Here is a 143639-nt window from a genome sequence, read left to right as displayed (position 1 = left end):
TGTCTAAATCATTTGTGTCTTTCGGACTTAGTGCTCCTTGCGACAGCGGCTGCATCTTTCCTGCTTTTTAAGAGTTAATGCGCACATGCCTCATGCATAATCATGATATACAATAAACTTAAAATTCAAAGCACCACTGTTAATTCTTATTTTCTATGACTCAACAAATTTGCTATCTTGAGTAGCACAAAACAAACAAACAAACAAAAAATAAAGGTCAGGTTTTCTATCACAGGAGTACCTTGCCATTTCCTGGAAGCCCACCGATGTTGACACCACTATATTTCAGGCAGTTTCCTCCTCCCCTCCAAGATGTTATTTTCAGGAAAGCACAAATGGGTCCTGTTCCAGCCACATCCATGGGGCAGGAGGGCTGTGCATCCTTGGCATTTTCACAAGCGGAAATGACAGCACTGAAAGACATCTGAGCAATAATTCCGGTGCTGAGGGGGAATTACAGAAAACTGCATTAATATAGAAATTCCCCCCAAAGCTGGCTGCCTATCTAATAAGATATTTTCTGGAGGAAACACATGATTTTCATCACTTGTTTTCAAGACGCCTGTCCTTGACTGCCCTTTTCCTAAAAGATCCAATTAATAGGCCCACCAAGTTCATTAGTCCCTTTGCTTTGCAGGCTGGGATTTCCCAGTGCTCCGGGAGCAGATATAGAACCCGAGGAGGCCTCAGGGCCGTTCCTGGTGGGATTAGACCTCCCCTCTTGGCACAAAGCTGCCGCTCTCCTCAGGAGCTCTCAGTGCCCCAAGGAGTAGCTGAGAAACCCTTCCTGGCCAGAGAGTTTGATAGGGATGACCGAAATAACAGCTTTAACAACGCCTGCTCTTCAGAAATCTTAATTAATTATCCCTAGAGTATATGTTTGGGCCCCTATACAGAGAGAGTATGGCATTTTCACCGCAATGGTGAAATGTGTTCGTTTTCACAGATACGTCCCACGTGGTTAGGCAACAATTTGTGCTGGCAGCTCAGAGGAGGTCAGTCCTGAGCAAGCACAGGACGAACAGGGGCTTTTCTCCCTTCCTGTGAAGGTGGCGTTGGAGTGACCTGCAATCCAGCCCAGCAAACTGCTTGTCCAAAGCTTCACTTGAATCCACTATACGAAGAGCTGCTGCAATTCCCTCATCATTTCCCAAACTGGCAAATTTAGTGCTGCTGTGAAACAAAAAGGAACTCTTTAATGAGGTTTTTAATATGGTTTCTGCTCTTTCTACCCCTTTATAATTATTCTCTCCCCTATGTCCACAAGCCTGGTGCCCCCCGACACTTATTTCTTCTGTGATGGACACACTACAGACAGCTGGCAAGGGTGACAGCCCCTTCCTTGGGGCCTGCGCTTGTCAGACCGAAGGCCCCATGTTTATTCCGGGATGTTAAACCATGAAGTTCTGGGCTGCTGCTTTCGGGTTGCACCCTATCTAGAGGCAGGGCTGGCACCCTCACCTCGCAGCAAGGAAACCCCTTCACTTGTACTTCTGAAAAATACATTAAGCTCAAACAAGCAAACAAAAATGTTCCTCGACATTTTAAAATGCATTGGCTTGAATTTGTAATGTAAACTCAAAATCTCTCTGAAACATAAAAACAGAGGTTTGCTGAAAATCCAACCGCAAGTTACAGAATACAACAACTTGCACAATAAATAACTAAAATACAAGCAGAAGGCAACCCCAGCCCCTTTGCCTTTAAAATGCCATGGACGCCGTGGCTGTCACCAGAACACCTTATCTGCTCCCGAAAGCTGTGACTCTTCATCCTTTCATTATGAAGACCCGGGGGATTGCTTACTTAGCATACACCAGAGGCAATGGATAGGGTGAGCCGGCACCGCAGCCGGGAAAGCCCAGCACGGAGCAAACGCGGCCACCCTCCCCGTGCGGACACTTTGGGGCTGAACCGTGCTGAGCACAGAGCCCCTCCGGCCGGCAGAGCCATGTGCGCCCGGGAGGAAGCGCCACTTTCGCGCCGCTGAGAAGCAATGCAGTAAGTGACTCGGATATTGCAGCAGGCACCGCTCCGGAGGCGAGGACGGGATCGAAGCCTTGCAGCTTTCGTTGCAAGAGAAACAACCTCCGGTTCAGGACCAGCATCGGAACTGCATGATTTTGTTGCTGCTGTTTCTAAACCAAATGACAGAAGCGAGCTGCTAGGCAGGGACACTAAGTGTATATGTTTTACATTGTGTGCATGTGTGTATTGCAGAGGAGCGCTTGCTGTACGGTCCTGGGCTGAACTAGGACTGCTGGGTTTGTAGCCTTTTTCTGTAGTCATTTTGGCAGTGTTTAAAGAGATATGCTGCTTAATAACTTAGCATCAGAGTACAGCTGTGTGTTCTCTCTTAATTATACAGCATGGTTCCTATGCTTGGATGCAAACTATTCTCCATGCTAGCACTCTAGCGCTGGATTTACAGCAACTGTGCCACTGGTAATGAGAAATTGTAGATATTAACCATGTGAACGAGTGCATGAACGAGTGCCTTCGTGAAGCATAGTACTTCTGTTTGACTTCATAGGGTAAGGCTGAATTTCTAGTTTGAGGTAGAAATTGCCTTTTTTTTTTTTTTTTTTTGGTATGTAAGTGCTTACGAGCAGGACTTTATCACAGCAGAGCTGTGGTTTCTTCTGATTCGAGCTCTCTGTTTTCTGTTCCCTGCAGTAACACAGGCTTCTGTTTGTAACGTGTAGTTGAGCGAAGGCATGAGTTAAAGTTTGGTTTATAAGAAGTCAGATTTTTATATAGTCTGAAAGTCTAGGCAATACGTGCAGGCCTTTGGCAGAAACTCTGCGGCATTTAAAGCTAATTTGACTATACAGTTTCCTTTCTGCTAATTTAGGGATTAATAAGCACTCCTTTGGTTTTATGTCATAGTTTTCTCATAGACTTGTGAGGTTCTGGCTTTAGAATAACTGCAATTTTAAGCTTGAGGCTTCTTTAACTCTTTCTAGTAATGCATATATATATATTTTAAAGAGACCAGTACATAAAAGTGCCAAAAGCAAAGAGTCCTTTTCTTGGTGCTGAGTCAAATGTCACTATTACAAAACCATCAATCTCTCGAGGAGCACTATTGAATACAGTCTTTTTTTTCCCCACTACAAGTTTTGTTAAAAAATTGCATTACTTTGGTTACTGCAAATCACTGGAAAATATATATAGGAAGTCTGCACTTCCTATATAAAAAAGATGTCCTTCTTCATTGGTGTTGCTTTATGTCATTTTACTTTTGGACAAAATTCAGCTTCACTTTATGAGAAAGCACAGTTTTGCAAATCAGACAACTCAAGTTGAGTTTCTGCTAAAAGATTTTTTGCAGGGATGCTGCTGGAGACACATCTAATGATTAAGTCCTGGGAAAAGCTAAAGACACTGACACATACCCTGGAAATTAGACTTCTGAGTTATCACATCTTTCAAACTTAAGCAAATTTGCTTAAGAGAACCCTTAACCCTTGTGACATGAAGAGCACTGGGCTGCAATCAATAAATAATAAATAAGTAATAAATGATAACTATTCTTCAGTAGTTGTACAACTCTGACGAGGAATGAATCTACAAAGAGGCCAAACTTCATCTGAATCTGATCTGTTCCTCTCTTCCCTTTCTCTCCTATCCCCACCTCTACCAGTTCCTTCTTGTCTTGAACCCAACATCAGTGCCATTTTTACAGTAATGAGTTCGAGATCATCATTTATCCCCAGTTTCCTCATCCAGATATTCAGCAAAGTCAATAATGAACTTGGAATATAGATAGATTTTTTATCAGATAACTCAATGAGAATTACAAAGCTAGCATTGATTATCTATTATGTGAAAATATCAGGGATTGGTCTGTAACCAGAATGTATTCAAATGCAGCCAGCTTTGATGACATTATCATCAAACACTTTCAGGTAAACAAATTCCTTTAATTTAACTAGTTACAGTTTTCAAATAATTTCCCCCCCTAAAGAAGATGTGTGCGGGCAGAGGAAAAGAAATGCGAATCAGAGTTGATGTTGGAAAGATACTGGATTCATAATAAGAATCACAGAAGGAAAAGATAAAAAGATTATAGTGGTTTTTATGCTTCCATGTAATTCTGAGTTTCTAATCAAAATGCGTGTCCTGAACCGGAAAGTTAGAATTATTTCCCAGATAGTATTGTTCATGTCAGAATTTAAATGGAAAGCATTAGGTAAAAATATTACAATTTTTCAACAGTATAGGACAAGTATACTAGTAAACAAATGTTTTCACTTCTTCATACTGTCTTTTTAAAAGAATTGTGAGGGTAATATTGGTAAGAGTCTTGACTCATAAGTCATTTGCTTTGTTCCAGTGCAGTCTAACAGAGAACCACGCAAATGGAAGTGTCCAAATTTAACATGATATTGTTAACACTACATTCTAAAGACTTGTAGCCACTTAGACCTTTTTAATTTATATCACTATTTCTTTATCCCTTGTTTCACTTGTAGAGGCATTGAGAGATTTTCAAAAAAAAAATCTTGCCGTACAGTACAAAACGTGGCTGCTCCATCTTGTAGTTTAAGTAACAGATCCAAGGTTTCCAATACAAAACTGTGTGAAAGAGTATAGAGTAGATGGAGAAATGCTGTCCATAATTTCAAAGCACAATAAAAACGTGTGCCGTGCTTGCAACAAGAAGCTACGGTGCAAGAAGTGTCACACTAGAAAATATGGGGTTCAGCACATTATCAAAGAGATAATACTTAACTATACTTGAACAAGAGCAGAGAAATTTTCTAGACGCTTGGAGCTGTTATGTTAATAAAATTTTACAGGTAGTGATATCCAAGATGCGCCACGTGCAAAGTTAATACTTTGTTTCTGACTATAAAGAAAATCATCTTCCCTTTGTTATTTAAACGTAGACTTTGTGGTGATGTCTAACTACTTAGATATGCTGAATAATAAACTTATTCATATGTAATGACTTAGAACATTTGCTCTATGCTGCGAGCATCAGGACTGAATTTAATTAGGATTTCCATATTTCCTTAGACAATCCACTTTTAACAACAAAATGAAGACGTTAAGTGTTGCTTAGAAATAAAACTTCTTACTGAAGGGAATTGCTTATTACTCCATAATAGTGACAATTCAGAATACTTTGCCACAATAGCTCCGCAAACCATCTTTACATTTCCAACACACCCAATTCCCCAGAACTTACTGTGCAGAAAGCAGCAGTGCAGTAGTGTTCAAGGAGGATTAAAGGACTAAGATTGAGTACTTTCTAAATGCTGCTGCTTGAGCTGTTGTTTTAAACAGCAGGAAAAAAAAAAAAAAAGTACTTGCCTCTTCTAAAGGCTGTTTAAACAGTATAGCGATACGCACCTAAAATACACTCAGAATTAGAGAGATCTTGCTAAGCGTCTTGCAAGATATCTCCAAATTGCACCTGTAAGACAGGCTGACCTTCAGAAGACACAGAACTAGTTCGCAATTCCTACACCGTATGTGTCTGTTCTTTAAAGCTGCAGGCAGGAATTCTGGCATCTGGCTTTTGGGAGGATAATTCAGTGCAGTGAAACTTAAAATAAGGCCATGAATGTACAATATCCTAATAAACTTGATGATTGGTTTGACAGGCTGCAAATCAGACATCCGATTTTCACAGAAACATCTGGAGAAAACTCCAAATGCTCTGTGCTCAGTACTGAATCTTCATGAGCTAGTTCATGGAATTTTAATGCTCTTTCCATCTCTTTTGAACAGAAATATGGAGAAGGGAGCATGTGAACTAGATAAAAGTTTGCTTGAACGATGGCCACAGAGATGCACGCCGCTTCTCAGCATTATTTTAGCATTTAAATTTCAAATCTAGTTCATCCAGTCTTGGCAAGACTAAGCCCCTGCAGGTCTTACCCGCAGGTACTCAAAATTCATAGTAGATAATGAGAGAAAGGTCCGTAACGAGAAAGGGCACCGTGTCCCCAGTGCCAGCCCATACTCTGTTCAGACTGAGGTGAGGAAACTAAACAGAGGTTGCTGAAAACACAGATGCTCACTATTCTTTTTGCTAGAAATAGAAGACTATTTTTAATCACGAATCACAGGGGTTTTTCCCTTATTAATGCTGTGCTTTATCCTTTCAGCCAGGAATGATGGCAGGAAGGAACCACATGGTTAAGTAAGTCTGAACTGCTGGTAGAAGGGCCTCCCTCTTCCCTCCTCCCCACAGTTACTGATTTCATGAACATTGAGAGAACTTGCCCCATAATGGTCAGAGAGGTCCCAAAGAGTCAGAAGCAAAAGTATCAAAGCTTATCACTGATCTATCAAATGATCCATTTATTATGGGATTTCCAGGGAGTCTGGGAAGAACTGGCACAAGGCTAGGAAGGGAGGTCAGCAAGCTGATATCTTGCCAGAGATGTGACTCCCATTATGAGAAGACCAAGGAGAGAGAAATCATAACTACTAAAAGACCTAAAATTGAGTAATCCAAAACAAAAAAGGGTGAACTCTAGAAAATATAAATATTATATTGTTTTTGTCTTCCTGGGACAAGAAAAAAATTTTCTGGGATTCTGTAGGTTTCAGACTTCAAAACTTGCATGCACCAGCACAAGAAAACATTTTAGAAAGATAAATTTGACATCCTTGTAAAATTACCTGACAAGAAATACCTGCATCACCACATATAAAATTGTGCAAGCTTAAAGTTAGGTAAACCCCTATATTTAGCAACACACGTGTGCAAAGCACTGTTTTGCTGCCAGCTTCTTCCTACTTTATGGCTCTCTCGTCATGTTTCAAGACCAATGTAAGTGATTTCTAGAAAAAGAAACTGAAGGATTTTTCACTGTCTGCATCTGCAACCTGCTAGAAAATACTGTTTTCTGGATTGTATTCTGCTCCCGAGTTCACTATATCACCACTGCAACTATGCAAGCCTTAAGCAAAATACAATGAGAGAAGAAATATTCACATAAAATACATCAATCCAAGCCTTGTTTAGTCCCAAATATTTTAAAAAGATTTCACCCTCCTCTTTTCCAATGTATTTATCAGCACATAGCAGCTGACTACTTGTATTTTCTTCCATATTATATTCTCTGACCACCCAGGCTATTTGCTCTCCATCATACCACGACAGCATTTACAGCTCTCATCTCCATATTCACCATTAGTAATGATGAGGACATTCCCACTAACTTTGGATCCGAACCTAAGAAACTTCCATGAAAGGGATATTGAGAATATTTTTAGCAATCTGCAGCTATTTTCACTTGCAAACGTTCTTTGCTTGGGGCCCAGAAAAAAAAAATAATTAGGAAGGAGTGGAAAAGATCTAGACCTTGCAAGTACCAGCCTTTGTGAGCAATTCTGTCTCATGTAAATACCCAGCTTGTCATCAGTAGCATTATTTGCCCAAGTCCTTGCACGTACATTAAAGCTTTATGTCAGAACTGTCACAGACACCGAAGTTACGTGTCACCCTGTTGCTTGCTAATAGTGATTTGCTTTAAGTTATACATGAAACACAGGAAATAATGTTTTTTTAAAAAATGACAACATAAGAAAAAATAAACTCATAAGCAAATTTTAAGCAGAGTAAATAACTATTTTTTTAAAAAAAGAAATACTGTGCCTAGGTATATTTTACATGCCAAAACTCCACCACCTGGAAGTTGATTTAAACTTTCCTTTAGGCCTCCCGATATCTCAAAATGCAGCTCACTGAAGGAAACCGACACAGAGATATGGCCTTTCTTGGCATTTACTTCATATAATGCTCATACAGGAGAGATTTTGCTAAGAGGTAATGAGATCAAACAAATGAAGCAATATCTCTTCCAAAAAAATGCTTCCAATAAATCAAAATTTGAAAAGAAAATGAAAGCAGCCCATATACCACAGCAAGGTTTCCTTAAATAGTGTTTAGTGCCTGAGCATTATTATTTTTAATCTATAGAAGGAAAAGCAATGTGTCACCTGAATGGGTCCTGGCTGGATGCACCTCTCTGTCTTGATGAAAGCAGATGAGCATTTCAGTGAGCAGCTAAGGAGAAAAGGTTCACCCGAGCACCACTGCATTTAATCTGGCCAGACAAGACTCATACAGCAAACAAGCCCAAGACTTTAGTACTGGTGCTATCTTGCAACAGCATGACTGAGTTAGGAGGCCACTAAACACCCTTTAGGGAGCAGATCCCAAGAAATCATCCTTGCTTCTAATAGCAAGAGGTTGCCTTGCAAGCCCCACTCCTTGCCCAGCTGCAGGTGAGGGAAGCCCAGGCTGAGAACTGCAGAGAGGGGCTAAGAGGGGCCACCTGAGCTCAGAGAAGGCTTTCCCTGCAGCTGGCACCTTGCTCCAGGAGTGCTGCTACATTTTCAGGCAGCATTTGATCAATCAATCACTGGAACTGCCTGCTAGCCTATTTTTCTAGGGATAAAATATAAATGAATCAAGCAGAGAGCAAGCATTGCCTCCCAGCATGTGCAGACACAGCACCCAGTTGATGCAGTGGGGCAAGTGGCCCATGAGCAGTTGGGCACCAAGCTTGGTTTGAAGGACATCGAGCTGCTGCTAAGCCCAAAGGTTTCCTTTTGGCTCAGGTGCAGGAATGAACCCCCTGTCTGCGTCCTTTGCTCCTGACTGGGAGATCACTGATGCAGATAGCAGTCAATTTTCCTTGGCTCCGCACAAAACAGTGTCACTGACATTGTGATTACTCGTTCTTTGCCTTTTTGGCAAGGCTCACTTGTTCTCCTCTGCTGCTATTTATATATTGAGGTTTCATTTTCTTTAAGCAACATGCTCCTTGCTCCAGCCTGATAGCAGGGAATAAGAGTGTGGTTTCATGGACACTTTAGCATTTAGGTCTTGGTTACTCCTGTTCTGGAGTCCATCCTGCAATGGGAGCTTCTCTTTATCCACACAAAGCAGACCAGATGAGGGACAGATCTAGGTTAAAGCTAAGCTGATAAAAAACAAAAAAATAGTTGTTTTTATCCCAGATCTATTTCCTGGAAACACACAGTTTGTTGTGGGGCCTCATACATGTTTTGGCCATTACATATGATGGAGCAGGCATGGAGAGCACCAAGTATCTCCAGAGGACACAGGCTAGACTGTTCCATAGGGTTCAATTGTCATATCCGTCTCTTTTCTCATAAAATAACTGGCTCATCTCTTCCCTTCACTTGCTCCTCTGAGAGATTTGCATGCTGTTTGCGGTCAGAGAAGTGAAAGCCACAATATTTAAAATTTCTATGGTATTTCTCTGGGTTTCAAATATATGGATGTGTGATAAATGTAATAGCTGAAGCCTACCAGCCTACGCACCACCTCCAAGCATGAAGAGCCAGTCTCCCCACACACACAGAGGAACTACCATTGCTATTGGAATTTCTAAAGATACATCACCTGGATTGCTTGCTGAGTTGAAAATACAACTCTGCCATATTAGAGATGTCATAAAAACTCTCTACCATATCCGCAATTATTGTCATGTTATATAATTGTGAATAGTAATAATTGAGAGATAGCAGCAGGAACTTTGTTAAAAACAGCTCTAACATAGTTTTGTAAGCTACTTTTGGAGCTGAATGAAGTAAAGGCTTACCTTTTAAATCTCACATCTCCAGGAAACCTGTGTCTTTTTAGTGTACTTCAAAGCCTTGGCCAGCTGGAAGCAGACACTATCAGAAACTGCTGTAGAATGCATTTGGAAGCTGATTCTAGCACAGAACTTTAAAGAAATGAATTTGGCATCTAAAAAGAGGTTTTGTGGAATCGACACTTTCTAAGTAGAGGACACAAGAGAAATTTGGCGAGGTCTGTACATACATTACAGAGCTTTTGTGTCACAAAGGGGTAGCCCCGGATCTTCTAACTCCCTGAGCCAACTCAGCTTAGGGCTGACTTGGAGGTCCCCTTCACAAGTGGGATTAAAACAGTGCTGTGTAGCCTAGGCCAGTCTCTACCTGGGCAGGTAAACACTAGAGATTGTGAGAAAAGTCAAACATTCAGAAAACCCCTATCGTTTTTTGCATTAGTCTGTGATTTTCTGCATTCCTTACTGCCCACCAGCCAAAGATAAAGCTTTGATAGAGTTGTCAGAAAATTAGCATGGGAGTGTTGGGAAATGAGTAATTATGCCTGCTTTAGATCATTCAAATTGAAACACTTTTAAAAAGGAATCACTTGGAAATGGAAATCAGTGATGGTTGGCATCATACTCAGAACATTGCTTTGGGACACAAAGTACACAAATGCTTTGCTGATGTTTTGGACACCATGCAGGAGAACTTTCCAAGTGATTTTGCACCATGCAGCAAGAAAAATACTGCTTCAGCCTTATACATTTTCTTATTTATATGTGGACATCTTAAGCAAATATCAGCCAAGCATGAATGCCCACAGCGGATAAAAAGTAACAGCAGAGATGGAGAAAATGCTGGCACTTCAAGCAGAATTTTATCTGTTGAATTTGGAAAGCATGGGATACTCTGTATCAACAAATCTTGTTTCCGTATTTGCCTAAGGATCAGAATGGTTGTCTTTAGCTTCATTTTCCCCCGACAGCTTGCTTGTGTAACCATCCTATGTTTCTATATTAAAATCTAGGGCCAAATCAAGAGGTGGCTTAATTGACAGTTTAAGCTAGACATTAGTAAACATAATAAAAGACAGGGGGAATGAGTCACTCCACAGACAAAACAAAATAGTAAAGGGAAATCTTTACTATCTTACTTACCCCTTTTTATTGCTTTTCCTTTGGTTTTCTAACTGTACCTACTTTCTTCCTCCTGCTTTACTGAGTTTCTGATACATATAATACTTTACACCACAGTTACACTTGTTCCAAATAGATCCTTGATATTTAGCAATGTTGAGAGTCTGTGTGCAACCACATTGGTGAAGTACCAAAGCAGACATCACGAACGACCTTGTTTTGGGCATCTGCGGTTCCTCGCAGTGGTCCATCGCCAAGTGAAAGCATCTCTTGGAGCACAAGGCAGATGGTGTTACAAAAGCTTGCTGAGAAATCACGCAACAGGTCATTCTAGGTAATGCCTCCTCAGCAATAGGCACAGCCATTTTTACACTAGCAAATTACTCTTTGGGGTCAGACAGAAATAACTGCAGCTAAGAGCAATGGCCTGTCTAGATTATTGACCAGCTTGTCCTGGGACCTTGCTCAGGAAGGAGTAGTTCTCACCATGAGCTTACCTCTCATGATAGGCAGCTGGACAGGTCAGAATAAAGAGCTTTCAGCTTCAGGGAAAACTGATGTTCAATTATGGATTTTTCAGGACAACTGGGACAATGCAGTCCATGGAGTCCAATGTATTGAACAGGGCATTTCTACTCCAGGGAAGCCACTATGGAATAATTACTGTCTTGCCCATCAAATATCTTGCCCAACAAATATCTAGAAAACTTAACAATTTGATCAGGAAAAGAAAAAAATCTCCACCACTTCTATTGGATTCACTGTTTTCTGAGAGAAGATGATGCCTGTAAAGGTATATGATTGCAAGCAGATATTGACTTTATTATGCAACTGCCTAATAGCACTTTTCTGAAATATCTGGAAGTTCTGGTGCTTTGCGAAAGTCAGCATTTTTTAGAGCAGTTTAAGCCATAAAATAGACAAGCAAACATCAGGGGAGAGTTAAGAATAGCTGTTCCTTCGAGATTTTTGAGTGATTGGACTCATTTCCAATTTATCCTGTACATGATTTATTATTTAATCTCCTGCTTTACTTGATATTAGCAAACAAGATCTTCGTAATCTGAAGCTTTGTTTTCTCTCCATTATTGATGCATTTCTCTCTCCAATAATGGATTTTTGCAAATCTTCCACAGGAGAGAGCAGAAAGCAGGAGCAGTTGCTAAAGAGCCTCCAGATGACTCTGCCAGTTTTCCCCAGTGCAATGCTGTTTCACTGCTGCTCTTAAGCACATTCCCAACCTTGAAAGGCAAATCAAAGAGAATTTTAAAATAAGGAATAAAATTAGAAGATCAAATATGTAGGGGTGAGGAAAACCAGACAGGATCCAGTACTAACTGGGAAAGACAAAATCAGAATTGGGCCCTTTTAATCATGATGCTAGGGTTTGGGTGTTCCTTCTGGCTGTTGTATTATAAAGAAATAAAAATCAGTACTGTCACCAACTACAGTGTTGTGTGAGAGAAAAATAAGGGTAGCACTGGAAGAGCCAAGTTACTGCATTTTTTTGGCTTTTATTATGTGCCACATGGGATAAGTATTGCTTCTTTTTTCTGTTTGATCTCTCTGTAAGAGTATTTTCATTAGTTTTACCCCATGACTTGAAGAACTGAATATAATAAAAGAGCTCTTTCTATGCAGGTTTGTCAGGCAATATTTTATGATTTTTTTCTTATAGTTTCTTATAGTTCATGTTCTTTTTTGCATATAGACCTTAGCACAGCTAATAGAAATTTATTTCATTAACGTCTCATTCAGTGAGTGCTTAAAAACCATTGGCATACAGACTATTAAATAACTAGTAATGTTCTTGTAAAAATATATTAAGCAAGTGAGAAAGCTATACAGCTTTTGGATGAGTAACAACTGTATGAAATAACCCATGATAATTCAACAAATAGTTTTGGGGTGCTTTTTTCATTTTTTTTTTTTTGAGAAACTACTGCTTAAAAAAGGTGACATTAGTGTGAGTGCAGAGCGGGAGGTGTTTCCAGGCTCATTTCCTCGCAGTCCTTGTCAAACGGGCCGCGTTGGCTCGCGGAGCAGAACCACCGCAGTGATTCTCCAGGGCGGCTGCGGAAGCGCCGGCCCATAAAGTCCTTGCTGGCTGCTCTTTACAAAGAGTATTTCGTGAAGGGATAAGAGAACTTTTCCACAGAGCGCCAAAAAAGGAGGAATAAAAAGTAGTTCCCATTGCTGTAACTGAAAAGAAGGCGAGGAGGTAGAAGTGGGTGAGGTGGGCAGGGGAGATGAAGCTGTTCCTTTTTGCAAGGGGGAAGGAGCGAAGAGCAGATGGGGCTTGAGAAAATACCAGAAGGACCGTGGTGGCAGAGCCAAGCGAGGAAGGAGCCAGGGTCTTAGCTCGGGTGTGTGCCTGGAATCCCTGATTGCCGGAGGGGAGGCTGCAGGAGGGAAACGCCAGCAGCTGGGAAGTCCATGGGATGCTCTGGCATCTGGGCAGGGCTCATGGGCGCTTGGGACCCTGCTCCATGTCACCCTTCCCGGTCACCTCGCCAAAGGCTTTACTCCAAAACCCCTCAAAGCAAACGGGGCTGGAAAGGACGGGGGTAGGGACCGTGTCGCAGCCAACCCGCGTCCCTCCCATCCACCCGTGGGATCTGCCCCGCACAGGAGCCACTTTGTGCCAGGGAGCTGCGGATGTGTGAAAGTATTTGTATTTACTCCATCTCCGTTTGCCAAATAATGAATCCTGACCCATTTCCATGCAAGCTGATGTTGTTTTTCCTGCTGGATTGGCATGGTAATAATAAATACATTTATTATGCATTAAATGATATCAATGTGCATTAATATGCATTAGTATTGCTGAATGACATTCAGATCGCGGTGATACAATATCATTCTCACTGCATCTGTCATATTACCAGGTGAACATTATAGTTTGCAGTCTAAAGTTGCTGAGTGCAGTAAGGAGCAGGTAATTTTCCTCACCATATGTTAGTGCCTAGGACATGGTGAGAGCTCGTCTCCACGAAATGCAGCACTGAAGATCACATCCCTGCTCATGCTGCGACACTTCTACAGACCGACTTGGTGAGCAGAAGACAAGAAATTTAGGCCATTGCTGAAAACTTCAATCCCAAGAGGTGTCTGGGTTGCCAGATGATGGTACAGCCCGTCATCCTCATATGTACAGCATAACCACAAATCCTTACAAAGCTGGAATACCACATTCTTCACCACGTCATGCACCATGAACATCTCCTTTACCAGCATCACTGCAGTTAGAAACCTGAAGGGAAACATGAATCTACTTGCTGCAACTCTGGTGAAAGTCTCATTACAAAAAGTCCTCCCTTTGATACACTAAATCTTGTTTTCATAGATCTGTAATAAAATCCGGCATTGACAAGTTAGCTATTGCTTGAGGTAAATGTTACTTAACTGGCTATATGAATCTGTGCTCTCAGTAAGCACGGGGTGAGATTTACTACTCAGCTCCAAAATGAAAAATTCTTATGTAATGAATCCACTATGCACAAATGAAATGCTCTTTGAAAGGTTCTGTGCTAGGAAGAAAAATCTAGCAAAGTGGATTTCTGTCTACTTGATCCAAGCTCACACTTCTTTAACTGATTTTGTAATTACTCTTGCAAGACAAATTGATTTGAGTTTGTAATGACTGCTGGGTCAGGCTTGCTGTTTATTTGCTTAATTAATTAATCTGACCTTCCTCCCATTTGATACTTGGATGACAAACATTCACTTTACCAGCTGTTTTGATGATAGTCTGAAACACTTAAGATGTCAAAAGCTTTCTATTAATTTTCTAAGTAAGCTACTCCTAGTCATTTTTTTTCTAATGTGCCTGGTAAGCATGGATTTATAATGTGGTTTTTTCCACTCAGCTTGATATCATCTGTCACGTGGATTTAGATTAATGTTTACACATTGACCTACAGGAAAGAGATAGTTACTACTTCTTGAGAGATGGGGAAATGATTTGAATTCCAGGGAGGTTTTCAGCTTAACACATTAAAGTTGGAAAGTTCCTCCCTGCTTATAATTAGCAATGCCTCAACTTCCCACCTTCCAATGCCAGAATTGGAGATTAGAAATAGAGAATTCCTGCATTCAAAGAAAGGTGTCTAACAGCACAGATCATATTTTAACATGCCTGTGCAGTGTTATTTTCTAGCTTTTCTCACTACTAGATAAAATCCACCTTTGAATGGTCTGCAGGTACCATGTTCACTCAACCCGAATTGAACCCGTTCATTCAACGAAAGATGCCCCAGGCAGCTTTAACATATGGGTCTATTATTTACTCAGCACATCACTCGAGGGTTGTTGACCTTGGTAACATCACATGGATCGGATTATTTGTGAGCAGGCTCTCTTACAACCTTGCCACACTTTGTCTTCTTTAGCAATAAGCTAATATGTGTCTTTCCTAGCATGATGCTTGGTGTATTTATAAGAATTAAATTTTATGTCAGTCTCCGGCTGCTTTCTGCCATCTGCCCAGAAAAGCTGCAGGTCCAGTTTGGGTTGTTGTGCAAACAAATACTGGAATAAATCTCAGTTTGCAAAGTTCACTTTGCAAAGCAGCCTTAAACAAAAAGCACAGCATGTCAAGGGCAGGCCTGATTTACAGACTGTGGTGAAACCTTGCAGGCTTCTGCTATTAAAGCAGCTTCCACACAGCTTTGCTTAATATATTTCCCTGGGATCTTAATAAAGACTTTCATTATATTCAGAAAAAAATAGAACAGATTATATGGTTTTGTTTGTCTACCTCTAGAAAAGTTAACTCTTCAGTTCTGCTAAATTTTGAGACTTGTGCATCTTGGGACAGTTGACTCAAAGTTGTTCTAACTACCCAATGCAAAGGAAAACAGGTTCTATCCTGCCCTCATCCCTGGGCTTGCATCAGCTGTTCCACCATAAACCCTACACATCTCGCACCTTTGCATCCTGAGCTACACACACAGGCTGCTGGAGACACACGGGTATTGGGTTGGTCATGGGAACACAGATGTGAACGCTGGCTCCTCAGAGTGCTCTAATTACATGTAACTACCATCTTACACTGCATGTCCTGAGGTCTCCCTGTTCTCTTCTCCTTTATTCTTTCATATTCTCTTGAGAGCTCTCATTTTGTATCAGTATAGAACAAAAAGAAATTTCAGAAATACTAGCTTTTAAATAAAGTCCTCCAGCCATCCCAAGCAAATAATCCTTTACATTAATCTGTGATGACCATGGGCTTTATTATTCATATGAACTGATCAATGTCAAAAATACCGAAAAGAATGATGAAAAACAATAACCCTCATTCACCACTTAAGACCTGTGCTGAACCATGGAGGAGTTATAAAGGCTCTTTCTCCTGCTTCACTCTCCCCTTCCTCTGCCAACAACTTGCTCAATGAACCCTGACTTTTGCTGGCACAGGGCAGAGCAGGAGCCACTTGCGAGGCCAGCGCTGATGGAGCAGCACAAGGCAGAGCTGCAGCCGAGCAGCAGAGGGTGAGCGCTGCTTTCGGGCTGAACATCCTGCTGTTCCAGATGCTCCCAGCTCAGCCGTGGCATATTGAACCTGTGGGAGATCTGGAGTCATTCCCGACCCTAACATATAGCACTAGGATATCTAGAAGATTTGCATGGAAAATAATCCGAGGGGAAGGAAAGAGGAGCCCCAAAGAGAACTTCAGCTCTGCTTTTGCACATATACAGAATTTCACCATAGAAAAGGCTTTCAACAAGATATGATGAAAGTCCATATATATCTTTTGTGTATATATATATGTATCTTAACATAAAAGAACATCAATCAGGAAAAAAATAGCTAGTGATAACTTGCTACTTGCATAGTTTTAAAGATCATTGCCTAGACGCTTGGTACAGAGCTACATGCCTGGAGAGGTGATGTTCACACAAAAGCAATTGCAGCTGTCTCCTTCAAGACACATTGATTTAGGGATACAATTATTATCTGTTAGATGCTTACTTGTTTCTGTCCTGAAGTCAAGTGTACTGCAAGATCGCTAGCATCTATTGCCTGCATTTGCAATTAAATAAACTTCCAAGACCACAGACATAAAATGAATCTGTGGCAATAAATAAATAAATACCAATCAGTGGTCTGGCAGAGACCCACAGAGACACATCTTGCCTTACTGCTCAAAGGACCAAGCTATTTGAGTTTAGTTGCCTTTTATGCATGAAAAGCTTTTGAGGAATCTCATTATTATTGTGCTGAATAAGTAAATATAGAGAGTTATCTTAGAAGGATAAAATCTTCCTGCTTTTAAAAATATCAGAGCTACATCACAAAGATGTAGTAGATATTGAAGCTGCAATTGCACTATGAGTTCTGATGGGCCTTTAATGTATTTTTAATGGGAATTTTCCAGGAACCAGCCTTCTACTGACCTTCTACTGGTTTTCTTGCATACTCCCTAACCTCCTATTGGGAAATATGGTGAATTCTGTGTTCATCTTAACAACCAAATCTGTGATTTTGTAAAGGGCAAACATATTCCTCCTCAGTTGCCTTCTTCCCAAACCAAAGAGTCCCAGTTTCCTTAGGGACTTGTAAGGCAGCTGATAACTCCCTCGACCATTTTTCTTCAACCAAATGAATTGCTTGCAAATTGTGATGATCTTAGATCACTGGAAAACAAAATAATAAAAATAGCTGCAAATGGATATCCAGTGCTCAGGCTTGAAATGTCCATGCACATTCCGAAGTTAGTGAGATCTCTGCAGAGAAGAAAAGACCTTCCAGACTGCTGAGTCAGAGCAGGCAAACCCTCCTCGCTCCCTGTATATTAGATTCACTCAAAGATGCCTGTGGCTAATGGCGCATTAACAAGGCATTGGCTGTAGAGCACTGTTGGGTGCTGTGCCAAAAACACAACCTTTTATAAATTGAACAACTACAAAGGTTCTGGCAGTCTCATTTCAAGCGACCCACTGACAACCTACTGATCTAGCTAAAGACATGGAGATGGAATGTAATTGCATACACTGTTTTTAATCAAGGACTACATTTCTAATAATCTGCTGAAGTAACAAAGAAAACAACATCAGACTGTAATACATGGCTGGAATCAAAGCTCCTTTCAGTGCAGTCTTAATTAAAGAGTGTCTCTGGCTGCATGTTCTGCAGAATAATCAATGAGCTTCCAGCTGGGGAAAGGACCTTTCTTGATTTGATGGAAAGACTGCACGTGCGTTTACAGAGAGCACATTAAGCAAAAAAAAAGAAAAAAAAAAGAAAAAGACAGGTAAAACTGAGGCCCTGTGCTGAGTATTCGATAATTCCCTGTGCCCCAGTACAGATTGGCACAAGTTGGAAGGAGGGAATAAATCTTGCAGCAGCCCCCAGGCTATCCTGGTACTTGAGGACTGCAGGATTGGAGCCTGCCTCAGGAGCGAGGAAGAAGAGCGGGGCAAGAGTCACTGGGTGGCCTTCCACCACCTGGACTTCAGTCTTCAGTGGCAGGAGGGAGTTAGGTCTTGCAGGCACCGAAACAGGATTTTTCTCCCCTGTGCCTCCAAAGCCCAATCAAAAAAGAGCTAATTGCTTTGACCATTTTGAGATCATTTTTGATCATTATCTTTGATTACATGTGAACTAATAAATATGAACCAATCCCCCTAGCACTTGTCATAAATACATTTTGCAGCTAAAAGATATTGTAACTTTGGAGGCTTTTTTTCCCCCTTCTATAACCATATAGCACAAAGACCTGTCCCAGAGGGTAAGCAAATTTAACACTATGTGCATGGGCTGTTTTTGCCAGCCAGCCTCAATGCTAAAAGATGGTCTTGGGCACATTTGATTTACTAGTATGGATAAAGCCCACTTGTCCTATGAAGGACAACTGAGGCCATAAACATCTGGGACTTAGCCCAGGACTCTGAGTGATCCTCCGTCTTCTACGCAATAGGTCATTTATCCTTTTACCAAGCCTCGCTTAGTGACACACACGGCTTGGAAGTTGCTATATTTGTGAGGTACCTGCAGAGCTAGAGACTAGAGTTCAATTATCCTTAAATTCTTATCAGGATCCTTCACTCCCGCCAGGGCTGTCAGGGAAATGTAATGCATGTCCTGCCTCAAGGTTTTGGTTCATTTGTAATAAAAATCATCTGGCCTCTCTCTGAAGGAAAATGCAATCCATCCTACAGGAAGACAGTTGAAAATATAGTTTATCTGGATGCCAACTGGATTCTCAGCAGAAGTTTTTGTGCAATATTCTCCTACAGAAGTGTACAAAACGGGGCCTGGAAACTGGCTGGTTTTCTGCAGTGCTGAACTCTTGGCTATTCCCACTGATTGCAGAAGGTGCTCCAGGTACTCAGCTTTTCTGAAAATGGGCCAATATTTTTTCTCACAGTTCTTAAGAGTTGTAACAGAGGAACTCTTGTACTGAGGAAGGGGGGAGGGTGAGGACATGGAAAATCTAGTAATGGTATTTCTACTTCTGCTGGCAAATTATGGCCAGAATTAGATAATATGTGACAAGTGAGGCTTTCTAGCTGGAAAGGGTAAAGGATCTTCTGGATGTCTCGGGTAGCAGAATAGCTCTGCTCCCTGAAACAACCCCAGAGTAACCTCATTTCAGGCCAGCTGGGGCTCCTACCTTCTTCTTTTAGAACTTAATTATTGTGTTTTTCTCTCATTCCTAAATTCAGCAGAGGGATAAATCTCTTTGATTTGGCTCAGTGTAGCCAATGTTTTCTAAGGTTTCCCCAGAAGGATTTTATTATTATTATGTTATTATTATTATTATTATTATTAACCTTATCCAGTAACATTTCTGAGGTTTTAGGCTTCAGTCTGAGTCAGGTAATTCTGCCGACATTAGGCCTCTGATGAGACCATAACAAAAAACTGGGAAAATATCACAGTAAATTAGATACATGAGCACCCACTAGAAATGTCCCTCCTTACTATCCACAAGAGGCTAAACCAGTGCTGAAAAACAGATGCAAGTGCAGGGGTTTAGATGGTAAACTGGTAGACCAACCAGTTTTGGTTTTATTTTAACTTTAAACCCAAACCAGAGCTCTGGACTACAAGGTCTATTCTTGGTTACACTTGCACCATCAGAAACCATCTTCCTGCAAATTTCTGAAGCAGCTGAGAAAAATCTGTATGAGAAAAAGCCTATAGATTGGTTAAGATTTGTAGGCAATGAGAAGCACTAGAAAGCATAAAACCCTCACCTCTGTAGCAAAACTGTCTGTCTATGACTTTTGGAGTTTTCCCTCTAACTTGGTAAATGAATACATTCTTAAACCAGGAGTTTCTTTCATAAGTTTAGCTCATTAGTAAGAGCTAAACTTATGTCAAACACATCATTGATAGTCATGCTTCAGTGGCAAGTCCTCCATGAAACAGGGCTACATCACACGATAGATGTCACGTACAAGAGAGCTGCAATTTTATCTCAGATTGTATGTCCTCTATTTGTAAAATATCTTCAAAGTAGAAGTAGGGAAAAAATCATTTTTGTTTTTACCTCCTCTCAGATTTGCTGCAGTAAAAGATTTCCACAGTTTTGCGTATAGTTCCCCTGGCTCACAGCCAGGGTTTAACTTATAAAACATAGCTGACAGGGACCATAGGCATGTTTGTCTCCTTCCATGGGATTTAAACAGCATGGAGAGAATATAGTCCATTAAACTGAGTTCATACCCATTCAGCCCTTGCAGGTCTTGGCATAAAGGCCAAATCCATCTATTTCTCTAAGACTCCTTTATGTTTGCTGCTCACCATGATTAAAGGGGATGCACACACTGAGTGATAAGAGGAGCAGCTTCAGCCTCCTTATCAAACCACGTATTGAGTGAAGGATGGGCTTGGTACAGACAGACATTGCTTTTCAAACCCACCTAATCTTTACATATCATAAGTTATTACTTTGCATTTTGCTGGCGTTCTCTATTAAAGGATTGCAATGTCTGAGGGATGTGTGTCCTCAAAAGCCCTCGCAGGCATGGCTGAGGAGGGGGTACAGCCTGCTGCAAACCTCTGCAGCTCTGCTGTGCCCGCGGGGCAGCGGATGGATCCCACCGCGCACACGGGCGACGCTGCTTTTCTTGCCAACGCTCCGCTCTTGCTCAGTCAGCTCGATAGCTCTGAACAGCAACTTGCTCCCAAGCACAGCGTTTTGGGGGAGTTTGTTTTTGCTTTTGCTACCAAGTAATGCCACATGCTTCTCAAGTGAAAAATGATTATTTGATTTAAGAGGAGGCTCTTAAATTATAAGCAACCCACAGCTATTTTAAGTGCATCTTGCGTCTTTTCCGCGATGAAGATTGATGCTGCTCTTGCTGTGGGATTATGTAAGAAGGAAGCATTTGCGCAACAGTGATTTTTAACGTTTTCTTCAGATTGATGTGTTTGTTTGTGTTCATCTTTTGGGGCAACCATAAATAATGTCTTCGCTCTTCAGAGGGAGTACTGACATCCAGTAATTTATGACTGGTTAAAAGTAAATGTGTTGAGGGAACATTATTTATCTCTTGGCCATAACTGTGTGGGCTGCCCTGAATGAATGAGCTCTCATAAACCAGGCTGATTCTAAAGATCTGAAGTCCATAATTAAAGCAAGTAAAGAAAAATAATGGGCTAAAAACAAATATTAAGCCTTCCTGTGTGCTACAGGTACATAGAATTCAGCCCCTCAGACTTCCTAAGAGCATGAAATAAAAGATTGATTTTCTGCTAAAGAACTGTAAGTAAAAAGAACAATTAATTTTTAAATGAAGGTAGTCATTAAATTACTGCCCTTTGGATATAGGAAGAAGCTCATCTGTCCATATCTACAGTACATCACTTTGTGCTCAAAGGCAGTGAGTTTTTAATCGAAACTAGGTTGTTAAGAATATTAGGGTATGATTAAGTGTGCGGTCTCCTCTTTTATAGTTCTGAACTTCAAACTGAGGGCAAGTTCATGTGACATACATCAAAAAAATGCCCTCGTGGTGGCCTCTCTCACTAGCCATGATCGCATGCCCTGGGGCAGCCCTTTGTGGTCCAGCTGGCACTTGGAGATGTCGGCTGTGGAGCATCACATCCAGCTGCTGATCTCTGGTCCAGCGAGCCCCATCGCTGAGTCCTACACGAGTGGTCAAACACCCAGGAACAGGGATGGGGTTCCCTGCCCTCGGGCTGGCCGGAGGGATCGCTGGCTCGGGGAGCTGCCTGCAAATCTGTTTGCACCAAGCTGGGACCACGAGGTGCCATAGAGGGAGGCAGCAGGACCCCGTGGGAAACAAGTGGGTTCAAGGCTTGGTCTGGTGGGTACATCACTTTGCAAATAGCATCGCAAATTGGACCAGAACATCCAAATGAGTCATAGCCTTCAAGTGTCTCCAGGTCAATTCAGCTCATTATTTAGGTGACTGAAATACTTTGCTGTATTTTCTGTTAAAAATAATATTAATCTCAGAATGATTTTGAAGCCCAAAATTTGACTGGCTTCATAAAGGTGGCAAATGAAAGATGTGGCCGGTTTCAAAGCATTCCCTAACATTCTGTTCTGGGGGGGAACGGAATGTGCTGAAACCGGCACTTGCCAGTACAGCAGAGCTTTAACAAACTTTGTCTTTTCCATTGCTTTAGGAAAAAAAAAATAAGTAGCTTTAAAATTAGCTTTAAAATCAGCTAAAGAAGGAAGGCAGACTTGCACACAGTAACAGTTCAGCTCATCTGTTCACTATAGCTTAAAAATGGGGTTGTTTAGGAAGAAACATACTGATACAACAACTTTGGGTCTGTTCTTTTCTGTATCGTAGTTCTTCTACTAGCAAAGCAGATCTGTCCCCCATCGCCTCAGGCTGTCCTCAGAGCAAGTCCCTGTGGGGCTGCATATCATCCCTATCTTGCATGATGTGCAAATTAGATTTTTTTTTTTTAAATCCCAGAACACGCCGGTGACAAAGGAACTGCTTCCAGCTCCGGGAGCCTGGACCCGAGCGCCGCCTGCACACCGTGAAATCCACCCTGACCAAGGCAACATCCTAACTATGCCTACAAGAAGGATTTTAACTCCACCATGCTGCCATGCCTGGATGTGACAGGCTTCCTGCCTCGGGCTGGAAGGTAGGGCTCTGCTGCATATGTCAAATTAAACAGCTTCCCCTTCCTTCCCTTCCTAATCCCCCATACAAAGATCTATTATTTTGGGAAAGGAGTACAGGAGAAAAACGGTCAGCTTGAAATATATCCTATGAGCTGAATGGAAAACCTAATTAACTAGACTTACGAACTGCTAAGGTTTAAATCAAGTCTCTGCAGTGTAAGTGAGACATTATTACCTTATATTTAAAGTGACAGACTGTCAGGTCCAAGATTGTCAGGTCTGACAAAAAACCCCACATCTTTCAAAATATGTTGCTTAGATAAGAATGAACAAGAAGTTTGGCTACACCAGCTGATACAAAGGTTATGTATCTGCAATCCACATGGGTATTTTATAGAGTCAACTGTCTCTGCTTGCGTATGTATGAACATTTAAATGAAAAAAAAGGAAAAAAAAGGAATAAAAGGAGTATATCCTCTCCTCTGTGGCAATCCTTCATGGAGAGTGCTGGGGAGCACAAAATGAAGAGCAGAGCAAAGCTGAAGTGCTCAGGCCAGATTCTTCTGGGGATGAAGACCCTGCCCAGCTCCCTGCCCATGGCTCCATGTGGCTCCCAGGCGGTGCCAGCCTTCCTGAAGGGACACAGCTGCTGCAGTCAGCCGAGCTTCAGAAGAGCACACACTCACAGGGCAAGTAATTTGAAACAGCGACTCCCCTTCTTCAACTGTTGGCTTTGTTTAACCAAATTAGTTCTCGACAAATCTGAAGAAATTTTAAAAAAATGTATTATCCTACAGTTGGGTGCTGAGATGCTGCAGAAAGTCATTTTCAGCTATTCAGAGGAAACTTGAGCGTTCAAGTGTGAAGCTTCATAATTGTTTCTGCTAATCTTCCTCCTCCGCCCCCTTCCCGCATCTGCTGTCAGCGTTGGCAGTGCTGGTAAATAAGAGCAAAGCACCCAAGCAAGCAAGCAGCCTCTCTAGCAGGGGGCAAGAATTAGCTCCAGTGGATGCATTTCACATGGGCACTGCAAAACCCCGCTGCAAACTCACAGCAGGTTGCAATGGGCTTGTTCCTTCCCTGTCTGCAGGGAGGAAACAACCCCTGCTGCTCCCAGAGACCTGATCTAGAACTGCAGCCCGTTCCAGCACCAATAACTCCACCTGGAGACCCCAGGCAGCCTCCAGCACAGACCCTTTCCAGCATCTGGATGTGTTCAGTGCTAACAACACCACCTCCATGCTGCCGAGCCCACCGAAATGCAGGTGCCACAACCAGCAGCACAGAACATCACCAAACGCCTTCTGATAACTGCTCCTCCATGTGATTCAACAAGCACAAGCAGTAGCCTAGTACAGACCAGTCAAGCTTCATGGGCAAAGGCAAAATTTCTTTCTACAATGATGCTGGTGGGCTGAGAGATTCAGGTGAGCAGTCAAGCTGTGAGCAGAGCAGCTCAAAAGCCAGGCCCTTCTGGCCAGCCAGCATTAAGAAATAGATTCTCCTCCACTAGCAACTTGATAGGCAGGAACGGCTGCATCCTAGAAACATTATCGTATTCCCAGGGACAATGGAGGGAATTTGTACAACCTCAAGAACACAGCTGTCTGCAAAAGAGAGGAGGTTTGTACCCCACTGAAAATACTGACTTTTTGGCAAAAAATATCAACTAAAATCTGAATATATATATATATATGTATATATGTATAGATCCAAGCTGTCACTGCAGTATTCTGTGTGAACTACAGCTTCCATTCCATTCTTCCATTCCCTTCTCTAGGTAAAGCTCTCTGCCTGGTATGTCTTTTCCATGACAAGCTCTTCGCTTTGGTAGTGGGAAGATCTCATCTCAGGAGTTTCATAGGGAACATAATCCACTCAGAGTCCTGAGAAGAACTGAGCACTTGAACCACAACCCCACGAGATTGTGTGACACAATTTTGAAGAGTAGTATTTCCAAGAGATGGATCTCTCCATGAGGTCTAAGTTTTTTTTTATTATTACATTATTAATCTTTTGTAAGAGGGTACATTTAGTTGAAATAGCAACTTTTCAAGGATGAGTACTTCTGGAAATTTCTAAGTCATTCTGATATTCTGTGGGAGGAAGCCTGAAGTGGAATAACAGAACACAATACCATAGCTAGAACATCAGGAGCTTGGTCCTTCACAAGAGTGCTCCAGTCAAGACTGAGTGACACAGTAGCTTTGACATCAAATCTTGTGCTGTACAACCTGCTGTGTGTCCATGCTTAACACAGCTTGACTCTTTGAAGGCTTCTCACTAGAGATGACAGTGATCAAAATCCCTCCAAGTGCTTCAGGCTAAAAGTCATCTTTGTGACTAAAACGGACTAGAGGGCCCAACTGATTTATCCTTGTCTTATAGGACCAGGAAACAACTTGGAAAGGGGCAGATTACGAGACAGAGATGGAACCTTGACCTTTTTAAATAAAAGATCCTCAGTTCATGATGAAAGATGTCGTGATACCATAACAAGAGTTATGGAGCAAGAGTTCAGGAGCCACTGGCACAGCAGCCCAGTGTGGTCCAGGTCTCCTGCTCTTGCAGTGAGATGCTCAAGAACGTGCCTCTCCAGCTAGATGAGAGTCCTGCTGGGGGAGCCCATCGGGTGACTGGAAATGCAGCCAGGTAAACCTGGATGGGCAGGGAGAAGCTTTGCAAAGTTATGGAGAGCAACTTTTGGCACCCCAGTTTCACTCAAATATCCCCATGGTTCATCCTCCCCAGTTCTCCTCTCTAGATGAAACCAGGATTGGTGCTCAAACCAATTATTGCCGTTGATGTAGGCATTTGATGTCGTTAATTTCAAGGAAACATTTCATATTCTCGCTCTGCTACAGCAAGCGTCAAGACTTCTATCTCCCATCCTCTCAAAGGACTTCTACCTCCCACCCTACCTCATCAGAAAGTTTCCCCATCCTCAGGCAGTGACTCATTTTATGAATCAGGTCAGTTCCTTTCCTTTGGCATCGTCATACAAAGCGATCTGTGTTGATGGCTAATGAGCTATGCAGGGCCATACCTGCTGAGACAGATGGGAGCCAACCTGTGCTGAACCCATTCTGCTTATGGACTTGGATGATGGGGTCAGAAGGGACCTTCAGCTGTGCAGACCTTTGCCTCAAACAAAATCATGCTTGTACTAATCACAATCACCTGCATTTCTCAGTGTAATAAACAACTCATTGCAAAATGATGCAGCTCCTGGAAGTCTTCTATTACCCAGAGAACCTAAGAACCAGAGATTAAATTATATGGAATATAGGAATGCATAATCTTCACTCTGCTTTGCACCAGGGAGAAGCCATGAATATTTGGACAGAGTAGATTTGGGACAGAAACAGTCTGCTCCACTATTTGTCTGGTCTTTCACACTAACAGAGAAGAGGAAATATTTTTACAATTGGAAGTACTAAGACAAGAACAGCATCTGGACCTCTTAAAAAACAAAAATGATAATAATAAAAGATGTCATTTTAAGTAGACATTGGTTATTCACTGCTGTTTCTTTTCCTCGTTAATATTAATTTTTAACCTGACCTGTATTTTAGCAATAAGCATTCATGGTCTAAACAAAAGTCAGAGCAAAGAGTTCAGATTAGGGTTCTCCTGTTCCTGACTCCCTGGATTATTGGAGTTACAGCATTTTCAACAAATGTATTCCATCCAAAGATGTATCAAGGACAGATTTTCCTTTTTTAGTCCTACATGCCCATATTCAGAGGGAGCAGTGACTTGCATCTTCCAATGTGCTTGCTTTGCAGGTGGACAACGATGTTAGGAGCAAAGATAAAGCCAAATGAGGAGCAGCATCAGCAATGGATGGGCCGACCCCAGAGCCTGTGTACGTCGACGTGGACAAGGGACTGACACTAGCATGTTTTGTCTTCCTCTGCCTTTTCTTGATTGTGATGATTATTCGTTGTGCAAAAGTCATCATGGACCCGTACAGCGCCATCCCCACGTCTACCTGGGAGGAGCAGCATCTTGATGACTGAAAGGACTTCGCTAGGCACAGCCATGAGATGCTGCAGTCTAGGAGATCTTTTCCCACTCCGAAGGCTAGCATACACCAACAGCCATTTCAGATATACGGGGCAATGGCAATACCTCCAAGAGCACATAGTTTAAATACTCTCACTCAACAGATCAGGATAACAGCAGGCCATTCTGGCAGCACAGCTTAATACTATGCAGCAATCCTTATTTTAATGAAAAACAGTTATGATTTTAACTCTAGTAGCACAAGAGACCGTAGGCTTTTCCTAATATAACTCTTGGTCTAGCACAGTCTGTCCTCCCTCAGTATTTCCCACATATCCAGAAGTTGGAAAAGCAACAGGAGCGTTTTATCTTCTTTGAAAATAGATTGCTTCAGATATCCTCCTCAGCCATTATATTTGTGTTTCCAAAAGATTTTACAGTTTTGTATCCTCGAGCACCACTGAGTAGCAGCTCTAAAGCACCCCGTCTGGGTAGAGGACACAGGAGCAGGGTTTCTCTGACTACTTTGCTTCTGCATGTGCCCTCCCCACCACTCTGCAGTCCAATCTCCAGCACGCAGGATACAGAGACACTCAGAACACACTTCCCAAAGAGCTGTCATCAACCCTACAGCATCACCTTGCTCTATCCCGCTTTAGAAACCCTGGGCATTTTACCACTTCCCATGGGTCTGTGGATTAGCCAGGTGGGTCAGACCACTCATGGTGATCTTGCTGGTCACCAGAAGTCCTTGGAGCAGAGCTGGGACATCACTGGCTTCAACTACATAGCCCTGATTTTTAGAGAGTGACTCCACACATAACTGCATCCAGCTCGTGTTTCAGGGAGTCACACACAGGTACAGTAACAAAAACAACAAGCAAAGACAAAGACATCCTTCCTGACTTTGTCACAGAGAAGTAGGAATTTGTCAGCTCTCAAATCTCACAGATTCCTCAGCTTAGCAGTTTGAGTAACATACGGCAATATGCATTCTACCTCGGAGAAATTCAGCACTTTTAAAATAATTTTTCCACAGATTTGTAAGGTGAATATGCGTACATTTCCTTTCCTCAGTTCACCAAGGCAGCCACTATGGGAAAAGGTATGAGTGAATGGGGAACTTCAGCTGTTTGTTTTATGCCTTTTGAGGAGTGGAGACTGAGGGATTCCCATGTTTTCCATTCCCCAAATTCTAAGGTTTGCCCACAGCTGCCTTTTTTTTTTTTTTTTTAATAGCTGCAGACAGTGTTTAAGCATTATAAGAAGCTGCTGCAGCAAAGAGCCAAACCTGCAACCATCAAAAGTATCTCAAGTAGAGAAGTACGGATAGTAAACATCTGCAAGAAGGACACTTCACTGTTTCTCCTTCTCTTCACTCCTACCTGGTCTCTAGGTTTTCTCCATAAGGCAACGTGGATGAGGAAGGTGGAACCAAAGGCTGGAGCAGGGAATTGGGGCACAGACTTTGTGGGTTACCATCCTTTGCTCCGATAGGGATTTGTTGGACGAGCAAGCAAGGCGCCTCTCGCTACGTGTCTCAGTCACTCATCTGTAAAAGGAGTACAACATGAGCTTGCCTTGGCTACCACAATATTAGCTTGCCTCGGGTACAACAATATTAGCTTGCCTCGTGCTGTTTTGTATCTACCTAATATCAGTAAAGTACTTGGAGATCCTCAAAAAGGGACTCAGAATTAGGATATTGATTCACTCCCTGTGAAACTAGGAGGGAGTCTCGGTTTAACCAAGAGGAGTCCCCACCGGGGAGGAGACTCAGCTGGACCCCACTCACTCTCAATAGGGGTCAGATGGTAACATTTTGAGTCATGCCAAGGAGCACCTGGCTGCATCACAGGGACTGCTGAGGACACTGTGGAGGCAAGGTGGTCTGCAGTGTGAAACAGGGATCCCAAAAGAGCCAATGATGAGGCCTGTGGAGAGCTTCGCATGGGCCTTCTGCTCTAACCTAAGCTGCACATGGTTTGCTAGTCTCTGTTGTAGGACATTCCAAGCAGGAGGAGGGAGATTTGGGGATCCACTTTAATCCTCCTATTCTTTACCAAAAGACCTGCACTGATTCACTTGCCCACTGCGAGTGGCTCATCAGCCTATTAATCCTTCATTTCTGTTAGCTGACCGACCACCAGTGACTGTGGATTTTTATAAGAGTGAATGTTAACGTCTCCAATATTTTCAGCTAACACCTTGGTGTCTCTGATTCATGAGAGGCTGCATTCGGACCACAGGAGCTCATACTATATCTCAAAGGTGAAAGTGTGTGCTTAGGGTGAAACCCCTGAGCAGGCTGCCTGGCTGCACACAGGGCCAGGCCAGCCACAGCCTACGTCCTTTCCAGGGAACGGATGGGAATGCGCAGAGCCTGGATGGCACCAAAGGGTTACAGGTGCTGGGGAAGCAAATTAGCAAATTTGAGTTGCAAGGATATTTGCTAAAACTTTTTATTATTTTTTGCTGTGTTTGTCTAGCTATGCAAACCAAGTAAATATGCTGAGAATCCTAAGGGAAAGATCCTTATGGATAGTTCTATTTTCTAATAATAATAAGGCATTTATCATCCTGGTATAGCCTATCACATCCATCTTTCTTTTGGCAAAGAGATCTCCATAGATGTCTACGTATTCACGTCCGCCTTTCCAGGTGATCACACAAACATTTGCAGGATTGTTTTTATATTGATAACATCCTAATATCTGCCTTCCACCAATGGTTATGGTCACACAGCCTGACCACTCCAACCAAAAGCAATACAGAGCACCACATGGAAAGCAGAAGGTTCTTCCCCTGCTCCTTGGAGCTGGGACACAGGGACAACCCTCCCTGGATGCGTTATTCCCGCGGCTGCACGATGCTGGTCACAGGAGCCCCATCAGCCCAGCAGTGTCCAAGGCCAACAAGGTTCTGTTTTAGCAGGGGCTGCATCACTGGGCTTGGTAGTAATCTCAGCTGCATGAAACAAGTGCCTCTGCTAATTTTCTTTCTCTTGACTATTATGCCATACTACCATCAATTGCACTCAGAGGAAATAATTCTGACCCGTTGCACATGTATTTATCTAATGCAATAAAACAGCTTCAACACGGAGAGCATTCTTGTTGTCTCTATTATGATTTCACCAGTACTCTCTTAAACGGATCTCTTAAAAGAAAAAAAAAAGTCCGAAACCCAACAACACCATGTTGTTCAACGCAAATGTGCACCCCCAGCACCCTCCTCAGAGGTGAGGCTGAGCGCGCAGCATGGCCACCCCCTCAGAGGCTCCAGGCACTCCTATTGAAAACCTGCTGTTCTTTTCCAAACCTAAAATATGACATTATTCTGTTTCTTACTTTACACTTCATTATAATCACTTTTTTATATCAACCATAGTACTATAAAATGCATTCAGCTTTTTCATTACCTACCAACCAGATGATGTTTCAGTCCAGAAGAGCCCCTTTCATCAGGATCAAGCAGAAGATGCCCCTTTCTGCTGGAAGCCAGGGAGAGCAGATAGAAACTGGGTTAAGATAAACAGCCTCTGGAAGCAGAGAGCCATGCTCAGAACTAACTGCTCCTCTGAAGTTGGAGGAAAAGCTTTTTGCAGGAAAAGCCAGACCAATTAAAACAGTAATTTAAAAAGACAGTTTTTGAAGCCCTGAGTCTGTGCATTTAATGAGGAGCACCTGAGCAGGCACAACCTTCACTGTGGGGTTTTGGATGAGGATAGAAGGGGCTGGAGGACTATCATTCCCACTAAGTGGTGGCAGCTGCCCCAGGGGAGGAAGCTGGGCTGGGCCAAAGCACTTGGGATTTCCCCCAAAATAATCTCCACAAGATTTCCTGGAAAGGAGACACCTGAGTGATGCTGTGTGTCCTCCTGCCATGGCAGGAAACCCGAGCAGTGAGGAGACAATGCACAATTGTCCCTTGAGGTCCCTCGCGCAAAAGGGAGCATGGAACATCCTCAGTGGAGCTAAAATAAATAGCCATGTGTTAGTCAAAGTATTCACACAAGCCAGAAGGGAAAACAGCTTTGCCTCAGTAAATAACCCCGTTTTCCTGGCCAGGTCATCATTTCTGGTGATGACAGAGAATTTAAAGGGTTTGGGGATGGTCCTTGCTGTGTTCCTGCTGGAAGAGGCTGTTGTTTCTGCTCACTGGGAGGCTGCCGGGCAGCAAGTGCGCTCCAGCAGCCGGGATTTATCTGCACTGTCACATTTGTTCATTAATCTCTATTCCCGATTCATTCCTCCCGCTTGTGCTGACAAGGGGTCACATTCCTGCTGAGTGCCGGCTGCTCCCTGCTCCTCTGCGCAGGGTGACACCAAACTGAGCCTGGCAGGATGGGGTGGACGGGCCCTCACCCCTCCCCACAGCCTGCGGAGCGACCTCTGTCCTTCCTCCAAAGGAGGGCCAGTCGCCCTCATCTTCCTTAAAGCGATCCTGCCAACAGGCCGAGCGCTGCTGCTCATCTGGGGAAGCAGAAGGTGCCCTGCAAAGCTCTGGGGACAAAAAGAAGCCCCCGGTGCCGCTGCTCGCTCCCAGCAGGGACAGAGCAGCAGGCCACACACCCTGCGGCCGCGGAGGGAACCGTCCGCCTCCGGGGCTCCCCGCTTCGCAGACCCAACCAGCAGCTCCTGCTGGGGCTCGTGGTGCGGCCTCCCGCGCTGCTCCAGACAGCAGCCTCCTGTCCCTGGGGGGATCTGGTGCTGGGCCACGCGGCTGAAGCGGCTTGGGGAGCAGGGGGACGCGGCAGCTGCCCTTCGCACACAGAAAAATGGAGAAAAGCGGAGAAAAATCAGCACAGGTGGCCGCAGGGCCTTCCTTGTGGCCTTCCTTGCACAAGGCATCTCTGCACACTGCTACAAGCCAACAGCTTTATTTTATGCACAAGAGCTTCATGTTCTTTTCTGGTTTTATTTTTTAAGCAGTACAATTTCATTTGGATTTTTGGTTTTTGCTTTCACTCTTTTAATAGTCACTCTTTATTCAGTATGTATTTTTGCAGGGTTTTCCATTCAAGAAGCGTTTTATTATAGATTAGGACATGCTCTTGTAACTCTTCCTTCCCCAGACTGTTTTGTAAATGCGCATCCTTCATAGAAAGCTCATCTTTTGAGTTCTTTTCATTTGCATTTAAAATCTATACCCATATAAGCATTCAATCCCTGGTGTTACCATCAACCTCATACTCTGCAGTTTCAAGTCTAACTGAAAACTTTACTATTACGATAAAATTATTAATACACTCAGGAAATTAAAAAAAAAAACTCTCCAATCATCTTATTCTAAAAAATTTAAGAACTGGTTTTCAGTGCTTCACCCTTGGAACACCAATGTTAGGCCAGAGAGCAGCATTGATCTGTAAGGTATTTATTGATAATTAAAAATAATATTTCTACCAGTCATATAAAAACAGTAAATTTGAACAAAGCTGCAGGGCTTCTCCAAATAAAGAGACAGGGAAGAGCAATCCTTCATCTCTTCCTCCATGGTCACCTTACCCCCGGCATCATGGAAATGATGGGGCTGGAAGAATCTTCCCTGAGCACTGGCCAAATCCCACACGGTAGCTGCTGCCCTGGCAGTAACCTGGGATGAGGAAGCAGAGACAGACGTTGATACAAGAGCAGCACCATGATAAAAGTGAATTAAAGGAAATTAGACCTCTTCTCTGGGACTTCTCTGCTGGCTCCCAGCTATATCTCAGTGCCTAGGCAGCTAGATTTATGTGTATGTTCAGTTTATGCTTATAAAGACGGCCTGACAACACAGGTGATAACGAACCGGGCCCTGACGGGATATTTACACTGTTTTTTCGGTGCACAAGCACACAACTATTTTAAGAGCACCCTCATCCTTGAAGACTAGGCTCCAGCTTCTGAGCACTGGGGAGCTTAGTGCTCTTCTCCAACCCTTCGGGAGCGAGCAGAAGCAGGGCAAGGTAGAGACTGCACTTAAATTTGCTTTAGGACCAGGAAGTTCTCAGAGCAGGGTTGGGAACTGAGTTGGTTGCTGATGGAGATGTCACATCTTAAGATTGCATGTCAGCAAGTCAGTGGGATAGTACTATTAATTTTTTGACTGACAGATCCAACCTCCTAGGAATACAACAGGGGAAAAAGAGAAGAGTTCAAGTGGCCCAATATTATTAAAAACAAACAGAAACAAAAACCACACACCACAAAAAGCACAAAGCACAGCAATATGCAAGTTTTGGGAACATGATCAAAGCGTTAGTAACATATGCAATATTTCTGCATTGAAACCGAACCTGCAGCATCATCCATCTAGCTGACAAGCAGAACTGCTGTCTGGTCAAGCCTTGCAGTTAATAAAGCAAATTTGGGTTCCTTTTCTGCAGCTTTAGGACTGCTCTTGGGATGTTGACTTTGGGGTGCTCATGAGCCAGAAAGATGATCTTTAAAAGCCTGAACAACAGGGATCTGCCCTAGCAGAATCTGATTAGCTTGCTAAATGTAAGCAGCATAGTTCCTTGAGAAACGCAGCACTGAAAATATCCATTTATCCTCCATTACATAAATAGACATTGAAAGTCTGCTGACTGTTGCTGAAGCTACTGATCTGCAACAACATCTTTAATTATGGGACAACTCAACCTCCCCATGCCTGTGTGTGATGGCAGAGATGACGCCGTGCCCAAGGGATGCTGCAGTCCCCCTGGCTGCTGGGGCCAGCAGAGCTGCTCCACAAGCAGCATCCACTGGGAAGCTGCAGAGGAAGGAGGGGTCACAGCTGGACCTTAGGGCCCATCTGGGAAGACTATCCCGGGAAGACAGAGCTGAGGAGCCCTGCGGTAGCCATTCGCTGGCAACAGCCAATCAAAGGAAGGGCACGAGTAGCCTATACTGTATTTTAAGGGGTGTCTTCAGAGTTAGTGATGGATTTTTCTAAAAGAACGGAATACATCATCTTCCCTGCATGTGATAAAAGCCAGTGGCCTCAGAGATGCAAAGAGGGATCTGAGCAGAGCAGAGCTTAACCCCTAGTCCCCAGTCTCCCCCAGGACCAGCAGATCCCCCGGCCTCCAGCGCAGGAGAGGTTGGGCTCAGGCTGCTCTGCAAAGACCCAGCAGAGCCATTGCAGCACTAAGGCAGCTGCTGCCACCTTCATCCAGCAGCGCAGCTGTCACAGCCAGGTTGAAAAGAGGTTTAAAGAGGTTTTTCCAAGGCCAGCAGCATCTGTAGCTCTGTACGCAGCAGTCAGCCTCAGAGCACCTTCCCACATCCACAGGGTGATGCTCATTAGTGAACAACGCTCGAGTAAGACACTTGCTTCAAGGTTCAGCTCTATTTCCATTAGTCTCATTAGGCTTCGCTGCCAGGTTTCCTTTGAACGTTGGCTTATTATTTCAGTCCAGTTTAGTTATCCCTGCTGTCAGCTGCAATCTAGAGCCGTCCGGAGGAGCAGCCTGTTTAACAGTGAGCTCTGTGCTGCCGGCAGCGCCAGCCAGCGCTGAGCACCGTCGAGCTGTGGGGAGGTCTCCCAGCTCAGCACGGCCCTGGCCAGCCCGGGATTGCAATGCATCCTGCACAAGACACGCTGAGCAATCACAGATTTCCCTCCCTTTGAGCCTTAGGGCTTGGAAATAGCTCCCATGGGGAGTGAGAGGGGAGCAAAAACGTGCAGCTGAAATGGGAGACTAGAAATGACGAGTTGGCACTTGGCAAGATCTAGGCCTTCGAAGGGAGTGCAACAGCAGCAGTGCTGCCTCCAGGTGCCTTAAGGTCTGCCTTAAGTCACTAGGCAGGGAAACATCCCAATGTGTCCCGGGGCAGCTCCGGCAGCTCTCACTTCTGTTCGTGCACACCAAGGCCCGGCTCCCACGGCCGGTTCGATGCCCCGAGCGCTGCCAGCGGGGAATATTCCTTCTTTAAATAACATGTGTGAAACTGGTGAACATAGGACTGTCCCATGGGATAAAGCTGCCTTCATCTAGGTTAACCACAAGACCATTAAGCCATCTTTAAAACTAAAAGATATTCAGCTCTGAAAGTATTTATTTCAAGTAAAGCTTAGAGAGCCTTCACTTGGAAATTGAAACATATCCAGCAGGACAGTGCGGGAGTGCCAGCATTTACCTGGTCTTCTGAAAACTCAGTGTTCAGGAGGAGGTTCCCTTCACTGAGACCATTTGCTCCCTCTGCAGACTTTCAGCGCAGATCTTTGCAGATTTACAATCTTTGCACATTTCCAATGAGATCCCATCAGCAATATAGCTTGAACAAGGGAGTTACTTGCAATGGGGCATGGTATTTGACAGTCCTCCGAGTGGGATCTGGTGATGCACAAAATCCCACAAGATATTCTCTAAAAATTCAATAGGTGTCATAGCAACGGGTCTGCAGGCCCGAGTCAAATGTTTCACATGGCTGAGCTTGCCAGATGTACGGCACCTCAAAGCCATGAAGTGGTTGACAGGATGGGAGGAAAGAAAATAGATTTGTTTTGCATTGGACTTTGAATTAAAAAAAAAAAATGCAGAATTTAGTCTGAAGCACCATGTTAGATTTAAATTTATAAATGCCTTAGTTTCTCAAGGTGAAAAATAAAATCATAGCCCAGCACAAAACAGCTCTCAAGCACAGCCCTTTTCAAAGGGGAGCCGGTAAACTGTTCTAACAAGCTTCATGCTGTTTCTCACATATTTAATTTGCAATGCATTTCAATGAATATGTATATGTTGCAAATGATACATCGCTTGCAAAATAACCTTCTTCATGACTTGCCAAGCTCTGCTCCACATGTAAACTTGAACAGTAGTGGTAGCAAAACAGCAACTGCTTCTATTCTCAAGATGCTCTCACCCTCAAAGGCACCCTGCACCAGTCATCCCCTCAACATTAATGCACAAGCATAGTAAAATCATTAACTACTTACCAAAACCAATAAACAAACCTAAAAGGAATTTACAGCATGGAATTTTATATCAGTTTGCTTCTGCCTCCCAGTAGGTAGAATGGAGACAAATGTGATTGCGTGGTGGGTATGTACAGAACAGTGTGTCTGCTCACCAGGCACCTTCACAAGTGAGAAGAGTCTATGAATGTATTTCCTAGGTATAATGAAAAAAAAAAAAAAAAAGAAAAAAGAAAAAGTGGTTCAACCCTTACCTGTTAAAATAACTTCATCTCCATCCTGCAGGAATTTACGGGAGTGTCCATTGCCAAGATTAATTTCTTTTGTTCCATTCCAAGACAGCTCCAGCAGGGAGCCGAAGCTCTCAGGGTCCTACACCAAAAATGAATACACAAATAAACAAGCAGCTCTTTCATACATCTGTCCTACTGTTAAACTACTAGCTGCTGGAACTAGGCATGCAGATATGTTAACTGTATAGAAGAGTTCCTTGCTGTTGATCTAATTCATTGATACATTGGCTTATTTTCCTGCCATTGTAGTTTAATTCTTTGCTTGCTGTAAGCAGTTACGGCTTCCATGGCTTCTGGTATGTTTAATCTAACACTAAACTCTTGAAAAAAAAAAATCAGTCCTGGTAAGAAAGAAAGAAAACAAATCTAGGGCACTTCTTTTGCAAATACAGTGTTTTTATATAGTCACATTTCAGAATTTAATTTACACTTTTTTTTTTCCAGAAGAACAAAGTTGCTAAACCTTTGTAAATCTTTAAGGCCAGTAGATGAAGTAAAAAGCAAAGAAATGCTCAAAACAGAAGTGTGGGTGTCCAGGTTTGGAAACAGCTTTCCCAAAGCTACCTGAAATACATGAAGAGTGTTTGTATTTGGTGCTTTGGGATGTGCCACTACCTTACCCATATTGCTACCTGCTTCAACTATCACGTGTAGGGCAGTACAATGCAACCATAGCTTGTGAAGACGTGGCATATGGTATGTGGTATTAGAGAAACTAGAAGTTTTAATATCTCCAAAAATATAATTAGTTATTATTTTGAAGTTTATGCCCATGTATCTTTTACATTCTTCTCAGAAATGGAAATAGCTGTATTTCAGAGAGCGAAAATGGGCTGTGCAGTGGATGCTTGTGTATAGAAATTAATTTGCATACGTAATATTAGAAATAGCTCTTATCGAAAGAAACACAGGGAACATTAAAAAAAAAAGGAAAAAAAAAAAAAAAGAAAAAAAGAACTCTGTGAGGTCTTGGATTACATAAGCATTAGCCCCAAAAGCCTAGGAAAGAACTGCAGGCATTTCCGTGACTGCTGAAGCCAAATATGACCCGATCCAGAGCCCTGCCTGGTGGGTTTTGGATTGCTGAACGACATCTGTGGATACAGTTTACTTGAACACTTACAGGTCCACTGATTGTTCCTGATGCCAGGAGATCTCCAGGTCGGAGGTTGCATCCGTTGACTGAATGGTGAGTTAGCTGCTGTTTCATGGTCCAGTACATGTGCTGGAGGAACAGGAAGAGGAGACTAAAGCAATGAAGGACAAGCATGTCTCTTGCATGTTTGCATGTGGCAAGGCTGTTCCTAAAAAAAAGTTTCCTAAGGAACATTCACAGAGTTATTTAGTGTAGAATAGTTCATAGTTTCTGTTTTCTAAATGGTGACTGGAAACTAACACGCCTTTAAAACATATGCTTTAAAATACTATTTAATACCTTCAAACTTCTCTTCTTTACGTTGGGTGTCACTTCTCTCCTCCCTCCATTTTAATGCCAGCACTGCTAAACCAGGGTTCCTACTAAACTCCAATATTTTGATGGGTTTATAGAAAACGCCTGCTTATTACTAATTTTCTGACTACTGATTTACTGTTTAAGGGAACTGGTGTATATGCAATTTCCTAACACCCAGAGAAGTCCTGCAGCTGGTGCAAGCCCCTCCTGGCTGACAGCACCTTGCACCAGTGGGTGAAGGCAACGCGGCTGCTGTGTCCCCATGGGGCCGGGGACAGGCACAGCGCCAGCAGCGGTGCCACCGCAGCGAGTCTGCGTGTAAATGACCAGCTGCCACTGCAGGCTTCCACCTTGGCACAGCACGAGGCAATTCCCTTTGCTCTCACAGGCCTCTGTTCTCGCTCTTTCCTGGCAAATGAGTACAGAGCTGATGATGCTTTGAGCATGCTAAGGAGAGTGCCAGGGAGAGCTGCCCGCTCGTTCAAGCATTCAGGTAGTTCCCATATGAGCAAGAGGAAGGAACATCGACCTTTTCCCCTCTTCTCTCTCCCTCTCACCTGCCCTGATCTTCAGCGTATACAAAAGCCAGTGTTTGAAACTGCTTAAGGTCAGGGCTGAGGGCACAAGCAATACTTCAAACCTATAAGGGATGCAAAAGCCTTACCTTGAAATTAGATGTGCATATAGTAGTTGGTGTGCTCATTCCTTCTCCTATGGAAAAGGAAAAATAAGAAACAGGGAAAGAATTCATTGGATGAAAGATGTTGAAATCTTTTCATTTTTTAGATGGATGGAGACTTCTTTTATCATCACAATCCTTAGCAGGAGACATGAAAGAGCATTTTCCATACCCACATGAAGGCCAGCATTACATAGAAAACAAATGCGTGGGTGACACGGGGCTAATTTCCTATTACATTTCCTATTCACTGCTCTGCAGCAGCAGCAACTGGACCTACTGCTCAGCAGGCCCTTTAGCTGGTGCCTGTGCTGGGCTGGCATGACACCCCAGAGCTGATACCATAACATTGGGAGCTTTGCCTTCTCTGACAGAGGTGATATGGGCTAAGGTGTGTGAGCAGAAGTGTGCAGCCAAGAGCAAATCGTCTGAAATACATAGTGGATCCTACTTTCCGTAACTGGGATTTCAATTCTGGGACACAGTCAGCATTGCCATACCTTTAAGGGCAACAAGGAGCTTGATGTCAAACGTGTAGGGCTCTTCATCTCGGAGGTAGGGCAATGGCTTGGGATCCTAAAGCAGATAAAAGGTGTCATAGGCTAAACAAACAGAAAGGAAAAATTCCTCAAGCCTTGCCAGCAACTTTGCTTATAACAGGCTGTGCTACATGCTCCATTTACTTTACCATTATTGCTGTCTACATTATTGCTTTTCTTCCTCTTACACTCGTTTTTTTAAGGAAAAAAAAATTTGAACATCCATGCAATCAAATTTCCTTTCTTGCACCTGGGTTCCAAAAGCCCTTTCCATCATTACACAGGTGCTAATCCAGAACAAACACAGTGCGAGCCCACCTTTGCACTGCGCCTGCAAAAAGAAGGTGGCAAATTCTCTGTATGACCCTTCACTATCTCTTTTCCTCTTTTCAAGTAAATTTGCATGAAGCATCAACAACTGGAAATGCTTGAACAAAGGGTTTTGGCTTAACTCCACTCTCTACTGCTTGCTGGATGCTAGGTGCTATCAAACTCTACCAAAAAGCTCTGAGACCAGTGTCTTTTCAAGATTTTTTTTTGTCCTGCTCAAGTCAGTGGGGGAGAAAATACGAAAGAGCAACACGGTGTCAGAACCCTTACAAAAGAACCAGTAAAAATCAACGAGCATTTGAACTCAGGTGGCCCAGTGCTTCCTAATCTGTTTTGCAAGCAGGATCACACTTGCAGACTCTTAGAAAAACGTGCTTGGTGTTGGTAGAGTTTAATGATTCCTCTTTGTGGGACCTACTATTGCTGATGAGATTTTTTTTTAAGCACTCTCCTTTTTTTCCCCTCCTTCATCTCACCCCTTTCTCGCGCTTACCTGGACAGGATTTGGCAACACGAATGGCATGAGAGCTTCCATTGTAACAACCCAAGGAGAGATGGTTGTGCCAAAACTCTTGCTCAGGAATGGACCCAGTGGAATATATTCCCATTTCTGAATGTCACGGGCTAGAAAGAAAATGCAAAGCAACACTGTTAAACATATCCTAAGAGTTGCACAGCCTTAACACCAGTGAAAGATCAGCACAAGACTGCATCCAGCTACAGAACCAGCTGTGTGGACTTGGAAACATTATCCCCCCTTTTTCCAAACCATTGTGCCCAAATCCTGATTTAAATTCACCTTTTTCAAATCCTCAGTTTTTTTCAAAACCACTAGATTAGAAAGAAAATCCAGGGATAATTAAAACAAGTCAGGTCATCCTTATACAACAAGTCCCTTTCTCCCCACTGTACTTAATATTTTTACATCCACTCAGTAGGGTAAATACCAATTGTAAGACCAATTCCTACTAGCTATCAGTGCTTATGTCTGCTTAAACCTATGCAGGAACTGATTTGTGATCTTCAAATCTTCTCCCTGATCCTGACAGTGAAATCAATCCTCTGGTGAAAATACCAGTCTTATGGATGATCTACTCCTGTCCAGAAGAAGGAATATTAGCTCTTTCATATATAACTTAAGTCTTCATTGGACAGGAATTTGTGGTTCTACTGTTTATCTATGATGCATCTAAATAATGCCCAAGAAATGCAGAGACTCTTCCATTTTGATCCCTTTCAATTGCAATATATAATTTATCCACATCTAAGAGTGTAGCCCACGGCAGGCAAACGCCAGCAGTGCTCATTACCACTCCAGTCGTTCATAAGGACCATCCCAAAGATGTGCTCGTGGGCTCTGCTGATAGGAATTGGCTCCCCGTGCTTGTTGCCAGGGCCAACAAAGAATGCCTGGAATTGAAAAGTAAAATGTCAATAAAGTAAATCCTAGAGGTCAAAATCACCTGCAGAATCACAAAGGCTTTACTGCACACAGGGCTACAAGCACAAGCACTCCCACTTTCAACCATCGACCTGCAAAGGACAGTGTTTAAAGTTTTCAGTTCATTTTTAGTATCACTTCCCTTAATATTATGCCTCTTTCATTGTTTTTCTTAGGTGGGAGATGGCACTTAACTCACATAGTCACAACCCACACTCACATAAAACTCTCCTGCGGGACCACACTAAGCCACAAGAAGCTGCACCTTCTGAGCACACTTCGTGACAACACAGTGCTTTTCATTCTAGCCAGAAGGGTGACGTGTTTGAATCGAACCCCCGAGAATTCACAGCTTCCTCTGTTCTAGATTTAGTGCCCAGACAACTTGCACTTCCACAATCCCTGATGTCCAGGAAAAGATTCTGGCTGCAGTGCAAGGGTAACTGCTACCTAGAAACCAGGCTGTGCTGTCTGATGACAAGAACATGCCCTTGCGGTTCCAGATTGCTGCACCGGTGCCTGGATTTGGTCATTTCCAGCTTGAAAACTGGGAATGCAAAGCACTGTATGAACATTCACTGGAATGGAAATTTTCCACCACAGAAATCCTATTGCCTACTAAAAGAAAAAAAATCTATCAAAAGGAAATTATAGGAAAAACACTGAACCTTATGACACCTTCATTTCAGAAGGACTCTACAGTAAATACATTTATTTCCTGTATAATTATTTATCTGCCATTTGATGCAGTTTTGAAATGAACGGCAACTTTTCTTTTTTCCTATGTTAGAATGTAGTGGGAATTTTAGAAAGCCCTTCTTTGTGCTGGTTTCCACTACCCACTTTTCTACTGAAGGGAGAAAACCATCTTACCATTTCTAACTCCATATCCAGACGTTTACAAGCACTAAACACTGGAGGTTTATCTGTGGGTTAAAACAAAAAAAGAGTATGACAGGATGCCAGGTAGGGAAATAAAATAACGTAGCTAGAGGACACAAAGTGGTTGATACTGCCTGTCATGTAAACACAAAATTGACTTGGCTCTGGGCTTCTCTAACCCAAAATCTGAGCCTCAGACAAGGCATCCCAGCGCCTTCTCGTGCACTCTTTTCTATATGAAAAACCCTCATTAAAATCATGCTGTGGACTTACCATTGTCAGGATTTATCTGCCCCACAGGCCTCCTGATGGGTGTCCCCGACACCACGACGGACGACGCGCGGCCGTGGTAGCCGACGGGCAGGTGCAGCCTGTTAGAGAGAACAACAAGGGCAGGTTAATGGAGCAGCCGTCCCCAGAGCTGCTCGGCAGGACAAGGGACACTTGGGACATGGGTGTTCGCACCGTTCCTGCTCCGAGACACCAGCACACGCACCAGACACACTCCAAAAGCCACTGTCCCAGTTCATTCCTTGGAGCTTTTGCATTATTTTTCTGTCACTCAGCAAAAAACAAATTCTTAAGTAAATCTGCCTTTGTGCAGATGCACTAATGCAGTGCAAACTCAGCTAGGGCTGAGGAAAAGTGATTTTCAGCTCTGTTACACAACTCTGACAGCACGAATTCCCCTCCGTTGTGAACTGAAATTATTATTGTGCTGAAAGTCTGTTCATTAGATCTTTACAAAAATTGTATATACCTACAGCCATGTATATAGACTAACATTGCACTAGAGGAATTCCTGAACTACCCACCAATTAGGCATCAGGGCATTCTCCTTCCCTCTGAACATGATCCCAATATTTGTGGCATGTTGCCGTGAAGAATAGAAGTCAGTGTAATCTCCTGGGAGGAAAGAAACCCATAAAATATGAATCAATAGTAAAAAAAAAGTCCCTCATCTGCTGAGCCTAAACAACAGAAAAATGCTGTGGGAATGAAAAGAACAGAAAAGAGGAGAAGAGCTAAGCAGAAGTACTTAGAAACATTTAATTTCAGGCACATAGTAATAAAAATTCATAGCATATAGGTGGTGATCAACAATTCACCTATGAAACAGTGCAAACAACAAAACTGTATTTTTTTTTTCTTAATTTCAATTATAGTCCCTATCCTGATGCCCTCTCTTGGAATCCGTAGAGCAGCACTCAGCTCTGTGGAGCCCACCCAGGTTCCAGGGCTCTTCTTGCCGGGCCGCTGCCGGGGCCGGCGGAGGGAACCCGCTCATCCACAGAACATCTGCTGCCCCCTGGTGCCTCGGCCGCAAACGGCTCCGCTTCGGGAGCCGGGAGAAACCGGAGACCTCGCGGAAAAGCTTAAAACACCCAACACTTAACTCAAGGCTTGCACAGAGAAACGAGCTGAATTGTGCCACCGAAACGACTGCAACACAGAGCAAGGCAGCTTGACCTCCTCCCAACACTCACTCCAACCACACAGAGGTGCGAGCAAGCAAGAATTAAACCTGGGTCAGGACACTTTTGTCCTTTTTGGTACAAATTAATTTTTTCCCCTCAAAATCAAGAGGTTATTTTATATACAGATGCCCTCCAAAACAGTCCATAGGCTCATGCTAGTGGAGGTCAGATTTGGGATGCAGAGCAGTATTCTAAGAATTGAAACTCATGTTTATTTATGAGGCTATTCCAGAGTATCTGGCTTGCAAAATTTGGAAGGTCCCTTTCTTTCTTCTTTTTTTTTCTTTCTTTCTTTTTTTTTTTTTCTTGAGAAAAAACAGGAAAAGTGCTTGAAATTACTCAAGTGTTTCCTGCCTGGCTGCAATTTCAAAGGCCTTTGGTGATGCAAATCTGAGGGCAGGAGTTTTATGGCACCAGACAACCCTGATTTAGCAAAAACTGCATCCCGAATTTTTCTGGCTGCTATTGAGCTTACCCAGGCTTTCATTCTCATGCCACAGACAGCACCTACCATTCATTACATGAAATAATCTGCTTCTGGCTCCTACAAAACCCATTCCCTGCCACAGCTGGGATCTGTTTGAGCAATCTGGGCACAGAACAGCTCCAGTGGGCAGGAGCAAAGGGCCGCGCTGAGGGCTCGGGGACGTACCGATGTCAGCTGGCAGGTGCATCGTGGCTGCAGCCTGAGGGACAAATGCTCTGAAACGAAAAACGACAACTTCAGCTCTCAGAAAAGTTGCACTTCTTGCCCGTTGTGCCTTTGGAAGTGTGGAAAGGAGGGAGTCTCTCTCTAAAGCCTTTCTTGATTTATTTTGCAAAAACTCGCATGCACTTAGGTGAGCAGCTGGCGTCATCGAATATTTTTCGGAACGTGGCTCTCAGGGTGCTCGATTCAAACTCCTGGGCCCCATCAGTGCCGCTGCCGTGCTTGCAGAGGAGGCAAAGTGGCCTAGCTGGCCAGGAGAGCCTGGCAGGGTCATGGCTTGGGCTGAAAGTGATGATGATGATGACCAGCAGCAGGAGCAGCGCATCCCTCCACAGAGCTGCCACATCCCAGGGCCACCCAGGGCAGAGCCCCATGTACCCGCACGGAGGGTGACACCCAGATGTGTGGGAAGGCAAGGGGTTCATTAGATATAGCTAAGTATAGAAGGAGCGACTTCCCAGCTCCTCACCTCTTCCGCAGGTCCGTGTTGTCCCTCAGGGTGGACTCCCTGGCTGACAGCAGCTTTTGGAGAAAAGCTCTCGCTTCCTTCCAAGCTCCACGGCCCAAGGCCATGAAGTCATTGAGGGCTGGCTGCAAGGTGATAAAGGCAGATAGGGTGATAGAGGCAGATGAAGGGCACTTTTCTTGCCCTTCATGTGCATGTCCTGCACTTTCAAGCCTGTGTGAGGAATGTGTGTGGAAATCAGAATCGGCTGTGTTCTAAGTACCTGCTCAAAGACATGCTGATGTTTGGAAAGAGACGGTCCATTGAATAGGTGTTTAATGACGCTGAGATCCAAAATCTGCTCTCCAATCGCGACTCCAATCCTGTGCCGAGGCTACAAAGCAGGGAGAGGGGAGAAGGAGAAGAAAGGAATTTATAACTGCACCCAAAATTGCCAAAGCAGGGGGAAACACAATGATCAGAGACAAATCCACGAGGGACAAGGGCCCAGTACCCCAGCAAGCGACCATGAAAAGCTAACGGATAGGGCTGCCTGATGAAAACACACTAACAGCAGCTTCATGGCAGACTCCTCACAGCCCTGCAGGGGAGCACCTTCCCCTCATGCTGGTCTTTTGGGGAAGAGTAGGACAACAAAATGGAGGTATCCCCTTTTCTCCTGAAATATATGCCCCTTCCCCCATTAATGGCCAGCGTTTCAGCACAAATTCTTATCCTCACACCTGAAATATGCTGGCAGGCAGGAAAACACTATTCTTCCTTTTACAGAGGGGAACCAAGGCATAGAGAAACCAAGGACGGGATTCATCGCATCCGCACAGTGACACAGTTGGAAGGAAATGGGCATTTCTGAAGTCAGTTGCTCTGCCCGTTTCGGCCACAGCGCTCCGGCTGCTGCTGCGCACAACGGCAGGACGTGGCAGGCCCTGCCAAGCCAGACCAGGCCCAGGCTACGCAAACTCCCCTTCAGGCCTGCAAGAAGCCCAGGGCTCCAACCAAACCCTTGGCTGAGTCCTAACCCTAGGGAGGGCTTTGCAAGCGCCTGGTGACTCTTGCCCGTAGCTGCATTTGCCAGATAGATGTAGAATAATAAACAAACAAAGTTCCTGCTCTTTTGCTGCAGCCCTTGCAGGCCACAAGCCAATGGCACTGCTGGGCCACTCTACTAAACCTATTTTTTAGCCTTGCATTTTTTAAACATGTTTCCAAATATGATAATAAGTATTTATTCAGCAAACAGCCCTGCAAAATGTACTAAAGGTCAGGTCGTGTTAATCGGCAACTAGGATGTTGCAGGCAGGAATGACATCAGCTCTTTTAACCTGAAATCACTCAAACTTTGTGCCACTTGTAGCACTTTATTCTCCTAAAGATCCAGAAAACCTTGGCTGTCTGCTAATAAAGACTTGTATGAAGATGTTTTCACAATGGAGAAGAGACAACAAAACAAGTCTGTTAAGACAGCAACATACACATCTAGAAACAGAATAAATGAACCCTCTTGCTTTTAATCTTCGAAAAATGTCAGATGAGAAAACACCGTCCTCTGGTCTAAATTCTTCTTTTAAAAAGATACTTTAAACTTGGCTATTGATAAGCCAAGCGATCAGAAACCAGGACCTAATCATGAAGCACCTACTAGCACGGATAAAAATATCCCCTTGTTTTTTCTCTTTAGGTTTAGCAGTGATAAAATCATCTCCCTGTTTTTTCTCTTTAGGTCTCTCTACTCATTTGCTTCCCTCCAGTGGGGCACATTTATGGGGCTGGATACTTGCTGGGATGGATTTTGCAGGCATAAAATTCTGGTCTGAAATCTCATTAAAATAACCACTGGGTAGCTAGTTTATTTAAAAAAGTTAAAGAGTATTTTCTTATGTAACTGTTAAGACCTACAAACTGCACCCTTCGGGCAAAGTGCTGCACACATTTAGAGAGTCACTTCACTACATCTCACTGTGAACGCGGAGCAAACACAGACACAGGCCGGGGGCAGGAGGAGGAGCGTCAGCTGCAGGGACAAAAGTGACGCTCACGATTTGTCCTCTGCTTTATGGCCTCTGCACCAGCCCCACCAAACTCTGGAAGGGCAGACAGAAGCGCTGCTGCTCACAAGACATGATACTCACTGGCAAATCCAGCTTTTTCAACCAGGAGTTCTATTTTTACCTCTACTCATTCACCTCTACTATTTACTCATACTGCACAAAAGGAACAGGACACTGCAGAATTCATCTTAGGTGAAACACATATTTAGCGCCGTTTTTGGAGGAAAGGGCAAAAGTCGGATTAGACTTGGCCATAAAAGAAATAAGAAACACAGCTAAAAAAAAAAAAAAAAAAAGTCAGTGAAAAATCTGTGACCTGCATCTACAAGGGGAACAAAAAGATCAAACGGACCGAGCGCTTTCACAGCAATGGTCAACAACATGCTGAAACTGTGGCATTCGTTAGCCAAAATACTTCTTTCTCAGAAATACCAACATTTCTTTTCATTTCTGCTGTGCAATGTTAAAGCAGCTGCCATCCCCCCCCAAAAAAAATCAAGAAAAAAAAAGAAAAAAAAGCATATTAGCTATAGTTTCATTTTCAAATCTGGAAGCCTCTGTGCAAGCATCTCAACCTGCCTGGGAAGTTTCTCTTTGCTCCAAATTGCTGGGAATTCCTGCTCCTGGTCATGGCCTCTAATTACAGCAGTGCAAGGACAAAGCATGCAGTTACTCACCTCCTCCTTGGTGGAGAAAACCCCATAGGGGAGATTTTGCAGAGGAAAATCGGAGTTCTCGTCTACCTGGATGAAAGACATGACAAAACGCGGCGCAGTTCCTGCTCAGCCCCAGCTCTGGCGCTTGCTGCAGGAGAGAGCCCGAGCCCCAGATACCACCTCCGGCCCCAAACCAATGGCCGGGCACCTCCGTCGTCCCCGTGCCAAGTTCCTCTGGCAGCAGCCGGGTTAATGAGCGCCAGGGCCTGCGCGCGGCAGCTCCCGCTAAGGGGGCACGGGGCAGAAACGGCCTCTTGCTGCTCGTGAAACTTTAAAGAGAAAAGTAAATACTCGTGGGGGGAAGCGAGCTGAGCAGGCAAGCCCTGCTGCTCTGCTAAGACAGGAGTTATTCTACGTCTTTACCTCACACGGAGGCACTTTTATACCAGAGGTGAAATGCTCATTATTATGTACACATCTAACTGCCAGATGAGCAGCAGTTCTACCAAGGGCACAATTTCTACATAAAAATGTACTTTTTCATTTTTTTCTTCTAGTTCCCTCACTTCCAGCAACTTAAAAACAGAGATGCAAGCAAATAACTATAAGTGTTTCTGCTCCCAGCTTTCACGTGCCTCTAGGACACCCCCTTCACAAAAAAATAGAATCCAATGAGGAGATATCTGTGAAACTTGAACTAAGTAGTAAAGATCGCTGTGGCTGCTAATCCAAAGAACTGATTTCCTGCTGACCCCTTTTCTTTTTTTGCAGAGAAGACTCTGATATTCAGTGTCAGGTGACAACACGATGGACAACAGTCCATCTGTGACTATTTTTGCTAGCTCAGGACTGTATTTTTGCCAGGCAGAGGATTATTTAAGTAGTACCTCCCAAACATCACCAACACCAGAGAATCTTCCTTTAGGTAAGTTCAGTATCCAGGATACAACTCCAATTCATGGGTTGTCAAAAGTGTTTTCCACACAATGAAGAGATTTCACAGCAAGGTTAGAGGGATTATATCCAGAACCTGCTTACTCTGAAAAATCTTCAAAGCATGTTTCGTATTCACCCCATGCATCTTAAGAACATGAATTTATCTAAGTGTTTTGCATTGCTGTGAATACACTGGTATTAATTATAATGTTCATCTGCTAATCCCAAACAGATGACAAAATATAAACTGTCACTGATTACCCAGGTTGAGAGGGAGATGAACCACCACAATAGCGTGCAGCTAACAGCAAGCAAACAAGGACTGTATACAATTATTGCTAGAGAAAAGTGAGTTTTCAATCTAAATGCAATCCTGTGTATCATTTGTTCTTCCAATATCCTTAACTTCTTGAAGACTCTGCACAAGCAGGTTATAAGATTGCTTCAAGTATGAAGAAATGATTGCATAGTGTTGACCTGACCTCGCTGCCTGTACTGCTGCCGTACTCACAAGTAGTATCATTCCAAGTCAAGTTTCCTCTTGGCACAGCCTTGTTTCCTCCTGTATAACCAAGGGGCAGAGTAGGTCTTGCTTTGCAAGAGCTGGTGGTAAGAGGATTTCATGAATTCCTAGAGGCAGTCACTCTTCTCATACCATTTGCTCTTTCAGTCTCACAGATATCAGCGCAAGCAAACAACTTCCCCCATCATGACACCTGCAGCATCTCCTTTGCTTGGCCCATCAGGGCACAGTCAGATGAGGAAAACTAAGGAGGGAGGAAGGGGAGAGAGAAGGGAGCTTCAGGAAGGGAGGAGAAGGACCATAAATAGCAAAGAGACAGAGGATTCAAACCAAAAAGGCAAGAATTAGTGAATAAGGGGGAAAGCAAAGTAAGAAACAGCCACAAAAGAAGATGCAATGTAGGCATAGCACAGAATGAAAGAGTAAGAGGAAGTTTAGCACACTGAGAAAACAGAGCAACTTTGGCACATAACAGGGCATTACTGAAGTGACCAACTTGCTCCCTCTTTTACTACAAAAATATGAACCTTTCAGAGTTGGCACTTAAAGCGGCTTCGAAAGAGCGAAACACTTCATGAATTACTGGGTCTTGCAGGTTACTTTCCACAACTTTCTAATAGAGAAAAAGCCTTCTCCTGCATAGTGTTTACATCCTAAATGTGGTGTTTTATCTCCTAATTGCAGCCACAGCTTTTCAAGACCATTCGGAATTTTAAAGGATGCATCCAGCTTCAATCTATTTCTTAACACACATTTTCAATGAAGCCAAGCAATTGTATTTATTCCACAAATGCTCAAAAGGAGCTTAAAATCAGCAGCAAGTCACCAAGGGACTTTTCAGCTGAGGGATCAGTACCATCTGGAGAGGAATTTGTTTCAGTGCAGTGGCCTGCGAGCAGCAGCACGGGATGAGGTTACTTGGTGCTACATTAGCCACTCGACCTTTAAGCTACATAGATAACACAGCTGAACGGCTGGCGCAGACTCTAATCCAACAAAACAGACAAACTTCATTAAAAGAAAACTACTGAACACCCTCACAAGGCAGCAAGAGAACAATCCCGTTTGCGCCCACATCAGAATTACTTACAAGGCTGTGGATTCACTAAACAGCACATAAGAGGTGGCGATGGTCAACTTTGAAGTTGAGGGGTTTCACACCTCAATCAAGGGCATGTGCTGCAGAAGGCATCTCAAGAACCATCCTGTCATCTACTTCCAAATAAGTTAGTGCTCTGCAGCTCAGCTACTGGATCACAAACTCCATGGCTATATTCCCTAAAGCCAGAATCACGTTCACAGACCAGAATCACATCTGTGGAATCACTGCCTTGTCGGTGATTTAAACAGGTCATGTCTTCCCCCTGGGCATCCCCTCAGTTTCAGTATGTTTTAACAGAAGTGACCCTGCTCCTGCATGTGTGAATTGCACCAGACACAGGAAGCATGAAGAGAGGAAAAACACAGCTGTGCAGCATGTATCAATATACAAAATGCAGGTTTCAGAAAACTGACCTTTCTAGTACTTAAAAGGGAACAGGTAGAAAGCAGATCAAAGTTAGCTGGCATTGATAATGCCTCTGTGCATAAACACCCTGCACATACATGAGTCACCAGTGAAGAATCCCCAGGAAAATAAAGCATAAAAAATACAGATCACAGATGCCACTGACAGCCACAGGAGTCCCAATTTTTTAAAATTTTATTTAATCAAAGTTAAGACGTGGATAAACATAAATACAGCACAGGTACTTCAGATCATTCTTCATATTTGTGTACAGACAAACTGATGGATGTAATCCCGATGAAACCTGCAGTCAGTGAAGTGCATACAGCCTTCCCCCCACACACGCAAAAACAAAAATCAATTTTAAAAAACCACACAGACAATCTCAGCACACACTCTCATTACAAATGATTCATACATAAATAGGTAGAGGGTGCAAACAAGCTAATATGCGAACATGTATAACCTCTCATTAATGGGAGGAAAAAAAACAAAACAAAAAAACAGAAGCAGCCATAATGATTAAAATACATTCAGTTACTGATAACTAGTTGTGCCATACAAGGCATTATCAAAAAAAGGAAATTGTGCTGCAGAGAAAAGCTATATACAACAAGAAAATAAACTGCAAAGTTAACGCATGCATGTTTTACCTGGAAAAGCACAGCCCTCCAATATTTTCTCCATGTTTGTTATAAAAGCCCTCTGCACTCAACTAAAATTAAGATGATCTTAAAGGATAATACTTGTAAAGTTTACTTAAGTCTTCAGCCACAAAAAACTGCAATGAAAATAAATGTTCAGAGTCATTTTCAAAACAAAACAAAACAAAAAATCTATTCATCTGATGACATGCATGATTAAAAGGTCTAGGCAAGATACACTGCTCTACATTCCTGATGACTAAGGAAAAAAGCTCAAGTCAATTTAATCTGCAGATGGTCAGAGGATTTTGTATTCCAGCAGAAGCAGCAGTTCAGATCTTCTGGATCTTTTCCCCAACAACTACAGGATTCTCTTTTCTGATTTTCTCAGCAGCATCAGCTTTGTAATTGTAAGAGCAACTGTGTACATCTGAATAACGGTGCATACCACAGTAAACGTTTCCACACCGACACTCAAACCCTGTGGACAGAAATATTGGCTTAGACATTTCAGTATTTATAATTATACAGGTTTGTTTTAAATCCCGAATTTGCTCCCTATCAATACCTCTTAGTCACCAGTATCAATCAAAACCAAAGTCAACCAAAACCAAAGTGCCTCTGCTGTAGGAAGCATAAGAATCACAAATATTTAAGTGATTATAACAATTTGACTAGGCCATTCCTTTCTATCACGATACACTAATACAAAACACGTTTGTGGAGATCTGCTGCTAGTTTTGTTTTTGAACCTACACCCCGCAGAACTGACGCTCAGTTGAACCCTTCCACTGAACCACTGCAAAGGCTGGTTAGTTAATAGCAGCGAACTATCATCTGACTCCTCATCTAAGCAGACTTTTGAAAGCAGCATTTGGAATTAAGAATTTTACTTAGAGAAAGCAAGCTCAAAAGCAAAAGGACATACAAAGAACTAAATCCAGTAAGCAGCCAGCTGAAAGCATCTCTAGCCAAGATTTATTTCAAATAAGTAATTTCAAGAGATGACTATGCCCCCTTTTCCCTTAAGAAAAGAGTATTTCAAAAGCTCCAAAGACTAAGTCTCTCATAAGAAAACACGCAGTCAGTATTTCTCACCAGTAAGTCCAACCTTCTTCCGACACATGAAACAACGATTCTTTTTCTGTTTTGGCTTGTCAAGCGACTTGTCTTGTTCTTCAGGTGTAGGCTCTGGATTCTCTGACACTGAAGCTAACATGAAAAAAAAATAATGAGAACAGTAGAAAGTGTCATCATCATCTGCTACTCAATATGATAAACTGAATCCTATATTGTAAGGATTGGCTCTACAATTCCAATACAACTTCTACCTCTGAAGGGATATTTACTCAGCTCCTGTTTGGAAATAGTTAGGACTATATGGCAATGCTACTGGAGCTCCCTTTCTTTAAGCATTAAGTCTAATGCAAGGAAAATAATTCACTGAATGTTCATAAAAACTTTCCAGTAAAAAAATACCATGAAGTAATAAGCTTGATGCCCCCTTTATGTATCAAAATAGTCAAAAGCTACTATTTAAGACTCAGATTTCACATTGCGAGATTCAGGGGTAAGAAGAAAAGAACTTTGAACAGTGCTTGCTGCCAGCACTGCTCATCAGTCTCCTAAAGTTTGCTTCTAAGTGCTGCATTTCACTGGGATCAGTTCAGTAAAACACTCTTCTCTCCAAGTGCTGCATCAACACTATTTTTGCTGAAGATGGCAATACTGAGGGCACACAAAATGCAGTTTTCTAGAGCAGTCTCTGCGATGCTGCTGCTCCCAAGGAGGTGGTCATTCCCTAGGGATGATACCCTATTACCCAAAGATGCACAGAATTGTCTGGAGGAAGCTCACTATCCAGAAAGCCAGGAGGAGCCAGGGTAAACACTTCTCACGTTAAGGATATTTTTGTTATGACTACTTTCAACCTACTTCAATTCTCTTCCACATCTGAAAGAGGTTACAGACTGTGTGAAAAAAAACACAATTAAGTAACAATGGTATCTGCCTGACCCAGGTAAAAATAGCAAATAGCAGTGCTTTCTCGGGGCCAAAAATAAAAACCAAGGAAAACAACTTCATGAAGTGCTAAGAGCTGCCTTAGCAGTGCCTACCAGCTCTCACTAGACTGCAGCAGGACAAGCTCCCAGTGAAAGGGGCAGAGAAGCTCCCACAGGAGAGCGTTTGCAGGAAAGAACAGGAGGGAGCTGCAGCTGCGGGGAGCGCCCGGGGCCGCACAGCGAGATCCAGAGCTCTAAGCAGGGAGCACCACAGCAGCCCCAGACACTCCCCCAGGACAAACACCCACCCACCACCCTGCAGACCGCACCAGGCATCCGGACTCTGGTTAGGCAGGAAACCAACAGATGCAGCAAGGATCGTGCTGGTTCTGTGCCAACTGATTACTGCTCTGCTTGATAATTGTCTTTCATTTTTTTCTGTGCCACCTTAGAACGGATTTTTTTCCTCCAAGGAAAGGCACTTTGTTCAATACATACTGCCTTTTCAAAACATGCACTATGAATGTTTTCAGTGTAAAATTTACAAACTGGTAAGCCACAAACTACTAAAACAAGTGGATCCATACCAGATGATTTTTGTCATTAAGACTGGTAAACTTAATGAAAAAAAGGGTAAACTTGGAAAAGCAGCCAGCTGGCAATTTAACACACACGTTCAATTTCGTATCAAGCAAAATCAGGGTGTAGAAAAACACCTAAACATCAGAAAATATTTTTCACAAATGGATAGTGTTAATCTAACATGGAAAGACTGATAAAAATGGTTTATTAAATTCTTCAAAACAACCATCTATGTCACAAGCTACATCTGTTGTCCTCAAATTTATCAAAATAACAACAGGTTTGAAAGAAAAGGCTCCGTGGGTTTAAATGGTTGTTAAAGAACACATTTGAGTGGAAACAAGGGTTTTCAAGGCAGAAGATGCAAAATAAGAAGTACTATGGTTTAATGAATTGAATTCTTGCGGGTTATACAAAACAGACATCCCAGTGTTTATTATTTCATAAAGAAAGCTTTATGTCAATTTGGTATTCAGCAGCTAGTGCTCTCAAGTTTGCATTTCCTCCTGTAGCAAAATCAAGTTACCTCAATATAAGATTTTACAGAAAGCCTTTGTAAAAAATTAACTAAATTTAGAAAAAAAGGCACAGCTTCCTGTATAACATAATGTAGCTAATCCATTCATACTTGCATTTACTTTCTGTGCACTGCTCTCAAACTAAAAAGATTTAAACATGCTTAAGGGCTATTGCTGACTGTACTGAGCAGGAAGGTTCTCTCACTGCTCACTTTAGTCACTTTATACCTACTGTACTAACCACAAATTTTAGATTTTTTTTTTTTTTTTCAGAAGCCAGACAGTTGACTCAGAAATCCTCTTTGGATATAATCTTCGGATGATTTCAAGGTGCTAGTGTTCATTGCTCCATCTGTGAGCTAGCTGTGATGAACACCAGAGCCAGGTAAAGTGCAGCATTGTGCAAGGTCGGAGCTCTCAGGAACATGTTCCCACCACTCCTAGTTGCTGCATTTGCCCAGGTTCCAGGAAGCTCCTGCCTGTTATGCAGGAACCGATTCCTTCCTTTCCTACAGTTAACTAGAGGAAAGGAGCATTCCAAGTACCAGTATAAGCTGTTAACTAGCCTAACAGGAGGAGGAGAAAACAAACCACACAACCAGAAAAACAACCCTCCTCCCACAAAAATAAAAAAAACATGAAGCAGCATTCATTTCTCTGCACAAGCCAACCTGGGCTGCCCACTGAGTGCTTACTGCGTTATGGAGGGCACTCTTAGCTGATCAAAATCAGATCCTGGATCTCTTCCTGAAAGCAAAAGCTTTGCTAAGGGTTTGCTACAACTCCAGTGTACTAGAGCTGCCCAATAAAAAGGACATTAGAACACACAGGATATGAAGGGCGCCCCAGTCCTTGCATCCCTGCAGCTGCACCGCAGAACATAGACAAGTTTGCTGCAGGCCTCTTGACTCTTCATCCACTTTCCTCCCTGCCCTCAGTGTTTTGGGTTTGTTGATCTCCTATTCAGATAGGGCTTCTGAATGGCAATAAAGTTCACTCCTGTAGACAGATGACTAAGGGGTATATTTACCTTTGAAGTGTATCTGATCAACCTTAAGCATAGCTGTGCCTCCAAAGGAATGAAGGATCACAGTTAATGTTAACCAGAGGATCACCACTTCCTAACATTTCAATACTTACCACTGAAGTAATCAATCAAGACAGCACCTACACCAAAGGTGAAACTGGGCTACTGATGCTTGCTGCTTTTTTCCCCAAGTAAGCTAAAACTGTATAGGGGGGTTGTTTCCATCTCTAGTTAAGGATGGCACAAAGAAAAAGTTTTTAAATCAGCAGCTCTTCACACTAAACTTCTATGCAGTTTGAAAAGGCCGTGAATTATTTCCACTTAGAGATCAGACCAGCCTTCTACCAGCACAAACATTATGGGAAAACCTTTATTTAAAGGGTCAAAGATGGGAAATAAGGAGAAAAAAAATCGAGGAAAAAAAAAAAAAAATCAGGGAAAATGTATTCCCCTATTTTTACTCAAAAAAGCCTTTACCTACATATTCTTGAACTACTTGATTCCCTTTTAGAAGCTCCATTCTTCCAGCTGGCCTAAAACTAGCAGCTGAAACAGGCATCCAACATCCTCCAACTACAGAGGATGTTGCCAAGCAAACATTTACAAGTTCAAGTACAGGAAAAGATATTTCCCCTCCTCCTCCCTTATTTTTCGAAAGGAATCTACAGGTGAAGATCAGAAAGATAAAGGCCCCACAGCCTCTTTGGATTGAAAAAAAGAAAATTGGATTCAGTTCCTTCAGTCAAGGACTGATAAGGGGATGCAAATACCAGAGATGAAGGCCTCTTAGATGAAATGAGACTATGTTTAAAAGCATGATTAATTACTAAGGCATCTTTAAAATTAAGCCTATTCTGTGGTCTGGATATTATGACAATGAAAGCTAGACAGTTGGGTAACTTCATTTAAAATCACTACATCTGTTATACAATCCTACTTAGGAAACCATGATCTGTTAACATGGAATTTATCCTGTAACTCCCACTTACCTTAGTACATTAACTATTTGTTTTCCAAACCAACAAGAAACAAACACTAACAGATGCTCCTTGAAATTCTCAAGGCAGAAAGCGCAGAAGAGGCAGTTAAGCCCTGTGAGCAAAGAGTCTCCAAACTCCAACCAGAAACACAGTGCTCCATATTAAGCCCAAGACATCAGTGATGACTTTGGATCCAGCCACTATGACAAGGCCTTCAACTTCAACTCAGCTCTTGAACCATCTCCCGTGCACACACTGCCACCACCACAACTTACCCCTTCTAGCAGAGAGGGAATGTGGGGCTTGGGGAGGAAAGAACAGATTCCAGTGCTTATTCCTGAGGTGTCATTTACAGGACAGTTTGGAACAGCTGCTGTTTCCATCTTCATAAGAACTCCCGTGTTTGAAATGGGTCAGTCAAATACAACCAAGTTTTAAAATGGATTTTCTCCTTAGCTAAACTGAGGAATACATCCTCTGCAGCAAATGTTTCCAATCATTCCTAAAAAGGTGGTTTGTTTACTCATTGGCTCGTCTATGTTTTCTCCCTTGCCAGTCTCACCAGCTCAATCCAAGCCCTTCCCTTGAGCTTAGGGCCTTCAGAGGTCAAAGGAATTATAAGCAACTACTGGAGGATGCAGGGGATCTTCCTCCAACCCCCAGCTGCTTCTGAACTGCTGCAAATCCTTGTAAAGCTAGAAAAGTAATGTATTTTCTAAACCAAAAGTTACGTTTGCATTCTAGAATGAGTGTACATACTGGACCTGCTCTTGAGAGAGTTTGTTATGCAATATTCTTTTTGCATAAGGTTAAAGCTGTGAGGTGTGCTGGACATTCGACTGATTCTAGAGGATAGACTCACAAACAGCGGTAGAGAAAAAGCATAAGACAGGAATTGATAAACATCTGGTGACAGAGCTAACATGAAAATTACTCCTAGTTATATCTAAATGTTGGGAGGGGGTGAAGTGAAAGATAGATGAGAACAAAACTAATTGCTGAAAGGAAAAAGCATGCAAAAACCCTGCTTAAATCAAATACATTATTTAATTAAGTTATTCATATAAGAACAGATAAAAAGAGAACCAAGTCATTTGCTAATAAGAACTAGATGTTAGTAGCAGATCACAAACAAGTTATTTCTTATGAGTATGGACTGGAAATTAAAGTTGAAAAAAATCATGTCACCTTAAGCTGCATGAGCAGCCTTTGAAGTTGAGCAGGAAGTTCTAAGGAAGTTAAAAAGAGAATCCAGTACATAGAATTAACAATGTTAACATACAATTGTTAGTATAGATGCACAAAGTAAAATAAGAGAGCATACACTTACCTACAGAATTTAGTTTTAAAACTGTATCATGCACGTTTCCTTTCTCCCTGTAGCTTTCATCCAGCAAATCAGGACATTCTACATTATTTTCTATGCTCGTATGGTAATCACACTCTGTCTCCGAGTCCCTGGTACTGTCATCAAAATCTGAAGTATCCATCAACTCCTTCCCAGTACTGTCTACTGAAATAGTCTTGACAAGGTCCACTGAAGTTGGTGCTATTAGTTCAACAGCATACATTTTAGGTCCAGTTTTCTATGCAAAATTCCGTAGCAACTTAGTCTGTCAATACTATTTTTATTTATTTATTTTTTTCATCAGCAATGACCAAATTAACTCTTTCAAATCAAAAAATAAATAAAAAAGAGGAGAGTATAAAAATCAGGAGACATCATTGAGAAGAAAAGAAATTTACCTTTTAGCTTGTTACATAAATTAAGTCATTTTTTCCAAATATGATAAAACTATACCATATTATATCACTGATTCCATTAAAACATAGACCACTGACATTTGCAACATATTCCAGAAAAATCAGAGAAGCTCTTTTGGATCTCAGAAGTTTTCAGGCTCAAAGAGGCAGCATAAGACTCTTAGTGTCTCCTTCAGAGCACTTCAAAGCTACCCAATAGACAAAGTCTCATAAGAAAAAGAGCACTCTGTCATTTCTCCCAAGTCAGGAGTGGAAAAAAATGCCCTTATTTGGACAGCAATAACACTCAAAGTAGCTGAGCTCATCAATATGGTTTATAGATTTAGCCTTACACTTATGGAGCTCTTGCAACTCAAGAAAGTTTGCATTGGAGGCCAAAGCCCTCCCTAAATATTTTGTTTACCTTGAAAAATATCCATGAAATATAGAGCATCAGATCTTAACCTGATTTTGTTTTTTAAACTCATTAACCCTACAAATGTAAAGTGCCTCTTCACTTGCTTGCAGGTTTGCCATGAAGGAACCCCATTAGTACAGCGGCTAACACAGAGGGAAGCCTGAGTAGCTCCTTGTACCTGGGCTGTGACAGGGAGTTAAAGGCACAGCTGTCCATGAAGCACTCCCAAAATTAGTTGAAAAAAGAGACTGCAGTGAGTAAGAAAACCTATGGTGTACCATCATTTTTCTTTCATTTTGTGTTATGTTTAATCATCACGTTCATAATAAACTCTTTAAAAAAAAAGAAACCTATTAGCCATTCTATCTAGTGCCTGTGCCTTCTGCAGTGTTTAACACCTATAAGTATTAGGACATGATCACCAAGTAAAAAGATCCGGATTTATTAACATATTCTATGTTTTTCTCTGTTTCTTTTGCAATGCTCAACTTGAGTGAAGACAAAAAAAAAAAAAAGCACACAAAAAAAATTGAGAGCTGCTTATCCCTCTGTAGCTTGGTTTTCTCTAGCAACAAACAAAGGACGGTGTGCACACAACTCAAGTCCTGTTCATCTGTCAGTTTTAAAAGATAATCTAAGAAAGTATAACTAAAAATATAACTATTCAGTCAATTTGTCATTTATTGCTATTTTGGCCTGGCACCTTTTATTCAATAGTAAGGTGAGGGGGCTCCTAGGAGGGCTTCTACAAAACACAACTAGTTTATTACTACTCTAGAACAACTTGTTCCCAAACAGGTATTCTGATGAAGCAAGACTTTAATCACAACACAACTAATGAATAAGTGAACAAAGCAGACACTTTCTTTTCTTCCTCTCCTTCACTAACTGCGGTGGTACTATGAACTCTGCAGTCAGAGACTAACTTTCTCAGTACTTTTATTTATTTTCCTCCCCTAATGTAAATAGCCAGGCAATACTAAATAACTTGGATTCACGTATTTCTTCCGCTTTCTGACTAGAGGCCTATAATTCAAATTCTGAGTGATTCAAAGAAAAAAAGAACATGAAGGATTTCACAACCATCACCGGAAACACAATTCAATGAAATGCACCTAGCATCCACTAAATTGCTTTATTTACAAACATAGGTTTTCAAAACAAAACAAGAGTTTAATACTGGAAACACTAAGTTTCTGATCACTTTCACTTAAGGGGTAGCACAGAATTGCTCTTAGGATACAAATGGTACTTTAGAACTGCAACTACTTTGTTCTTCTCAGTTTAGGAATCACTAAAGCACAACAAACAGATGACCATAAACACACCACAGCTGCAGAACTCTAAATAGCCAGCATAGCTCTAAATCCATGCTGTAAAACAAGAACATGGGAACATATACATGAAATCAAGGCTTTGGATTTGGTAATCCAATTCCTCACTGGAAGGAATAACTTTCTAGATAGAAAATCAGGACAAACTGTATCTGAATGGTAAGAAGGGACATTCTTCCAAATGCCTATTCACAGGCCCAAGTCACCTCAGCGTACAAGCAAAGACCACTGTAAAATAAAGCTCTTGCCCTTTCTGCTCTACCCCTATAAAGTAAAAAGACACCAGATGCTGCAAACCTGGAGATTCAATGTACTAGTTTTTCACATTAGATAGAAGATGAACAGTCGTAAGACCTACAAGTTCTGGAAGGTTTGGAAGCAGTGTGGAAAGAGAGTAAGAGAGCAACAGAAAAATCATCTTACAGGAACAGATTTTATATTCCCCAATATTCCCCGATACAGACCACATCCATATCGGAGTTCACCTGAGTGCAATCTTAATGTCCCCACTGAGGGACCTCTACTCCTCTACCTCTACTTTTCTACTTTCTACCCACTCAGAGCCAAACAGTTTCCTGAAAACCACCAGTCTGTGATTCAGTAATTTTATCTTTGATAACATGCATTTCAATGGTTCAAAATATTACTCCGTACCAATATAGTTGGTAAGCGTAAGGTGTTTCATGTGTAGGCTAGAGAAAAACACTATTCTTACTGTAACAGCTATGTGATAACATCATCAGAAATAGTCACACACAGCTGTTATACTTACCCAAGCTGCTTGCAATTGCTCTGAAGCCTGATGGATACTCAAATCTATTTACATACGAAAGCTATGACAAAGCCTGAGCAATATATTTATTCATGCTGTACATTCCCAACCCCAATAAAACATACATACTACAGCAGATATCAAAATCTATAGCTACGGGAAGTTGAAGATTTTCAGTTTATCTGCATATTAACGTAAGACAAAGTATACCCTTATTTTGCTGCCCTATTTCACAGAATATTTATTTTTGAGAAGAGTCACCCATTGGACAGCAATATATTAAGAACTGTCAAATTTCAAAAACATTACCCATATATAATTAATTTCTGACCACCAGACACCAACCTTGCAAATCTTCTGTCTCGGGTACTGTTTTCTCCACAGCCGCACTATCCGATGGGGAGGATGCTACAGATTCTGTTAAAAGTGACGGATTTGACACAGGGCTGGGAGGAAAGAAGAAGAGTTAAGGTTTCTTACAAAGGAAGTCCAAGTCCTATGTAGCATTCCTTATAAAGATACGTTGGAGCTCTTGAACTGCTAGTTTGCTCACCAAAGAGCATCATCAGTTTAGCAGACATGTCCACAGGGTATCATAATTCTGAGGCCGAAGCCTTGCTTTTATTTCAGGGGAGAGAGAAGTGACCCTGACTTTTTTTTGAAGTGCAAGCCTGAAAGCAACCATCTACTCCTCTCTTCTGTACCCAATAAGCTACGGATCTAGCAGCCAAAGATGTCTATTTTATTTATTTATTATTTTAAATAGTGTTAAAGGTAGGGGCAAGAAGGAGGAAGGCATTTCAATTGGTTTACCTCTACGTACTGACCTGGGTGAAAAATGCACCTCCCTGTAGTCTAAGGGTTGTATTAGAGCATGATACCACTTTCTACCTCAATTAGAAATCCCAGAATGGAAAGACCAAATGCAGTACCAAGCAGGGCACGTGGCTTTCAGTTCACATTCAGGACCTGAGCACGAGTTAACACCTCTTATAAAAAGCTCAGGAGCTGGAAACAGGCTGATCAGAATCAGTCAACAGTAACAGATAACATCCAACTCTACTTACCTATGACCCACATTACACTACAATTAATTCAGACTTTATTTAAAAATATAAATTCAGCTACAAACTACTTTTATATAACTATCACCTTTCACTGCAAAAAATTCCAGAGCATTTAAAGTTGCTGTTGGTTGTGTCATTCTACACCAAAATGCAGTGATTGTCCAATATAAACAAATACTTAACTTTTAAAAATGGAAAAGACTTAGTAAGCCTCCGAATGATTTACAAGAGGCCACTATGTCTCCTTTAACAACCCAGTTGGGAATAAAACGACTTGTTTGATAACACAGGCTGTGCTACTGACATCTTGTTTTAAGATTCACACATCTTTTCCTTGTTCTAATACTTCCTGCTTTCTGCAAAACAACTGATTGTTATTATATTATTATACATTTATGTATGAGAGTACTAGTCAAGAGCTTTTTGCTATTTTACAAAAAAAAAACCCCTCATATTTCTATGAACGCTCCCTTTGCAAATATATGATCAACTGCACATTGAGGAGTTGGAAGATGAGCCAGAGAAGTCTCTGCAGCACTGTGTGAAGCTGGCAATGCTGCTTTGGGAGGCTAAATTCTAAGGACAAATTTGCATTTGAATGCAAGACATAGCTAAGATCAACTACTACTTCCTGTGAGATTTCTAGCTTTAAAACCAGCAGTTACATCTTGCATATTATCTGCAAAATTACCTGCATGTTATTTGCAGGGCCCAGAATCAGGGCAGACTTAGCTTAACCCTGTTGATGTGTGTTCAAGTAAAAATCACAAAACAGTAACAACAGTAACAAGAATGGTTTACCTTTGCTGCATAGATGGAGTTGATGTAGAATCTAAAGTTGACTGAGTTTCCTGGGCACTGCCTTCTGTGCACTGAACCGGTAAGGACTCAGTTATACTACTGACAGAAGTTGCTGGAAGGAAGACACTAATGTAAAATGTGTTACACGACCTCCTGGGATTGCATAAGTTACACAAAATGTAATTGTTCTCCCACCCCCATGTCACCAGCCAGGAAAGGAATTGAACATGTGCTTGCAACAGTTACTGAATCTCTGCCTGTATCACAATGGAGCATGATTTTACAAGAAATTATATTTGGTTTTGATCATGCTGGGCCCCAAGTAGTTCCTCAGCAGAAAGTTTCAGAGCAGCAGCTTTAAAGGAGTATCTTCTGCTACTTACAGCACTTAAACATCCTGCTTTGCTTAAGCTGCGTTCTGACAGCATTCTCTTGGTGTTGCAACAAGCAAAAGTGGATATATAACAATATCCTAATGCCGCTTTAAAATCAATTTTGAAGTGGCAGAACCTACGCTCCTAGATTTCAATTAATGGAAATTGTTTCAATATTAAAAGTCTGTAATCAAAGGAGTCTTCAAGGAAGTGTGACAGGGCACTTCTAGGTGTCAGTATTCAGTTGAGCCACAGGAGACATCTGAATCTGCAGGGAAGCACCCTCTCATGCTCCTTCCCCCATTATGGTGATAGTTTGAACCCCAACATAAAGACAGCAGAGAGGAATTCTTTCTTGGCACCACCACTGAAGAGGAGAAAGTCCTCTAGTTTTTCTAGGAAACTTAAAGTAGGAAAACACCACTTATTTCAATGGGTTGGACAAATATGCTTTGGAAGAATGACTACAGTGCATTGGGCATTGAGCCAAATGGGGAAAAAGTATCATTATCTTAGTCATATAAAGTTAAGAGAAATTATTCTAAGAAAAAGCTTTGGGGGATAATCCTTTGGCATCAGGTTCAGGCATATAAATACTTCTATTTTAAATGCTTTGACTAACATTCCCCAAGTTAAATGTTATCTTTATACTCCAGCAGTTTCAGGACAAAGTATGTTGGTATAGTGTTTTGCTGCATTTTTATCTTGGAATTCAACACACCCCTATTAATACAAAAGGTATCAACAACAGTTTACTTACTGGCAGACTAATTACAGCATGCTTCTATTATTTAATCTAAGTTTATTCCATCAGGTAAGATATTTAAATAGAAGACAGTGGTTTGTGCTAATGTTCCTACACATTCGAGTGTACTTAGCATTCAGACATGGTCAGCAAGCAAGTGTTGCCCTACTGTGTCATTTGGAGCTGCTCAAACAGAGGGCAGAGCAAGTGGCTTCAATCCAGCACGTTGGCCTTACTTACCAGGAGGGCTAATTCTACCATTGCTGTTCTGCCTTTGAAGATGTTCTTTGTAGCAAACTGAACACATGCCGTTCGTGCGAGGGTTCCCATAAAATCCGCAACCAGTGGAACAAAGCATGGGCACTTGGCTGCGGTTGGTTTCTTGAGCCATTTTCCCTTCTTCTATAAACCTGAAATTGATACATACAGCCTGTTAGGTAGTGGCAAAAACCATCCCTCATTAATGGTTATATTTAGAAATCTGAAGTTCCTTATGTCTTGCCAAGAGATCCTCTAGAAGATACACTGGTGGGTAACTCAGGATCCTTTAAGGAAGGGGGATCTATACATTCTGTCCTATTAACATTTATACAGCAGTACGTAAACCTTGCCTGACCCACCCAATCTCTTCCAGCCCCACCATTTTATGATCTGCATACAGCTTATGTTTAAAAATAAATCTATTTATCAACCTTTCAAAATGCTGGACCTTAACTTGCTACTAAAAGTGAGGGAGAGAGGAGGAAGCACCTACTCCAGACTTGCCTTGAGCCTTGTACTCCTGATACTGTGAACGAGAACTATAAAATGAAAGGCAAGCAGGGCAATATGCTTACTTACTGCATAGTAATTAGAATTAATAATAGCCACATGAATTCCCAGCTTACCACTTAGCCACTGCGTCACTAGCAAAGGACAACACAACTGTTTACGACAACCTGCATTATATTCTTTTGCATCCAAAAAGTGTACCATTTCAGTCAAAAACATTATACTGGGTACACACACACACACACACACACCTCCTCTAAGGTGTAAGAAAATAGTAACATAAGAAAGTGTTAATTCTTGTTAATATAAGAAAGTAGTAACATTCTTGTATTTAGTATTTTAGAAAAATACAAATAAATCATACAGTGTTTTATCTTTGGCTTGTATAGATCAATAAACCTTTTTAATAAAGTTACCACAAACAACCACCTCCTTCAATGGGCCTTTTAACTATTCTCAAGTGGCCTAACTCATAGGTTAAGGTATTGAAATCTGTCACTCAAACTAAGCTGATTCACTTAGTCTCACTGATTCACAAACAAATGCTCAATATTTTTAAAGTATCTTCTAGCCTTCTTTTGCACCAGTTTTGAAAGACTGAAATTCACCCCATTAAGTAATAAGTATTACACTATATCCATTATTTTGTTCGAGGTAGTTTGTGCCTACCATTTTATACATCTCAATTAAAAAGATTAGGATGATACACTGACAGTGTTAACTCAAAACAAATTTTAATGTCAGAAGGAGGACTGATTACTGTAAACCAACATCTCAAGTAACATCAATACATGTTTTAAAAGCAGAGAAATGGAAACCCAGAGGGGAAGGGGCTTCAAGACATTTGAGTACTTTACCACCCACCAAGCTATAAAATTTGATTAAACCACAGAAGACCAAGGTAAAAAGATCCTCTTTTATGTAAGCTCAAAAAAACCCCAAGTTTCTAATATTTTTCTTTCAGATAAAGCCTCATCTCCCTTGACACCCACGCCTATTGCATTCTGTTGTTTTTATTTCCCAAAGCCCTATGAAATTGATACCTCAATAGCAAATCTTCAGGTTGCAACAGCAACACCAAAATGACAGTCTCGTCTTCTGTTCAGAGCAGTTACCTACTCTAAGGACCAAAAACTATTCAAGATACAAGACAAGGGAGATGTACAGGCAGGAAGATTATAAGTGTCGCTGACAGTATCTCACTCAGCCTTGACCTGCAGTTAAGCTCAGTGATTGCACCCCGATATAGGGCCTTTGCTTTTGACATGCAAGGCTCCCATTCATCTTAAATAGCAACTAAATTTGATTTTGTTGAAGTTTTGCACTTGTGGCACAAGAGCATTCTCATTCTTCTCTTCCTCTAAATAGCCCTTAACTGCAAATATCACACGTGGGAATTCAATTCCTCCACTGGGCCCAATATTCAGCTAAGCCATTTGAGTAGCCTTTAAACACATGTTCTCTGGGTCTGTAGAACTCAAGCCATGTTCAAGGAAACCTGATGCAAGTCAGCCTGGGCACCAAGTTCAAAATACTGATAAAAGCAAAAAACTTCTAGATAGATTTTTTTAGTGGCTTGTAAAGATTTGGTGCCGCAAGGTAAATATTACCTTTCTTTTAAAATTAAGACAGTGGCAGAAAAAAAAAAATCTATCATACTAACTTTCAAAAGTTTACCAGATCGCTCCAACCAGTGTGCAGGAATGCAACAGGAGCACCAGTTATTATAATTTCTCTTAGTCCCTGAAACATCTTCAGCAACAACTGTTGCTGAAGGGACTAGAAACCAAGGAAATCACAAAATATCAGTTTCCAATGTGAATAAAAAAAAAAAAATCTGGGCCAATGTGGTAAACAAGTTGTGAAAGGGTACAAAGATGCCCAGAAGAGAAACAGGAAAAGCTGGACTGAGTTCCAGCTCAGCCAGTTCCCCAGTTCATTAACCAGTGGATCCAGCCATCAGCCAAAGCCCAAGCCACTGGCATGAGGCTCTCGAGCACTTCCAACTCCAAGGGAAGTGCCAGGGATTCCTCTGACGAGTTTTAACAAAGGCCACAGGAAGTGGAAGATCTTCTACAGGTTGCTAATACTTGAGAAATAACACGCAGCAGAGATGGTATCAAACTGCCACGGTGTTATTAAACCAAGTGAGAAAAGCTGAACTAATGCACCAGCTTTTTGTGCTCAGAAGCAAGCAGTAACACACACTGTTCCACATCCGGGCTCTCACTGACCCAATAGAAAACTGACCATGAGCACCACAGGAGACAGTCTGTAAGGTCATTAAGGCCTTTGAGATAGTTGAACTGATTGGTCAGGACTGTTAAATTAAAAAAATAAGTAAATTAATTACAGAACAGCAAACTAGTATACTAAGATTTGCTCTCAAGCTTCTTATGCCCATTTTGCTCCTTCTCTTTGCTACCACGTACTGAAACAGTCCAGGGAAGCCAAGTTAGGAAACCAACTGCTTAATCTTTTGCCAAATTAGTTTTTAACAGAGACCAACTTCCCTGTTCTGGTTTGTCAGACTTTTTTTTTTTTTTTGGCATGAGAAGAGTGCTAGGATTGGGGGGAAGCTGCAAGGGACACGTGGAACCACTTCTTCCAGCAATAGCCTTCCGGGCTCCAAGGGTCGGGAAGACCGTCACCCAAACCCAAGCACTGGGTACGTGAGGGAACAGGCACCCGGGTGCTGGCAGCTGCCGCCACTGAACTTCAGACCTGCCTCCCCCGCAAACCTCCCTGCGCCGGGAGGGCCGGGATGGCTCCGGGCTCTCCTCCCTCCACACCGGGGCATCAGCGGGAGCAGCAGCCGAGCCCGGCTCGGCCACCGGCAGCAGAGCAGCGAGCAGATGTTTCCAGGGGAAAGGGAGGACCCCCTTCCCCTCGGTGCTTGGCCCAACTTCAGAAGATTTGTTTTAAAACTGTCTAATCTCTTGTACAAAAAGGTCCATGATATCTCGCGGCCCAACCATCGCATAAGCGAGTAATGGTGGCCTGTCATGAAATTGCATCCTTAAAAGTGCTGTGAAAGGGGTGATCCTGCTCTCCCAGCCCCATCCCTGGTGTGCATTCCCACCCCTTCCTTTGCTTTGGATCTAACAAACACGCGGTGAGTCAGATCAGCTTATTCATCTGACAGAAAAACAGGATTTTTTTTTTTTTTGGTAAAGTGGATGCCTTGCTGATCTAACAGAAGACTAACCATTTTTTTTAAAAAAAAGACCAACTCTAAAAAATTTGAAGTTTTCTGCAAAGAAAGCAGTATGGATGAGAACAGGACAGCGTTTTTTCCATCTACTCCTGTAAAATGTATCTCAAGTATATATTCCCATCTGCAGTTTAAAAATTGGCCTCCTCACTTGACTTGAGCATAAAAAAAGTAACTTCTAGCAGGACTATGGTGTTGGGACCAACAACCCACCCTTGATTCAGCTTAAAGACAAAAAACCTCCAAAACCTTGCAGTATTTTAGGCACGTTCTCGTTTGCTTTGCCGTGTACTTGTACAACCAGTTGTGCGAGCACTAATGAGAGGGGAAGCGCGCGGGAGGAGGACAAGAACCTTCAACAGCTCCCTCTGTCCCTGCACAACACCACGACATCTGTTTTCAAAGTCTGTGGAAGAAAGTCATATTCTGTGACCTGAATATTTCCTGAAATAAATTCCTAATTGTAAGCTGACATGTTATCTTTGTTTTATTACTACTCAATGAGTTCAAAAATAGTGGTTTTAGCCCAGAAGGCAGCAGAGCTGTGCGCTACCAGGCTAAATCCTTCTACTCCCTTGGAGGGTGTTTACAGTCGCTCCAGTTTTTGGGCATCTGTAAGGCCTGATGCACTGAAGTCCCACAGGAAACCTGTATTACACTGTTTTTATTACATAAAATTAATAAAGAGCTGACATTGTGGAAATGTTAAAACAGGGTAAGTTTAGACATTGGGTTTTCTGGTAAAAAAAGAGGGCTGTGTCTTCCAATACCCTGCAAAGTAAGTAACAAAATCCTTGTTTAAATCCTTTCCCCATGATAATGGATATTTTAATTAAAATGTTTATATGCTACTAGTTTCAAATAACCAGTACTTTTAGCTTTACAGGCTTCAAATATTAATCAGTAAGATCAAGGCAGCAGCATTTAGTAATATTAAACACTCATGGTTTAGGAATAATCTCTCTCTCTCTAAAAAATCCCATTGAGAAGTCAACTTCCTCTTCATTTGCCTTCCTCAAAGAAAAAGGTCTCTTACATTCTGGTTTTCCTCACACTTCCTTTTCACTCATGGATATCCATTGGGACAGCACCTACTCTAATCCCACTCTAAAGTGAGTCCCATCACAATTTATTGTGTCTAATTTAGAGACTGTCAGCACCAGGTTGGTGCGTTGCACATGGACAAGTGCTATCGCACTGCCAGCGGTCTAAGTTGTGGTAGGGAAGGCAAACACATCCTCGCAGCAGTTACCCTGGCTTCAGCCTTCATCAGCACATGTAATTTTGTGTTCTGCAAACACTCCCAAAATTCATTCCTGGTATGAGACAGAGCCCTCCCCAAATGTTAATTCTGCAGCAGAAGAGACCACCCAAACAGCACTTTGCTGCCTCAGCTGTGCTACCAAACTAAACACAGTTTGCACCATACTAATGCCAGCTTTAAAAATGTTTCTTAAACAGAAAGCAGACTATTTAGTTTAAGATATTCTTCACTGTCAAGCAAGACGGACCAAAGCACTGACAGATTTCAACTGACACCTCAAATCACCTAAAAGACAAATCTAGTATTAAAAACAAGTAACTGAACTACTCTCTGTTCTATTATAACCACCTTTATAATGAAGTGCAGCACTGATTTAAATAGCATCAGTGCTAATAGTCATCTTCTCCTCTTACTTGTGAAGCAAGAAACTGCAAAATGGTAGTTTGTGTTTCTCAGACAAACAAAGCCCACTCCAGGCCCAAATACGAGCAAGATAGGAAGTCATGTAAACAAAAACATGTTTCATTTTGCAGTACCTATTGGTATACATGTCTGATACCACTCGTATCCCTGTATGAAAAGGCATGTTCTTACAAAAAGCAATTAATAGGAAATGCATTCTTCTACGGGCTTATCCAAACAACCGGCAAATAAAGCCGCCAAGAAAGGAGCTTTGTTGAATCCTGCTGCAGAAGTTTCCGAAGCGCCGTGTCAGAGGGCAGCGCTTCACACGGATCCTGCAGAAACGGGGAACCCGAGTGCGGAGGCACCCTGCCGAAAGCAGGGCACCGCCAAGGGTATAAAAGCACCAGAGACACAAATTAATAGCAAATTACAGAATAGCCCTGTTTTCTTTTTGCTCCACCATTCTCCCCCAGAAGACTCCAATTTACATTCTCAGAGCAGTTTGTAGCTGCTTCAAGGCATTAGCCTGTCTCAGCAACTCGCTAAGGAGCCAAAAAGAACTGGCAGGTCTGAATAGGGGCCTCAGTCATTACATTTCAGCCTGGCTTTTGGTTGCAGTCAGAAGTGTCATTTCATCTGCAGCTCACCCTGGCTAAAGCATCACAGCTGCTTCGGATTTGCCAGCAGCACTACATGTGTAGCTACACTCTGACCCAGTTTCAGCAGAATGTTTTGGGTTAAAAGAAAGGAATAAAAACCCCTCACGCACAACACACAATTATTATGGTTAAGGACCAGCGAGGCAGGCAGATCTGCAGGAGCAGTGACTGCTTTGTTTGCGTAGCTGCAAAACACACGACAGCTGCTGCATTTTTCACAACACAGGAGTCACCAACTTCCTCAGCACCAGAAGAATTTATGCATTTTGAAGCCTCCAATTTATTCTGGTAGACTCCAGATTTTCCTTCTGCTGACAACTAAATAAAGTTTTAAGTGGCCATTTGAACACCACAAACTGACTTTCTATAATGCCTCAATATTGAAACTATAATATTCAAACCAGTGACCAAAGACTTACATAACATGTTTTCTCAACTCACTTGACAAGTCATCCAGTATCTGCTTATGTTCCAGTCTATTCCTGCTGGACAGCTTTTTATTCTTGTTTCATGCATGGACTTACTTTAAGCTAAAAACAAGAACAAGCACTTATATTAGATAGTCCTAACTGAAACTTTACAGTTTCAGAAGATGGAAAGAACTTTTTTATCCACCTCTAATTTTGATTAGTCAGCAAGTTTAGATCTCTCTGTCCTTTTTTGTTTATAGAATCTCATTATGGACCTCAAGAAAGCTCTTTCTGCACAGTTTTTAATCCTGCAACACTGCTTTAAGACTGGAGATTGTTTACTCACATGGTTCAGAATTAAACTGGGGTATAAAGAGCCACAATAAGTATGAAAAAGGCAAATTGCAGAAAGGAAGAGGGACAGAAAAGACAGAACATGGGTCTTGAGGAGGGAAGGCACATCAGCAATTTTCACAATCGATATGAGCCAGAGTATCACAGCAACAGAATTACATCACTGTAGAGCCGAGGAACACTTGCTATAGACAAAGCCTCTACTGTTAAAGCATTTACATTGTTAGCTACAGCGATCTGCTGTTGTTCTCCAGGCTATGTGAGGAACAAGAAAACGCTTCACTGCAACCTCTCCACTCTTAGTAGGCAAGAGTAGAGATGGGGAGATCTATACTGACATTACAAGGATCACTGATAATAAGGATTCAGCTTTCTGGGCATGTCTCCATACACTACACTATTAATAGATGTTACTTTGAAACAGTAATTACTACTTGCAAACATGCTCAACCTTTGCAAATACAGATTACTTACCAGAACAGTTTCAAGAAATTTAGGATGAACTGCTGTAAAATAAAGAACTTTAGAAACTTGTGCTCATCTCATACATATGCATCTAACTTCTGTTCTTAGGCTTTAAGTGGTCACTGCCAGCAAAACAAACAAACAAAAAAGTAGGTTTTTGTTACTCCAAAAAGCTGCCATAGTGAGGAACTGGCTTTAGTTCATGCTGCAGGGTTGGGGCGGGAAGGACAGCAGTGATCACAGCTTTGTGCTCTGGCATCTAGTAAGTTCTTAACACCTAAACTACCACATGAAGTTGTATATTCCTAAAACCTTCAAGATTTTTCATATTTATGATATATCCCACATTTAATTAAAAACATAAAAATACAAATCATGATGCCAAGGTTTTATCATTTTCACTACACTTCTTGGTTCATCAAGACTAACACTACCACATCATGAGAAATAGACCCTTCAATACAACGGTATCCCAGCTCTGAATTTCAAAGAAACGGCCGTTTCCCTCCAACTGAGGGAACTGAACAGCCCTTTTACTTCTGGTTGCCCAGCAGCCCAACACATCTGTAGGCAACCCCAGCTAATCCAGGAAATTCCAGCCCAAGGAGGGTCCCCATTAGGATCTAAGTCTCTGGTCTCTTCAGTGATGATTATCAGGAAGTTTAAGCTGACCAAGCTCTATTCAGCTTGACCTGTCCAAAAGGCAATTTAAAAAATAAAGCAAAGCAAAACCCACACATCAAAAATCATTTCTTGGATTCAAAAAAAAAAAAAAAAAAAAAAAAAGGGGGGGAGGGGGGAGGCAAATAATCCTTGAACATGCTTGTTTACAGTCAGACAACAACAGGAACCTGCAATAGAGATAGCTAGTTAAGCATTAAAACTACTGAGAACACTGTAACCACTGTTGCTCTGTATGTGGAAAAAAGACCATTTCTGAGACACTTATAGACCAAGAAAATGAACTTCAAAGCAGTTGAAGCAGTGGGAACAATTTTTGTCACAGGATCTTTGGGAGTATCCTGGTGAAGGGCATCCAAGGACATCTGAGGTCTGCAGGGGGGACACAGGCCATCCACCCCACATCCTAGCCAAGGCCCTGCAAGTCAGGCCACAAGCCAGAAGAAAGGCCTAAGTTTTCAAATGAGTTTTACTTGCTCATTTAAGCCTACTCAGAATATCTATCTAGATTTAAGGCTAGAGATAGACAGACTCTGTGGCGTCTATTTTTGGAAGACACCTATCTCTGATGAGACTGCAATAGAAATCTTACATGATGCTACATTTTTGGTAGAAAATGTCATTATTAATAAAAGAACACGCTTTGAGGCAGTCACGTTCAAGTTTCTCTGCTCAAAAGACATAAAAATTCAGGCATTACACCCATTAAAAATAAAAATCAAGTAGTCTCAGCAATTGCTTGTCAGCAGTCTGCTACCTCAGGTGGCACAAACCACAGGTTCCCACATGTACAGCTGAACTGGTGCCAAGCTGCAGTTACGGATCCTGTGTGAGGAACCCTGCATTGCCCAGCACTCTCCAGAGCTTGTGCTATCTCATGGCTGTCCCTTGGTACTGAGGTGCCTAAAGCCAAAGACACAGAGGATAACTTGGACTCCTGCTATTTCTGTCATAGCTCAGCAAGTTTAAGATTTATCTGAGATCTGACAGGCAGAGTGTAGAAACGACTTCTTTTAAAATGCTTTATAAAACATAAGGATGCTGCTCAAAAACAGACAACCCAAGGTTACATTCTGCTTTCTTTGGCATCATATTTTAAGTCAGTGGTTTCAGAAATCAGGAGGATGCTTAAAATTAGAAACTGAAGACTAAGATTCACTGCATTCCTTTAAGATCCCAGACTAAAGTTTGAAGTATGTAAAAGCAGCGCAAGTCCATAAACTATCGTTGAGTATTTATGATCAGGCTTGGATTTACCAACTGCTGAAAAATAGTCTGTAGAAAAGATTCAAGAATTTACAAGATGAGTATATGTATAATGACCAAAAAGAACAGATAGAGATTTAGTAATCATTTCTTCTGAGCTTCAGTGGATAAGTAACCCTCTCACAATACAGCATAAGTTGTCCCTATTTAAAACCTATCGAACCTAAAAGAGATAAAAGCCACTAACACAAGTGCCCAAAATAGACAATTTCTTGCTAACAAGACACCTGTTGCTGAGAACTGGCAGTAAGCACAAAACACATTAAAATTGTTTTTGTAAACAACACCATGTAGAATTTTAATTAGCTTATAGTGCTACAGCTCCACACAGGCCTGATGCTAATGGAGGTCCTGCTGTAATACTAGGGTTCCTAGATGTTAATAAAACACAAGTATCATCATCTTTTCTAGTTAGCGCATCTTGAATACAACTTAACTTCCATGCACAGTATGATTATCATGCATGATGAGTTGTTCTATTTAGAAATAGGCAGTATGTCTAATTTAAGTATTCAAAATTATACAATACCCTTGCTGTGGTTTGAAGGAGAACTCAACCTAAAGCTAAGACCTGACCAAACACAGAGGGTATTTAGGGACAAGTTTTCAGCAGAAGACTTCCAAGTATGATGCTCCCAGAGGCAAAGCTGTATTCCCTTTTTTTTTTTTTTTTCCCTCCTTCTCCTTTCTCCCAGAAAGGCATTTAATTTAGGGGATCAGAAGTGCTACTTTACTTGGACCCCAATGCCATTAGGACCTTTTTTTAAATATATATATATATATATATATAGCAATTCCTGCACAAGCCAGCTTATGTTAAACATCCAAACTAGGCACTGGATGGCTAAATATAAAAGTACCTTGCACACAGCACAGGAAGATGTTACACAGTTGATCAGCAATTACAATTTACCTATCACTTATTAAACTGTCAAGCTGTATCGAAGATGCAGAAATACCACAAAGTCTGAACTCTTGTATCTTTCCTTGTTTTCCTTTTAACTGAGTTTTATGCCACTGGAAGACCGCAGTGTGTGAACAGAAGAGTATATATGCAACCAACATGAGAGTTTCAAGTGCTTTGGAAATAAAGCCAGTTTCAGATAATTCTGGCAGTGATGTGGTGTCAGCAACTGCTCTACCTTGAAGACTTTGTTCCTCAAAAGCTTGGACCAGTTCCTGTACCTGGTTCATAGTGCAGCTTCAAACTTTTGTGCCAGTACAAACATGGGGGCAGTGCTCTGTAGCAAAAGCACGGGACTATCAAATTAGTATCAGAGTTGAACTTTAAGACATCGTTTCAATCAATGGTAAGCAATGGAAAAAATGCAAGCTGTGTGTATCAGCAAGAGGCCAGCGTTGGAAGTGAAATAAGAGTTGCCCTGTATCAGCCTTAACTATCCAAGATTGTGGCAGATTAACAGATAAAGGACTAAGGAATTGTCAAGAAATCATAGTTTGTAAGGTACCTTCCTTTTTCTAGATGCCCCAAAACAGACTATTTGCTCAGATGGAGAAGTCACTACACTATCTAGGCAAAGCTGAGTAACTAGTAGAGGAAGAGTAATTTTGAGGACAACAAGCATTTTCCTCAATGCTCGCATGGAACAGACGTGATAATATTTTTAATGTTTCTTTCTAAAGCTATACAGAACAGACTGCACAGATTTCAGTTTCTCAACCTGAGCAGGACGAAAGCCAAAGTTAACTGCCAGCATTTGAGCAAGAGGCAGCACTGCAGAGGCTGTGCTTTAATCACCACGGATGGCATCCTTTTTGTCTACTAATACTCTCTTCAGGTACAAGTCCGTAAACTGCCTTTCCAACTAAATCTGCCGTTCATTCTGTTTTCAACCAGGGCTGGGCTATGCAAGCACACATTTCTAGTACAGTGTCTCCCCCGCTTAATGTTCGGAACACTTAGATCAGCAAGTTAAGAGCACAATAGTCTAAAAATAGCATGGCTGGATGCCACTGTCTCCCTGTTTATTACGATGGTACCTTTGTACAGAATTCTTACCACGGCTCTACAGAGGAAAAAAAAAAAAAAAAAAAAAACAGCTGTAAATGGCTTTAAGGGAGGGATTGCATCCAAAAGGAGGGAATTGTTTAGTACTATGTGATTCTCCTCAAGCCACATACTCAGAAATTTGCATTTTTAGAAACATTTTCAACAAAAATTCTTAAAGGGAAGGATGAATCATATATACTTTATTCTCTTGCCACAGCAATCGACCACAGAGCAGATCAATAAAATACAGGATAGCACCACTTTCTAGAGAAAGTAAAGTTCTTGAGAGAACAAAGTAGAAAAACAGAAAGGAATCCCTTCTAACATGCAATACCAACACCTACTCAAAAGACATCAAACCCCATTTTGGGCAACTGTCAGCAAGATGTTGACTTCTGTCACGAGACTCATTCCCTTCCCTGTACAACTACTGTCCAAGAGGACTTTTGCCATAAAAAGAATAGAAAAAAAAACAGGATACTATATATCCTGATTTTGAATAGCATAAGGTCAGAAATAAGAGGGAGATGAGCCACACCAGCTCGCCTCAGGCTGCCTTACAACTGCATTCCCAGGCACCACCAAGCTGCTGCAGTCTGCTAGGAAGACTCCACGACCACAGTGCCCTCAACAGAGCTACTAAAAATAAGGGCCCAACGTGCTGTACATTGTCTCTTGCCAATCTCTTTCACCTCAAATTCTATCAGAGAAGGCTTAAAATGAAACAAAGAGTAGAAAGCACTGTTGAAAAACACCCGTGTGCCTTCCATAAACTAACTTTACTAACATCACTAAATTTAATCCATAATCCAGGGTTTAAGAGAAAACTTCCCCATTTTAACAGCTAACATTGATACTGCTTAAGACAACGTCACAACACTGCAACATGCATTTTACTGTACACTGTGTGCACAATCCTGATTAAGTTCAGCAGAAAGCTTCACCAGGCCACACGAGGAAGCTTCAATAAATTCTTCATCTCAGGCCTTGGCAGTTTGAAAAATTAAGATGTCAGAGCTTTGGCAAGGACAGGAATATTCCTCAACAGAACAGTACGATATTTCTAGCATCTTGGGTGTGCAATGAGGGATCTGATACAGAAGGATAAGTAGATACAACTAATCAGGGATTTATTTCTGTACAGAATGGCTGAGTATAAACTTAGACTGGGGTCACATTATGACTTTGCAGAATGACAAGCTAATTGTTGCAGTAAGAGACTGTAGATAACAGCCATGTCAGTGTAGAAGACAGGATTCAAAGTTCCATGGACATCATGTTGGTTAAAAAAAGGAAAACAGAAGAAAAAAACAAACATTTAAGAGCTAGTCAGTTATGCCACTGTCATACATATGAATTTTATATCAAAATCAAAGCACCAGGTCAAGTTTAACCATGCCCGACTACTATGCCAGTGCACTTAATTTTGCTATGAGATCAAATATCCATTGCTCTCAATATTAGTCTCACTCCCAGTAAGATTTGCTACACTCAACTGAAAGTTATGTAAGCAGTTAATAACATACCTTCAATATTGTTTTCAAGGTTAGAGTGTCTTCTTCCTCCTTTCCCAACATACTTTACACAAAAAACATGAAAACACAGATACTCAAAACAGTTCTGTTAAGCAATCCTAAAGGCTCTTTCCAAAAACCTTCTGGTATAGCCCTCCATATTGCAGCAATTATTTTAGCGTTTTATGATACCAAATCTCTTACTTTTCCACTTACTTCTGATCAAGACAAACACATCTTGTTGATAAATTGATTTTGTAGATATTTGACTTAGTTATCAAGGACTTAACACATCCAATAGTGTATCATACTAGTATGATACCTGAATGGCATAATGCCAACCTAAAAAGCATAATACTAATCATGTCTACTAAGACCAATATAAAACCCTCATGCATCACCAGCAAAAGCTACCTTTAAGCTTCTTATCTAATTTTAAATAAGCCAGGTAGGCAAAACAATCTCAAAGTTCTTCAGTTTTAAAAATACTCTTAAAATAAAGATACTTCTTGCCCCGTCTTGACAAGGGTGCAGACTCTAACACGAAGTCATCTCATCCCACTAAGTTATTCTACTACATAACTAAAAGGGCCTAATTTCACATATGCATTTTAGAAAAACATCTTCGGTTTGCTTAGGACACAGTGCAGACAATTCCTGCTTCTCCGACAACCTCATCTCTTCCCCTCCTCTCCCAAGGAAGGGTGACAAGCAGCTGGTTAAGTGCTTTCTTCTGACAATCTAATCAAGAGATAGCCTTTTGTACAAAAAGGCTTGAATCTGATCTAAATACAGAAATTCTACTTTTTTGTAAAATGAGTGGTTCTCCTTTTTGCCTCTCACCTCCAGGAAGAATTTAAAACACTCAGTGGAAAATAACTGGCTTCCTCATTTAATACTTGGCTTTCAGCAGCCCAATTCTATGGTTATATTCAATGGCATAGACAATAAAATTGTCCAGTTTTCTGCCTCGTCCAAGACAATGGCAAAAAGAAAAGAACATCCAACACAGAATGTCCAAGCAAGCCAAAAGCATTTCACTTCTGTCCTCAAAAATACTGCTACTAGCTCTTGCTTTAAGTTGGTTATGAAGTTTATACTTGTTTTGCTAATCCATCACATGGATAAAAGTGCATTAGCACCGTGAATCACAGGACACACCAGCACGGCACTGTCTTAAACTGTGGGCTACTTAAACCATTCAGGCAGTTGTCAGGGCCTGCCAAGGCAGCCACACTGTTTATAGTTCAGTTCTACAGATACAGGATTATTACACTTCAGACACTGACAAATACCATATCCTGAAGGTTAGAGCACTGCGGTACAAATATAACCTGGCAGGGCAGAATGGCTGGACAGGGGTGGTCTTGAGCACTGGAGAGCAGCACAGAGACAGAATTTCAGCTTCTGCAAGCTTGCCGAAGCATTCAGTTACAGGAAAAGCACTATACAGGACTACATAGCTATACAGGGCTGCTGCTTAACAAGGAAGTGTTTCTTAGGAAATACTCAAATGCAAGACTTCACTTGTTTAACTAACACTCAAAAGATTATCCTAAATTGAACTAAATGAAACAGAAGATGGATGAAAATTGGATGTAACTCAGTTTGTTTCACAATGCAAGTTTAATAGCCTAAAAGGTTACTTTTCAGATAAACAAACCCTGCGTTCCTCTCAACTACAAGATGAGCAAACACACAACTTGAATGAGAAGAAATGATTTTTACATTGTCAAACTTTTGTTTGTGCTTAATCTGTGTTTAGCTCAAAAGCCCTATAAACACGGTTGGAAGAAGGAATCTGTTAAAAATACACCACCCCACCCCTTCAATTAAGGGCTGAGAAGCTTATGACACATCCAAGACATCCAACAAGAACAGGGAAGAAGGATTTAATGTCCCTGATTTTTTTTAAACGAGCTTTTTTTCTTCCTTAACCTTTAAAAATGACCCAAACCTTTCCTCCTGCCGCATACATTCTGCTACATACTAGATTTTAAAGCTGCACAGACCTAAGCTATTTTTATTCCTTTGTAGGTCATATTTAATTAACTGCTTATTTTCATCAAACCTTAATACTGTGTAAACACCCCTGGCCAGAGCACTTGCCGCACCCAGGCTGAGCTCCACACCACGAGGGCACCTATCTCTGTCCGGAGGAGCCTCGTGTCGTATCGGAGGAAGAGGCTGCGCTGCCTCCACCCATCTAGGAGCACAGCTGTGACCACCACCAACTTCCACAGAGCTCCCAGCTTCTCCGGGTCCCTGCTGCAAGCTGCCACCAAGCTAGTTAGCAGGGGCAAACCTGCATCTAAAGATGTCCCCTTTTAGGCAATGTGAAGCTCTCCAAGATGACATTATTCCCTTCCCCCATTCCCTTCTGCCTTGGGCGCACAGCAATTAGCCTAAGTGATCACTAAACCACTGAGGGAAAGGAGGGGAAAAGAAAGAGGGAGACAACTCGATCCACTAATTTAAAATAATTTAAGGTAGCCTAGTTGGCTTTACCTCCAGTGCTCACACAGCTCTGCTGGAGGAGCTTTGGGAGGCAGAGCACAGGGCAGAGGGGACTTCCCAAGCAAGCAGGGACCCAGAGTCACCAACAGGGGCTGGCTGCCCTCCCTAAGGTCACGGGCTGTTTTATGCTGGCCCCACGGGAGGCGCACAGCCTTCCCCATGCAGCGTCATGTGGAACCCGCACGCAGTTACCACCGGGACACCCTCTTCCCAACGCTGCGAAACAGGTTGAGCTGAGAGAGAACAGTTGGTGGAAGGCAGGGTACAGATCCCCTTTTCCTCACCAAAAGAGGAGAGGACATTTGGTCCTGCATTTTGCATGCAGGATTATAATCACTTCAGGAATCTCTTATTCACATCAGATGTATATTCCATTCTGGCACAAGAAGCAGACACATAAATCCCACAGCACACAACACATTCACAATGTTTAAAATTTGCAGATGGAGCATGTGGAAGAGAAGGTTTTATGAACTATAGAAGCGCTGGAAGAGCCAATGGGCATGTGGGGACAACACAGGTCCTGCCAGCGACAGCTCTGAACACAGGCAAGAAACATTCGCTGCATCCCGCACACATAAGTTGTACAGCTGTGCCAGCAAAGTGGGATGTTTATCCTTTAGGGCAGATTTGCTTTCAACAAACAGTCTGCATTAGAACTGTATACATGTGGCAAGAGCCAAGCAGTTCACTTCTATGTTGAACAGATCAGGAGAATTGGCCCAGACAGACACAGCACCTTTCCTAAGCCAGGGGGAAGGCAGGGGAGGAGCTGCTAGAAGAAAGGCTACTTAAATCATCAAGTAATTTGAATCAAGCTGCCTGATGTATTCACTTTTCTCCATTCTAAGCAAAAGCAGCTTTTGCCTAAGCATATTATTTAATACCACATAAATGCTTAAGTTTAAGTATGCTTAAGTGAGTTTAATACACACTCATAATACGTATTTACAGAAATGAAAGCATAAACTATCTTCTTGCCCTCACCTGACACATGAAATATGGCCACTTGATCTAGGCCTAGCATCAGTCATCACTTAAGAAATAAATAAAAAGCCTGACATTTTAACACTAACATATTCCTTTCTTAAGGATCCTTATGCAAGAGGTCTGGCCCACCTCCTGGATAAGAGATCTTGGATACTTACTGCTCATTTTAAACCAGAATTTCCAGAGTTTATACACAAGGTGCAACATTACTTAGTGCTGCAAATAGATTAAAAGAAAGCAAATTAATGCAGACCTATAAATCACTGGAGCACAGTAAGATGCCAGTGTGTCAAGATGTTTTGACATACATAGAAGTAGTTCATACTCACTATTTTGGAAATGAACACAATGGTTTCAATGCCAAACTGAAAGCAGGAGGTATACTGTAATAGCCACATTGTTAAAATATATTCAGCATGAGTTCAAGCAAGTGCTTTCCACTGTTCCTTTTAAGATTCTTACTCAATTTTCACATCCCTTCTTCAATCACCTTGACTAAACCGTACAAATCCTATCAAACTGATTACTTAGATTCAACAAGTATTAGGACATTTCCTTCCCATTCCCAGATGTGTATAAGCACAAGTACTTCTATAAAAATCAGAAAACATTTGGGGAAGCAAGAAAATACTATCCTCAAAGCACTGCTCTGTACATGACCTCATTTAACACCCCTGCCAGAGATACAGAGGAGATGACAATTAAAAACTCTCATTCTCATTAGAAACCCCATTGGCTTCCAGCTCCACTTCCTGCTCTCCTCCCTGTCCCATGCCACCCACGGCAAACTATGCATTTCCTCTTTCTGAGGGCCTTTAAGATGAGAGGGAAAAAAAAAAAAAAAAGGCTCTAAAAATAGCATCATGAAGGCCACAAAGGATAAATCTGGTACAGAAACTGAAAATAACCCTCACTCAAAGACAACACCTACTATCATGAGGTAATACTGGATTCCAGAGCAATTCTGGCAGTTCCAGAGGAAACCTCCCCTCCTCCCCTTTGGCTGAAAGGGTCACAGCTGCAACACAGGGCAATAACACTTAATTTTCCTGCCTGTGTTTGTAGTGAGCTCTGACAGTCTCAGATATTCTGAAACGATGGATTAGAGAGGAAGAGAAAAATTGCAGTGCCTTGGTTTTTTAAATACATCTTCATTCTAAATGCTAAAGAGCTACATGAGACATCTCATCAAGAACAAATACACAGAAAAGCAGCCTTCGGTGATACAGCAACATACAATTTAAACCAGATGACTTGGAGCAAATGCTGTCATTGAATAATCCCGCAGCAGCTGTCATAATTAGTTAGCTCAAACCTCACCAGAATCAGAGAAGTTAGAGTTAAAACCGAGCTCCCCTCCTGCAAGCCCTGGGCAACTCTCAAACACGGCATTATCGTCCTGATTTTAGGATTATCGTTTTACCTCTGGATAAGGTGGCACAGCCTGTCCCTTCCCGACCAAGGGAGCCGGCGCGAGGTGACAAATGACCGAAGAAACTCGGCCAAGTTTGGCTCTCCCGACACCTTATTTCCTGCCCAAAGAGCCCTTTTGTTCTGCTTCCCTGCATAAATGTTAATACTCTGCCATCACCGGGAAACAAAACGACGCGCAAAAGCAGCCACGCACGCAGGAACTTAAGGGCCTCTGAGGGCGGAATCGAGACGCACGACACGATTAGAACCGGAAATTTCCTACCAACAAAATCTGCACAATTTTCTGTTTGCTTCACCCCAGATTAACTTCACTTGAAGCTGCACTCCGGAGCAACCTAGCCTGGGCGCCGAGTCCCGCCTCCGCCGCTCCTATTGGCCAAGGCGGGAGGGCTCCGCCCCACCGAGCCCGGCTGGGCTATCCCATTGGCCGCGCCTCGTATCCATTACTTAAAGAACTTTTTCCTTGCTAGCAGGTTAGGTCGGGCCGGCTCAAGCAGCCGGGGCGAGCTGGTTTCTTAAAGGGGCAGGACGCGCCGGTGACAACGCGGGGCGGGGGGGGGCCACGCGGGGCGCGGACACGCGGGGCAGGAATGCGGTACCTGCGCGGCCCCGCAGCGCCGGCGCGAAGCCCCGGCGGGTCGCGAGGGCTCCCGCCGCACGACGTTACGTAAGGGCCGCTGGCCCGCGGGCTCGGGAGACGCCGGGGCCCGCGGGGCAGGAACGCGCGCGGCCGCCAACTCCCGGCTTCCCGTTTACAGGGTGAGTCAGCAAAAACGGGGGGCGAGAGCCCCTCGCCACCGCCGCGAAACCTGCCCCGAGCACCTGCTTTTGCACTGCAGAACGGGTGCCTCAACTTCTCCTCTGCAGCTTAATCAAGTCCAAGGCAGCTTGGCTCACTAAGTTTCTGCAGTTTTACTGCATTTGAGGTTTTACTGCAAATACCCCGCAATATTGGGGTGCTTTTATAGCGAGGTGCCTCCCTGAGCCGCACTATGCGGCAAAGGGCATAGAATGACCCCTCAGAAAGTGTAACCTTTAATTCCTCTTTTAGAAAGAGCCACGTAACATGTTTAGTGCTACCTTCTATTTTGGACAGATCTATCCCACTGTAAATCCAACAGAACCAAGCAGCAGCAATTGGAACAGTCTTAAGTTAGAACAGAGAACACAAGAATGGAGTTTTACATAATGTTTACCTAACTTGCCCCACAGACCCTTAAATCCAAGCTGGAAGTATGAAATGCAAACCCTTGCACCTGAATTCTGGTCCTAGCAAGAGCCAGTACTACAGAAGGACCAGTAGTTTGCCAGGTCCCCTGAGGACACCTGTGAACCACCCTCACAAAAGGCCTTCTGAGCAAGCGCTATCAGAGCTGATCCAAAGGAAGAACATAGTTCAAGCAAACAAAACACACCAGTAAAGCACCTGCTAAGTGTGCGCAGACCAATGTGCAAAGCTCCAGTGTAGAACACATTAACTTTAGGCCCAGGAGAACAACAGAGGTCAAATCTTATCAAGGGGACTGCCTAGAAGGGAACATGACAACCCCAAAGTCAGTTTTGTTGCTTGGGATTGTACAAAAGGAAAGAATACTGCCCTGAAGTGCTCCAGCTCTCAGTGCTACCACAAGTGTAGCCACATGCAACAGCAATGAAAGAAGGTTTTGTTTTAAACCAAAAAAACATCCCACACTTAATGCAGGCTGCTGTTCCACAGGCAACTCACAGCTCCTTATCAAAACAAGGGAGCAGTTTCATGCCTCATCTGCCCATCTTTCTCCTCCCAGCTGGGCCCATCAGACCCTTCCACGCGCTGCTGGCTCACTCATCTTGCACAAGTTTGGGTGGCTTCTGATAAGCAGGAGGATGGGAGGGCAATGGCAAAGCAGATCCTCCTGTTCTCAGCAGTGTGAACACCTAGATTTGCTCACTTAATCTCATTTTAAAAAAAAAAAAAGAACAAAAGAAAAACAAACCATCTCACTAAATATACCCCAGAATTTATTTGCTATCCTCAGACATACAAAGACCCCCAAAAACTCTGCTAAGTGGGAATCAAAATTATATTTGCAATTGGCTCTACCTCACTGGGCCATAAATCATGCTTGAACACACCTGTATTTAGATGTTAAAAATCCAGACACATGAATTTGTTACTGAAATCACTTTTCCATGCTTTTCCCAAGGAGACATGGTGAAACTAAGAATTAAAAAGTCTGATTTAAGTGCAGTTTCCATAACTAGGTCACGTTTTTTCCTGAAAGCTCACACATTTTGTAGCATACAGTCACATGTTAAGGTTCAGGGTCAAGTTACCTTTGCTATTCTTACAATACCCACAGTAATGCAGGAAAAGCTAAAATAGCAATTTACAGCTGTAAGAACACCAAAAAGGGAAGCTCTGACAGCAGCGTTAAAAAGATTCAGTTTGCTGCCACTGAACTTTGCACTGAGGACAACAACAAGAGAAAGCACCTGACTCATTTGACTATTGTAAGCATAGAAGAGCTAAAAGCCCATTTGTCCTGTAATCTTACGTACACAGAGGACAGTAAGTTTGGAGGACTTGACAGCTCAAAAGATCAAGAACAGAGCCTTTCATCTTTAAGTCACCAGTACAGAGACCAGAATAGCAGCAATCAAAAGCTACTTGTGTTGGTTGTTCGGGGATTAGATGAGGAGGTGGTTACTCACTGTCCAATTCTGCACAGATCAGTGTGAATCACAGAGTTTTCTTCACAGCTTGCACCTGTTTTTCCACAATCTTACACTACATCTTACAGGTTTTATACAGGTTAATAAGTGGCAAAGCAAAAGACCTCTTGCATACAACATGCTGAACTCCAGAGAAAGGACTTTACCCTCTGTTTGTCAATTATGTCAGCACTACAGTATGTGCTGAATTTGTTTATTTTTAAACAACTATTCTTTCAGCTTGTTTTGTATTATTACAGACAGCTTTAAAATTAGTATTTAGTTTTTCATTCCTTTCATGCCCCCAGATGTTGCAATACCTGTTTGTAAGAACAGTCGTTCTTACAAACTTGGTGTATAAGTGTTATACTTGTGCATACATCCATTAAACTTGTGCATACATCTGTTTAAAGTACAATAAAGTAGACGTTTCAGAAATTTGTCATTCAAGAAGTGATTTAAGAAGGCAGTAGTTATTTTTAATCAAACACAGATCGTTATGAGGACCACATCTACACAGGGACAGAGAAAAGTCTCAGTTTGAAGAAACAGACACTCCTTTTCATGCTTTTATACATCCTCCAGTGTATCAACGTGCAGTCACTACAATGTTGGTGAGTAACCACTCCTTTCCAACTTCATTTTATGCTCAGAAGTCTGGAGGCAGCATAAGCCAGATAAAGAGTTCAGAGTTTACACTGACTAAGGATTCTTGAATGTGTTCATTGCCCTCATAGAAACACTACAACCAAGAACGGTGTCCTAGACAACCTCTGTGAAATACAGGTCCATAGTTCCTGGTAGTAAATCGCTTCCCAAGAACGAAGCTGCTGAATGCAAGGCAAGGTCCTAGGAACTTCAGCACCCCTAACTAAGGAGGCCTTGGCATATAAGGAGCAAGGCTTTGGACTCAGCTTGCTATTCCAGGCAGCTAGAGAGCAACATACCAGTCTGATGAGATTTCAGTAATCCTGACAAACTTGGAGAAGTCTCTTGACACTTTCAATCCAAGATGTATTAGTGCACCGCAGTAATCAAATCTGGAAATAACAGAAAGGTGCATGTGACAAATATCAGGTCAGAGAGGACTGTTTAGTTTTCCTGAAAAGCAGCACAGATGCACCAGACAGAGAAGCATATTCCCCAGAGAAGTTTAAGTAGCTACCTCAAATAACCCAAAAAGTTAGCTACCATGACAACTAATTTAACTTCATCCACATGTCAAATTCCAACTGCTTCCTTCTGCCTAGCGGATAATCTATTAAGAGAATAGCTTCAATTTCTCTTTGCTGCACAATATCTCCTGGCTTATAAAGCCACATAACACCCCTAACAGGTCTCAATTACTCATAGCACTTGCCATATTGGTGTTTTTTCACACCAAGACAGGGAATTGAATCTTACACAGCACAGCTGCACAGGTGAGGACTCTGATGATAGATGTCACTCATCATCCTCTTTGGTCTGAGTCCTTGAGATAGGATACGGACATTTCAAAAGACTTCCCTTGACATCAGATATCTCTTGAGCAAAAAACATTTGTATGCTACAATCTTCATAGAACTCGGCATGCTCTGGGCACTAATATATATAATCTATATATCCATATTATCTTTTGTAGTTTAAATCAAGTATTTTGAATACAAGTCAAAGCACATTCAATACTTAAAAGATATTCAAACATAGACACATAACTACCAGCTGCCAAGAAAGCAGAGCCACAAGTTTGTACACTTACAGTTCTCTCTGCAATCAGACTGATTAATACAGCCGTTACAAAAGGACACTTCCACAGAAAGGGGGATTACTTTTATCTGTAACCATAGCAACTTTTCAGTAGTTTGTGTTAATGTTACTCCTTCTGATAACTTGCCACTATCTCTTTCAACCTATTTGTACAGGGTTTTTGTAGGTGCCATCTGAGACTACGCAGTAACAAGAAGCTGAAATGTGAAGTTACATCCTTAGACACCCACTCCCCAAAATTTATTGCTTAACACCAAGTTTTTCATCTTTGCCAGCAACTCATGATCAGTATAAGGGAAAAAATATTTTTATTTGACTTACAGTCTTGCAAGGCAAGTTATTTGAAGAGGTAACTAAGAAATACTTTGAGACTATGTAGGAGAGGCAATCCTTCACTGCTGAAGGAACTATTTGGACAGTAATAAATCCAAGGAGTGACGTCACTGATATGTCAGCAGCCTCGATACACAGCATTACAAGGAACAAAAATCCCCCAAACCACAGTTATTTTGGTGTAAACAAGTAGTTTACAGAGCAGATAAAAGCCAGTCCCACCATCCACAGTCACACGATGTATTTTCTACGAGAAACAGGCCCGGGCACCTCCGCATTAGACAAACAGAGACGGCAGCACCCGGAGAGCAGAGGCCACAGAAGTTGAAGGAGGGACAGGGAAGAGGAGGAAAGGGATGAATTTGCTTCCTCAAAGGCCGCGTTCCGCGCCCCGCGGCGCAGACGAGCCCCGGCGCTGAGCGGAGGCGGTTGCGGGGGGCGCTGGGCAGACGCCGCTCTCTGCTCCGAGGCGCGGGAGGACGAGGGCAGCTTCCCCCTCCCCTGCTCGGCTCGCAGGCCGGGACAGGCCCCGGCGAACACGGCACCTCGCGGGGGAGTCGGCGGCGGCTCCACCCGCGCTTTGCTTTGTTAAGAGCCGTAACGTAATTAGTGCTTTTTTTTTTTTTTTTTTTTTTGGTTATTATTTCAGGCCACTGCTCGGGCCTAACATCCTGTGGCAGCCGGCGGCGGTGTCCGCCGCGCTCCGGCCGCGGGGAGGCGGCGGCTCCGGAGCGCGGAACTTTGCCCGCAGGAACCCGGGGGGGTTCCGCCACCCCAGAGCGGGGCGCACACGGGGTATCACTCCCCGAGCAGCTTCCCGGCCCCGGGGAGCGCGGAACGCGGCGCGAGGGCTGCCCGCGCCAAGGACACGCGCGCAACCCCCCTGCCCGGGGCTCCTCCTGCGCACGCAGCCGGGCGGGGGAGAAAAACAACCAAAAAAGGGAGAAAACAGTCCCGGCCCCTCAGCGCCGCCCCCCTGCCGCGTCCTCCTTGCCAGCCCCGCGGGGAGAGGGGCAGCGCTGCCCGCCGCCGCCGCCCCCCGCGGCTCCTCACCTGCCCCGGGCCCGCCGCGTCCCGCCGCCCGCCCGGCCGCACCCGGGCCCGCTCGCTCGCTCCTCACCAAACTTTTTTTCTCCCCCTTTTCTCCGTGTTTCGTTGCCCTCGGAGTGACGCGGGCGGGCGCTGATTGGCGGAGCTGTGGGAAGGGAGGGGGAAGGTAGCGCCGGATCCCGCGACGCGCTATTACGAGGAGACGGCGGCGACGGGAACCAAAGAATCGCATTTAAAGGGACAGCGGCCCGACCTCTCCCCTCCCCCTGTGTCCCCTTTACTAGACGTGGGACAGCGAGCGGGCGGGCCCGTTACACTGCGCGCCCTCCTTGTCTCTCGGCGGCCGTTGGGGCGGCCGTTAACGGCAGCCATTGGGGCGGCCTCCGCTCTCGCCTCTCCCCGTCCCTCGCAGCGGGTTTATCTCGCGGAGAGGCGGCTCGGGAGCCGCAGCCCCCTCGCCTCGCTGCTTTATTGCCTCTATATATTAAGAAAAAAAAAAGTCACCTGCGAGTTTTGAATTTCCTATCGTTATCTACAACAGGTCACCTGGTCTTTTTTTGCTCTCTCCTTTTTAATTTATTTGTTTTATGAAAGAGCACTGAGGGAATATGCTGCTGCTTGGTTTTATACGGCACATTTTGGTATCACACCTGCAATACACGAGCTGACATAATTTCACAGAGAGCTGTAAACACTACCATAAAGGAGGGTTTTAAGGTGAGATTTAAGGTGGTAGCAGCTTGAAGTAGATGAGAAGGGAGGGTAGGATTCCAGAGGGATGAAACCACCCAAATAAAAATGGTTTTATCTGTGGGCAGTGGAGAGAGGCAGACTGAGCTGGGCATGAGGTTGGGGGAAATCAGGCTGATTGAATTCATAGAACATTTTAAGGGGGAAAAGGTGATGGTTGTGAAAGCTTGGGAGTTCAAGAGAAGCTGGAGAAGTTGGGGATGGATAAAAGGTTGAGGGATCCTTAACAGTATTTTTGTTTTTTATAGAGCAGAGGAAGTTGAGACTCTCCCGAGGAAGGCATTGCAAGAGGACACGCAGAAGGATGTCAGCAAAGACTAGCAGAGATGCTCTGCTGGCAAGAGCATGCCATGCCAAGCATAGTAGGTAGGTTTGCAGCCCTCGTGAAAACAGTGAGTGGCAGGCCCCTAATTTTTTTGTTTTGAGTATTTGAGCCTGGATCAACAGCAGAAAATGCTGGTGCAACCAGCATGGAGGTGCTAACATATTTTTACAGCTATTTTTGTAGAGATTATTCACACTTGCCTGTCTTTGCTGATGCAATAAGTCTTCCAAATGCCAGGTTGCATGAACAGAAGATGACCTGCATTGCATGTGGGTATCACGGCATTCCCCACAACATTATTTGGAGCGCTTTCATGGTCTTGGCAGTAATCATAAGGAGCTGTGGGGAGTGATGATTACGTTCCTCCAAGCCTCCTCGTGATCATCTGCTTTAATATGCCTTTTTTTTTTTTAATCCAAGTTGCAATTGGTTCCTCTTGAACTACTCTCTTTGTGTTAGGTTTCCTCTCTTCAAAACGAATACAGATGTGAAATAAAAGGTGAAACACTAACAGTGTCGCTTTAGGAAAAGGGCAGTTGCTTCCTTCACAGTTTTGAGCAACCAGCACAACAGCCAGCAGTAGAGCATGAAAAGGGAAAGCAGACAGTGAACAAGACAAACATCTCCTGCCAGGAGCTACTGACCAGCAACACACGGTGCAACAACAAATGTTAAGTTAGTGGATTGAATGTCAAGGGATAGGGACAGCACAACATTCAGATGCAGTGTTCTGAAGTTGTGCGTGAAGATGATCAGCTTTCTAATGTGCCAAAATGAGAAAACTCTGCTGAGGTAGTGCTGAAGTAAACTGACTTCTTGGAAGTGCTGAATCAGTATGTTTGGTACAGTCACAAGTTGCTATACCTCAAAAAGCAAACAAATGAGAAGTAGAGGGCACAAACTTGTATGTCTCATCAAGAGAAAAAGAGCCTTTGAGAGAGAAAATCCATAAAAAGAAGGCTGCCCTTATTTTTAAAGTAGAATAAAGAGTGCAACTAAGAAGTAACTGTAAATCTTGATCCACTGTGAATGAAATATACAGTATTTGAGAAATAGTATTCTATTTTCTCTTTTGAAAATCTTAAAAATGATAGACTAAAAAACTCTGCTGAATTCAAGTAGGATAAGGAGAGAAGGATGTGTATGAGAGAGAAATGACTGTTAACCACCCATAAAAGGACTGAGAAAGCAACAGAAGTTGGTAAAAAGAGATGGGAAAGGTCAAAAGTGGCCCTGAGCCAGCAAATAGGACCATTTTCTGTAGAACACTGCAAAAAAGGCTATTCTTATAATAGAAGTAGCTTTGATTTTTAAGAGTGCATAAACATTCAGGAGGACATAGGATCTCCAAAAAGCATGCAAAGTTGATGTGCAATGGGATGTTCATCTTCATGGAACAATGTTATTCTATCAGGCATAGTTTAGTTTAGCAGAGAGCAGTGGTCAGAAATAGCTCCAAACAACTAAGAAGGGGATCCTGCTACAAGGTAAAACACCCAAGAGAGAGGTGAAAGGTTTTGGAGATATGTTGGTGTTTTGATGATCCATGGCAAAATGGAGCAACTGGTGAATGCTACTCCCTCATTAGTAATGTCACAATTCAAACAATATTTAATCTCCTTAGGCTGCATTATTTAGATTTGTTTATCGTGTTTTAAGGCTCCAGTCACCTTGATATCTAAGTTTCAGCACAACTTACTTTCATATCCCTAAGGGCCATATGCTCATATATCTCTTCAGAAAACATTGCCACAAATTTTCCGAAATAAGTTTATTCTATTTTTACCCCCTTCTCCCAAATCCGCTTACTATATTTACTAACACAGAGGACCTTTTAGGTTTGTTCTGCTGTAGTAGATTGTTTTTTCTTATTTCACTAAAGGGTTAGAATTCACTTGAGAATTCTTAGTAATGTATTTTTTTGAGGTAGATTTATCAAATGAGCAGGTAGTGGAAGGTCTCTTTCACTTCAGTGGGCTTTGGATGAGGTCTTTAGTGATAACACCATTTCTTCTGATTGGGTTGTTTAGACTGCATGCTGGGGCAGAAGTTAGCACAAGACTTCTTTGAACAAGTGAGTTTGAATTTGTTTTATTTCTGAAATTCTTTTTTTTTTTTAAATGGTCATTTTGACCTCTGTTCTATACCTTGTACTAGTAGGGGGTTTAGTGTTTTAGTTACCTAGGCCTACTGGGAATTTGGAAATTTAATTAGCAGCATTGCCAAATCTCCATTTCAGTGGTCATATTCAGAAATTTGAAAAACTGCAGTCCAAATTCTGCTTTCATTTGTAACCCCAGAATCATGCTGACTTCAAGGCTGTTGTAGAATTTTAGCTAGGAGTAGAAATTGTCCTGGAATCTTTTCAGAATGCTTTGTGTTTGTGATGTTGTCATCAAGAATTAACAGCGTATTTCATTCTACTTTTTACTTTTAAATTACATAAGGGACATTTGCTGTGCTCATGTTACATAGCTTGTGAGAAAGGTACACATAGGGAAATGAAAGAACACTAATTACCATTAGGATTTTCAGCTTTCCATATTTATTTTCCAAAACGATTCAGGGAATACTCCTCATCATAAAAAAATAGAAATGAAAATCCCATTTTTTGGAATTTATGCATGGCTTTTTTGAGTCTTGCTCATCAAGCCTGTTATGGAAATGGTCAGAATAAAAAGGTCTAATAATGTACAAAGAGTCCAGTAGTCTGCTTTGAATTTCTGTACTTACTGTCTTGGTTTCTTTTGTTTGTTTTTTTCTTCTCCATCAAAGATTGATTAGGCATGAGTCTATCCCTAAAAGAACTTAATTCTCAACAGATGGGAAAAGAGAAGGAGATCTGAGTGATCACAAAGGACAGCAGGTAAAAACGAAGGTAGAACATGAGAAACAAGGCACCAAAACTATAAAAACAGAATGCTGTGCAGAACATGTCTCACTGCCCTCTACTTCTTGAAGGCATGCAACCAGCCAGTAGTGCCCTGTCTGGAGTCATGGTACCAGTCATGATACCCAGCACCAAACTGATTTCTTTAAAGCTATGGAGATGAAGAAGCTGTTCTGAGACACACTGGCATGGCAGCACCATGGAATCAGCAGTGTTGACATTCAGTGCTTGAACATCACTGAGTTTGAGCTCAAAAGTTGCCAGTGAACAGAATTTTCGAGATGCTACTTCTAAATGAAATACCACTGAAAAGAAAGTGGCATTGAGAATAGCATATCCCATTCATAATACAAGCAAATTGCTGGTAAAAAAATATTTTGGCTGAACTCTGGTTTATTAAGACTGAAAAAAAGCTCCAGTTATAGATGAAATTGATTTTTTTTTCCATATTGTCCTTAAGTTCACTAAGGAAAGTCTTTCATATTTTGTTATTCTAACCATCTCAATAATGAAGAAGTGAATCTGAAATCCAGGAATAACATTTCAAAGGTAAGATGAGATATGTCCTTCAATGGCAAGTGACAGTAAAGGAGATATCCTTTATATATTCTTCCAGGCTAAGGAAATAATATAGAATATTCCCAATGGCTTTCATTTAAACAAGTGTATTGTATTTCCTAGAGGGAACAGATGACTAAAATCATAGCATTCTCATCCTTTTAAGAGACTAATTCAGATATAGTTGGCAATAGGTGCTATTTTCAGACATTATATTGGCACAAAATGGGATGATGCTTAGGTCTCTGATGCTTAAGAGTATTACCAATAACTGCAGAGTAGGTGTTGCTGGTGGTTGTGGAAAAGACACTTGAGCCTAGATCAGATCATGAAAGACCATTTACTCTGCTGAAATAAGGCATGGATGAACTGCCCATCTGCCTGGATTTTGATAAGATCCCTGCAGAATCCAAGTGTTAGGAACAGAAGAAACCATCATTCACTGTGGGTGCAATTGGGGTACAGGATTTTCTCATGCCTTTGGCATCCTATGGCTACAGGAGGTACCTGTCAGGTTTGGAGGTGCCTATTCTAGATCTACAAAAGAAAACTTATCCTCCAAGGCTGAGTTTGCCTCTCACAAACACGTTCCATTACTTTCAGCACAGGATGGCGCAAAGCATCAGGGATTCTCATGATAAACAAGAATATGGGCTTCCCATTCAGGGTATGATTCAACTCTCAGCATAGCCACAGGAAAATGCTTTGACTGACACTTGTGGAATTGGTTCAGCCAAGCAGATTTAATTTTATTAGGGCTTTAAAGGAGCAAAATATTGCCAGTCTCAGGAACAGTCAGGCTGGTGACTGTCACAAATATCAGATCCTCTTGAATCTTGTAAGGAAAAGGTTCTGTATCAGCACTTGAAGTGTTTGCTCATCTGCCTTCCTACCGTTTTAGGAAGGCCAAGAGCCCTGGGCTGCTAAGAGTTTGACACTCTTGCTTGGTCTGTTACTGTCCCTCTAACCTTGCTATTTCAGATAGGCTATTTGTCAGTGCCAGAGAAATCTGCTGCAGCAACAGAGGGAATATCTGGTGTCACTGTCTGCAGCTTCTTGATTGAACTAGCTCATTAGAGAAACTAAACTGTCCCTTTGATTGCTTAGGCGTAAACCATTTGTTTTGCAAAAATCTCCAAGCAGTTATTCACTTATTGTAAAATTATAATGCTTGAAGTCGTTCTCTAATGCAGACTTGAATAGCTGAAATGACTTGAAATTTTGCAGCCAATAAAGAGTTTTACAGCAAAGTAGATCTGATCAGTGTTTCCTTAAGTGAGACAATTTTCTGTCAAAATGTAGGCAGTTTTTTTTTTTTTGATTTAAAAGCAATGAAATATTTTACTAGAGAAAGAGAAATGTTTTACTACAGGCATTTCTGTAGCTTCACAGATATGTAAAATGTGTTTGAAATTTTGAGCACTATCATTAGGAAATTTGGAGCTGACACTCCTAAGATACCAAGAACACATACTTTGTCCTATAATGACCAAGTATTTTGTCATGATCTGTTCAGAGTTTTCTCATAAACAGTGGCAGTGGATATCAAGCTGAAATGGGATGACTGCTATCCTGGTAGTCTACAGTAGGAAAGAAGCCTAGGGATTTTGAAAACTGATAGCTATGTCTGCTTTTGGATATTACCTTTCACTTGAGGATCTTAGCAATGCTTTAGCAATCACAGAAACCCTTAAGTCTTTCCAGACAGAAATATGACACAGCCTAACTGCTTTTCTCAAGCGTACTTTACACTTTGTCGTACAGCATCAGGAGGAACAGAGTCTATTTATCTCTGACCTCCATGCTGGCAATTTCCCAAGGAATTGCAAGTGGACGTAGTTTACAGACCGCACTCTCTGCAGCCGCTACATAGGCTCAAGGGAAGAGACAGAGATGGAGAGGTGATGAAAGTCTATCCTGTTCCAGTTTTTTTATAGAGGGAAATCCTTTGGGGACCATCACATGTGAGTAGCTCCCAGGCAGCTCTAATCTACATAAAGATCACAACAACATAGAAAATTAGGAAACGGTAGAGGCCTATTCATCCTGTCCTTGCTACATTTTATAAAACTAGATGTTATCCAGCACATGTACTTTTCAGTTTAATCTGAAGAAAGCCTGGTGCCTGTTTTTCCATATTATCTTTTGATATCCTGTACACTACACAGTGCTTAAAAACAATACATATTAGCAACTTACCAGTGATAGACACTGTGAATGCCCTGATGGTCTTCATGAGCAAAAGTACATGCAGAGAGGTTGAGGATTTGGATCACTGAAGGATCTCTGGTTGAAGAAAGCTTTTGCTTTAGCATCACACCTACAGGAGTATTTGCAGTCCTTGTCTAAACAGCATAGCTAACATTTCATAATGGATTATCAGTCACATCAGAACTTCAGACTTCTGTGGTTCCTCCTTTCTTCCTCATGATCCTTTCCCCTCTTCATCTTTCTCCCTCTCTGCTTTTCCCATTTCTCTCTTCTCTTCTGCTGCCTTATGAAACACTTACCACTGAACCTGGGATTGTGATGTGACCAATAAGTGGGAAGATTGTGACATCAGGGGACTAAATTCTGCCTCCCTCTCTGCTTTCTTCCCTTACATTTCATCCATTCCTCTCTTAAAATAGAGAAATTGCAACAATAGGAAGAAGCACATTCTCCCAATCTCTCTTCTAGTATTATTTCTGCCTCATTTGCCCTTTGATAAACCAGATGTGCTGCAGATGATCTGTCAAAAGTCTTTTTTCTTGAAGACAGGGATTGGGAAAAATATAAACTGTTAAACAGAAAGCTGTCTACTAACAAAATATCCTAATGTAGTCCAAAATCAATTTTTAGTCTGGATAGAACAGAAAAAATCATAAAAAAGATCCATGTCTTATAATTCTTCTCCCATATTCACGTTCCCACAGGACAGAAGAAGTATAAAGCTTAATACAATATGTATCTGACTGTTTCCATTGCAGCAGAGCAAAGAACATCTTAACTGAAATCTAAATGTTCTGGATTTTTTTTCTTCCAGTGCTACAAATGATTTTCTGTGCAACCTTGGGCAAGATACATAATTTCTCTCTACCATGGAGTCTGATAATACTTGCATACCTTATGGCTTGTGCTGCAAGTTGCGGAGTTTCAAAGACAAGTCTGTCATTAAATAGGGTTATGTCTAGTCCTGAAGGGACAGAGCAGAGTAGTTACCAGAGGTGCAGGTCCTGCAGCAGGATTTGGGAACTTGGTGGAGAAGAGCCTGGGAAAATGGTAACGAAGATGGAGGAAAATGGGGTGAGCATTAGGAGGTGGCTGGGTATTGGTTATCCCTTACACCACTCTGTATTAAATTGAGTAAAGACCAGTGGGAGACATTGGTGAGTACTAGCATTTGGGAAGACACCAGTAATTCAAATTCATTTGCTGGATAAATTAACACTTTTAATGAATGGGTTTTATACCTTTTAAAATGGTTTCCACCAGTTGGCAGGGTAACAACTGTGGACAGAGCAGAATAAACAGTGTTGACCATTTCTGTGCAGAGACAATCATCCTCTGCCTGCAGTTATCGAGTTCCTTTTGTTGGCTGTTAGCTTCACTGAAAAAAAAAATGCAAGAGAATGAACAGTTCAGCTTGATGGCATTCTTTGTCATGTCCAGGTAATTAAAATAATGCCACTGCATCTGGCAGAACTATAAAAATGTCCTTATAAAAGTCTCAGCAGCATTTAATATTTTATTCATTGCAGTGTTGTATTTTGCCTGAAGTAAAACAGCCTCATGTGAGACACTGTACAGTTGAGGGTTGACAAACATTTTCCCCTCAATACATTATTTTAGCTCAGTGTTCTTTTTTAATCCTTCCTGTTTTTAATCCTTCTCTTATTTTTTTCTTGCTTTCAAGACATTAAAACCAAAACAAACCGCCCCCCAAAACCCAACCTTTCTTTTGTTAGAAGCGGGCAACTAGAACAGGCAGTTTTTAGGCTTTCACCCTCTTTCCACATGCAGAGAAGACAGTGTGTGAAAACTTCATTTCCCAGGAAAATATATTCCATTTTTTAATATTGCAATGCCTGAATAATTGCCTTGCAAATAACATTATCTCTCCAGTTAGTGACTCAGGAACTAGAAGGAAAAATAAAACAAAGTTTAATATATACAAAATAATGTTGATAGTTTTATTACAGGAGGAGTTGTTAGCCAAACTACACAAGCATAACTATTAAAGGAAAAATTACAACGTTGCCAGCACGAACTGTTCAGAAATAAATAGTCAGCCCTTCCAAAGTCATGAGATAGGCTTACAGACTTCTGGCTTTCAAAATACAGGTTCAGTATGTTCTTATTTGTCTTCACTTTTCGATATGCTGGGGAATCACATGAAACCAGCTTTACCTTACAAATATGGAGACTGGAAACTGTATAACTGAAATTCTTGAATGACTAACATAACTCCAGAATCAAGACATTTCAGAAAATCGCTACATGGCCTGCAGTAAAATTAGGAGATTAGGCGTCATTAGCTTATTTTCGTCTAGTAAACTATCAGATGTTACCATATATGTAGTGTCTTGCAAGTATGCCAACCTTGCCCAAACAGGAGGGTGGGAAAAAAAAATGGAGGTAAGAACAGGTCAGGCCATCAAGAAAATCTCATTATGTTCTCTGTCTGCTCAAAACATCCATAAGTACATATGCAGTAGGTCTGATTCACCTCCAAATCATGGATGTAACTATAAGAGCTCCAGCAGAGATTATGCCAACAGTGCAATAAGCAACATGACTAACATCTGTCATACGTAGGTTGTTTTTGCCTTTTTTTTTTTTTTTTAGGGTAAATACTGCATGTCTTGGCAGGCACAATTATTGCTCTCTTTATATCCAAGAGCACCAGCTCTAGGAATTGCAGCAGCCACAGGAAGCAGAAGGTGGCCACGTTGGTGATGGCCCTGAACCCCGGAGGGAATTCATTACTTACCCTTGGACGGGGCCAATCCTCCACCCACACAAGCGGCACCGTCATTTTGCAGAACCCTGTTTATTGGAGGGATGCAGCTGCCAGCCAGGTGCTTAGTAGGCTGAGTCCAGCCCTTGGAGCATCTTGTTACAAGGCTCAGAATTTCTCCAGAGACTAGGAAAAGGAGAGAAGGCTCGGAAGCTTAAAGAAAATTAAGAGTGATATTCTAATTGCACCAGGCTGTGTGAAGGTGAAGAGAAGAAATTAATATTCCAGGACAAATCAGTGGCACAGTCGCCCATATGGTGAAAGTGCAGTCTTACAGGATGATCAGGCCTACTGTGAATTTCATCTACTACCAGCCATTGATATATTTAAAAAAAAAAAAAACAAACTCAGCAAAAGTAGTCTGTATTTCCTCAAGTAATTTTGGATACTCAAACACTAAGTAATTGTGCTGATGTGAAAAGCAAAACTCTCATTTTAGATGGAAAAAGAAAATTACTCATTTAGTTTCACTGACTGCATTTAGTGATAGTTGCAATACTACCAATTATGGGCATTTTATTGCAGGTCTTAGAGTATTCACTGTTTTTCTAAAAACAAGAATTTGTGTGCAGTTCATGTAAAAAATGCCTTGAGTTTCTAGTCATCATAGTTCCAAAGAGCTGCTTTTTTGATGGGTGTGCCTCATGCTCAGAAAACCCGAAGGCAAATAGAAAATATGCATTTTATTGTTTTTAATCATCCTTGTGATTTTAAATTATGCATAATTTTTTTGGCAGCCTGACTCACAGTTTTTATATGTTCTTATTTGGCTGCAGTAGGCCACAAAGAATGAAAAGCAACTGTAAGAGTCGTAAGGTGATGCTTACCCAGGTGAGAGGTTAGGGGTAGCAACCAAGGAGGTATGAAACATTTTGTATTTGCCAGCAATTTTTGGTTCATGTCAGTACTGGCCATTTGGCAAACATCAAAAAAGGTATTTAACTGGAGCAAAGAAAAATAATGAAGAGGAAGACAGGAATCAGGATTCCTAACACAGACTAAAGCTGATCATGTAAAAATATACTGGAATCTAACTGCTACTGTTGTGTTAATGAAAGATTGGGAAAACAGAGAGCATGTGTTTATATCATAGAGCACTAATAAGGGATTTGTGTTGTCTTGATTCTGCTACTGACTCATTGAGCAGGGTTAGCCCTACCTCATTTGTCACTTCAGAGTGAGACTCAAGATACTATGAAGGGCCTGCAGCACAAAGGTGGGCCAAGGCTGAGCTAATCAGGTCCATGTCTAATGCTCAAAGCACTGGTGAGCTTAGTGTAGGCCTCAGGCCTGGATCTACTGAGATCATCAGCTTTAGAGGCTTTTTCCTTTGGGAGCAGATAAGTAGGACCTGAGGAACATTTTGGGGTTCAGGCTGGCTCTTTGCAAACCCACTGACTTTTTCATCTGGAGAAGCTCGCAAAGTGTGAGGGACAACCATATAGGTCCATCCTCCATGCTTAACTCTGGAAAAGAAACCACTCTCCATCACATCTTCCTGGAGATGCTTCAAAAAAATGCTTCTGTTTGCACCAATCTATGACACTGCTACAAAACCGAAGAATTTAAAGCCCAGAGCAAAACCCCTGCTTGCAAAAGCCTTAAAGGTCTTGAGCACGTGCAGTGTACAAGCACCACAGCTCACTAGTAAGAGCTCTTCAATAAACAATTCTTATGAGATTTTTCATGTTTAACTAAGTGCTTGTTTCAAAATACAAGTTTAAAATTCAACCAGTTGCATGGATGATTAAACACAACTTGTTCAGGAAATTATTTTGTTAATACTAATGAGTATTAACAATATGATGTATAATTTAGAGATGATAATTCATATGACAGATATGCTTCTGTCAGTGACCACATTGCTTCGTTTCCTCAACTATAATTTCCACCTTGGAGGTAACCTTTGTAGAGTACAAAGCTGTTAATAAGAAGCATAAGTCTTAAAAACTAATTTTTATAGAAACTAGATATATTATAACTATATTAATGTGACTATTGCTTCAAATAGAAGTGAACTTTTCTCTCAATTTTCTCCTCGCATGTCAAAGAAACTACATGTGGAATGAATTCGGGCCAATGTCTTATTCATGCTCTTAAGGAGGCCATTTTATTTTTACTTTTGATTGGAAGCATTTTGTATTGTTTTCATTTGCTTGGTGTTTTCAAACAAAACATGATCTCGCTAGGATTCCTAATTCCTAAATCATCTAGTTCACATTTTCATTACTGCAGTACACCAAGATCAGGCTAGGCAGCTAAAGATCATTCTGTATTAAAAGCACATTTCAAGAATTACAGCTGCAATAAAGCCCTCACCTTTATACTTATTGGCTCAAGAATTTCATGGACCTCTTTTATTACATATCTATAACTTACAGCAACATAAAAACACATCATTGTTTTTCTTGATAATTTTGCCATCTTGCTATTTTATGAGCCAATAATCTAACTCTCTGTTAGTCTGTGAGTACAAATGCCAGGTACTGTATCTCGACAAAAGAATTGGATTATTGCCAAATAAAACAGTCAGGCTATTATTATAGCTAATATGCTAGAAGTGTTTGCAATGGGTTTTTAAATAATCCTCTACATTTATAATGTACCATTCATCTTGAAGAGAGGTAAGGTTCTGTGGAGACTGTTAATGGGTCTTTTTGCTAGAACTGAGCTGCTGTTAAACTGGAGAAACAGTGACGATCCAGCAAACAATGTTACATGAGTAAGGGACAGGCAAAAAATAATATTGCCATTTGAGATAGGAAGCTAATTACTTGAGCTGGGATTTGATGAGGACAAGAGGGCTGAGATACATCTGCTGAAATAAATGTCCCAAAGTGTTTGTAGATCAGATTTCATTCTTTCTGAGCGATGCCACTTCCACCAGCGTAAGATTTCCTGTCATCACAGTTGGCACGTTATTTCCAACTGAACTCAGAGATGAGATTGTAACTTGGACAGCAAAAAGCTTCATTTGTGGCAGTGCATGCTCTTCCCAAGAAAATTTGCTAAGTAGTCCAGTGACTTCAGAAGTCCAATTTCCTTTGGATTAGAAGAACTTGGACATAAACAGCTTTACCCATTACATTTTAAATACGTGGTAAGTGTGGGAAGGTTCATGACAGGCAGCCTTCAGCCTGGGACGTGGAGACACTTGGCTGAAGTTTGAGTTGTAAATGTAAATACTCCACTATTTAATGCACAGCAAATCTTCCCTAAATATGGTAGAGGGATATATTGCATTCTAGCAGATTTAGGGATACAGTATTCGTCCATTCCCACAGTCTGCTCTAATTCTGCTTTGGGGCTGACTCTGCCACATACGCTCAAAGGAAGGGAAGATCAAAGGTGAGTATGCGGAAGGTGAAAAATACTTGTATTTTGTCTTTTCCCACTCACTCTGTGGAACCTTGTGTGGTTGAGTGTGGAACCTCACTCTTGGTGTACACATGGGTATGAAAGAGTTTAGTTATAACCTGAAATGGCAGATAGGCTATAAAGGCAGCATGATATGGACAGTCTGTCAAAACTATCATTACAGGCATGTATCTGTACTGCAAGCAAAGACCACTGACCAACCATCCCTTAAAATGTTGCCAAAAGCAAGTAGGGAAGTATGGAAACAATATATACCAAAGCTGAAGTCTGAGTTACAGAAAAGGCGTGGAAAAAAAATGATGATAAAAAGTGCTTTGTGTCCAACGTGGATCCACTGATGCCTTACAGATTAGAGACTCCTAGACCCTACAGCTGGATAGCACTTTTTAAGCCCAGCTCAGCTGAGAGGCCAAAGACTTTTCCTTGGTAAAGAACTGGACACTAAAAACAGTAATAAAAGTATTCACTCAACAGCAGGGTAAATACAGGGATCCATTACAGCAAGATCTGATATCCTAGGAGAGCCAGGACACCCTTATGTGTCTTAGAACACGTCTCCTTCCCACACCATACTGGAGACCGGGGAGGCATTTCCACGGCAAGGCCCTCTCCTCTCCCTGGCCCGCGTGCATCAGGCATGGTGTGTCAAACAGACTCCGTTTCACACGGTGCTTGCTTTTATGAGCTTAACTGAAATCGTTAGGGAAATTATTTAGCAGGGTACACTGGGATTTAGCAGTAGGATTCCCATTAATATGACCAGATACCCATAGCTGAATCTCTGCACTGATTTTTTTCTGCACAATATTGGCTTAAGAGTAATTTTTAGCCTCTCAGGAATTTGGTTAGTTTTCAGAGATGCTATAGCAAAACTGAAGGTAGAGCTTCCTCACTTAAGAGGCAACACTTTCTTCAAGCTGCTTCAAATTTCTTCTAAGTCAGAAAAAACATGGATGTTGCTGAGAAAAGCAGAAGGTGCCATATTAAGGGCACTATAATAGCTGAAACTGGTTACATTCGTTTAGTCCTTTGTAGGCTGATAACTCAGCTACTTTCCTCAAGACAGATTTCTACAAATCCCTTGAGAGTCAACCATGGTACAAGCATTCACCAGTGATAACAAGAGGTGGTCTGTGCTGACTCCGCATTCTTCTTAATTCATGTTTCAGAAGGTACCAAAACCCCAAATTATATCAAAGGGTTTGATTTCTGTGTCTGGCTTAAAGTATATGCACATTCAAAGATTACAGAACATTTTATCATTATATCCTAACTCAAACAAGTACAGGGCTGCTTAGGAAGACTGCAGAGACATACCAGTGTGAAAGTGTTTAGTTCTAACGATGAAACTCGTCTGTCACGTTGTATAACAACTGAGCTTGGTGCTAAGCCTTCCCGGGCATCAGTGCTATGGAACAAACCTTCACTAAATATCAAAATAGCTGCATGGTGGAAAGGCTGGTTGTAACATTCTTGCCTTGAATCCTCTTGCAGGGTAGCTCCAGGATCACACCCAAATTGGGTACTAAAAGCTTGGAGGAAGTGGTGGGACTACCTGCAGCAAGACGCCTACAAAGCTGTGTTGCTACTAGCCCATGGACCTGCCTCTACTGTAAGGCTCAGATGTTGTCACGGCTTCTGAACTGCTTCAAACTGATGCAGAGGGTATTAAGAATAACTGAAAACAGCGTTTTTCTCCTTGATCTGTTGGGATCCAAGCGGCAGCTCAGACTCTGCTTCAGATGAGCTGTCTTTGTATTAGGGGCAGGAGGGATGAAGGGAGGCTCTTTGTCCTAGAATTTGTTCCTATGTTGCAAGGCAAGTCATCATCACATGTGCATCAGAGCCACACATCTGGATTGTTAGATATAGTACCAGTGATATAAAGCCATGAAGAGAAATTATCCAGTTGTGGGCCAGCAAAGCTTTTCTTAGTTGGGAGTGAGGAACTGCAAGGAAGAAGGTACTCATTGAAGTTCTGTGGTTTATGTTATCAAACAGAGCAGGCTAAATGATCTGCCATTCAAATAGCAGCTATATATTTTTGGTAAAGAACCTATTCTGACCTGATTTCTACACAGTTGCAACCTGACTAATGTAAATATAAAGTGGATGCAAGACAATACCAAAAAACTGCAACACCTACTGGGGCAAAACTACTATACAGGGTATAAGGCAATAGAAAATCTTGAACTATTTGCATGTCTGGCAGCTAAGTACCAAATATTGCATTTTTGCGTGTAAACGGAGTACATTTGGCCTCGACTCACTGAGAGAATAATCCCACAACTTGGAAGTGGCATTTTTACTGAGTCACTTTTCACAGCAGAACAGCACTCTCAGTGCATTAGTGGGGTAGTAAATGTTCATCTCAGCACTCCTATCTTGTTAGTACTCTTAAGAAATGGAGAAGAGCTTTGCCAGAGTTAAACCCTACTCCAGAGCGTGAGTGTCTGGATCATACTTTGTTATCCAGCTGCGCTCCTTTAGGTGATAGAAATCTTCATAACTCTAGAACTGAAATGGTAACTTTACAGGCTGGGTCCTGCAAAGGCCTCCCTGTGCTCAGCCAGAAACCCTCTCTGTGCTGCTTATGCAAGTGAATGTGTGAGACTGCAGGCCTGGGCCTTAGATTTTGAAGAAAAGAGAGAGAAAAAAAAAATAGATGATTGTGTGGATGTTTTGGGATGAAAGCATCAATGCCTCAGACAGACACAAATGCCAGGAGACCTCCAAGCATGCCTAAAACTGAGGATTTTACAAGAGGCCGTGGGTAATAGAGACAGCTTTGCTTGGCAGGGAATTCATGCAATAAAAACTGGATGTTTTCTTTGTTGACTATCCAGCTGGATATTAATAACAGAAAACCTGACTGCATAATGTACATGTGCTGGCCTCTTACCTTCTAAAAGAGATTAGTTTTGAGCAAGATTACAAGTTAATTAGCTATAGATGTAGTTTCTTGCTATTGCCGATTTTACATTTGCAAAACATTAAATACACTTAAATAGTAGACTGGCAGAACTTTTAAAAATGTGATTATATCATTTATGAAATTTACCTTCTAAAATTATTTTGGATAGGAATTAATTTAGTATATTAATTCCTGTAAAAAAATCTGACCATGATCAAATAGGAATCCACTCACAAATCCACTATCCAGAGGAAAAAAAAATGGCAAATAACAACAGACTATACTAGAAATGTTGGTCTACAAAGATATTCAGATTCCGCAAAGGAATCTTCTCTATAAGTAGTTAAAAAGGAGGAATATGTTCAGGGACAAGTGTCCTGGATCAAAGATCAACACACTGGAAAATGAATCACTTCCAAGTGTGGTAACACAATTTAATAGAATAATTTTACAGCTAGCAAACCTTTCTGTGAAAGAGAAATAATGTGAAGAGATGGACTTGATAAAACTGCCTTTCGAAGTGCCTCACAAGTGCTCAGTCTTTAATGATTTAACCAAAATACATGCCCAAAGACATTTCAAGACATTCACAGTTGTGAATTCTACATCATTGGTATCTCCAGGGTAAATCTGCCATCTACAGTGTCATGCAGGAGAAAAATGAGATCAACAATATATTTATATACAAACATACTAGAAAAATATCTGAATCAACATCTCACTCTATACTGCATTATACTAGACTATGCTATTAAAAATAGCATTTTCAGGCCTGACTAAGCACAAGGTCCCAGTGTGCTCCCTGCTGTACAAATAAATAGCTCCACTGTCTTCAGACAAAAGGTAGAAAAAAGCAAATATTAGTGCACTAACTTGCACTCAGTTGGCAGACCCCCAAAGTGATGTTCCCTTGGGTCAGCTCTTACCTGCTTCAGCACAGCTTGGCAGGCAACCACACTCTCACACTCATCAATAACCTGGACTAAAAAGTTCCCACATGAACTGAGCCACTTGAGGTGATTAAATGAGTTCCACTTGAGAAGCCTTGCTGGAAAGGCTGCTGAATTCAGGTAAATGGCATGCACCTGAGTGTAATTCTCTTATTTCCTCTGTTTTGGAGGTGGGAAACTGAGTCACAGAGATACCGGTAGCTTTCATAAGTTTATAGAGGAAATCTGTAGCATAAATGGGGAAAAAAAAGTCATATTTGTCGAGTTCACAAATCTTTTTTACAAGCCCATCTCACAAATGGGGGAACTGAGAGTTGGAGGGATCTGACAGACCACACAAACACCAGGTTTTATATAGAGCAAAAACAGGGTAGATGTTGTGGCTTGCCACCTTTCGTGGAGAACACTAGACTCTGCCAATACATCCAGCGAACAACTGAGTTGTACAGAATTGAGACAGCAACTCACTCAGTCCCCTCTAGGCAGCCAGAAAATTGAACTCTCTTTGGAACTGCAGTGACCATTTATTAGCTCAGGAATATAAAGGATGGATGTAAAGCAAACTAATTACATTTGATGGGGGCTTTGGGGATCTGAGGTCTGAGTGGCAAAAGAGATTGGGAATAGCTATTTATTGTCAAACTTCCAAAGGCCAAAGGAGAAGCAAGGATGTTACTATTATTTACATTGCTTGAGCGCTGGTCATTGGATATGCATTTCTCACTGAGTGATTAACAGTTATCCAACACAAAGGGCAAATAAAACCTTGTCTAACTCAGTCATTCTCATTCTCTCTGGTCTTACTGCAGTAAATCATGTGAAATGGGCTGTTTTATTCACTGACACTCCTTAATATCATGGTCCTGCTGTGTTGTCATACTTCAAAATCAGGAATAATTAAGAATATATAAGAGATCTTTAAGAGATCTTTAACTAAAGCTTTTTTTTTTTTTTTTCTCTTGAAAATCTGTGACTTTAGGCTTTGTTTAGCTCCCTGCAGATGGATTCATGTCTCTGCACAGATGAAGTTACCAAAGTCAATAGAGCTCTGCTGAGGCACGGAGGGGTCAGGCTCTGCAGAGCTCCTCTGACTTCATGTGCAAAGCACTCACTGCTGGGCCCAAGCTTCCAATCCGCATTTGGGTTTATAAAGGTTTCTCAGCTCTAAACTAAACTATGAAAGCCTTTGATTAAGTCATTATGAGGCCTAATATGCTGGCATGCCAAGAATCCAGTCCCAAATTGATACAAAGGCAAGTCTGCCTAAGGATGAATGACTATTCTGAGGGTTTATTGTGAAAACTCCAAATGACACACACGAAACTGCGGGTACAGAGTTTACTTGCCGTTGCTACTGATAGCCATTAAAATGCCTCAGAAATTAAGCGCAGTCATCCTCACTGTTGCAGTGAGAGGCTGCCCCGGCCCTGCTCCTGCTGCTCAGCGAAGCCTTGCGGAGGGTCGGCCGATCTCCCCACGCTCACTGAGCTGGGACAGAAAACTCCTGTTGGTTTAACACGCAAAACGCCCAGCACAGGGCAACCCACACTCCTGACTGGGGCATTCAGCTCTTGCTTCATTGCCTTTAGCAGTACGCACCAATAACTAAATATTTTGCATGGAGATGATTGGGAGGGACCTATAGAACTAACCCTCCTGAAATACAGAGCATTTGGGGACCTGAGCAGGCACCAGCATTAGCACCATTAATAGCAGGCTTGTTGTTTTCTGTTCAGGCTTAATTCCCGAGACAAACCAGGGTCCTGATACACAGATGTGACAATGAAGCGATGGACAAATATTATTAGAATCACAGAGCACTGTAAAATTACATGATGAAAGGATCAGCACCAAAGCAAATTTCCTTCTGCTTTGGTTAAAAATGGCAGCAAGTCTTGATAACTAGTCACAGGAGCATCAGCTTCCTTCACACTTATTTAATAGGACGTCATTTCACTTAAAAAGATTGAAAGGATAATATTACATGCTCAGACAGCAGAGCAAGGAATGTAGTATAAGTACCTGGAGAGACAGATTAGCTGTTTCTACTCACAGCCCTCTCCTAACAGCACAGAAATGACATCTCAGCGTGATTTTTTGGAGGATCAGAAAATCATAATGAACACGGGACAAAAATATACCATGGGAGTTACAGCTAATTTCTTGCTATAATTTGCAGCAATTTACACATAATCATTGTGGGGTTGAAAATACTGCACAGCACCAGCATCAAAGTGTGTGTTGAAATGGCACAAATCAGAAGAAACAGAAATACAGCCTGCATGAAAAGTCCCTCTGGAATGGTTGTATAGGGTATTAGGTTCACAAGCTCTTCCTTGCACTTGCGATATGCAGAAGATTTTATTTTACAATATGCAGCCCAATTTTTTTAGGCTATTGCTAAGGATAGAATGAATTTCACACCAAATGCTTTTAGACTTCAGAGAAGTCTTCCAAATCAGCATGTAATTTGTATATTCCTGATATGTTAGATGAAGAGCTTTTTTTAAAGGGCCATAAACAGTAGACACTAACATCACTTTTTTTTTTTTTTTTCGCATGCAGCTATATATTTGAGGGGGTAATAAAAACATAGCAAAATTACCAAATTAGGGTTCAGAAACAAGGTTTGTTATAAATACCTTATTTATTTCCAAAGTATGAAAAATCACATTTCAGATTTGTTTCTTTAAACCTCATTTCCATTCAAAGCAGATCTGGATTGATTACAAAAGAGGAAAATTTCTGTACAGTGTAAATTGTATTTTTTGTCTATTTTTATAACTTAAAATAATTCAAGATAAATTGAAAGGGAAATAAAAATAAATGTGCTCCCAGATTGGAACCCTGCATATAAAACAAACTAAAGATGAGTTATGAACCTCCAAGAGGAATGATTTATAGTAGAAATACTGGTGTTACTGCAGCCCTTTTTTATTGGGTCACGAACACAGGGGATATCATAAAAAGGGGACTAGAATGATTTATCAAGAGAATACATTATCTTCTAAGGAAAGATTTTTAATCTGTGGAACACTAACACTTGACCCAGTACAAAGGTTTCTAGTGTTAACAGGAGTGGATGCAGGCTTGATTTAGATAGAGGAGAAATGCAGAGGCCAAGTGCACTCCTGGGAGGGCTGCTGCAGAAGACTGCAAGGCCCTGAAGCATCCAGGTAAACTGCACCTGAGAAATGAACTTGAACTTTAAAGACATTTTATTTTAATAGCACAAGATATATAAAATTCTCAGGGAAAATCGAACACCAAAGAATTTCTAAACTGTTAGTAGCCCTATTGAAGCCAATAGCTACAATTTTTCAAAGGCACTTAAAAAGAATGGGGCACTTTTATCCTATTGACTTTCAGTGGAAACTGTGATTCTAAATCTTGTCTGTATTTCGAAAATCTCTTCCAGTGTTAGTGTTAGCTAAGCAAGGCTCAGATATATTACTGGAATGCCTTGTCACCGCTGAAAAGCCACCACGTAAAGTAGTGTGCAAGCCTAAAGCAGCTGGTGTTGAGTGCCTGTTTCTCCTGGCGGCGCTTTAGTTAGACCTGAACCAAAGCTGCAGATCAGTGTGGTCGTTGCACGTGTTCACACTGCGGCTGCGATGAATCAAATGCCAAGAGCGCTCCTCACTCTATATGTATGCCTCACATATACATTTTCTTCTCCCTCTGGCAGCAAGTGTTTCCAGCAATGAAGTTGGTTTGAGTCTACAGTGTTCTGGCTGGAATCTGCAAGATCTTGCTTGATCTTCGCCAAGATTTTATTTATTCATGCTCCATACCCATTCATGCTTGTAGAGCTTCGCTTTTCCTTCATTCACTGCTGACAAGCTAGGACTATTGTTCAAATTTCCCCATTACTAGTTAAACATTTTGAAACTTAGAACAAATTATGTGTCCACACACACGTAGGTGATGACCCAGGGCGTTTCTGTGGAGCAAGGTGCTTTGGCTGCTCCCTTGGCTCATGACGGAGGAGAATCCAAGCGCTGAGGTGAGGGCAGTTACCAGGGGAAGTGAGGAGGCCTGGGCCTACCCGTGCTATAGAGCCTTTCTGTCACTGCAGTGGTGCAGAGGAGCCATAAAGGCAGCAGGACAGCCTTGCTCTCTTGAGATACACAAAATGTAAAATGGCTGCACATCTGTAGTTCAATTGCCACAAAATTGGTGATCCAGAATCCTGCTGTTTCTTCTGTCTTCATTTTAGAAATGCTAAGATGGGCAGAAATGTAGGATGCTTTTTAGGATGAAGCAGATCCAAAACTTCTTGTGGATATGAGCTTTCCAAGCTTTGAACAGGACATTCTGGTGAGAGAATTCTTCAGCAGGCCCCATATAATTTATAAATTCAGATCATTGGCCAGTGCGGTTGTATTTTAGTTATTTGCTGCATACGAAGTCTCAAACACAGAAGACTTGAACGTGTATTCAAGACACACTCAGGTAACAAGGATTTCGTCCGTGCCTGGCACATTGCTGTGCATGCAGCCAAGCCTGCGACTAGGTGGCAGCACCCCCCTGAGCAAACCAAACCGCTGGCTTCAATAAGAATCTACCTTTTCTGCTGACAGAAAAGCCTTATTCTAATTTATAGGAAAACAGAGGGTAAATAAAAGTCACCAAAGCTTCCTGAAGTCTTCCCTCAGGACTGTGCAGGACAGCTGGAAAGTCGCAACTTTACTGAGCAGTTTTTTTGCAATGAAATCCAACGCTACAGAAAAACTGCACTGGTCTTGTCATTAAAATGGGAAGAAAAATAGAAAAAAAATCTGTAAGAATTTTCTCAGGGTCTCAAACTCTTCCTCCAGACAAAACTCAGCTGCTTTAGAAGAGCTCACAGCTCCCCCCCGCCCAAGTACTGGAGCAACTCTCTGGCAAAGCAGATGTAGTACAAATAGCTGAACAAAGCTTTTACTGCTTGGCTTAGTTTTTGTCTCAGACAAGACGAGATACCATCTCTTACAAGCCAGTTTTATGAGAATCTGTCAATTCAGTCCCCATCTGTTCTAGAGGGAAAAAAAAAAAAAAACCCTTTTCAGGCTAGGGTAGAACACAGAGTCAAATTCACAGAGCGCAGAGTGAAATTCAAGTATTTGAAGCCCCTTGCTATGACAGGTATCAAGGGGAGAGTTTGCATTTCAGTTTCCATGTCAAGCTGAGTTTTATTTCAAACCTATTATTAACAGTTAGCATTTATAAAAGTCTAAGTATACATAGGTAAGAGGAAAGATGAGAGAAGCAATGAGATAGGTCACTGTATGCAGCACTGGTAGAAAAAAGAACAGAGGTGCCCTAGGTTTGAGATATTCACTTAAAGCTAAAAAATGTTAATGAAATCTACAAGAAGAAAGGAAGGCATTGCCTAGTGTATAAAATAAGAATCAAAGCCTTAGAGTGGCATGATACAAGGGCAAAATCCCAAAGCTGATTTCTTACAGTTTCCAGAATCGACCCTTGGGCATGGGAAGGATGGACTAGTTTGCTTTCGTCTGAGCTTGGTGTTTTGTTCTTAAGAAGGGATTATGGCTTTTCATGACCGAGTATTCCTGAAGAATGTTTCTGTCCCAAGAACCACCTTAAACTGCCATTGCTACTAAACATCCAGCACTTGGAATTACACCCTCAACTACTTCCCACTGAAAAGCAAATGTGCCTAACACTGACATGAAGAGACCTGGGGCAGTTTGCACCGGCTACATCCTGGGTTCTGTTCTCCTGCATCACACCTTGTCCTTGGCAAAGACGACTGCCCCCAGCTGCCACCTGAGCTCTGCGCTTCACCTTCCAGCTCTTCAGGAGATCAAGAGACCCAGCAGCAGCATTTGCACCAGAATGGCCAAGACATCAGCACCAAATTCTTTCCATAATGGTGCCATATCCGTAGCCTTATATCAACACACCCCTCAGAATCCTAAAGGCTCCACAAAGAAGTGTCTGCTCTGCTGCCACAGATGGTGCAGAGAGCGAATTCACCTCCTTGAGTATTGGTCACTGTTCACATGTTAATTCTTATTTACCTTCAGAGTGTTTGCAATAAGCTTTTCATTACTCAGTTAGGATGGTCAGGAGTGTATTACAACTCTACTGACTCTGTTATATGTAAGCTCTGTCTGCAGCAAGCTTTTGACAGGAGAAAAGCTGTCTGCATAGAGCAAAACCTTTCCTGTCCCAGAAATTTCTACACGAGATTTATCCAAGTTGGAAAGAGTTAAGAATTGTCACATTCTGCCCCCCCGCCTTTTTTTTTTTTTTTGGCATTCCTCATAAAAATCATAAAAATGTTGGCAGTTTGCTGAAAACACTGAACATAGCAAAGCCCAAGCCAGCCTAACAGCTCTGCCAAAGCAGCAGCTGCAGGTATTGGATAGAGGACACTTTTGACCTTTCAGAATGAGCCGTGGTAAGAAGGCACGTGTGTGTATGGAGGTGGGGAGCGCTAGCTGCTCGCCCCAAGCCCAGCCCCATTCCTGGCACCTCATCCTTTCCTGAGCATAATATTTAACACAGGAAATCTTCCAACATGTGCCCCCCTAAACCTGTTCTCTCTGATGATCTCCCACCCCCAAAAGGGAGGTAAGGACCCTCCCCAGGCTGGTAATTGCAGTGATGGATGTCTGTGCTGCCCTGGTCATAGCCTGAGGTTTCAACCCCTGCTGAGGCTGGAAGGCGACTGTTGTCATTCTGAGACTTGTCATGCAGAGAAGGAAAATCCTGAGAAGAAACTGGAAAGTACAGTGCTCTGCTCAGTGGGTTTCTGCAATGTGATATTGGGCACCGCGTGGGCGGGAGTTGAACGGCTGACCGGGCCAGGCTCCCCAGCCGTGTCCCAGCGCAGACGGCTTCATTCCCGGATCCCGGGGCTATCCCGACATGGGGGATCTGGCGCTGGGCTCTCCGCAGGTGCCCGGGCTCACCGGCCCTGGAAGGGAGCGTCAGCAGCAGCCAGGACGGGGCGCAGGCCATGGGCCGCGGAGCAGGAGCGCTGGCTGCTGGAGCGCTGCTTGTTCGGAGCTTGGAAAACTCAGAGGGAAGGAAGGGCTGTGAGTGAGAGCTGGCTCAGGAGCAGAGGGATGAAGAAAGGGAGGGAAAAGAAAGGATGGAGAAAGAGAGGTCTCCAAGCACCCAGCTGCTTGCTGCCCTGAAGCCTTTGCAATGGGGTGAAGCTCTGGAGAGTCCCATCCTGTCCCTCTAGCCGTTGCCTCAGGCAAAGGGAGCTTGTTGCCAAAGCAAGATACACCCTCTCCCCCAAAACACACCTCCATATTCTCCCCCAAAGCAGCAGCTTGACCAAAAATTTGAATCGAAGACCAGGAGTTGGAGGTATTACGGTGTTTTTGTTGTCATGAAAGATTCAGATGGTATCTCACATTACCAGCATGGCCCCATATTTTCCATCTCATGTTATGACATGCTGGCTGCATTAGTATTGTCTTTTACACTAATATTGTCTTTTATACCAGAACTCCCTGAGGGGGAAGGAGGTCTTTGAAGCTACACATTCAAATCTTCAGAGAAAGATGGTGATGAGCACTCATAGAGACAGTATGGGAGAGTTTGCAAAAACGGAATAGCACCATAAAAGTGGCTCTCCCCGTTTTCCATATTGCTGGAAAAGATGTCCCACCTTTGTGTTCCCTCTTTGAGCAGGAGTTATATAAAGACCTCCTGAATGATGAAGAAAGTTTATCTATTTTTTTCTATCCAGTTGGAAACTTTTACCAGTTTCTTCCAATACCTGCGAATTAGAAATAATCCACACACCTACAGTACATACTGGAGCCTTAACCAATGGCAATGCTGAGACTGGGGGGGACAGGGCATCTGCCTGCTCCTATAGCATACATCTTTTCAGGCATTTTTTATAAAGTCCTTAACCTTTGCTGGCATTACATTGCAGAAGCCCCTAGAAAATGCCAATTTATACCGATAAAGAATGTGGTAAAAGACGGTGATTTTAACAGCAGAATCTTACTATTTACAGAAATAATAAATCATTCAAGAAGACGTGCTTTCTCTCTCTGCAGTTCTCTTTCACTTCCGCTGTGACATATTCCACAGCCTACACATTATTAAGTCATTAGAGTTACAGGAACTTTTTGTGGTAAAGAAAAAAAAATTCCATCAATCCCCGAAGATAAAAAGCTGTGTGCAAGCTCTGTCGTGCTTACTGCCTCGCTTAGAGCTGTGCACTGCTCTCTGAGTTGATTCTAAATGGAAACCGCTGAGTTTTATTACGTATACTATTTAGCTCACGATTATCTGCAGTATGTTCTTCAAGAATCACATCTCGGGCCAGCCCAGACCAGAGTTGCTCACGTCCTGCGGAACATTGCATCTTCACTGCAAGATCAAACAGAGGAGGCTCTCCGACCAATCTTGGATAGGATCGATATTGACTCTGTAGATGTTGCCAAGAGAATTTTCAATGGAGTCATGGAAGAAAAATTTGCTGATGGAAATACTAACTGGGGACGAATCATGACCATATTTACCTTTGGAGGACTTCTCACTAAGAAGCTTCAAGAGCACGGAGTTCAGCTCACAGGAGAGGAGAAGGAGCAGATTTCTTACTTCATCACAGAGTACATCATAAATAACAAAGCTGAATGGATAGATGCGAATGGTGGCTGGGTAAGTTGCAGTCCAGCATCTTGTCATTTTTTTACCCAAGTGTTGACTGTTCTTAATTAAGGAAAAATATTGTTACTGATCGTGTCAAAAACATTATATTCTGGGCTTTATTTGGTAGCTTAGTTTCTGATATCTGGAATCTCTCCTTGAGACTTGCAGTAAAAACTTGGCTTCTGCTTGAAAGGGACCAATGCTAAAATATATTTTTCTTTTAGAAAAATCACTTTCTGTACCTTTAACAGTTAAAATCTTATAGTTAGTCTTGATTCATAGGATCATGTCATAATTCAGACTGGGAGGGATATTAGGAGACCACCTAGTCCAGCCCTCACACTCAAAGCAGGGTCAACTATGAATTCCAACAAATTTTCCTTTATTGAACTCAAAATTCAATGGCATCCCTAGGATAGGTTCAGCAAATAATTATGCTTCTGTAGAGGAGCTGGTTGAAGCTGAAGTCGAGCAGGGAGCATACAGGGGTGATCCTCAGAGCTTAAGTCAAGGCTTTTGCTTGCAGTGGATTTCAATGTAGCCACTAATTCATCCCCCAAGTCTGTTCACTTGAACAAATTTACAGCTAAATACAACCAGCGTCAAATTGTAGGTTTATTTTGGGCTGAGATAATCCTACAACCTTCATATACCAATAGTCAAATCGGTGACAAGTCTTCCTCAGTTTGTGTGCTCTTTTATCGAACTGCTGAATTTCCCTTCTGCTGCTGGAGGGGGAGGTTCCTTTCACTTTGCAGAGTCCCATTACAGCGCACAGTAATTTGTACTGCACTTATGGGAAGGGGAAATTAAGTGACATCAGTGTCAGATATTTCCCTGGTACTTTTTTCCTTCACCTATTTGTAAATGGTACTTTCTCTTTACACCCCTCTCTATTCCCACTTCCCTTATATTTGATATTATTTTTTCCCTCACTTGTTTTCTAGTTTCTTCTTTTTTCTCTTTATTTTCCTTTTGCTTGCTTTAGTCCTTTCTCTGGTAACAGCAAAAAAAAGTGATAGTCACTCATCCTTCACACATCAGATTTATTTTGAAGGCTCCTTTCTCCGTGTTTTCCAGAGACAATCCTATCTACAAGAAGTATCAACACCAGACAACATTCTCTGTCATAATATGTAGTTCATCACAGTAAAATAATGAGGCTTAAAATAATAAAATTATAATAATTATATTCTAAATAATGCTAAATATTACACTTATATTTATATCTATAAATAAATACAATTTATATTTATAAATATAATATTTATAGTATAAAGTCATATTTTTAAAAAAAAAAAATCAGCTATTTTAAAAAAACCCTGTTCACCCTTCTAAGACAGAGCACCTAAAAGTTGACGCTCTGTGCACAATGGTGTAGCACTCTTAACCTGAGCATGAAGTGATGTATTTTTCCTCATTATTTTTAAGCTCTCCCTAACTGTGCATGCTCTTTTTTCCACAGGAAAATGGCTTCCTGTCGAAGTTTGAAAGGAGATCACTACTGTCTCTCTCCAAAATTACAGCCGTATTGATGGCTTTTTTCTCCCTGCTCAGAGAGTACTACTGAAAAGAATGGGCCTGCCATGTGTATAAAGTAGATATTGCCCCAAGCTTCATAGCCAAGCTTTCCTCCAAGCAATATCAAACTGGAGAATACTTTCCTTGCATATTTTTTTTTAATTTATTTGTATTTATTTTTACTAAATACAATATTTCACATGCTATCGTAATGGCCAAATGGTCCTAGGACCCTCTGAAGAGGAGCGAAAGCAGCATCGTTCAGCAATGCAAATCAACCCTTTCAGGCAGGACTATTTTGAGAGAGTGAGTTCAACATCTGGATCTAGAGAGTTTTTGGAATCTGTTGCATGTCTATGAAAGGACATTGTTTATTTAAATACAATCCAATGGGTTAAGAAACAAGTTTTAATCATCTCATTTGTTTTGTAAATGAAGTACTATGTAATGCATTTTACTGCAACATTTGTATAAGCAGAAGGGTGAGGGAAAAGGGAATGCTAATTCCAACACAGAAGAGTGTGTGGCACAGACTAAACAGTCTTTGGGGAAAGAGCAATTTGTGGAAATTGGCAACTTAAAAATGTGCACTCACTTATTGTTAATGCAATAGTATGGGTTTAACAATTATTGCTGTATGTTTTTAATTGCTCATATCTACAGTAACTGCTCTTTCAAATTTTGGTAATGTAGTCACCTGACTGAACTTCTTTAGACAAAACAATTTTAAATAGAAAAAATGTTTTAAAAACAGAAAAATGTGTAAATACACTAACTTCTGAAAAATAAATTGTGTATTTTAAAGTTTTACAATTGCTTTTTCTTTTTTTTTTTTTCTTCCAGAAAACCTGGAGGGTGGGAAAAGGGGAACCTAATTATCTAGATTAGGTAACTCTTATAAAAGTTACTAGGGAGCTACTCCAAAATCTAAGTATGGGTTTGAGTCATACTCGTCCATTGATGGCTTTAATTTTCTGCAGTAGTTCTTAGGTATTACCTGGTAACTTGCATAAGAAATGGGCAGCCTTTTGGCAAAATAAATTAAATGTTTCAGCTTTGATGATAATACTTTGTATTTTGGGATATACCGCAAATTCAGCAAATTCATAAGTGTTTTCTCATAACAGGTTTCCAAACCACAGTCTGGGGAAATGTCTATTCTGACGCAAATTCCATTTACTTCCAAACTTTATACAGTAGTATTCAAGAATTTATTCTAGAACAGTTTGTCTTCAGCTGTGGGGATCCTTTCTCATACATCGGGGAACTGAGCCTGGATCTAGACACTCTTTTGTGGACCTGCTGGAAGACAAACTGCTGAGGCAGCTGCGGGTCTGGGGCACTTGCCGCCAGGTCAGTGACATTATTCTCGCCCACAAACTCTCTGCATGGTCAAGGCTTTACGATGTAGGGAGAATGAGCTCACCACCTTCTGACAACCATTTCCTCATACACTTAGTGAGTTTACCTAGAAAACACAACTGATGTTAATGTTTGCTAGAAACTGTATTGCTCCCTCTCCTCTGCTCTTGTCTCCAATGAAAGCAAGAAAGATTATTTAATATATATAGTAGGGCTTCTGAGATAAACTTTGTTGTTGCTGACGCAGAGATGGCAACTCCCTAAGGGGAGGTGGAAGAAAATGTCCATTCCCAAGATAGCTATGCAAATTTCTATCAGGAATGACATTGAAAGCACACTTTGAGACCTATTTACTTATTTGCAATTTAAGTCTTCTTGATAGGACTTACTATTCAGTTACATTACTATTCAGTTCCCTTTCATACATAGTTTTAATTAAGTGCATATTGTAGTATAGCTAATATTAGGTGTTAATATTATAGTCACATCCTTTTCTACTAACGAGTAACTTCTATTCTACCGGGGAGTTAATTTTTTAAATGAAATAGTAACCTGGCCTTTTAAACAACAGAGTTGGTGTCCTGATTTTAGAATGTGCGTTTCTCAGATAAAACCTGGGTTTAAATAAAAGTCTGGATCATTAATGGCCCAGTGAACTGAAGTTTGTCTTCAGCAGTACTGAATCTCCTTTGTTCTACATTTGAGAACACAGGAAAGCAATGATGAGATAACACTACTCTAAATGCACATAAAAGGAGAACATCTTAAAACATGGGGCGACTATTTTAAAGTCTTGTAAAACACTGAACACTATAGATTTGCTTTATTAGCTATACACGACCCTGCCTCGTGTATTTTCCGAGGTGCCAGGGCCACCAGCACTGAGAACCCCCCCAGCTTTCAGGTGATGTACGGGGAAGCCAGCGCCACGTCGAGGGCAACACAGAGGCGAGAGCGGCAGCGCAGGGCAGCCCATGACTTCATCACGTCGTCACATGGCAAATTGGCGGAAACGTCACCAAAAAACATGCAGGGCACATTAACGAAAACATCTAATCCCACCTCCCTAGTAATGGAGAAATGTTACTTTCCACACTTAAATTAAAGCTGGTTCAGTGTGGAAAGGGCCGAGGGCCTCCAGCCCTGCTGCCGCCTCGCTCAGGCTGTGTCCTGACCCCACTCTCTTTCCTGTGATTCACAGAATCTCCCTAACATCCCAGCTCGGCTGCCGCCGGCACACGTAACAGGGATGTGGAACTGCTGCTGAAACTCTGGTGAAAATATCCCGCTGAATTGTGATTTCCCTTTCTACCGCACCCTGCAGAAAATTCTGAGAATTTTCTCCTGCCCTCAGCAGCAGAAGCAAGCGCGGCCGGGGCTGCCTGGAGCTCCCTTGGGGCTCCCCCGGCCCCCGGGGGCTCTGGGGGACTTCCACGCCGGCCTCGGGCGCTCCCCACGCGGGGCCGCGGCGAGAGGGAGCCCGGGGCGGCCGCCGCGGCCCCTCCGGCTCGGCCCGGCCCGCGGCCCGGCCGGCCCCGCCGCCCCCTTCCCCGGGCGCGGCCCCAGCGCGGCCGGCGGCCCCGGGGGCGAGGCCCGCGCGGCGCCCGCTCGCGCTCACTCGGCGCATGGAGGCGCGCGGGGCGGGCGGCGGCGCGGCCGGGGCCTGGGCCGGGGCGGGCGGCGAGATGGCGGCGGCGCTGCGGGCCGCCAAGCGGGCGCTGCGCGCGGAGCTGCGGCAGCGGCTGCGGGCGCTGGGCGAGGCGGAGAAGCAGCGCCAGGCCCGCGCGCTGAGCCGCAAGGTGGGTACGGGCGCTGCGGGCCGGGCCGGGCCCGCCCGACATGGGGGAAGCGCCAGGGGGACAGCCCGGCCCGGCCCGGCCCGGCCCGGCCTGGTCTGGGGGTTCCGCGGCGCCGGGCCGGGCCGTGGCGGGGAAAGGCCCGGGAAGCGGCCTAAGGCTCCTGTTGATTTTGGGCCTCCAAACACATCGTGCAGGGACGGCCTGCATTTATTTACTTATTCATTTCTTTAGCTGATCTGCAGCTGTATTAGCCCTTTCCTGCCAAGGGATTGCAGATTGTTTTATAAACTTCCTTTAATTTTGAGGATGTGGCAGCACATGAGCTTTAGATAGAGGAAAGTTTAAATGACTCACCTAGTTTTTTTGTTTGTTTGTTTTTAGGTCCTACCCTAAAGAAAATGCATTTTTAATAATCTCATATCTTATACTTAAGTCTTTCAATTTCTATAATATTTTGTAACTCGTCCTCTTCAAGGCTATGGAGCCAATTTTATAAGCCCTCATGGTACAAGATTTTTAGGAGCCCTCAGCTTTTGTTTAACTGCAGCTGATAAACTGAGCAACAGATCAGTCATTTTTGGTGATGCATGCATCCTAAGAGATAATATTTTTGTTTTCCTTAAAAGAAGACATTAGGAAATATATGATTTTTTATTACTGAGTATTGATTATCTAGCATAAGTTCTGAATCCTGAAATTCAGACTTTTTCTTCAGTGTCATTGCTCACCTGCAGGTTTCCTTATGGGAAGGTGCTATAGCAGACATCAGGGTAATTCTGAAAAATTCGAGAAAATATTTTGAACTATATGAAGCTGAAAATGGAGCTTTAAAATGCGTATCAGTAATTGCAATTAATTAAAGTGACAAGGTTATTTTATAGCACCTAAGCAGCATCTTTCCCAGTAAAATTTCATCTTGAAATGGCCTTTAAATTCAAACTGAAAGAGCTGCCCTGGCTGGCCTATTCACTAGTATTTAATTAGCTTCTGGATGACTGTGCTTTCTTAATGTTTATGTTCATGATTAAAGTCATGCTGTTTGCCTGCTCTGATTCTGCCATAAGAGCTGTCAGCTGGTGAACAAAGGGCAGATAATTTTTGCAAGTGTGGAAAATTTTTTACTTTTCTCAGAAAGTGCTCAGAAATTTAGCAGCTTCATCTGAACTTCAGTCTTCCTGGTAGCTTGTGGTTTTACATCTGCAGCCTCTGTTTCTTCCGTGCTGCGTAATCAACGTGTGTGTCAGTACGGCTGTGACCTGTGCGGTGCTCCAGCCACAGCTACACCTTCGAAGAGGAGAATTTTACATCTCAGTTTCCCTCTTTTCCAAACCCGTAATAAGGTTCCGCCCTGGCTGTGCTCGGTGACATGAATAACAGATATTATATTGATTCTGTAGTTTGCTGAAACGGTCAATTCTTTTGAGCAAAAGCTACCATGGAAATTGTGTTGCCTAATAATTTACTCAGTTGCAATAATCTCTGTGTAATGCAGCACAAATTACAAAAGGAAGCAAAATCTGGTTTTGCATTGTTACATAGTTTTTTTATGGCCAAGCAACACACACCATAATTGGTCTAGGGTGTTTCGTTATATTGCGCCTTAGAAAAATATATCCAACTGCTGAATATTTTACCTGGGCTTTTAACTACTATGGAAAGACAGACAAAAATGGATGAGAACCATTTCTAACCTCTGATTTGGGCAGAGGTGTCTCAAAACAGGGAAAGGGGTAAGGATTAATGCTCAGAAGAGCAGTTACCTTGTAGTTATGCAGGCACAGAACAGGGGATTTGATGTTCTCTATTCCACAGATAAGCCTAGTGTCTCGGTTGTCTGCTGGTTTAAACAGTTTTTTGTGTGTGTGTAACATAAGTATAGCTCTTATTTCAGTCTGAAAGGGCACACTTGTATTTGTTCTGTCTTGATGTAAGAAAGACACTGGAGAATGAGAAGACAAGCCTTAAAAATCCACCTCAACATTTTACTTTAGAATTTTATCTGCAATCGTGCAGAGACATAGTGGGAGATGAATCTGTTTATGCTTTTTCACCATGTAAGCATTTTTTATTTTCCATCCTACATTAAAGTTTCTCATAAGTCCAGTCTAGAGAATCTCATGAAAGTCAAAAAATAGCAAAGTCATTCAGACTCTGAAAAATGTGCTCTTGTAAGATCAACTCTCTCTTAGACACAGCTGATATTTGAAGTCCTGTATCTAAACTTGCTATATGGAGGGCTTTTCAGGTTAAAGAAAAGTTAAAAAGGGGGCATGATACTGCAAGAATTTGAACTCTGCAGTTATGGACTCTGAGGCCAATTTTGTTTTGAGTGACCTTGTAGTATCCTGTAGCTTATACTGTTATACCTACCTGTTACACTAATATTCTGCTGAGTTACTACCTAAGTGTGAGAAGCAGAATTCAAGAGAGAATCATATCTCTCTGTAAGCTGGTAACTCTGACCTGCCTCACCTTTCTGCAAGCATGCTGGTCCTTTGAGAATATTTGCACTATGTGGCACAAATGTTTAAAGGATCAGCAGACTGTCCTCAAAATTGTTTTTTGCTGGCCCAATCCTATGTTGCGCTCTCCTGCCCACTGGGTGCCAAAATGTACCTATTTTGATGTTGCTGCTGGTAGTAGTGTTGGAGTAGGAAACACAATCATTTTATTCTCTTTATGGGATATGGCAGTTTGTATATGTGCTCTTTTAAATTGATATTTTGTTCCAGTTGTCTTTTTAAAATAATCTAAATTGATCTTTTTGTAAACTCTTCATAAACTGATTTCAATAATTTCCCCTATAGGTGATTGGCCATCCCAAATACCAGGAATCCAAAAGAATTGCCATCTTTCTGAGCATGCCAGATGAAATCCAGACAGAAGAAATCATTAAGGATATTTTTAAGCAAGGCAAAGAGTGTTTCATCCCACGTTACAAGCCGGACAGCAACCACATGGACATGCTAAAGTTAGCATCAGTTGAAGACATTTCTTCACTTCCTTTGACATCCTGGAATATTCATCAGCCTAGCGATGATGACAATGTAAGAGAGGAAGCTCTTTCTGGTGGTGAGTATTTTCTTACTACATCTTGGTCCTGAACAGGAGTAGCCTGGAGGTCAGTAGGATTTCATAGCAAGAATAAAATGTTTGCTTTGGTCTTAAGTTTTGTGGTAGAGCTGCTTAACTTGGTGGAATCAGACACTTTACCCTTGCTTGCTTTCCCCTACCCTGTACCACCCTCTGTGATGTGCCAGCAGAGAACCAGTGAACCAGATCCTGCAGGGAAAAAAAAGAAAAAAAGTTAAATTAATGAATTTCTTGATCCAGTTCTGTGCTCAGCTTTGATGCAGTTTTGGCAAGCCTGGTCTAGAGGTGCACGTGAAGGAGGGAATGGGTTGCAGGGGTTCCTTGCGCTGGCAGTGAGAGTCGTGGGGACTGAAAGCTTCAGCATATGCTCTGAAAACTTTAGTTTCCATTGGAATATATAGAATATTCCATGGAATATATAGAACTTTTTGGGTGATGTATGTAGGTTAATGGATGAATTTTTAGAAATCTTTGACTCTGCAAATTTTCTCGCATGGATCAATCGTAGTGCCGATACGGAGCCTGACCATGCTGAAGAGTTCTTTGGACTGAGACCTTAGACTGAAGATAGAAGGACTTTCCTGTAGGCTCGAATGAATCTTTCTAAATCTAAAATCTTTCCCATCATTATTCTCTCACATTGTTATTTTGATTTTATAATGCCAGCTGCAATGTTGGATTCTTCATAAGGTTAAAAAGTTTAGAGCACATTTGAATGTAACTTACGGCATATTAATTTTGGTTCAGAGTAGCCTCTCGTTTTCTTATCCTAAAATACCTCATTTTCTACAAAATTGTGAACAAATTTAATTTTTATATATTCACAGTAATTACTAATTTCATTTTATATATTCACAGTAATTACTTTTTTTTCTTTTTGTAAAAAAAGAAAATCTTTGTAAAATATCTGCAGACATCTTTAGCAATTTTAATGGAAAACTCATGCTGAATTTGTTTGAAACCTCAGTCTTGGAAAAGTTCCCTAGCTGAAAGCTTAGCATGCAAACAGATTCCATGCATTGCACAGAATTATTAGCTTTTTAAGCCAGGTACAGGAACGTAGAGTTTGTAAGATTTTTTGGGGGTTGAACTGGGCTTTGTATTTGCTTTGGGAAGCTGAAGGTGACACTTAATTCCTAGGTAAGGCGGGAAGAGCAGCTCCCTGGTGCTGAGTTTATTGGGATGTATCTTCAGGGATGCCCGGATGCCAGGCTGTGGCCGTGGGGAAGACCAGGCATTGGTACCTGATGAGTCCTGGAGCTCCTGTTTGGTTCTGTGCACCAAGGAATGGTTAGGGGCAGGGAGCAACACAGATAGAGCTACACAAACCTCGTGAAAATGCTGCTGACTGCAGGGAGTTGGGAAGAGCTAGAGGATACATTTCACATAAATCCCAGGTCTTGTTTTTGAGGCGTGTGGAAGGATGAGAGTAATGAGAGTATGCGTGCTCAGCCTTTCTTATGTTCCTTTGCTTTGCCCTAGCTTTTTAAATGGCATTCTGTTTTCCTGACCAGATGTTGTAACAGTTATGTGCATTTCTGACCTTTCCTGGCTGAAGATTGATTTAGTTTATTTGTACTCAGTAACATAGTTACAATCATCAATAGTTATGTTTAGATTGGCAGGTGGACCTTGGTCCTTTTTCCCTGAACAGTTTTTGAAGATTAGAGAGTAAGTCAGAGCTTTTCCACTATTGCATAATCAAAAGGAAAAAAAATATCCCTAGAAATACACACTGTATTTTGATATCTCCATTTTGATATCATCTTGAAATACTTTTGCTACATTTTTTGAGCCAGTTACCATATTTTTGAACTTTGTTATGCTTGCTGGAGTGCAGAACTTGCTACTACATCCATCCTCTGTGTTGGAATTATGTGTGTATGAAACATTTATCTCTGTGATGTTATCAAATACTACGGTGATCTGAGGCATTTACATCATTATAAGGAGATAACACGGTGTTATATTAGTAATGTTCGCATTGCTTGCATAAGTTACTGTACAATTTCCAAGAAATACCCTGCAGGTACATAAATAACTCATGTCGCTAGAGCGTGTATTCATTTTGCATGACAAAAAGCATAGATTAGGACTGTCCTTAAAAGCTCTCTCTTTTTTACTGGCTTGATTGCTATGAATAGCTCAAATGTAAGGTGTGACTTGCACATTATACCTTAGGATAGGAATCCTTGCTTTGGAGATGGTCCTTCTTGGCTGTTTCTCCCCTGTTTCTCTGGGAAGGAACCCTATTTTGAATTGTTAGCCAAAGTCAAGATCACTACAGTTTCTGTGTTAGAAGGTTTGTCATCTTCTCTACCACACAAGAGTGACAATATTTTTCTTGGGAAATGTTGCTTTCTTTAGGCTAAATGGATGCAGCAACAGAAGGGCCAAAGGGGGAGGAAATTCATTTTTGGGGGCAGGTGTTTGTAATTGCATAACTCGTTTTATTTTGCACCTGCTGAAAGACACAACTTCTTGAACAAGCCCCTGATATATTTTCTTAATAAATACTAAATCACGTGTTTATATCTTTGTCCATCAGAATTACAATGTACACTCCTGTGTTCTCTTGCCCAAGGTAATACCTTTGATGACAGCTGCTTGCAGTAAATGTTTTACTGGAGTGTAGACACCTTGCATAACTTTGGAGGGGCTAAATTAGATAAAAGTGAACTCCTTGTTTGCCTTTTATCACAACTCCTACAGAAGTTTAAAGGACATTTCCCCAGCAGCTCTAATTTCAATGTGGTTTAGGGAGGCGGTGTGATTCACAGGGTTGAACATGGGTTTCCTCATTTGTATTGTTATTATTTTTATATAAACCTGATCTGAGAGCTATGGATGTAAAGCTAAAATTTTCCAGCAGAAGAGATATTATTTGCGGAAGGACTTGAAAAACTAATTGAGTTTCAGATTTCCATGTGGCAAAGTTCTTGGAGGAGGTTTCTTTGGAAGGAGACAAGTGGCAAACTTTGGACTAAAGGGTCTTAACTGGAAATCTTGGACCCAAGAGTAAGATTTAAATGGTCATAACCAAAATATAGCTTGGTAGTTGAGGATATATAATAAATTGTAAATGACTTTTAAAACATTCATCTGGGTAATGGGGAAAGGATTTTAAAGGATATTTATATATTTATTATTTGCCAGAAAATAAAGGGGCTTTAGAAATTGTGGCTCTGAACCTTCTTACTCTACTGTGTTAAGAAATGCAAGAAATAGGATAAGGTCTACAAAAGTAATTCTGCTTCTTTGTCTGTATGTGTTGGCCCAGGCCCTAAATGCACTGCCATATATTCTGAGCACGTCAGCTTTGGGCTCATTTGGTGCAAAAGACAAACACTTCTTGCTGTGAACGAGTGCTGCTAGTGAGCTTGCATTTGGTCATTTGTTTTCTCCCTGTTCAAGTTTACAGCTTCAGGCTTTTTTTCTGTGCATTATCTTTGCAAGGAGACAGACATATTCATTGCCATATGGGGTCTTTATGGCTATAGTGTTCAGTGACTTAAAATATGGCCAGGTATCTGCTGGTAGAGGATGCTGTGTGCTCAGGACCTTGGATTCCAGTCTGGGCTGTGAGGAGGAGCAGTGCCCAAGGAACAGACTCTTGCTTGTCCATGCAATGCCGCTCCTTGCCCAGCCTGTCTGAATGTCCCTCTCCAAGTGTCCTTCTCTGGCCTTTCTGATTAGATTCCCCACTTCCTCTTGCTCTGAGTCCGAGGTTGTCATTTTGTGGCCAGACAGATGACATAAGTAGCCATTGCCAGCAGGGAGGAGATAGTGTGCTTGGTTCCACACATACAAGATTGCTTGTCTAAATTTACTCACTTCCTTCCCCACTGTTCTGGCTCTTTTCTCTTTTTCATTGGCTCAGAAAACTTCCTTTTCTCCCCAAAAGTGCTTCTTCTACAAAGCAATACAAAAGCTACTCTTAAACATGGTTTCTGATCATTGTTTTTTTGGGTGCTGTCTTTTTAGACAGTCCTCTACCTCCTTCCCCCTCTGCTTCCTTCTCTTTGTTCCCACCTCTCCTCTCTTGCGCAAGGCAAATGCCCAAGCAGTCACTGGGAAAGTCACCTTGCCTAGAAATGACCCCGCTCCACCATGACAAGGCTCTTCCCATGCCAGCTAGGGCCACCACGCATATTTGGAGTGACACCACTGAGGGGCTGGTGGAAAGCTGGTGAAGAGAAGTTGTATAAAGCAGTGACGTGCCAAGGAAATGTCAGTGAAACCTCAGGGCTCATTCCCTTTCATGTTTCAGTTCCCTGTCTGGTCCCAGTCGGAAGTGAAGGTCCGTCTCCACCCTTGCAGTTCAGCATGTGGTCAGCAGCCAGACCTACCCCTGCAGCTCCAGTGCACTCTCTGTAGGCATAAAGGCAGTTGTGAGCAAGATTTCAAGTTCCTGCCTCAAAATATGCAGCAATAGAGCTTTCCCAAAAGTTATTTTTTTCCTAGCTTTGTTCTTAGAAACCAGTGAACCATTTTGTCTGGAATAAAGCATAAACATAAAACCCCTCAGCTTGGCACAGATGCCCAGGCTGGAAAATGTCAGCACTTGGAAAATATAGCATCTTATATGTAATGAATAATGCTGAATATTCTGCAACTACTCTGCCAGTGCATAATATATATTTGCTCCCAGAAATTAATGCATAAAGACCTGGGCTCGTAGTTTGTAAGTTCATTTGGAGAGTTCCACAATTTTATGTACTGGAAATTTTAACGATGGCAATATATGTGCTGTACCTACAAAATAGTGAAATATTAACTGGATACTCCACACTTTTAATAATAGTATATTTATCATGAATAACTATAGGGAAGAATACAAAGTTCCAATCAAGTGAGGAAATGCTAACTATGTTTAGTGAAGACTTGGCTTCTCACTGCCTCCTTTTCACGAAAATCTTTGTAAGCTGCCTTCTGAGATAAGGCTAGCTGTATTTTTCTGCCCTTATAACTTCCAGAGCAATTTGAAGCTTGCAGTAGCACAAATAACATCACTGCTGGTAGCAGAACCAGACAGGGCCCCGTTAACTGCGCGGGTTGCGTGTGGTACCTGGGAGCCCTTCGTGCAGGAAGCGTCGCCTGATGAAAGGCGAATGTCTGGCTACCACCAAGCTGCAATTGCAAGCAGCCCGTTTACCAGCAGCTCAAAATCATTGCTGAGGGACCATTAGCCCTATTTTAAACTTTGCCATTAGAATCTGTCCTGCAGAAACATTTCAGTCTGCAAAAGCTCTTTGGTGTGTCTTTAAATTCCTACTATTTATTCATGTTTTAGCAGAGGCCGCGCTTGCTACAGAACTGATGGCCTCGTGATGCCATCAGTAATCTTAGCCATTCTGAATTTCAGCACAGTTCTTTAGTTTTTTAGAAGTGTTGCTAGAGTAGTGGTGCTTTTAAATACTGTTTTAGGAGGATGAGGAAATAAAATGGGATTTAGAAAAAGATAATGACTTGGACATCCCCAGCCCCATGCACCAGAAATGTGCAGATTTTAAAACATGGAATACAGAAGAGTTTAGAAATAGAAAACAATGTAAGGAGAAAATGCTATAATTTGAAACAAAAGGAACGTCTAATATGTCTCTTCAGAGCCATTAGATGTGCTGTAGCTGTACAAGAAAGTATAATGGGAACATACAAAAATGGTGTTAATCATTCTGAAAAAAAAGACATATAGTAAATAATACTCAGGGGTAACTGTGACATATTTAAATGAGATATATGCAGATTGGAACATGTCTGGAAGAAATGAAGTATTGGTACACTGGAGAAGGCAGCGATGTTAAATATTAGAGCTTAGCAGAAAAACAAAAAATATCACAAACAAGATTGCAGAGTGATTGAGGGTACTATTTGATGTTCTTTTCCTTTGGGAGGCCTGATTAAAACGTACAGTACAATATATATCAAGGGATAGATATAATTTAAAATCTTTTTTACACTGGTCATAAAAAAGAACAGCCGAGACCATAGCATGGAACAAAATTGAAAATTGAAGCTGAGCTCTTAATGTAATTTATTTTTTAATGAAATGATTTAAAGTTTGGAATGAAGTTCTGCTTGGAGACAATGAGCCATGGTGCTTTGATATGCGTAAGAAGAGCAAATCCAGTGCAAGCGAGGCATTAACATTCTGGTGATGAGGCTTCTGGTGGAGAGAAGTGGCTTCTTGTCACATAACAAAGGATTGGAGCCCTGGAGAAGCCAATGCCACGAGTTACAGAAAGATTCAAGAAATCTGCTAGGTAGCAATAGGTGAAACGACCTCCAGAGTGTAGTTCCTAGTTTATCCCCTTGGAAATAAGGACTGTTCTTTACCTGGACAATCTCAGCATTCCCATAAGCATGTCGTTTTATTTGTACCAGGCCGTTGGCTCCGCTACCTTCTGGCAGCACCTTGTGCTGCTTTCTGTTCAACTGACACCTCCTTATCTGTGAGGAAAGGTAAATAGAATATCGATTTACTCCCAGTTATTCATTGTTTAGTTAAACCTCCGTTAAATCAGTTGCCTTTTTTTTTTTCCCCCCCGACAAATTTTGTGCATTTTCTTATTCTGATACAGAAACGTTTCCAGATCAACAATATATCCACCCATTGATCTTCCATTTTCAGCCTTTGGAATTTCTCTGATGTTATTTTGGAGAACAGATGACTGAAACAGAACATAATATACCAGAGCAAAGACATACTGTGAAATAAATGTGATGGCATCATATAGGTTAATTCTTTCTGTATATACCATAATGCTGTTTTCCTAATCAACTCCCTGTGCAGATCTTTTTCACTGGTTGCTGCACAGATGTCCCACAACGGCAGGTTGTGACAAAAATCAGCACCCGTTTTGCTAGGTGAACAAGACCCTTTTAGTGGAGCTCCTTGTGGTACTCCTGCTCAGGCATACGCACGGCGGGATGCCAGTCGCTTTCTTTGCAAGATTTTCAAAAAAATGTGCTGAAATGCAGAAATCAGTGTGTTTCTGTGGGATCACTCTGCAATGCCTGTAGTATCCTGACATTCCGAATCCCCTGTGTGCAGACAAACCCACCAACACAAGTTTAATTCCAGCCCCCCTCTGTTCAGAGGCGCCCTGCAGCGAACCTGGAGCTCTGAGCTCTCCAACACAGAGCTTTTTGCTTTCAGAAAGTTCATTAAGGCTTTAAGAGAGGGCTTTTCTTTGTAATCATCTTAAGTGTTGCATCCATATTTGCCTTCCTACATAAAACATTCTCGCTTGTTAATTCCTTGCACACAGCCAAACAACTAAAGCGATTGCCTCGCCTATAATCAATTAAAGTTTAAAGAGAAGTAAAGCAGCATCAGCAAAGGTTTTAAATTCACTACAAGTGACTCTCAAGTGTTTTGTTTAAAAGAGGGCTAATTTTGCTAGGGTGAACAGTGGCACCATCATTTTCTTCATAGTGTTTCCTAGATACCTTTCATGTTTCCTAGAGCCTTTCATAAGCAAATGAGAGGTAGGCTCTTTTGGGGAGCGTAGCTTGAGTCACTGCAACAAACTAGTAACAGGGAAATACAAATATTTAAGTATTTCTGGCTGCATTCACTAATCCGAACAGATTTTTTCCTCCCTCTACTTTAAGTTTTGGAAAGCAGGAGTGTCTACACCAAGCTTTTCCTTTGTGCACAGAGCCCGGACAGTCTGCTGAAGGAATGGGAGCACTTCGGCTCTCCAGGCCCGCGTATCCAGGGCGGCACGGCGGAGCCCGGCCCCATGTCCCTGCTGCTCCTGCTCCGTGTTCCCCTTCTCGGCAGTGCCTGGTGCTCGCTGCTGAGCAGGTTCAGCTCCTGAATCGGGCAGAAAATGACTTTCTTTCCCCCTTCAGTTTGTTTTCTGCCGGTTTAGTGGGCTGTTAAATAGTGCTTGTGCTGCCTTTTTGTGCAAATGGGACGACGAGGAGCTCTTGGGGTGTAGCTGGAGGAGATGCTCCGTCTTCAGGAGCGACATGAGGGCCTTTGCCGGCAGGTGTCAGTATTCCATAGATTTCCTAGGGAGCACTGGTGCCATTTAGGCTGTTTTCCTATTATTAAAACCTCATTTAGGCATTAGAATCACACACACAGGAGAGCAAACGCTCCAGCCCAATCTCTCCAAAAATCAGAGGCGGTGGAAGGGGTGGAGGATTCCAGGAACAGTTTTGTGTTTGGGTTTTTTTTAAGCTGTGCAGCTTTTGTCAGAGAAACCTTGTGATAAAAAAGCTGGATTTCTCAGCTGTTAACACATGTTAGAAACCAACCATGAGGATAGTGTCTCCTGCAAACCAACTGTCTCTGCATGTTCAATAGACCCTGCCTTTACAGGGCATTCCTGACGTTTCCATGCCCTGGAGTAGCTCTTTCCTGGAGTCATGGCTATGCAATGACAGAGAAGTTGATGCTATTTACATTTCATGGGCAACCCCAGGTCTTTTATTGTAAAGAATCTGCTGACTGAGCAAAAGAGGTTGGAAATTTTAATAGTGATGCTGTGTGATATGTTGAAAAAATCCCCAAATGATTCATGTGTATCATATTTTGATGTAAAAATATCCAGACAGCAGTATGCAAAGGAAGAGGACCAGAGTGAAAAAAACAAAGTGCACATGCACGTGTGTGAAGTGGAAGTATTTAAACAAGTGCTCAAACAAACACTGATATGTACTTGATAGGATCTTAAAGTCTCTCACATAATCACACGCAGAATTACACACAGATCCTGGTGTTTTGTGCTGCAGCAATGTCACAGCAGTCCACGCACCAGCAGTTCGAGTGCCGGTGCCTTCAGAGTTTCTCCAAAACAGAAGCTTGGCAGTCAGCATTTACTGATTTAACAAAAGGCATCAGTGATGCTGTGAAGTGGCTCTAATGCAGTTTCTCCTCCTGTCTTTGGGATTGCTCCTTAGAAAGCCACATTTTGGGGCATTTTGTTGGTTAAAAATATCAGGATAGCTCAGGTGCAACCCTCAGAACCAAAGATATTCTGCTACCCGTGTTTTTCCAGTCAAATTTCCTAACTCTTTGCTCACGTGCCTAAATATCAGGAGTGAATAAATCATTTTTCAAAGGCAGTTAATAGAAACATTTCTAAACGATTTATTTTATTGTGAATTTTCAAAACCAGACAGTTTTGTAGGTGGCATTGAGAGATTGTAGTTTATTTAGTGTGGTTATGCAGATCTGGTGAATAATAGTGACATTAAGAAGAACTTGTTCACATTTTATTTCCTTTAGATAGGCATTTGGCAGGTTCTGAAAATGAGACACTAGAGCTCAGCTGGCTGTAGCCTAAACCTCAGTGGAAATGAGTGTGATGTTGCAGCCTCGCACAGTCTTCTCACACTGTGAAACCACCTAGAATTTGGACGCAAATCTTAACCTTATACAGCAGCTTCCCTCATCACGTGTTATAGGATATCTGTGAAATGATATTATTGGTGCTGTTGAATAGGGTTGTCTGTGCAGGGCTGATGTACCATATCTGACTCTATGCTACTAAATTTATGAATTTTTGTTTTAAATTAGTTTGTTATAGAAAGTGGGTGCTTATTTGATCATCTCTTAATAGCACAGGAGCTGATCCAAAGGCATTTTTAGTGTGTTTGGCAATTTGTTAACAGGACAGTGACTGCCCTGTTGTTTTAAACCCATATGACCGATGGCTATCATGTAGCTTCGCAGGGAGAAGGATAAATATTTTATTATGCTGTAGTTCAGAAGGGTAAGTATGAACTGCGGAGGCCGATGCTTCACGCTGACACAAAACACTGACATGGATGAGCAGACAGATAAATGCTGAGTTGCTCGTTGCTTGTTTGTTGATTCTGCTGATGGGTCCTTTTTTTGCAAAATATTTTATTGAACTAATAGCAAAAGCTCTGTCAGTCATGTGAGTGGCCCAGTTACCTGTAGTGTGTGGACTGCAGGGGAAAACAGTCTACTTGGTAGATGTGTATGTGCATGAAAGATAGATCTGTGAGTCGTGGGTGTGTGTGGATGTGGGATAAAATGTTGTTTTTCAGAAAACAAAGGATGCAAAACCTGCCTGATACCTACAGTTCTCTCACACAGAAATAGGAACCAAAAATAAAGCAAATGATTGCCTCAGAGGTTAGAAGTGTTTCTGCCTAGATGAAGGGCAGATCAGTGCCCGCAGTAGGCTGTGAATTCCCAGCAGCAGGTTGTGAATTCACAGCTGGGTTAAACTTTCTTGACTGGAGATTCCAAGGGGACACCTCAGACATGAGGGATTGCTCGAGGAAGGGCCGTGGGTGCAGCTTTCACCTGGCCGCTCCGCTGCTCCCTCGAGCAGAGGCTGGAGGAGCCCGGGCGGCGCGAGCGGCTCCGAGGGCCTCGCGGCTGGAGACCGTGGCTGCATCCCGCGGGATTTGGCTGCCTGCTGCACACCTTGAAGCCGGCTAACGGGAACCAGAAAAAGCCTCTCGTGCCCCTGCTGGCTCTGAGGGGGTTCTCTGCGGTCAGCTGTGCTTTGCACATTTTCCGTTTGAGTTCTGGGCTAGGATTTTTGATTTTGGGGGGCTAGTATTTTCAATTTTCTGTGCCAACATTTAGATTTTTTAGTTTTTGCATTGTTAGATAAAAAGTCAGCATCTCTTTGGTTTCCTACCTAAGAAAGAAATGTTTACAAGCAGTTAGCAAAAAGCTGCTCCTGCCAAAGGGCACTGCACAATTAAAAGTGTTTACATGATGGAAACACCTGGAGAAAAAAGTTAATGACTGCCATTTAATATGAGCTGGTTTCCAATCTAATATCAAACATAACCTTTAGTCCTATCAAATATCTCTGAGATCACAAGGAAACTACAGAGTGAGCGCTAGAGAAAAACTGTTTATGAACAACCAAGAGCAAATATCTACAAGAAAAATGAATTGATTTTTCTCAAGCTTTTGGCAGTAACTTGTGATATTTTATATTTTCTTCTTGAGGCAAGCGCAGAGTAGAGCCAGTGAAGCCGTGCTGACGTCCAGCTGCAGAGGAGCTGGTCCTTCATGTTTCAACTCATGGCTTCTAAGGAGATGAGTGTTGTGCTGAGCTGCTGATATTGACTTTTAAGACGGTATCACATGAGCAAATGCGAGTTACTGGATAAGTTTCCTTTCTGCTTCAGGGATTGTCTTTGCTTCCTAGCAGCCTGGCTGAGGGAAAGTGAAGCAATGTCATTGTTTATATTTGTAATCACTTGTGTTACTGGAAGAAGGCAGAATAATTGGTTCTGGATGAATGACTTTTTTTCAAATATTTATCAGTTGCAGTGAAGGGTAGTGTTTCTGTCTCCTTGCTCATTAAATCAGGGAGGTAATTCTACTTGCCTTCTATACAACAAGACTTTTGTTGGTGGAAAATATATATGCTACAAGACACGTGCCCAGCGGTACCTGTCCCAGGTACCAGGCTGCGCGGTGGTGCCAGGGGCATCCAGGATGCTCTACAGAAAAGGCCTCGTTCTAGTTGTAAAGGGGAGGGGAACCCTTTTGCTGCAGCGTGTTTCAAATACTTCTGTGGAGTTGGTTTCCCCAGGTCTGGTGATTCAGCCAGACCATGCTGTGTTAGGTGCTGTGTGAGTATAGAACAAGGTGATGGTCTGAGCCCTAAGAGTGTGTGGCGAAAAGCTGAGCCTGCATAAGACCCTAACTACACTGCTAGTAATTAAAGTTACAGCAACAACCTGTCACTAATGGCCCATCCTTTACATGTCATCAAGACTGATATTTTCAATATCAAGAGCAGAAGGTATTATTGCTTCCTTTTCATTCTGAAAAGTATTTTTTTTACTGCCTAAAGAATAGAGGCTTTTCTCCACTGTGGTCTTTGCTCCATATCTAGATAGTCAAAAGGCCAAAGTTAGCTTCCGTTTCTTGTAAGTGAACAGATTTTAAGTATTGCCTCTGTAGTGGTTGTGCATAGACTGGTCTGACATTGCTTATAGTATGCGTTATATAGAAAGATTCCCCTTTTCCTTAAAAAGAAAATTGTTGTGTCTGAACCTGGTTCTTCATAGTCCTGCAGCTTATATAATCATTTACATGAGAGCAAAGCAGGGAGAGCTCCCTGAGCACCAACTCGGAACAAGCTGCACACAGTAAAAAAACCCAACCACTTAAGAGCTTGTTCTTGTCCAAGGTACCGGCCTGGGAGAATTAAGTCGTCTTTGTGGGAACAAGTGGAACTGAGTAAATGCTACACAGACTTTTGTGTTTTAGGAGATGCTTCAACTGCAAGCAACAGCAATGGCAATGTGGAGCTGATTGCTGTCTGTCTTGAGCTTAGCAGGCATCTGTGCTGAGTGTGATTTTGAGTAACAAGTTGCTGTTCTTTGCATTTGCTGCAGCTCAGTCTCTGCCTCCTCCTCAAGGGCCTTGGAGGCCTGGATGGGAAGCCTCCTACCTCTCACCTACACATGTTGCTGTGTCCCCAAAGCAAGTGGCAAAGATGGATGGGAAGGTGGGATGACAGAGTACTGTGGTTTCACCCTCCTGGCGTGCTGGCTGTTCAGGCCGTCCCGCTGCAAATCGGGGTAGCAACAGTCTGTTAAGGCCTGCCAAACCTGGGAGGAGATGGACTTTGCTGGCGCCGCTCCCGTGGGCAGGTCAGGTCCCCAGCAGTCTTTACGTGACCTGTGTCTGTGCAGTTTGATGGACCCTCCTGTGCTTAACCATTGTCAGGAACTCGTCAGGAAGTGCAGGCTGGCATTTCAAGTAGGAACATCAGATTGAGGGGAGGAGAGGTAATGAGGTGCAAGGAGAAAATCCTTCCCTAGGGAGCAAATCAAACCTGATACCATTGTAAAGGGTAATGAGAAATGCACTGCCAAACTCAGGAAATTCGCGGCAGCTGCCTAGGGGAAGTGAAACTTAGTATTCCTATTTAAGACAGCAGAGAGGGGATGCTAGTGTTTTGGTCTGCTGGTTAAGTCAGGGGTACAGATTGCACACCTGCCTTTTGCATATGGCTTTGCTGCGCGTTTCCTGAGTCCTTGGGCAAGTCATTTCACTTCTCTGTGCCATAAGGTATGTCTGCATAGACGTATGCAAGTCAGTGCAAGTGAACTGTGCCTATCCACCCACACGGCGTGCTCTGAAGCTGTGACTGTATCTGTACTGCTAAATAAAACAGGGCCATGTGGCACGTCCAGTCATTTTCTCTGCATTGAATTTGGCCTCTCTTTTTTTTGATCCCACATAATGCCTCTCTGGCCCTAGGACAATACTGTGGTTTTTTGTTTTGTTTCTCTGTTCGTAATATCTTAAATAATACAAGCTCTTGTTGCAGAGGTGTTTCTGTAGTGTGAAACTGGAGATTCGTGTTGCATGTTGTGACATGTGGTGGGAAAGCCTGCGTCTGTGTCTGGAGGAGCAAAGCCTGCTCTAACGGGCCGAGGGTGTAGGAGGAGGCTACAGGGTGAAGGGAGCCAGACCCAGACACTTCCCTCTTTGCTGCTCTTGGGAATCCTGTCCCCTGGGGCATGCCTGGGTTTCGCTTGGAAGTGTGAGCCAAGCAGTCCCAGGAGCGCGTCAGGAGCGTGCGGAGGATTGAGCCGTGTGGGCCGTCTGTGGTCCTGGGAGGGAGTTGCTTTCTGGCCCTGCTCTATTTAGCAGTATAGATGAAGGCAGTGTGGCCATGTCAGCATGGCTGTGAGCCCATGGCGGTAGGTTGGGGTATGTTGTTTCACACACAGTGCTGCACAGCTGAAGGAGCCGTAGCCGCAAGAGCTCACGTCACAGACACAGCAAATTATTAGGTGACTGTCATAACTACCAACCTTACCGGGATACCATGTAGCTTAATTAAAGTTTATGAGAAGCATCATGATGCTCTGCTTGGAAGCCCTGGACTGGTGCAGTATAGGATTGCCTGGCATAGTGTTTTTCTACCTTTAACAATTTGCGGATTACCTAAAAGTTTTCCAGGAGGAGCATGGATTCCCTACAGCAAAAGACCTGTTGGCAGTGGGTTCTTGGTTTTCCTTCTTGTGCCCTCAGAGGCCCTCAGGATCCAAGAGCCTCAGAGATCCAAAAGCCGCCAGTTAACAGCTGTGGACATGGGGGGAACACTGGACATGACAAGAAGAGGGACAGAAGTGGATGCAGCCCATGAGGTCACCGTGACAGTGTCAGCAGCAAGAACTGATGTGTTGCTTGGTGCCCAAGGGATGAGGATGCAGATGGGGCTGGAAGTGCTGGCGCTGCGAGGGTCATGTCCTAGAAGGACAAGATGTTATTACCCTCACTCACCATCCTGTTGACGTGCACTCAGTGCTGATAGCAATCTTTCGTGTCTGCAATCTTGGTCTCATCTGTGTGTCACCTCTCATCCTGTGGCAGTTCTTCCCCCGCCCCACCGCAGGCACCACAAGAGGTTTTGCTGCTCCCCAAGTTATGAGGAGAGGAAGTGTTTTTCTCCATGGGGCTCTCTGCCATTCATTCTAGCTCCCAGAATTGGATCTGGGGCTAATGCTGCTTGAACTGCCTTCAGGCTCCTTGCAGGGTAGCTGTGTCATTTTTCTCCTAAAAGTCTGGTTTGGCATTTTACTTTAATCTTGAGCTGTGTGAGTTGCATGGATATGAGACAGTGCGTTGTGAGTCAGAGAAAAGGCATTCAGCATTACAGTGCTCCACTGGAAAAAAAATAGGAAGGTAACTATTACAGTATTTACAGCATCATTTTTCATATTTTGCAAAAGCTTGTTTGAGCTATTCAGCATAAAAAATCCGTGATTGTAGAGGAGCTGACTCATTAAAATAGACTCTGCTTCTCCAGAGAACCCAGAGGAAAACACTATTCTTTAATACATCTAAATTCACTCGAGTGTGGCTTGTGCTATCAGTTAAATGACATAGAAAATATATTTTGTCCCTGCACTGTTCCTGCCAATTCCCTTTTTCTTTAGTGCTTCCGCTAAGTTGTCTTCCTCCTGTCTGTAATATAAATGTAAGGAGAAATGGCACCTTTCCACTCCGCAGGTTTGTCCCCTGTGGATGTTCTTACCTGCCAATAGCAGCAACTGCAAATGTTTTCTGCTTTTGGTCATATGAGTCACATGGAGTGAAAAAAGCTGAAAAAGTATGAGCCAAAATGTGTTTCTTTCTGTTTGTCATTAGTGTTTGGTACATACTGGTTCCTGGGTCACCCGAATACTTATGCAGAGCAACTCACAGAGGGTAAGTGATGAGCCCAGGAGGGAGGATTTGACGTGCAGAATCCCTATCATGGACCATGCTAATGGGGGAGAAGAGCAGCTGGCCTCATCTTGTACGTTAAGCATCATTCCTCTGCTAGATGCAGGAGCATCGTGTGGTATTTGCCCACGAGGCATTTGATGGTGCTGTCTGCACAAAGTGGCAACAGAGACGGTATTTGGATTTGGGAGAAGCAGAAAAATCCTTGAAACAACCTAGCCCTGGTGAAGGAGCAGAAGCTGGTTATGAAAATGCAGTTCCAGTAAGAAGTAGGAAGCAGTGGATGGAGATGCTCTGTTGCTTCCCTTCCAGACTCATGTTAACTGTGTTTTAGTCTGTGCTGGCTTTCCCGTGCCGTTCCTACACTTCTCTCTTCAAGTGTCTGTCTTCTACAGCAGCAAGTAAAGACTCTCTTTGCACTGTGAACCAGGTACGTCCCGGGGGTCAGCGGCCAGCACCAGGACAGCCAAGCTCATTTGTTTAGAGGATGTCCTTGCGAGATGTCTCACACTAGAAGAACAAGCCCTGCATGAGTAATGGGGACCTGCACTCTGGCTGCCTCTGCCTGCACGTTGCTCATCGTGGCAGCCCTCTTCCTTTGCCTACCTGGCAGGGATGTGAATCAGCTCCCGAAACAAGTTCAGCAAACTGTAAATTCTAGCTGCCTGCCTGGCAGGATGCCGCTCCACATCTGTTTGCAAAGCAGGAAAAAATGGGCTAGCTGACCTTGCAACTGAAGTGCCTTTTTTATCCGGTTGGTGGGATCTTTTGTCAGGGTTTTGCAAGCCAGTTGGATCTGTTTTGTCCATATGAATGGCCCTTGTGCTACTTGTTTCTTCTTTTTTTTGCTGATTCTGCAGTCCAGTACTCTCTCAGAAGAGTCTTGAGGAGCCCATATGTTCCTCCAAAGAGAGGCTGTGGGAGGAACAGTGACTTGCTGGAGGCTCAAGAGAATGGTCCTTTGAGAGAAGAGGAACATGACATCATGAGAGACAGGCCTTCAAATTTTGATATAAAAGGACTTTCAGAACATATTACATTCAAGGCCTTTGGTTTTGAGGGGTTGAATGAAGGTTCATGACATTTTACTTTTATGTCAAGAAAATGCTCGTATGTTACTTCTTTTCTTTCTTTTTTCCTTTTCTATTTTGTATCAGATTTTGAGTTCATCCGATCTTCTGATTCACTCTCTAGTTATAATTTCTATGAACTCTGGGTGTAATTTCTACGTGTTCAATCTCTGCCTGGGTTTAGATTCATAATCATTAGTACGGGGAAGTACAGGGTTAAAATGATAAAATAATTTTGTTAGAAGGCAGATTATTTTTTCCCAGCTTTTCAAGGTCTAATTATTTTGCACCTGATCTAGTATGCAATTGATAAGATGAAAATGTAAATTTACAGGTTTAGTATTCAAGGTATTTTTCATCTGATCAAAGAAAAGGAAGCATTTTGCAAAATACAAAGCTATTTTTCTTGCTTACGTCCAAAGTTATGTGGATGTGTTCAGGCCATTGGGAAATCCACAGTGCATCCACTAATAAGTGTTTCATTTTCTGCAGGGGGTCTGGACCTTATCTTCATGCCGGGCCTCGGGTTTGACAAAAAAGGCAACAGACTGGGAAGAGGGAAAGGATATTATGATACTTATCTTGAAAGGTGTGTGCAACATCCCAGTGGAAAGCCTTACACAATTGCCTTGGCTTTTAGAGAACAGATTTGTGAATCGGTGCCTGTGACAGAAAATGATGTCCAAATAGATGAAATCCTGTATGAAGACTGCTAAAGGTTATCTTGATGCCAGCTGTTCTGCAGAGTGACCAACTAAAGACTTCAGATCTGTTAATCACAACTTCTTAATAGTTGTGTTTGACTTTGGGAACAATAAAATAATTACTTTGATTTGAACAAAAGAAAACTATACCTATGATCACAGTAACGAGGACTGCATGGATTTGCTTCTAATTGGAAAATACCTGATGTGAATTCTTGTTGTAGAATCAGCAGAAACATGAATGTGTGGCTGTCTGTTTATTATGGTAAGGATCATTTCCTCTCATCATATATTGGAGCTCCAAGTTTCTTGATATTCAGCAGTTTTATTGCTCCAGTTTAGAACTGAGCTGTCTGCTAATGACATTTCTTGATGCATTCTGGAATCAGATATTTTGCTATGGCAAAAGTTAAGAACACTGTCCTTTGTACTTGAAATTATATACATCCATCAGCCAAAACAGAGACTACCAAATAAAACACATAGTAAGCTAGGCAAAAAGTGGTGGTTGGGAGAAAGCCTTATTTGATTTTAGTGTCTACAGTAATTTTGCTAGTGTATTTGGCTTCTTAAAGTTGTCTAATAATAAAGAGTGAAAAACAACATCCATGGTTTTGTTACACATTTATTTTGTCTGAAATTAAAAATGTCATCTAAAAATTGGTCAGTGAATTCTCAGTCTGAAGAACAAATGTTTCTTTGTAAAATAATTCTCAAAAATTATTTTAACCTGGATAATTTTGTACAAGAGCCATTCATAATATCCTGGAATAATCTGGGAAATACTGGTGCAGTGTTAAAGGTTAAACAGAAGCTAAGAATTACGCAGAATGGTTTTTGTGGAGCAGGGTTCTGGGTGGGAGGTTTTATTTACCCCAGGGCAGATAACAGCAATCGCATCTGGTCGGGGTGATGATGTCAAGGAGCAGGTTGGAGGAAGATGGACCCGCTTTCGTCCTGGCCACAATAAACAGCTCAGAGCAGGGCGGGGGAGACGTGCCAAACTTGTCGGTCCCGTGCGGGTGGGTGGGAATGGCTGCGGGGCTCGCCGGGGCCTCTCGTGGCACCTACGTGGCCTGCACGAGTTTTGCAGTGGTTTTTGCTGCAGAAATATATGACCCTAAGTACACACTGCGTGGATGAACTGCAACTGAAGCACCTCTCAGTCTCGGTGTCTGCACCGTGGTGGAAATATCTGTGCCCAGAAAAATGCACTACCCAGTCAGAGAGACAGCACTAGGTTTTTAGAGTAAATCTGAGTTTGGGGAATTCAGGCAATAGTAAGAGGGGCCAAATACTGACTTTTTTGCCTTCCTGCTTAGTTCACAATCCTACCTGCATTCTTCAGCCTGACTTCACTCCTTCTATGCATGTTTAATTCCTCTTTCAACCAGTAAATCAGTACATTTATTTTAAGCAAAATGCTCTGCGTCATCGTTAAAAATTCCATGAATTCTCAAGGACTATCTGCAGAGCAGAATGCCCTTAAGACTTCCTAGACAATAACTGTTTCTGTGAACAAAACTGTGCCTGCAGTAGATGTGAACCTTCTTGTCTCAGGCTGCCTGTGTTCGGTTTTATTTGTGTTCTGATAATACAGTGACCAATTAAACCCTCTTGCTCTGGGTTAGTGTAAGCTCAGCAAATGCAGCCTTGCTGGCTCATGCTCCCTGGTCCTTCTAACTCCTGTGGTAACGGGTCCCTGTCACTTGGGTCAACACCTGCAGGACTGGCCTGTCAGGCTTCCCATTGGTGTTACAGAAAGGGGCAACTAGAACAAGGCAGTCGGTAGCGGTTTGTAATATCAGCTATTTAGTAAAATGTTGGTGCTCAGACACGGCCTTCTGTCAGTTTGATACCAACCTAACTCATTCCGCTAACCACAAGCTGAATTTTTGTACTTCATGAGCTGCAGACTACCCACAGTAAGATATTCATGTGTCATATGGGCTTCTGTGGGCAGCAAGCGAGATGCCAGGGAGTGTTGGTGCTGGGCACGGAGCAGGTCGTTCCCCCGCATGGCGCAGTGCGGCCAGGACAGGCTATTGGGATTCACCATCTTCAGGGAACAAATCTGATGAGAATAGGAACAGTTTTTCACAGTGTCTCTTCTTTCAGGGCTTTAATCCCTTTTTCATTCTGAACTTGTGCTAGTATATGGAAAAAAAAAAAGAAAAAGTCGGACTTTGTGTACTGAAATCCGTCCCTAGATTCATCTTCTGGGTGTCTGGAGTTCTCTGGTCACACTAGGATCAGGACTGTGTGGTATGGGATGGCCAGTGACAGAATTATATCGAGGCCTACGTTTTTCACTGTGGTAATTTGGTACCCAAATCTGCTGAATGTTTCAATGCCTGTATTCAGTCCAGCTCTGTTTGACAACTGTGTGTTCCCATCCCACCAAAATCAGTGTGTACTTTTAGTGCTGTCCTGGCTTAAGGTTTAGCCATGGCAGCTTGACTGGGATCCTGAAGAGAAACTGTGTCTTTGGTTGGTGTGATACCTAAGCCGAACTGCGTGGATGCTACTCAAGTTCTACACAAGGTACAAACGAAGAGGCCCAGTCAGCATAACAGAAGGGAATCAGAGGATTTTGCTGTTACATTCAAGCAAGGGGAAAGTCATGATGTTTGGTTTTCAAAGGTAGAAACCATTTTTTTTTGTCCCTGTTTTATTAGAATGCCTTATGTCACGTCCCTAAAGTGGCTACTGAGGAAGCACATATTTTATCCAAAGCCTCAGGGCCTTGTGGCTTTGCTTTTCTGAGGCATTCTTTATATAAGAGGTTTATTATTATTCCTTGGCCAGTTAGATATGAGTTTATTCACAACATTTTACAGCCTTTTTGAATTAGCTTTTGATCTGTCTGACCATGGCTTGATTTATTCGCTAGAGTAAGGGTGAACTTGACTCATACATATTTCACTCCCGGTGATGATAGGTGAACAACTGTGTTTAAAAAGGCTGGCATGTGATGAAGAGATTTCAGAGCCAACCCTAGCAATTGTACAGAAGCAAAGTGCTTCGAGAGAGCTGAACATTTGCTCGGGTGCTTTGCTGTGTGGGAGTTGAGTATGAGTGGAGAAGTAAAGAGCAGGAGTTTGGATGCAAAATGTAGGTTCCTTGTCCAGCCCAGTCTCAGGTACATGCCAAGCTTGTCCTCATGGGCTAGCAGGAATTGGGGGAACTAATTGGTAGAGAAGACACAAGCGATGAAGGCTGTCAAGGCTTGAGGCAATGAGTGTCCCTGGACTTGCCTCACAGTTCCCATTTCAGTACATCTTGGAGCCGTTCTCTCCTGCTGTCATTCCTTTTGGCCACAGCTACAATGGGAGAGAATTGGGAAGCTGCTTCATGTGCTGAATTAATGGGAACGGGAAGAGCTGACACTGTGTCTTGCTGGCCCCTCTTGGGTCAGGAGATCATCCCAGGCTCGTTGGCCAGTGTTGGCAGCCGCAGGACCCTGGCTCATAGAGATAGCTCCTACCATTTGGCTGATGGGGATAGTAAAAGGGTAGTTATGTATGTTGTCCGGAGAACCATAGAACTAAATAAATGTGACAGCTTTCTTTTGACATCCGAGCCTTGCTGCTGTCGCTTAGGGTTTTTCCTTTTGCCACAAAACATGAAATCGCTGTCAGTTTGATGGTATATAACAGTGTTCCTGAAGCACAAAGGTTAGAGGGCTGGTAGGTGCGTCAGAATTATTTACGTTCGTTGTGCATAAAATGGCACTTGGGGAGCAAGGCAAGCTGCCAAGAAGGAGAGGAATCTGGATCGTCTGGTTGCTCTCTTGTATCTCTCAGCACTGCATTGTCAGGGTGGAATTTATAAAAATTGCTCCAAAACAATATCATCTTTCTCCAAATGGATGTGGCCCGTCTGTTGCAGTGATGTTGTTATTGCTGTCCTCATGACAAAGCGTCTATCAAGCTCTGCTTTGTTTATAAACAAATCTGCCTGCCCCGCATTGCAAATGCATAATTTAAGGAGAAAATACCATACCAAAGGAACCAGTTAATTATATTTCAGGATCCCAGCAGGGAATGCTATCTCAGAGTATTCAGTCAGATCTGACCAGTGGAGTTATAATTAAAAAATGTCCCCAGGGAGGAACTTGTAAATTATTTACTGTAAGGGGCTTTTCCGGTCTCTTTTAGTTTAATTACACAATCTGAAAGAGAAAGGCCTCAGAAACAAATCAGCTAAGAGGCTGAAATGGCTTTGTTAGAATCACGTTTGTGGCTAAGCAAGTGGAAGGCTGTGAGCAAGGTGACGATACAGGGCGGATATTTGGGAGCTGGCATTGCTCATGCTTGTAGGTAGCTCGCATAGGTTTCGGGATGGCAAGCTAAAGTTCACTATGCTTGGTTGTTCTTGCTAAATCATGATGCAAAAGGTACAAGAGTTGGTCTTTGCTGTTTTTTGCTTGGTTTTTCACTGCTATTTCAACTTTCCCTCACGGTACGAATTTTCACTTGAGAGCACCAAAACGTCCATGCTCACAGGCTTTGGTTTGGGCCATCGTGTCCAGTGGCCTCGAAGAGCGGCCGAGTGCTCCGCAGGCCCCGTGTCCGTGTGCTTTGCGGGAGGGCATGGACTGATTTTTGTGGCCCTTCGCTAGGGTGCAGGTGTATGGGCTGTCAGAGACAGGAAGAAGATGGTAGGGATGTGTTTTCATATATGATTACAGACACTTAGCTTAATGTTACACAGCAGCTGCATGCAGAGCTGAGGTTTGGTCGTGGAGATGAGTAGCCCGTTGCTCTCCCACCTACTACAGCGTTTCAGTGCAAACCAGCCTGGTCAGCCCAGGGCCAAGAGACAGGCCCACTTGCTATTGATGGCTCTTTCCTTTCCAAAAGCATGGGTGAAGCCTGGCTTGTTTGCCCTCCCTTGTAAAACACTTTTTAAGTGTTTTGCTACTGAAGTTCCTCTGGAGTTGACCTTTGCTGCAAGGCAGATGGAGTGATCTCTGGTCAGATGTGGAGAGAGGAAGTTAGGAGGCCAGAGTGCTCCTCTCATCTCAACACTGACTCACTGTTTGGCAGAGAAGGAGGCATTATCTAATATCTGTTTGCTAAGGAACGAGACAGCCAGTAATACTATATCTGCCTGCCTGTTGATGCCAAGTTTTATGTGTGTAATAGCCCTTCTGAGCTGCCTTTGTCCTTGCAATTATTTCTTTCTGAAAAAAAAAAAAAGAATGAAGAAGCAAAATGCAGCTGTGATGATACCCTGATACCCTTAGCAAACAGGCAACTGGCCGAGCAAACAGCCAAGCAGCATTTCTGGTACTTAAGTGGCTTATTAGACCATGCACATGCATATAGAGTTCCTCATCTCCTTGTGTCTCCTTCTCTGTTCAAGTTTATTGTACTTACATGTCCTGCTTAGATGGACACTGCCACAATGTTAACACTCCCTTTCCCCTGTGTATTTTAGAGCCTTCAACACTTGCCATTTGATTATAGCCTTTGGGTACTGTTAATCATGTCCTCAACCTTAAGTCCTCCTCCTTCAGGCAAGACAGCTAAAAATCCTGAGATGAAAGCTGTTTTAGTCATTCATCAAGCAGATGAGATTTCTGCTTTTATTTTGTTACAGTTTAAATTTGCTGCTTAGTTTTTTAGCCTTTCTGAAAACTACTGAATCATAAAAATACTTGTAGGAAATGCCATCTTGTCTGTCACCAGAATAATACATTAAATGACTTATCAACTCCAAGAGAGGCCTGTAATACCTTTGAGATGATTTGGACTTATGTTTAGGAACAAGATATGTTGACGGCTTCAGAATTGTCTTGATCAGTAGATTTTATTTTTCATTTTGTATCTTGTTATAGTGTACCCAGTAGTACTTAAGGAGGAAAGGGGAGACACCCCAAAAATTCTGCAAATGTGGCTTATTCATGGGAGAAATCACAGAAGAAAAGTGGAGTAGAACATAAATATGAAGCAAGCGCCTGTTCTCTAAAGGGCAGAACTCTAAGGCTCGAACTTTTCCGTCGAGGTATTGCCCTTTAATTATTAGGAGTGGTGAGTCCATATTAACCTTTACGGAAAAGTACTACAGACTGTAATAAAATAGATACTTTTCTATAGCCTTTTGTTATCACCTTGTCAAATTTACGAGAGAATTATTCATAAAAAAAATCTATTAGAATGACTAAAATAAAATTACTGAAAAGGATCATTTGCTATTAAGAAGGTTAGATTCACAGCGTAACTGTTTTTCGACCATATTAAAATGTATATGACTTTCTGGATAAATTTGGGGGAAAAAAAGCGGTTATAAACAAACTGTGAAGGGTCTTTGCTGTTGCTGCATTGCTGGGGACTCTTTCCCTGGCTGAATTTCTTCTGCTGCCCACGTGCACTCCAGGTCCACGTGAGAGGAGAGCTGCGGGTGGCCTGAGCCTGATCCATCCAGGAAACAGCATGGAGAAGGGAGTCACACACACACACGCCTTGGTGCAGAAGGGTAATACGGGGTGGCTGTGGGGCTCAGGGATCTCTCCGGAGCAGAACAGTCTCCCGGGCTTTATGCCAAAGAGGGGCTCCCTGTCTTGTTTGCTTTTCCTACATGGGTAGATCAGGAGCACGCGAGACAGCCCTGGGGAAGCTGCTCCTTTTCATGCGCCTCTCACGCCCGTTCTGCCCCGTGCTTGGTGTCTTTGCAGACTGGCTGTCCAGGGCTCATCTCCTGGTATGTCCTTGGTAACAAAAGATGGTGAAGATTCTGGGAAAAGCAGACAACCCTCCCAGAAAGTTTTGGGGGAGGCTCCCTCCATCCCTGAGAGTCGGTGCTCCATGAGGCCCCTGAGGCTCATCCAGCTCCTCACTGAGGTGCCAGGCCAGGCAGGAAGGGAGAGTGAAGGAAACTTGTGTGATTTCTCTCTCTGAGGTCTGTGTTAGGGCCAGGCTGTGCAGGACAGACTTTGCTCTCCAGCCTTCTGTTTAAGAGTTTTCACATCATTTCTTCAGGTGGGGAAGGTGAATGGTTCTCTGGGCCCTGCCAGCCCTTGAATGCAGTTAGAGGCAACAGTGAAAAACAGCAAAGCAGGTGAATTTATCAGGAAGCAGGA

At 42.3% G+C, this 143639-nt stretch overlaps 5 protein-coding genes across 9 annotated transcripts; 3 read left to right on the top strand and 2 right to left on the bottom strand.

Moving 5' to 3' along the window:
* Positions 1-22737: 22737 nt before the first annotated feature.
* Positions 22738-26825, top strand: CTXND1 (cortexin domain containing 1). Its single transcript, XM_088525764.1, has 2 exons — positions 22738-22800; positions 26569-26825. Exon 2 carries the CDS (start codon positions 26623-26625, stop codon positions 26800-26802), a length of 180 nt encoding a protein of 59 aa, XP_088381890.1. The 5' UTR covers positions 22738-22800; positions 26569-26622; the 3' UTR covers positions 26803-26825.
* A 5450-nt stretch (positions 26826-32275) lies between these two features.
* Positions 32276-46750, bottom strand: FAH (fumarylacetoacetate hydrolase). The gene is made up of 14 exons (XM_010217445.2): positions 46667-46750; positions 44204-44314; positions 43945-44066; positions 43419-43468; positions 42104-42194; positions 41562-41659; positions 41280-41332; positions 40276-40375; positions 39459-39589; positions 38597-38672; positions 38082-38128; positions 37088-37189; positions 35926-36043; positions 32276-32383 (listed from the first exon to the last, which is right to left on the bottom strand). The coding sequence occupies exons 1-14, from the start codon at positions 46745-46747 to the stop codon at positions 32304-32306; spliced, it is 1260 nt and encodes a 419-aa protein (XP_010215747.2). The 5' UTR covers positions 46748-46750; the 3' UTR covers positions 32276-32303.
* A 3038-nt stretch (positions 46751-49788) lies between these two features.
* Positions 49789-86418, bottom strand: ZFAND6 (zinc finger AN1-type containing 6). Of its 5 annotated transcripts, none has more exons than XM_088539765.1 (8): positions 86401-86418; positions 84216-84308; positions 62860-63029; positions 61501-61609; positions 59978-60078; positions 56696-56914; positions 51354-51467; positions 49789-50736 (listed from the first exon to the last, which is right to left on the bottom strand). In XM_088539765.1, exons 3-8 carry the CDS (start codon positions 63008-63010, stop codon positions 50588-50590), a joined length of 843 nt encoding a protein of 280 aa, XP_088395891.1. In that variant the 5' UTR covers positions 63011-63029; positions 84216-84308; positions 86401-86418; the 3' UTR covers positions 49789-50587. The 5 variants fall into 5 exon arrangements, with proteins under 5 accessions (XP_088395891.1, XP_088395882.1, XP_088395887.1 ...); XM_088539756.1 differs by having other exon boundaries at positions 61501-61612; positions 86401-86417; XM_088539761.1 differs by lacking the exons at positions 84216-84308; positions 86401-86418 and adding an exon at positions 80837-80911 and having other exon boundaries at positions 61501-61612.
* Positions 86419-111157: 24739 nt separating this feature from the next.
* Positions 111158-114050, top strand: BCL2A1 (BCL2 related protein A1). Its single transcript, XM_010217444.2, has 2 exons — positions 111158-111804; positions 113261-114050. Exons 1-2 carry the CDS (start codon positions 111385-111387, stop codon positions 113363-113365), a joined length of 525 nt encoding a protein of 174 aa, XP_010215746.2. The 5' UTR covers positions 111158-111384; the 3' UTR covers positions 113366-114050.
* A 2303-nt stretch (positions 114051-116353) lies between these two features.
* On the top strand, positions 116354-136862 carry MTHFS (methenyltetrahydrofolate synthetase). The gene is made up of 3 exons (XM_088539746.1): positions 116354-116477; positions 119285-119549; positions 136341-136862. Exons 1-3 carry the CDS (start codon positions 116364-116366, stop codon positions 136562-136564), a joined length of 603 nt encoding a protein of 200 aa, XP_088395872.1. The 5' UTR covers positions 116354-116363; the 3' UTR covers positions 136565-136862.
* The last annotated feature ends 6777 nt before the right edge of the window (positions 136863-143639 follow it).

Source organism: Tinamus guttatus, unplaced genomic scaffold, assembly GCF_059628265.1.
Source record: "Tinamus guttatus ecotype Peru unplaced genomic scaffold, ASM5962826v1 Tinamus_guttatus_pri_ptg000004l, whole genome shotgun sequence".
Taxonomy (NCBI): domain Eukaryota; kingdom Metazoa; phylum Chordata; class Aves; order Tinamiformes; family Tinamidae; genus Tinamus; species Tinamus guttatus.
Note: the sequence above shows the minus strand (reverse complement) of the source record. Positions and strands in the feature narration are given on the sequence as shown.

What these genes read in the sequence shown, in the direction of transcription:
- CTXND1 (XM_088525764.1), top strand. Translation starts at nt 26,623, where the DNA reads ATGGATGGGCCGACCCCAGAGCCTGTGTACGTCGACGTGGACAAGGGA.
- FAH (XM_010217445.2), bottom strand. Translation starts at nt 46,747, where the DNA reads ATGTCTTTCATCCAGGTAGACGAGAACTCCGATTTTCCTCTGCAAAAT. An exon ending in TGGATATGGAGTTAGAAATG is followed by an intron (nt 40,376 to 41,279) that starts GTAAGATGGTTT and finishes TTTCAATTCCAG; the next exon opens with GCATTCTTTGTTGGCCCTGG. An exon ending in AGATGAAGTTATTTTAACAG is followed by an intron (nt 32,384 to 35,925) that starts GTAAGGGTTGAA and finishes TCCTCATCCCAG; the next exon opens with GTTACTGCCAGGGCAGCAGC.
- ZFAND6 (XM_088539756.1), bottom strand. Translation starts at nt 63,010, where the DNA reads ATGGCTCAAGAAACCAACCGCAGCCAAGTGCCCATGCTTTGTTCCACT. An exon ending in TTTAAAACTAAATTCTGTAG is followed by an intron (nt 51,468 to 56,695) that starts GTAAGTGTATGC and finishes TTTTCATGTTAG; the next exon opens with CTTCAGTGTCAGAGAATCCA. An exon ending in GAAGAAGGTTGGACTTACTG is followed by an intron (nt 50,737 to 51,353) that starts GTGAGAAATACT and finishes TTCTGTCCACAG; the next exon opens with GGTTTGAGTGTCGGTGTGGA.
- BCL2A1 (XM_010217444.2), top strand. Translation starts at nt 111,385, where the DNA reads ATGGAAACCGCTGAGTTTTATTACGTATACTATTTAGCTCACGATTAT. An exon ending in TAGATGCGAATGGTGGCTGG is followed by an intron (nt 111,805 to 113,260) that starts GTAAGTTGCAGT and finishes TTTTTTCCACAG; the next exon opens with GAAAATGGCTTCCTGTCGAA.
- MTHFS (XM_088539746.1), top strand. Translation starts at nt 116,364, where the DNA reads ATGGCGGCGGCGCTGCGGGCCGCCAAGCGGGCGCTGCGCGCGGAGCTG. An exon ending in CCCGCGCGCTGAGCCGCAAG is followed by an intron (nt 116,478 to 119,284) that starts GTGGGTACGGGC and finishes TTTCCCCTATAG; the next exon opens with GTGATTGGCCATCCCAAATA. An exon ending in AGAGGAAGCTCTTTCTGGTG is followed by an intron (nt 119,550 to 136,340) that starts GTGAGTATTTTC and finishes CATTTTCTGCAG; the next exon opens with GGGGTCTGGACCTTATCTTC.